The 119,231-nt window shown below is 58.6% G+C and overlaps 2 protein-coding genes and 1 long non-coding RNA gene across 5 annotated transcripts; 2 read left to right on the top strand and 1 right to left on the bottom strand.

Moving 5' to 3' along the window:
* The first annotated feature begins 56,437 nt into the window (after window positions 1–56,437).
* CEP72 (centrosomal protein 72) lies at window positions 56,438–86,832 on the top strand. 3 transcript variants are annotated; one of them, XR_006382405.1, is made up of 13 exons: window positions 56,438–56,526; window positions 61,190–61,317; window positions 62,339–62,531; window positions 64,795–64,903; window positions 72,006–72,184; window positions 73,442–73,624; window positions 73,881–74,173; window positions 75,232–75,370; window positions 76,503–76,696; window positions 82,300–82,426; window positions 84,573–84,684; window positions 84,842–85,972; window positions 86,071–86,135. XR_006382405.1 is itself a non-coding variant. In XM_044234392.1 (12 exons), the coding sequence occupies exons 1-12, from the start codon at window positions 56,445–56,447 to the stop codon at window positions 86,216–86,218; spliced, it is 1,875 nt and encodes a 624-aa protein (XP_044090327.1). In that variant the 5' UTR covers window positions 56,438–56,444; the 3' UTR covers window positions 86,219–86,832. The 3 variants fall into 3 exon arrangements, 2 of the variants coding, with proteins under 2 accessions (XP_044090327.1, XP_044090318.1); XM_044234392.1 differs by lacking the exon at window positions 84,842–85,972 and having other exon boundaries at window positions 61,190–61,305; window positions 86,071–86,832; XM_044234383.1 differs by lacking the exon at window positions 84,842–85,972 and having other exon boundaries at window positions 86,071–86,832.
* Window positions 86,833–89,850: 3,018 nt separating this feature from the next.
* Window positions 89,851–113,119, bottom strand: LOC122896308 (tubulin polymerization promoting protein). The gene is made up of 4 exons (XM_044234372.1): window positions 113,093–113,119; window positions 102,110–102,430; window positions 94,141–94,294; window positions 89,851–93,990 (listed from the first exon to the last, which is right to left on the bottom strand). The coding sequence occupies exons 2-4, from the start codon at window positions 102,424–102,426 to the stop codon at window positions 93,796–93,798; spliced, it is 666 nt and encodes a 221-aa protein (XP_044090307.1). The 5' UTR covers window positions 102,427–102,430; window positions 113,093–113,119; the 3' UTR covers window positions 89,851–93,795.
* A 3,820-nt stretch (window positions 113,120–116,939) lies between these two features.
* LOC122902435 lies at window positions 116,940–118,854 on the top strand. The gene is made up of 2 exons (XR_006383806.1): window positions 116,940–117,611; window positions 118,234–118,854. It is a non-coding gene; the product is annotated as an uncharacterized LOC122902435 (long non-coding RNA).
* Window positions 118,855–119,231: the final 377 nt, after the last annotated feature.

Genomic DNA, 119,231 nt, shown 5'->3' with positions numbered 1-119,231 from the left:
GGCCCCACGGGGACTCGAGTGGGTACCGAGGCTCGCTGACCAGCGTCTAAGCTCAGAAGCGCTGACGGTGAGCCCGCAGCTGCCCCCGCCCCCGACGGCTGCTTTGCCAGGCCGCAGAGCACCGGGCGGAGAGCAGAAGTGTGGGCGCAGGACTCCCCCAGAGAACGACCAGGAGCCTTCGTCCGGGCCGCAGCATTCACCTGACAGTGGAAAGTTTTCACAGAGAGGAATGTGTGGTGGGGAAGGCGCATTCCTACGAGAGCATTTACACAAATTAGCCTTTCAGATGGGAGTGTTGCTCATGCAAGACCTGGCTGGTGCGGAACCGCTTCTGGGGGGACTCCGTGTCCTGGGGCACAGCGTCAAGGTCCCAGCACACACGTTGGCCCCCTCCCGCCCCCAGAGAAGCTGGCTTGCCTCCCTCAGGAGGGCAGAGGAGGAGGAGCTGGCTCCCACCCTGCCAGCGTCTGCTGGGGTGCCAGGGAAAAGGGACTCCTGTCCTGCTCAGCTCCCTGGGCTCAGCGGCAAGGGTGTAAGCCTATGCCCACTGCCCTGTCTCTGGGACAGGGCTCAACCCGGCCCCCAGGAGGGGGCTGACCCTGCCTGGGGGACGAGCTAGTGCCCAGGTAGGAGGGGCCCCCAGCCCTGGGAGTCACTCGGTCCGACCGAGACTGTCCCCCCCCACCCCGCTACTCACTGGGACCGCCCAGGCCCTGGGAGCCTTTTGAGCCTCCTGGCCTTGGGCAGGCCTGAGCTGGCCATGGGAGGGAAGGTCTGGACACTGCAGGGATAAGCTTCTCTCCCTGTCTTGGGGATGGTCGGGCGAACTCCCTTTGGGGCCTGGGCCCTGTCACCCAGTCCCCCTGACATGGGAGGCACCCCCACCCAGGGGGCCGTCCCGTGTTGGCCCAGACTTGCCCGAGCCTACCTGCTTGTTAGGCCCTTGCGAGAAACACCCCAGAACAGAAATAAGCCCCGTGGAGAAGCCCAGCCTGCTGGAAGGAGGGGACCCGAGAGTGGCTGTCCGGTCCCTAAAGACCCAGGCATTTGACTGAAGGGAGCGGTCAGGGAACGTGCACCGGCCCTCTGGCCTCCTTGGGGAAGGGTCAGCGGTGAGGACAGAGCCAGAGGAAGGGCAGTGACCCACATGGTCCATTCCAGGCCCCCAGACTCCCAGCCTCGGCCCTGATGGGGACCCTCCCCTCTCGGGATGCGCGTTGGATTCCAGAGGACATGGAGGCTGGGATGGCAGCTCTGGGTGCGTGTCCCATAGGACTGTCCCCAACAGGGTCTCCGGGCAGCAAGGGTGCGGAGACGGCCATAGCTGGGGCCCCCGCCAGGCTCTGCGGGCACCGACGCTTCGCCCCTGCCTGTCCCCTTGGGACACCTCACAGACGGCTTCAGCACACAATCTGTCACGGGGTCCTTATCAGGGTCTCCCCACAGACGCCTCCCCCGGGATGAGAGGTGTGCAGGCCTTGCTGGCCCCACACCCACAGGGCAGCAGCCCTGGGCTTGTCCCCAACTTGTCCCCAGAGGCAGTGAGTGTGAGTCTCTACCCTCACACTGCAGGGCCATCGGCACGGCTCTGGAACACAGCCGCCCCGGCCCCGGCCCCTAGGCCTGCTGGACGCTCGCTTCACCGGCTGGCTGTGACACAGGCTTTCCTGGGGGCTCATGGAGTGCAGCTGGGCACGGGGGCTTTCTCTGCCTCAGTTTCTCAGTTTCTCAACTTCAGTAAAATGAAGGTGAAACCAGGGGTGCACTTACCTTTTGGCAGGGGGGGAAACAGAGGCACAGAGAGATAGCAGGTGACCGCTGGCCCTCACTGCTCTCCCTTGCCCTGCCCTGTACATGGGGAACCTCGGTGTCCCCGGGTTCTAGGAGCCTGCACCAGCTGGGTTGGGACTCTCGTGTGCCAATGCCCAGCTTGAGGAGGTGAGGGGGAGGCATGCCGAGTCCCTTACCCAAGGACCATTTGGGGTACTGGATTTGGGGGTTCCTCACCCCACAGGTTCCGGAGGCTGGGTCCCTTGTGGCCTCCCCTGCCAGAGATGACCTGCTCCATCCTGGATCTGCCCCTGGGGCCCATGTCACCCCTCCCTCCCGAGACCTCGTGGGGCAGAACCCAGAGCCCGGCCTCAAGCACCCAGCCGGGGTGTGCAGCAAGGGCACTTGTGGCCACGGGCTGTCCTGGGCCACCCTGGCTGGGCCGGGGTCACCTGTACCGTAAGGGAGACACAGCCGTTGTCGGGTACAGCCCGGGACTTCTTTCCAGAAATAGTTGCCGGGTTTATGGGATCCTGAGGAAGAACCGGGGACCCGGCAGCAGCTGGGTGCTGGCCCGGGAGAGGGTGTGGAGGGAGTGAGGGGCGCAGGAGCCGCACCCCTGCCCCCAGCAGCCCCCAGGTAGGCCGGCACCTGCAGGAAAGCCCCTGCGGCTGGCCCCGGAGATCTGGGGTGGGAGGGAACATATAAAGTCGGGTTTTTCCTCGCGGTTTGCGTGTGCCTCCCTGACCAGCTTCAGCCACACCCCAGGGTGGGCGCTGCTGTCCCAGACCCAAGCCGCCGGCACACACCAGCCGCCAGTGTGGATTTCAGGAACAATATTTTCAAAACTCAACCTCTCCTGCACTTGCTGTGTGCTTGTGAAAACAAGGCTGTTTCCCTCGGATATGTGCGCGGGCAGCCCTGCGTAACAGCTGGGCCCCGGGCCCCACAGCCTCGGCCGGGCAGAGGCCCGCCCGCAGACCCCCGAGCTCCGAGAAATGAGAGGAGAGGAGGCTGGGCCCCGGGCCCCACAGCCTCGGCCGGGCAGAGGCCCGCCCGCAGACCCCCGAGCTCCGAGAAATGAGAGGAGAGGAGGCTCCCTTGTCTCCTCCCTGGCTCCTCGTCGCCCAGGGACGGGGTTTCCGTCGTTCCGGACTCCGGCGCCATCTCGGACGTGCCGTGCTCTGCCCTGAGCCGGCCCAGCTCGCGGCGCGGACTGCCGCCCGGGGTCTTGAGCATCTGCCGATTTTTCTGTTTGGGACCAAGGTGGCCCTTACTTAACCGCCTGCGGCATTCACACAGACCCGCCAAGAAGCACCACGCTGTGCTCTGGGGCGCGCGGGACCCCACGGCCGACAGAGACACGGGCTCAGCATCTGGCGGCGGCGTGGGGGGCCGTCAGGCTGCGGACGAGCCCTTGGCCGGCTCCGTCCCGGAGTGAATGTGCCCATTGTTCTGCGCCTACTTCCCTATTTGAAGATCGGGTATTAAATACACAGAAAAATAACAATAGCTCTGGCTGCTGCCCACCCCTGCCACGCCCCCGCCTTCACCCGATACCCATGGGAACCAGGCGCAGCTTGGCCCGGCCTCCCCCGCTACACCTCCTAATCCCATTTTAAAGCAAGGAAGCTGAAGGCTTCCACGATTCCCTACAAATCACACACTTGCAGAAGCAGGGCCCTGCCCCGCCATGGTCCTGCACTGGGACGTTCTCCCTCTGGGGCAGCTTGTGTGGAGAGAGGGCCTGGGGGCGTCCTGCCCTGCCACAGGCCAGCTGTGTGGCCTTTGGGGCCTTACTGAACCTCTCTGGGCCTCATCCGTCAGACAGAGTGATGATGACAGCACTCAGCCTTCTGGCTCCGTGACTGTCCGGTGTCAGAAGCGGTGAACGCAGGTGCGGGCGGCTGTCTGTCCGGACAGAAGGCCGCTTGTGACGGTCCTGGCGAAGCCCCTGCCCGGGTGTGGGGTGAGAGCAGAGCTTAGCCAGAATGCAGCACGCCGGCTGGCCAGTGTGCCCAGACGGCCCTTGCTAGTGCGTGTTCTGCGAGCGGACAGCACGCCCCCAACCCCAACTGCCACGTCTTCCCGGTACAGCGTGCCTGCAGGCCCCAGCTGGACAGCACTGCAGCTCCAGGGGCATCTGCTGGGAGAAGCGAAGGCCTAAGTGGGCTGGCTTGGGCAGCAGCAGTGGGGAGGCCCAGGAACCCAGGAACTTACTTCCCATCACACAGCAGGTTTCCAAAGACAGAGAGTGAGAGCCAGGACGACGTTCAGCCTTCCCCGTCTCCCTGTCTATGGGCCGAGTTACCCCGGGATGCCCAGGACCCCCAGCACAGAGCGCGCCCAGCTACCCCCGCCCCCCGCCTACAGGTGCACGGGCAGGGGTGGCTCCTCGGGCGAGAGGGCTTCCTGACTTGCAGCAGGGGCTGGCCACTGATTATGAAATGTCTGACAACATCCAGAGCTGCTTTTTTTTTTTTTTTTTAAGATTTTGTTTATTTATTTGACAGACAGAGATTGTAGGTAGGCAGAGAGGCGGGCAGAGAGGTGGGGGGGGCGGGGAAGCAGGTTCCCCGCCGAGCAGAGAGCCCAGTGCAGGGCTCAATCCCAGGACCTTGGGACCATGATCTGAGCCGAAGGCAGAGGCTTCACCCACTGAGCCACCCCGGCGCCCCCAGAGCTGCTTTCTTGACCCCGTGACACTCAGGGTGCCATCTGAGGCGTGCGACAGCCCTGCTTGGCTAGAAACTGCACACGCTCGCAGGTCTTCTCCTGGGGCCTTGCTCTGGGGTTCTCCTCATGCCCAGCTCCCATCGCCCCCACACCGCCCCCGTGCTGGGCCCCCAACGTGTCTCCAGAGTTGGCACTGTCCGCCTGCCGCCGCCCAGGAGACAAAGGCAGGCAGGCAGGGACCCAGCTCACTAAACACATCTTCCTGGGGATCCGTCCTCGTGACGCAACCAGAGGTCGGAAGCAAAGCCTGTGTGTCCCAAAACTGTGTGTCCCAAATCTGTGTGTCCCAAAACTGCGCACCCGGAGCTCTGCAGGTCTTGGAGCGGGACCCTGGGCTGGGGTTCACCTGCGGCGACAGACATGCGTGCTCACGGGTCACCTTCCACTGTTCTTCCTGTATCAGCTCATCTGAGGGCGGCTGGGCCCAGAGGCTCGGGGGAGCTCTGCCCGCCTCCCGGAAGGGTGAGGGGAGAGCCGTGGCCTTGACCCAGGAGAGCAATCCTGGCTTTGGCACAGAGTCCCTGTGTGGATGGAGCGACCAGAGGCGGAGGGTGGGGCTGGGGAGAGGGGCCCCTGAATTGTTCCTCTCCACTTACTTGGAAGACTGGGGCCCCACCCGCCATGCCCTATCCCGCCCTGGAGGATTATTCTGGGGAAAAGCAGGTGTCAGCACTGAGTCAGCTCCCCTGCTCCCTGCAGACAGCCAGGCCCATAAATGGGTGGTGTGCCACATTCCCCAAACCTGGGACAGGCCGGGAGGTGAGCCCCGTCTGCGGCTCAGCCTATTCTCACCTCAAACGCCAGATGCCTGGGCCACGTTGACCTGTTGGCAGGAAAAGAATCTTCTGTGCCCACCCATCGCTCCCTGACCTTGCCTCCCGGGATGGCTGTCTGTCAGCCAAGAGGGAGATCCACAGAGATGGGAAGGCCTGGGCTCCTGGGGCTGCGGGGTGGGGGCAGGAACCTAGGCAGACAGGCCCATTGTCAAGGCTGCAGCCCTTGACAGGGGCTGTAAATACAAAACAGGAAGAATAAAATCACCCCTGAAACAGTCAATAACGCCCTGTGCTGACACAGTGCCCCAGAGCCGGGGACAAGGCTGGGTGCCACCATGCGTGGAGCCCCAGGGCCGGGGCAGCCCTGGGGGGCTCCCTGCGGCCCACCGACTCCTCCCACCCTGACCTTGATGCCGCTCACAATGAGAGCCCGCTCTTATCGGTGTTTCCCTCCTTCTTCTCATTAAACCCTTATCAAACAATAGCTCTGGCGCTGGTGAGATCCCCATGCGGTTCAGAATTATATATTAACCTCTGCTAATTAATGTGTATGCGGCTGTTTCGGGCAGAGGGTGCCTTGGACCACCTCTCATAGCCTTTATGCAAAGGCAGCCACAGGCCATGCCAGACTCGGGCCCCAGGGCTGGACCGGCCAGGGCGGCTAAAACCCTGAGGCTCCCCTTCCCTGCCCGTCTGAGCCCCTGTCCCCCGTTCCAGACACTTCTTGGGCCTCCCTTCTGAAAGCAGCAGGAGCAATGTGGGGGGCTCTCTGGGCTGTTTTGTTGGCTGCACCAAAGGTCCATCTCCCGTCAGCCCACGGCTGGGCTCTGGGTCCTCCCTCTGAGTCCCTCCTCTCGTCCCTCCTCCCCCCACCCCCAAGGGTTCTGAAGCCATTGCACGGTCACCCAAAGCGATACCAATGACCCTAACAACAGCGGCAACCAGACAGGGTGGTGAGCAGCGGGCCGAGGCGTCCTGAGAGCATCTCCTCCTGGCAAGAGCTGACCCTCGGCCTCTGCAGGGGCGCCAGCCTTGTGGGGAGGGTCTGGTCAGAGGAGCGCTCTGTTCCCAAGCTGTGCTGAGGCCAGGGGCACCCCGAGCTTGGGGAGCTTGCCCGCTGGGGGGCCGAGGGCTCAGGAGGCTGTGCCGGGAGCCTGGGAGGAGCTGAGGAGCAAGGGACGTTGTGAGGAAGGACAGCAGGGCAAAGGCACCCAGCGGTGACCCAGAACCTGGCCTGCTTCCTGTGTCAGCAGAAATCCTGGGGCCTGCAGGGGCTGTGGGAGGAGGTCAGGTGAGGAGGCCTGCTGGGGCCGGGGCCTCGGAGGTAGGGCCGGGGGGGGGGGGTTGGGGGGCGGTGAGGGGGCTGTAGGGGGCAAGTGGGGGGTTGGGACTTGGGGGAAGGGAAGAGGGGAAGAGGGGAGGAAAGGTGGGGCGGGGGAGGGTGTGGCTGGAGGGTGTCCCTGACTGAGGTCACCCCAAGTCTGACTCGGGACAGAGGCCTTGCTCCAGCGTCTGAGGCTCCCCTGTCTCAAGCAGCACGTCCAGGGTGGCCGGCGGGCGGGGCTGCGCAGACGCCTTCAACTGCGTCTCACTGCCTCTGGGCGCTTTGTCCTTCATCCTTCTGTCCAGCCGGCCTCTCCAGGTCTCCGCTCCCCACTCCCCTCCAACTCCTCCCCGTTAGAACCCACGGTGGGGGAGGGGGGAGGAGGGCGGGGCCGGTGGGGGCGGAGCCTGTGAGGGCCAGAGAGGGCGGGGCTGGTGGGGGCGGGGCCTTGAGGGCCAGAGAGGGCGGGGCCTGTGAGGGCCAGAGAGGGCGGGGCTGGTGGGGGCGGGGCCTTGAGGGCCAGAGAGGGCGGGGCCTGTGGGGGCCAGAGAGGGCGGGGCCTGTGAGGGCCTTGGGGATGAGGCTAGGGAAGACCAGGTCTTGGGGGTGGGACCAAGGGTGCTGTGGTTTGGGGGCGGGGTCTGCGCCAAGGACCTGGTGTCTCCCCTGAGGCCAAGCCTGTGAGGCGCAGGGTCAGGGACACTGGGGTAAACTGCCCGAGGTCATGATGCACTGTTCTGTCTCACTGCATTGAGTCCCTGCGGCTGCGTTTTGTTCGGGATTCCCAGGGAAAGGGACCGCGGGGGCTTCGACACGCGTCTGGGACACCTGCCCTGTTATCACTCGGGGCGCAGGAGGGGCGGCTGGTCCAGACCGACTCCAAGATTCCAGGAGAAGGAGGGTTGCTAGTGCACGCACGTGCCTCCCGGGAGCCCATCCGACCACGTCAGGCTGGATGTCCCAGGCCAGGTCCTCACACACAGTCCCACCAGGCGCAGCGCAGGCCAGGTCGGTGCCCATCCGGGCCTGACTTCCCACAACTAAGCGGATGCTGTCCTCGAAATGTCGCTATGAGTCTCATCACCGACGGGCCTCTTGGGTCCCCGCCTGGGAGCACCAGCTCCCCCCAGCAGCCTGCCCTCCTGCCTCAGCGGCCCTCCTTCCCGCCCCAGGTCCTCCGGAGCTGTGGGGCCGGCAGTGTGGGCTCCAGCCATGGACCCCTGAGCTTTGCTGTGGCTGGAGAGCCTGACACCTGGATCGCCTTCCCCGAAGAGAGTAACAGGCTTTCGGTGAGGAAGTTGGAGACCTAGTGGTCTCAGGCCCAAGGCCGGGTGTCTGCAGACCCCCCACGGCTCACTCGGCTCCTCAGGGCGCTGCAGCCGGGATAGGCCCGTGGGGACGGCTGTGCCCAAGTCCTGCCTGCAAGGCTGCATGAGCGGTGCTCCAGACACAAGCCCCACTCACCCGAGACCTCCTCCTGAAGTGTCAGACCCGTCCCCGACCCCACACGGGGCCATGTTTGACTTCAAAGCAAATTTTGGATTCATTCCCGGAGAAGCCCCTGCTAGCTGCTGATCCGTGCGAGGGGACGTTCAGACAACCCGATCTCTGAGGCCACACTCTAAAGGGGAATGGCAAGCGTGGGGCAACTCTGGGCTGCAGCGGTGACAAGCGGGGAAGGGGGCGTCACACAGGTGTTCACAGCCAAGCGTGCAACCTGTTTATGGATTAGGGTAACCGACTTCCAGAGTTTATATGGAGAAGCGAGAGACCGGAACGGCCAGCACAGCACCGGAGGAGAACAAAGTCCAGGACGACACTCGCCCACTTCGAGACTCACCTACACCGCAGTCAAGGCGTCCGCGCGGTGCCGGCGGAAGGACAGAGCTGCCGAGACAGACCCGCAGGAGCGCGGTCCCGACCTCGGACAGAGGAGCGAACACCGTCTCCGCGGCCAGCGGTGCGGGAACAGCGGGGGCGCGCGGCAGGAGGAGCGGGACACAGACCTCACAGCCCTCGGGGCGTGGGCCTCCACGTGCGACGCGGGCCTCGGTGGCAAATGCGGGGTCGTATACCTCCTAGAAGACGGAGTAGGGGGGACGCGCGGGCCCCGGTTTGGTGGTGGCGTTTGAGACGCGCCACCCGCGGCGCGACCCGTGAGAGGCGGAGCAGAGAAAGTGCCCTCGCGGACCGTCCGACCGCCTGGTCCCTGGAAGACAGAGACGGAGAACGCGGAGACCGGCGCCGGCCGGGAGCAGACGCCGGCCCAAGACACGTGTGACGAAGGAGAAAGATCCCGGTCCGTGAAGCACCCTGAGGGCTCCACAGTAAGGACACGAGCAATACGATTACAAATGGACCAAAACCCTGACAGACGCTTCACCGAGAAGCCGTGCCGAGGGCCGGCAGGGGTCCCGTGAGAAGACGCGGCGCCTGGCTCTCGCCCTCCCCGGCGGGGTCCGCACAAACTCCGCCCGCACAGCCTTGCGGCGGCTCCGTCTGCAGTGTCCAAACTGGAGGCAACCAAGATGCCCTTCGGTAGGTGCGAGTTCGCGAGAACCGGGGTCCTTGCGGGTGACTCGATGTCACCGGGGTCCTTGCGGGTGACTCGATGTCACCGGGGTCCTTGCGGGTGACTCGACGCCGCCCAGCACTAAGAGGAAGCGAGCTAGCCCACCGTGAGGACGTGGGGGACTTCGACACATGTTACCGACGGAAGCCCGTCTGACCGGGCTGCCTACGGAGCGCTCAACGCTATGACATTCCGGAAAAGGCGAGACCGTGGAGATGGCCGCAAGACCGGCGGCTGCCAGGCTGGGGCGGGGCCGGGCGGGTGAGCAGGGAGAGCAGGAGGGCCCTCGGGGCAGCGGGAGGACACAACGGCAGATGCTCGTCACCACGTTTGTCCAAGCCCACAGAGAGCCCACGGGCAGGAGTGAGCCTGATGTGACCACAGGCGCTGGGCGGTGACCGTGAGGCTCATGAGGGTGACAAGGGCGTCACTGCCGATGTGGCGATGGCTCTGCATGCCGCGGCACAGGAGACAGATGGAAACCCTTACCCTTAACCGACGGGTTTGGGTGAACCTAAAGCTGCTCTAGAAAAATTCAGCCTTGGAAAAACAGGAAAAGACAAGAATAAGTGTGCCCGGCCGGGATAATGGGGTTTAGTCAGTTCCCAAGGAGGAGCAGAACTAGGCCGTGGGCGTTCTGAGAGCGCGACCGTCGGAGAAGGACAGGCAGGGACAGGATTCTCAGTGGCCCCTGCTTCCGGGCGACCTCCCTGGTCCCATCCAGGCTCTCGGGGCCCTTGGGAGGCTGATTGGTCCTTTTAAAAGGGGGGTGGGCCCCAGCCACCTGCTGCTGGCCCCCTGGGGACCCAGCCCCACACTGCCGCCTCGGACCCCGCTCTGGCCTCCGTGGGGGCCACCCTTCCCCCAAGCCCACCTCGACGGCCTCCACCCATGGAGATGGTGCCCCCAACCCCCCCGCCTCATGGGCCTGGCACCTGTTTTCCCCTCCACATACCCGTCTCCCACTCACTCGGGGCTCCGCGGGACAGGGTCTCTCTGTGTGGCTGGGTGCTGATACCCTAGCACCCGGAGGGGTCCCTGTAATACTTAGGGTCGCACTGCCACCTGTTTACTAGGGAGACACACCGGGAGCTGCTCAGATGACCCGGGGGCACGGATGTCTTTGTGGTTTCTGCAGGTTCACTCTCGGCGGCGGCGTGCTGGATGCAGGGTGGAGGCGGGGGCCCCGGGGGGGCGGGGGGATCGGCAAAGAAGCCAGGGGGGCACCTCCACGAGCAAAGAGACCCCAGGGCTCCTCGAGGCCATCTGGGCCGCACGTGGAGCTCAGGAACCTTCTCGCGGCTGCTCTTCTGCCACCCGGAGCCCCATCCCGTGCTCCAGGGGCCCGTAAGCACCACTGCCAGGGCCCTGCTCCGGTCCGCGGCCCACCCGGGCCACTGACCACACTCAGCCTACCCTCCGATGGTGGCAAGGGCCCGGTGCGCACCCAGAGAGAGAGGCACAAGACCTGGGGAGCAGACCTTGGTCCCCTGTGGCTTACCCCATCCTAATCAGCAAAGGAAAGGATGTGGGTGGAGAATAATTAACGAAACCAGGTGTCGTGACGTTCGAACAGAGGACAATCGGCAGTGGCGGGGCCTCGGCAAGGAGCAGGACCATCAGGGCTCCTGCCGCAGACCCCAGGACCCGACATCACTTTCTGATCACATCGCCTTCTGCCAGCCGGGCTCGCAGGAAGGCAAAGGGCTGGTGTGGGGGGGTGAGCACGGAGGGCAGAGCTGGGCCCGGGCCTCCGGGACTTCCGCGTCCCTCTCCGGCTTCGTTCTCTGCGCTTCCTGAGTGTGTGAGGGGGGCGGAGGGGGCAGGTGGCGCCAGCCCAGCCGTGACCAGATACTGGGGTTCCAGAAGGCAGAGCCTGGCACACCCACCCCCTGGGAAGTGAACAAACAGTGGCCGGGCCCCGTGGCCCTTCTCCCTGGGATGGGAGCTGTGGCGGCACGTGGGCCTGCTTCCGTGGTACCCCTGATGAAGGGCTGGCGTGGGGCGCTCCTCAGGAAGACTCGGGCTAGCTGTGACCACCTAAGGGCACCTGCCCCCGGTGCTCACGGGGCCTGTCCAGCCTGGCTTAACCCAGCAGGTCTGACCCGCGGGGGCAGGGGCGTCCCTCGGGGGCTGCAGCTGGGCGGCCGAGCCGCATGCGGGCAGCCGTGCTACTGTTTACTGCGCTGGCCACCCGGCCTCCTTCTCGTGGCCCCGCTCCCGAGCGAAGAGAGCGCCACACGTTTCCCTGAGCGTCTCTGTGGGTCCGAAGTCTCCAAACCCATTAGCGAGAAATGCACGGGACGGGCGGGTCTCGGGAGAGCGGCCCCCGGTGGGGTGGCCGGCCTTAGGGTCAGTCACAGCCACGCAGGAGCACAAGTCCTAGTGTGAGCTGCTGAGGACGAGCGGGAAGCTGACTGGTGCTGGACCCCGCAGACCTCACTGTCAGAGACCCTGCCTGGGGCGCCGGGGGCTCAGTGGGTTAAGCCTCTGCCTTCGGCTCAGGTCGTGATCCCAGGGTCCTGGGATCGAGCCCCGCATCGGGCTCTCTGCTCAGCGGGGAGCCTGCTTCCTCCTCTCTCTCTGCCTGCCTCTCTGCCTACTGGTGATCTCTGTCAAATAGATAAATAAAATGTAAAAAAAAAACAAAAACCAGCCCCCCCCCCCCGCTCACCGGGTGCTACTGTGCCCACGTGTGGCTGGACACGTGAGTGGACAGAGCCCGGAGGACCTGCACTGCAGGCTGTGGGTCACCTCAGGGTGGAGTGGCTCCCTGGGCCTACTGGTGACAGCCCGTGGCCAAGACAGTCCCCCTGCCCCCGGCGTGTGACCGCTGGCCATACTGCATGTGGGTGGCTGTCGTGGGCCGCAGACCCAGCTCTGTGCACGGCGACCAGACGGGGGCAGAGGTTGGGTTTCTGCTGAGACAGCTCTACCCGAGGGCGTCCTCTGGGGTGGGGAGGGGCTCCCGGCAGCCAGGCTTCTGGACGTGTGTGCTGCACAGGTGGCTTCTCAAGAACCTGCTGTCTGGGGCGCCGGGGGTCTCAGTCGGTGAAGCGTCTGCCTTCGGCTCAGATCCCGAACTCTGGGGTCCGGGGTTTGAGCCCCACATTGGGCTCCCTGCCCAGCGGGGAGCCTGTTCCTCCCCGGCCTCTGCTGCCCCCCTGCTCGTGTGCCTGCGCTCGCTCTCTGTCTGTCAAATAAATAACTACAGTTTTTAAAAGAAAAAAAAGATCCTGTTGTCCACAGCAGACCCTGTTCCGGACGTGCTGGTGAAGCCCTTCCAAGGTGCGCATCCCTGCCCACCCTTTGCCGTGTCTCGGGCCTGAAGAGCTGAAGGCACCATGGGGACAGGGGGCCCTGGGGGCTGCTGCTTCCCCATGCCTCTCGAGGCGGCGAGGATCCACATCCAGCAGAGTAGGGCCTGGACCCGGAGGAAGGCAAGGTCAGGACGTCTCCGCCGCCCCTCGTGCCTGCCGCTCAGTCCTCTGGTTCCCAGCAGGCCCGGCCACCGTGGCCTTTGGCAGCTTTGGGAAGGTACCCGGAAGGAGGTGGAGGAAAGTGACTTTGTCCTGGCCAAGACCCAGAGCAGCTGCCAGGGCTTATCAGGAGGAAATTGCACCTCCTGGTTGAGCCCTGTCATTGCGTGACCTCAAAACACCAACGCTGGGCCTTTGTGAGGCCATGGGGCTCCCCAGCGATGGGCTGGCCTTCCCAGGCCGTGGCCCCAGCACCAGCAGCCCCTACCCCTCGGGGCCTGGCCGTCCCCCGCTGTCCTCACTGCAGGCTGAGCTGGGATGTCTCGGGCCCCAAACTGCCTTGCTCTGGGCTGAGACACCACTTACTTGGTGCCAAAACTGCTTTTAGAATAGGGGTGAGCGGGACGGGGAAGGCTCCTCCTGCCAATAAAGTTCACGGAGTTACAGGCTTGGACTTTGTGACATCTGATTACTCCTGCCGCTTAGACCTGCCGCGCGGGCTTCCTGCTTCCTCATCGCTAAGGCTAAGGCAGAGGCGTCTCTGTAGCTCAGCCCTGGCCTTGGAGGCTCCCGGGGGGTCAGGAACACAGCGCTCACCCGCGGCTGCCTCTGCCCGCTCAGGCTGAACACTCACCAGCCCCTCCTGGAGGGCCGAGGGGCCCCGGAAGGCCCGAGATCCCCAGGCAGAGGGAGAATGAGGGCGGGGCCTTCGAGGGCCTCACCAGAGGGCTCTCCGTCCTGCCGACTCGGGCCCCCGAAGAAGACTAAGCAGCCTTGACATGGACTGGGGTCAGTGCCACGGCCCCCCACTCCCTGTGCCTCCCCTATCGCAGGCCCCCAGGACCTGCCAAGCTGGGGGAGGGGAAGCTCTACCTTCAAATGGAGCTTTGCACGCGTCACGGGTCGGACGTTAGAGCCCCAGAGAGGGGACTTCCATGTGGAGAACAGCAGGAGCAGGAGCCCCTCTTTCTCACCCTTTGTGGCCGTGGGGGCCACGGGGTGCCGGCCAGACTGCCCGGTCCAGCCACTCGCATGGCTGTTCGTCTGGAAAGGGGCCAGGCTCTTCCTCCGGGTGCAGTCGGGGGTTCAGGGCCAAGGCTGCTCCAACCTGGCTTCATCCGCAAAGGCGGCATCCACAACGCTCTGCGAGTGGGATTTGGGATGGGTTTTATTTTATTTATTTTTCTATAAGTTTCAATGTTTTCTGCAGCGAACCTGCAAGGCTTACAAATGTTATTTTTAAAAGTGGTTTGACTTTCCTACCCTTTCCGCAGTGGAGTAACTGGGACCAGATTTACCACCTAAAACAAATAAAAACACAGAAATACCATATGAAACAAAGATTTTGCAGACACTGGACATCAGGCAACATACAACAGTGATCTCTAAGATGTGAGAAATTAATCATGTACTACAGGATTTATCATGCGTTTACCTAAGTGCATGTTAGAAGCAGCACACAGCAGTGTATGCCGTAGGGTCTTACTTGGTGTAACATCACCGGAAGACAGCGTGTGATGAAGATGTGTATTATAAGGCCTGAAGCAACCACGGAACACAACGATGAGAAACAGCCAGAAACCCTACAGAGGACATTAAATGCAAACGATACACAAACAAAAAAGCCACAATCTTAAAGAAGACAGGAAAAAAGGAAAAAAAATAGAGGGAACAAATAGAAAAATGGTAGATGTACCGAGCTTTATCCCTCATCACATAAAATATAAATGGTCTCAATACCCCAATTAAAAAGCAAAGGTGGTCAGATTGGAAAACAAAAAATCCGAGACCTGACTAGAAGCTCCCTATAGGAAACCCAATTTATTTATTTTTTTATAAAGATTTTACTTATTTATTTGAGTGAGAGAGAGAGCACAAATGGGCGGGGAGGGAGAGGCAAAAGCAGAAGCAGGGAGCCTGATGTGGGGCTCGATCCCAGGACCTTGAGATCATGACCTGAGCCGAAGGCAGACGCTTCAGCGACTGAGCGATGCTGGTGCCCCAGGAAACCCACTTTAAATATAAAAGCAATATGCTAAGAATTAAAGACTGGAAAGTCAAAGAATGCCAACCCTAACCAAAGAAGCCTGGAGGGAGAAATTAATACCTAAGTAGAAACACCTTGGACGGGCACGGGCTGTTTTGTGGTGCATCACGCCAGAGGGTCGCGACCCACATGTGAAAGGAAGTGAGATCCTGACGCACAAACAGGGGCGTCTCAGCGCTACTGCTGCCCTGGGATGAGCCGGACCAAAAGCAGTGACCGCTGTGTCCGTGATTTGTATGAAAGTATGAGAAAATGCCGACTCTTCGGTGCTGACAGGTCAGAGGCTCCTGGAGCCTGAGGGCATGTGGCTCGGGGGGCGTGCGGGGGACGGATCACAAAGGGGGCCGAGGAAATTTGGGGTGACGGGGTGTCTCGTCTTGTTTGCGGCGGTGATTCCCGAGTGTAGACGCTGTGTCAGCCACCCCTCGATGCTGAAGAGCACGAGGACGAGTGAGGGATTTTACACGGGGTCTTACAAAATCACCCCCAAATTCAGGTGCTGCTCAGCTCTGGGTGGTCTCCAGCTGCCTCGCCCCAGCACAGCACGTGGCCGTTGCTGGTCTGCCGCTAAGTGCAGGCGTCTCGAAGTCTCCTCACAAGTGGACCGGGGACCCGGGGGTGGGCAGGGCGAGGGCTGCGGGGCCGGGGCGTGGGGGGGACCCGGGGGTGGGCAGGGCGAGGGCTGCTGGGCCGGGGCGTGGGGGGGACCCGGGGGTGGGCAGGGCGAGGGCTGCTGGGCCGGGGCGTGGGGGGGACCTGGGGGTGGGCAGGGCGAGGGCTGCTGGGCCGGGGCGTGGGGGGGACCTGGGGGTGGGCAGGGCGAGGGCTGTCTCGGTGGGGCCTGTGGAGGTGCTGGGCTCCAGCAGAAAGGGGCACAGGGGCCGCACCTTCAGAGGCAGAGGAACTTGAAGGGTCTGAGCGACGTGCTTCTGTGGGAGGTGCCCGAGAAGAGCGAGGGCCCCGTGTGTGGCCCCTCCTTCCCAGCGGCGTCTGTTCCTGCCGCGGGTGCTCAGCCCCTTCACCAGGCACTGCCCTGCAGACCGAGCTCAGCCCGCCAGCCACATACAGTCGACGGCAACATCAGGAACTAGGTGATGGGGGAGGGACGTCTAGTTCTGTTATTTCTAGATGTTTCTTCCCTAGTTTGGAGTCCTGCATGCAAAGCATTTCCTTACCGGAAAGCTCTGAAGCCGGAGAACCCCGGAAGGCCCCTTGCCCGGGGCGTGCTCCTTTCCCCCCACACTCACGGCACGTTTGTGACAAGGGGAATAAACCAGCCCTTACCTTTCACCAAATCACTCGGTTCTGTGTATTTAGGGTTCCACCGGACCTGCCTCCCAGAGGAATTTCGGGCAGCTTAGAAGACTATGCTGGCCGTGGAGGAAGACCATAAAGAGGAGACAAGCATGGTGTCCTGGCCCCTCCTGCAGATGTGCTCGCTCCCAGGCTCCCCACTTCCTCCTGGCCGCGCGGGGCACCCACTCCCCTGAGGTTCATCTTTCTTGCCCACCGCGGCAGGGGTGCAGAGAGCGCGGCCTCCCCCCACAGGAGCTGGTCCCTCCTGGAGCAGCTGCTGCTGGCGTCCCTTCCCCCCACCTGACCCCTCCCCAAGGAGCCCCCCCAGGGAACCCTGCAGGGAAAGCCACCTGTCTCCACTGATCTGTCCCTGGGCGGGGTGGGGGGCGGACGGGGCGCGACAGGCCTGGTGCCTCGGTGGACAGATGCCCTAGCGGCGGCCTGGTCCCTCCCAGGGGTCCCCACCAGCCCCCAGGAGCCACTCTCTGGAGATCCTTTCCCCTCTGCTCACCGGACTAGAGCACCCCAATTCTGATTAGGTAATAAAAGAGACATTTTGAGAATAAACACAAGGAGTGTACGCATTTCCAAGGTAAACGAAAGAGATCAGGTCAGTCCGGTCCTGTCTGTGTCACGGAGCAGAGAAGGCACAAGCAACGGAGGGGCCGCTGAGGCTGCCGGCCCCGCGAGGAGGAAGAGACGGGCCTGCCACCTGCTGGACAGCCACGTCCTCCCGGAGCCTCAGCTGGCCATGGTCAAGGCGGATGGGAGGTAGTTTCTGGACAACGCCCAATGGTCATGGCGGGGCCGACACACAGGGGTGTGGAAGGCTCCACAGCACCAGCAGAGCCAAGGGACATGACGTCTCTGTGGTCAGCGTCGCCTCTGCCCCACCTGCCTGCGCCTCCCACCCTGCGGGCAAACCACTGGCATGGACCTGCCACATGCACAGAGACCCACCTTCACCCTCCTCCCTGCACAGACTCTAACCCCTCCCTGCACAGACCCCCTCCCTGCATGCACCCCGCTCCCTGCACAGACCGCGTTCACTGTACCCTCCTCCCTCCCTGCACAGACCACCTCCCTGCATAGACCCCCTTCCAAAACAAGCCTCCCTCCCTGCACAGGTCTCCATCCCTGCACAGACCCCCTCCCTGCACAGACACCCCCCCCCTTCCAGCACAAGCTTCCTTCCGTGGACAGACTTCCTTCCCTGCACAGACCCCCCCTCCCTGTGCAGACCCCCCCCCTGCACAGACCCCCTCCCTGCACAGACTCGCTCCCTGCACAGACCCCCTCCCTGCACAGACCTCCCACCTTCACAGACCGGGCCTGTGTCTGCTGCCCTAGAAGGAAAGCTTCCCTTCAGCCACACCCCACCCGGGGCACACCCCATGCCCCCTCCAGGGCCTGGCTTATGAGTCTCCCACAGCATGCAGGGCCCTGGCTGGCCTGTGTCATCGAGTCAGGGCTGCTTTCCAGGCCTGTCCCCCTTGGCCATCCCCACAAGACCCCCAGCTTGGCCTGTGCCAGTGTCGTGGTGGCCTGCTTGAAGTCCACTGTCCCATCAGCTGCTGGCAGTCCCCACCAGAGTCTGGGCTGGTGCATCTTCCCTCCGGTCTGCTCCTGTGTGTAGGTCCGCAGTGCCGGCCACACCTTGATCCCTACACACACACACACACACACACACACACACACACACCCGCCCAAGGCTCAGCCACGGTACCAGCACTTCCCACGGTAGAGGGCCGCAGTGGGAGCCTGTTTCATGGGCTTCTCTGAGCTTGTGGGAGTTTGCTGGTTTCCACTGCAAGAGGACGAAAGATCTGCCTAACCCGTGTGTGTCCTCAGATGTCAAAGTTTTGCTACCTTCGGGAATTCTGGGGCGTCCCCCACGGAGAGCTCCAGGGCTCTTGCACAGCTGCCTGCTCCCCCGAGCTCCAGAGCCCCCCGGAACTGCACTTACAATGATGTGATGAAGCTTGCCAGCCGCAGGGGGGTCGCCCTGCCGCGCACCATGGGTCTCGTCCTGGAGGACGCCGAGAAACCCCATTATGTCAGGTTCAGTGCTTTGGAACACGAAACCATGTGCCCTCCTCCGTGTGCACGCCTGTGGGGCAGACGGTCTGGGGGTGCAGATCTCTTCAGGGCTCAGAAATTGAATGTGGTGCAATTGCCGTCCAGACATTAGGTGACGCCCCGTGGGCTCTGGACCACACCCCAAAATCAAACACACTGGCAGATGTTCCCAGTAGGTGAGGAATAAAACCCGGTGATAGTTCCGGCTAGATTTTGCACCAAACTTAAGAAAAGCTTGCAGTACTCAGTGCCGTCTGCATTTCATAAAGGCCGGTGAGGGCTTGTGGATGAAATGGTCTCACGCCCACGAGCACACAGCCGGGGCTGGACCGGAGAAGCTGGCTGTCCCGGGCTATGCCCCGCGCCGTGAGCCTGCATTCAGCACTTCAGTCTAGGGTCCCCCCCGACTCTGGCCCCACAATTCCCGGCCTATCCGGGTGTTCACTGCAATCCCAGGGAGCAGGATCCTTCTGTCCCGGCAGGGAGGGGTGGCTCATGTGCGCGCTTCTGGGGGGGTTTCTGTCCCCGGGGAACCGGCTGCATCCCAAGCCAGATGGGACTGACCTTTGGTCTGGCGACAGGCCCTGTGTGATGGGAACCTTCACTTCCTCGCTGGACCCAGGCCCACGTGCTCGGGGGGACATTACCCGGGGGTCAGCCAGTTCTACCGGTTAGGAAGGAGACGTGGTCGTCGACCTGCAGGGCTGGGACCAGGTCCTCACACACAGCACACACCCGTGACCAGCCAGTCCTAGGCGTAGACAGAGGCGTCCTCAGGAATTTTCTAGCCAAGGCTATTCTCTTTGTAAAAAGGTCATGGAAATTAGGCACAACTGAATACACTCCGTGTCTTTTTAAATCTGATCACGTGCTGGATGGCCAGTTTTTAATTTAATTTGGTACTACATTTCCCCAAATTCAATGCACCCTTATAGCTGAATTATTTGCTCTGTGCAATTTTCCTGAGAGGCTACATGCTTTGGAAGGGAAAAACACAAATTAGGGCTCTGCCAATTTGAAATGTAGGAAAACATGGGGCATTTGATGTTGACCTTTTCATTCAATATAAACAAGTGAAATGAAGGCGCCAGGATTTGCACGGGGACAGCTGAGCTGCTGGGCCAGGAACGCGACCCTCGCACGCACGTTTGTACACAGACGCACAAGGGTCAGGGGTCAGCCATGCGGGTCCCGTGCGGGGGGCTCCACCAGGTGGATGGCACCAACCGGGTTAGTGTCTTTGTATGCTCCAACGGGCCACTTCACCTCAAAGGGGCCTTCGAAAGCCCAACAGACCCCAGGCCTTGGCCTCCTGCCTCCTTGTCCCCCCGGGGCCAGTTAGGGGCAGGAGGACACATGGAGCACACAGAGCGGCATGCTGAGTGACCAGGGCTTGTCAGCTGCTCTGCAGGGACATGGAGGCTGCCTGCCGTTCTGGAAGGGCAGTGCCCTCCCGAGAATATTTCCGAGGCTCAAGGAGTCACGAGAGGAAACCAGAAAGACCGTTGATGAAACCAGAGCACACACTTCTGGAGGCTGGTTTCGAGAACAAGAATGCAAACCCTCCACCGACCCGGCGTGCTTACCCAGGAGGGATGAGAGGGCCACGAGGGTCCACAGGGTGCTGAGGAAGGGGCCCCACACAGAGAGCCGCTGCAGGCTGGCCGTGGGGACCCCAGTGCTGTTCCGGGGGGCAGGGCCCCAGCTGCTGAGTGTCCAGGAACGGGCGGTGCCCATGAGCCAGGCCAGTAGCATGAAGGTGCATGGGCCAGACCCCTGCGCCCACATGCTGGGGGGGTGCCAGGCTCCCCTGGGCTCTGAATATCCTCCGTGGGCTTCCCACCCTGTGGCGACCTCGTCAGGGCGAGGAACTGGCCCGCTGGTCTCCACCTCCCCTCGGCTGCCTCGTCCCAAAGCTGAGCCTGCTCTGCCCACAACCTCCCTACTGCCTTCCCTTTGCTGACCATAAGCCCCGCCGTGCCCTGGGCAGCCCATGGGCCGTCATCCTTCCCCAGATAAGCTGCTAGTTCCTTCCTTCCTGACTCCCTCCAGCGCCTTCCCTGAGGCTCTTGCCCCGCGGGAGTTCAAAGTCTTGGCTGGGAAGGGGCTGCCCATTTCCCTGTGGTGGGAAGATAAGGGGCCTGCCTATCCCTTCACGAGATTTGGTTCTGCCTGACGCATGAACCAGAAGGAGAAGAAGAAACGGGGTTTAATTGGTTCTTTATCAGGTGTTTCGGCCTCTGGAGCGCAGCTGCGGTTGGGAAAGCAGTTCTGGTAACGCCACCAGCAAATCCCAAGCAGCAGCCCAGCTCCTGCAGTGGGGTCCGCAGCAGGACGCCTCCTGCACAGAGCCCCCTGCCACCTGTTTGGGCGTCAGGATGACCCTTGGCCTTTGCCCTTGACAGATCCCTTTCCTTCCCACTTACCTGTGCCCGGGGTGACCTTGCCCCTGCGGGGGAAGACCCCCAACCTCAGAACAGGAGGCTCAGGGGTCGGGATGGGCGCACCCTGTGGCTGACCCCAAGCACAACAGGCTGGTGGGGGCAGAGACAGTGGCCTCACGCCGCCCGGGCTGGGGGAGGGGCATCCACTACAGGTGACCTGGAGGGGCTGCCATGGGGGGGAGGGGGAGGGGAGGCCGTAAACATGAGACCAGTGAGCTAAGAGGGGTTGGAGCGAGTAAGTGTATTGAGGGTTTCTGAATGTCAGAAAAAGGGTCCCAAATGCTGGACAGGGAGAGCAGGTCCAAGTCAGGACAGGAACTGACAGGAACTGTGTGAACGGGTCATTCTCGGGACACATCGTGGAGAGAGACGTGTCGAGACGTGAACCAGCGTGTGCGTCCCTGCCTCGGGGGGTGGGGGGCGCACGCCCGGCACCAGACCCGGGTTTCCAGGAGCTGCTCTCCCCCAGGAGGAACCAGAGGCCCTGGGAAGGTGACCCAGGAACCCGTGTCTGCAGGAGTCAGAAAGGGGAGAGCCATGTCGAGATGGATGAGGCCGCGTGACGGGAGCCCAGCCCGCTGACCCAGGACAGCCCGGGCGTCAGGCAGCGCCGGGCTACGACCCAGTGACCAAAGCCGGCCTGTGCGTCCACAGCTACACAAGTTAATACCCGGGAAACTGGAGGAGGAACGAGGAGCTTACGTTCTCAGAGAACCTGTCCACAAAATGCTCATTAATGACATGATGGAGAAAGTAACTTAACGGCGAGGACATCCGAAAACACCGCTTCTGCGGAAGATCAAGGTGAGCCCGCGGGCGCCGCGAGCCCAGCGACCACGCAGGGGAGGCAAGCTTGCTCCGCTGGCCGTGGGGGTCGTCTCCTGTGACTTCCTACACGCATTCAAGCCGGAGTTAAAGGTGTATTTTTATATAAACTTCTTTATTTGTAGATATTTTAAAGTACTATATTCAAAAATTTTCAATTGCAAGAACAGTACAAGAACCCTTCTCCCGTTAGACCACTGGAGGACACGGCCAGGGAGAGGCGTCTCCTGGCTGAGCTAGAAGTTCATCGTCTGGAGGCGCCGGCAGAGCTGGGAGGAAAGGGCCCTATTGCCCAGCCTGGCGGGGGTGGGGGTGCGGTGGGAAGGGCCAGTTGAGCATCAGGTGACCTAAAACCCTTGTAAATGGAGCGCCAGCTGGGGGAGGGCAGGGAATGTGGCCGGAGTGAGCTTGAGAAATTGAAGGCCACGGATCTTTCAGAACCGGCCGATGATGTGAAGCCCGTGGACCCGGAGGGCCCCTGGCACAATGCCCTCGGGAGACCCACACCTCCAGGGAGCACACAGCCAGGCCCGGAAAACCAGCTTCTAGGGGAAACCTTACAAGCAGCCAAAAAAAAAAAAAAAAGACGCATTATCCGGGAGTAACGGTCAGACCACTGACCGCCTTTGCAGCAGGAGCAGAGCCTTCCATGGAGCTGGCCACGAAGCCCACAACCACAGAAACAAAACCTGCAAACCCAGAGTTTGATACGTGGCAGAAACATCCCTAACACACATGGCAGCGAGACGGGACCAACTCATTAAAACGGGCGGCGGAGCTCAGGTGCCCTAAATGAGTTTCCCGGCAGAGACGGCCCCGCGCCCGCAGCGAAGGCAGTGGACGGCCCCAGCGGCAGGGTCGGGGTTCCCACGCCTTGGCTTCAACGCCAGGGGAAGGAGACCCGGGAACGGACACTCATTGTGTAAAGTTCTGGGATCACAGCCGCCGACCCGAACAGTCGCTCCAGAGGGAGGGCTGCCGGGGCCTCACTCGTCCAGGAGCCCTTTGGGTCCACTTTGAATTTTCCATCACATATGCTTGTTTCCTGTTAAAAAAAAATACATATATATAATTTCAAAACGTGCTAAAGTGCCTGTTGCCTCATCCCTGGAAGGGAAGGAGGAAGAGTGGGACCCGGACCCTTGGTGGCCCGGCTGATGGCAGAGCCCACCCTTGGGGTCCGTGGGCGGTGTAGACCACGCCTGCCTCCGGCCCGGCGCTGTCCAGTCCCCGGGAGGGTCTGGGCATGGATGTTTCACAAGAAGTCATTCCCTAAGGGGCGCTGCTGTCTGTCCTGCTGGGGCCGTGGCGAGAAGCCAGTGCACAGGCCCCTCCTGCCCGCCCGCCGGTGGGCCGGGCTCTGAGCCAGGGAGGACCTGCTTCCCTGCGAGCTGAGCGCGTGGGCCGCCCTTCGTTCCAGGAGTCAGCAAAGCCAAGTAACTCCCCTTCCTTACACACCGCCTGCCCTTTCTGTGGTTTGTGTTGTTCTTAAGGAACAGCGTTGCTGCGCCGTAGCTCGCGCACTGTGGAACTCGTCTATTACGAGGGTGTCCTTCGGCGGCTTTGGGGACGTTCCAGAGCCAGCATCCACCGCCGCTGCCACAGGGCTCGGCCCTCCCCACACAGAGACCCTGTCCGCCTGGCCCACGCCGGCAGCAGCTGATCCCTGCCGTGCCTCCCTGTCCCCGGGGACCTGTCTTTGCCCATGCCTCCTGGAAAGGGAGCGTGCGTCTGCCATCCCCGAGGTGGGCTGTCCCCCTGGAACGTCGTGTCACAGGGGAGCGTCCACCCTTGGGCGGTGCCAGCGCACCATCCCTCTGTACTGCCAGACCGAGCCCCTGCGCGTGGACCCGCGTGTCCGCCTGCGGTCGTCGGGGAGTCCTACTGTCCAGCTAGTAAAGTGAGGTGGGGCATGGCTTGACCGGATTCGTACGTACACCCAGGGGTGGGCGCATATACCCAGGAGTGGATGGCCAGAGTCTGGTGGCCACTTTTATTCTCCAAATGAGATTTAGTCTCCTCGACCCGTCCTATTCACGATGTTTCTCTTGTGGTAAATGAGTAACAGGAAGTTTTCCCTCTACACCGTCCGAAGCGTGTGGTCCCGTGTCCTGGGCTCGCTCACACGGCTGTGCAGTCACCGCGCCGGGCTCCGTCCCGTGCAGCGGCTCCCGCCCCAGCCGCTGGCCCCACCGTCCCACGTGCCGTGTCTGGCCCGGGACGACTCCGGGCGCCCCTATCGGGGAGTCGTGCGGGATTCATGTTTCTGCAAAGGCACATCCCACGCGGGGGAGCGTTTGCCGGGTGCGTTCATGTCGTTTCAGAATTCTCCTTTTTGTCGTTTCATTTACTTATTTTTAAGATTTTACTTATTTATTTGAGAGAGAGAGAGAGCATGTGAGCGAGAGAGCACAAGCAGGGGGAGGGACAGAGGGGATGCGGGCTCCATCCCAGGACCTGGGCTCATGACCGGAGCCGAAGGCAGAGGCTAAACCGGCTGAGCCCCCCGGGCGCCCCATTTCATTTTTAAAGCTGAGTAACTTTCCACCGTAGGTTGTTTCGCGTTGGTCCCAGCCTACGGCTAGCGGTGCTATGGACCGAAATGCCTGGGGCGCTCACCTGGGCCCGGGCCCTCTGCGGGGGCAACGCTGCCGGGTCCAGGAGCCACTGCTGGGGCCAGACGCGCCCCGGCCGTTCTTACTATGATTACAGGACACCCCTCGGCAGCGGCCATCAAGAAGCATGACGACACCAGACTTGTTACTCACGGGGCCAGAGGTACCTGCGCGTCTGGGGCTGCACAGCGGGGTCGTGGTGAGAGACACAGAGGACGGACAGGCCTGGGGTTCTGCCCATACTGCGCTCCAGGATGGACCGCCTCGGGTCTTGTGGGCTCGTTTTTTGTGGGTGAACTTAAAACAAAAGAGTGGGAATTAAAGCGAGGTCACGCACACCGTCTTCTCCCTCAGTCATCCCGAACGTTCTAGAAAGGGAACCTCGCACTGGGGCAGCCTGGCTCTTCTCCAGCAGCCTGGCCAGCGCTTGCCGTTTATTTATGATGGACAAGCAGACGGACAGACATTCGGGACGGACGTCTTTGAAGCAAAGGCTTCAGCCTCCAAAAGCTTCATGCCGTCCTGTCACGCTACAAAGCATGGAGCACGTTTTCTCACCCACGGAACCCTTTGAGTAAGATGCTAAACTACGTTTGCTACTGTTTTCTTGCGGGGCTGTGCACCGTGTTCGTAAGTGGAGGGACACGGGGTGCTCTCACGCCCGGCTCCGTGTCAGGTAAATGCTGGCCTCAGAGTGAGTAAGGAACATCCCCAGCTTTTCAGTGTGGGGGAAGTGTGAGAAGGATCAGTATTAGCTCTTCTTCACGTGTTTGGTGGAACTCACGGGGACGCCGAGTCCATCTCCGTACTAGTTATGGATCTATTCTGGTCGTCGACTTCCCGTAATCTAGTCTCGCAGGGTTTGTGTTTTCAGAAATGTGCTGCTTCCTCTGGGCCGTCGGGTGTACCGGCGCACAGAGTATTCTCATGGTCTCTTTCATTTCGTACGATCAGCAGTAATTTCCCCACTGTCGTTGCTGATTTTCATATTTGAGTCTTCCCTTTTTTTTTAGCTCATTTAAAATTTTGTCAATTTTGTTGATTCTTTTGAAGAACCTATTTCCATTTAATTGGTTCTCTCCCTTGTTTTTCTGTTTTCTATACCTGTGTCTGACCTTTGTTCTGTGCTTTGGGTTGAGTTTGTTCTTCTCCCAGTTCCTTCTTTAAAATTTAAATGTAATTAAGTAACGTTTCAGAGCTCAGTGACTCACGAGTCGCATTCAAGTTGCATCTCAAATTCCACATATGCGTGAGGCCGTGTGATCGTTGTCTTTCTCTGACTGACTTATTTCACTCAGCATGACACCCTCTCGTTCCATCCACGTCGTCGCAAACAGCAAGATTCCATTCCTTTTGATGGCTGCATAGTATTCCATTGTGTATATACCACATCTTCTTTATCCATTCATCTGTTGATGGACATCTAGGTTCTTTCCATAGTTTGGCTATTGTGGACATTGCTGCTATAAACATTCGGGTGCACGTGCCCCTTAGGATCACTATGTTTGCATCTTTAGGGTAAATACCCAGTAGCGCGATTGCTGAGTCATAGGGAAGCTCTATTGTCAACTTCTTGAGGAATCTCCATACTATTTCCCAGAGTGGCTGCACCAGTTTGCATCCCCACCCCCAGTGTAGGAGGCTCCCCTTTCTCCACAGCTTCACCGGTTCCTTAAGTGGTAAAGGCAGGTCGTTTATTTGAGATCGTTCTTGTTTTTTCAATGTAAGCATTTGTAGTTATAAATTTCCCCCTTAACACCACTCTCATTGTGTCCCATAAATTTCCATGTGTCGGGTTTTTGCTTTCATTTGTCTTGATTTCTTCTTCGATCTATTGGTTGTCCAGGCATGTGTTGTTTAATTTCCACAATTTTGAAAAATTTCTAATTTTTTTCTGTTACAGATTTCTAACTTCATCCCATCCTGGTTGGAAAAGATACACTGTATAATATCTACCTTTTGTATTGAGATTTAATTTGTGATTTTACATAAGGTCCGTCCTGGAAAATGTGCTCTCGGGAAGGACGTGTGTGGCTGCTTAGGGGAAGGACATGTGTGTGGCTGTTGGACATGTGTCTGTTCGATGGAGCTGGTTGATTGTGTTGTTCAGGTCCTGTATGTCCTTATTCCTCTCCTGGTGGTTGTCCCGTCCGTGACCAAGAGTGACGTGGAACTGCCTGTTTTCCAGTTTGTGAATTTCTGCTCTGTGTATTGTGACGGTCTCTCCTTGGGTGTGTAATTGTTTGTAACTCACTTCTCGCTGTACAGTCTTTGTCTTCTTTGTCTCTCGTAAACTTGCTGATTTCAAGTCCGTCTTGTGCGGCATCAGTGGGGCCACCTGCTCTGTTTTGGTCACTGTTCGCCTGGCGTGTCTTCTCCCACCTTTCATGTCAGCCGGTTTGTGTCTTTGCATCGTGGGCGAGTCTCTCACAGATAGCGTATGGCTGGATCTTGTGTTTTTATCCATTCTACCAGTCTCTGTTTTTCAACTGGGAAGTTAATCCATTTACATTTGAAGCAATTACTGAAAATGGCTGACACATTTCTGCATTTTGCTATTTGATTTTTATGTGACTTACAATCTTTGATCCTCATTTCCTGCTGTTTCTGTCTTCTGTGTTTAGTTGATTTTTTTGTGGTGAAATGTTTAATTCCTTTCTCATTCCTTTTTGTATATATTCCATAACTATGAAGGGGAGGAAGGGTTCTAGCCCTTTAAATCTGGACGTTACTTCAGCTGCAGGGAAGGGGCTTGCTACAGCGGGGTAAGGTGCAGGGGAGGGGCTGTGACAGCACTCGCCTCTGTGTCTACACCACAGTGCTCAGAAGCTGGACTTAGTGATTAAAGCACACGTCTCCACTGTTCAGAGGACGTGGTCTTTTTGCTCAGCCTGGTTCCCTAAAGCTCCGTGCAAGCCGCTTTGGGAATGCGTGTCAGGCTGGGCTGGGGCTGGGAAGGTGCTCCTGTGCTAAGAGCCGGGGTGGACCAGATGAACCACAGTTTACTGCCAGGCCATCTGCTGGAAGGTGCCAGCCTTCCTCAGACCCACCACTTCCAAAATAGTTACTCAGATTCTGCCAGTGCAGTTGCTGTCTGGGTGCGGAGACAGATTCCTGGGGCTCCCTCCTCTGCCATCGTCCCAGGCTCCTCCACAGCCTTTTGTAAAAGAAACGTTCCCTCTTGTCGTAACATTCTCTTCATTCTGGAGGGGGTAGTAGGACGGGGGCGCCTGGGCGGCTCAGCCGGTCAAGTGTCTGCGTTCGGCTTGGGTCATGAGCCCAGTGTTTTACAGAGATATTTTTTGTCTTACAAAGATGTAGGGCATGCCTGGAACTGGCCTGATTCTTTTGCTTGTGGCACTAGAAAGGGGAGCCCACATCCCGGGGTCTTCCGGGTTTGTATGGCCTGGATTTGCGGGAATCGGCCAGATTTAGCTTCACGGGCTCAGAAAGACACCATCTCTCTTCTTGGCTGTCTGATAACAACTTTACCACTTATATTTCAAAGGAAAACAAGGAGAAACCAGCTCTTGAGTGTCCCAAGTGAAGAAAGATAGCGATGCCTGGATGCCCCCAGGCCCTTAAAGGAAGCTGGAGAGAGTAGACAGAATACTTTTCCTTTCTGGGACAGACTCCCGGTGTTGCCCAGGGCTCGGCTCCAGGCAGTGGGAATTCTCCTCTGTGCCTGTCCACCCCCTGCCTGCTGGCAGGCCACCTCCCCGGGGACCAGAACTGTTTAGTCCATTAAGATCTGACCCTTGACAGAAGCAGTTGAATGAGTGGGAGCCTGTGAACTTCGCTCAGCATTGTCTTGGACAGAGTTTTAGGGACAATGAGCCTTTGTTGTCTCTCTCAGTGCCTGGCAGTTCGGCCGCATTACCCTGAGAGAACTCCAAAACAGATGTAATGTAGGTCGAAATGGCGTCTTTAATTGTGTCCTGCACCCAAACACCGTACTCTGTTTACTTCATAACTTAGAAGGTGCCATCTTCTTTCCTGACAGGAATATCCTCCTTCCAGGGTGTGTGACATGGCCGCATCTCAGATACTTCGGGATCTCAGAATCACAAAGGCTGAGGTGAAGGAGCGGCTCAGGTCCAAGAGGCAGGTGGGGCTGAATCTGTGAAGGTATGCAGCAGGCATCCAACAGTGCACGACGGGAAGGCTGTCCGACGGACCATGGACATTCCATCCGTGGCAGTAAATGCCAAAAAACCATGGAACGATCCTTTATTGTGTGAAGGGTAAGTAGCTATCAGCAGTGAACTTTCAGCTAAGTTATCACTGCAGAATGAGATTAACTAAGACCCTTTGGGACATCTAAGGACCAAAAAGAGCACGTAAAGCTTGGAGACTTTCACTAGAGTCATCATGAAATGTAGTTTGTCAGGAAGGAAGGACTGGGTTGAAAGAAGCCAAGGCAGAGATGTTGGTAATCTTATTAGTAAAGGTAAATGGTGTCAGTTATTTTAAAATGAAAACTCAAGAAGAAATCAAATTAAATGATCACTTGAGGGAGCTACAAAAACTCTGTGGGAGTTTTGCTTTGTACATGGCAGAGTAGCTCGTGTTAGATAATCATTACGTGTCCTGCAGAAAGTTAAAATCACTAGAGATATTGGAAAGCAACTGAAGAGGTTACACACTTGAACGCAGTCTGTGGAGGAACAGAAGCGCAGCAGGTGACTCGCGGGGAAGCGGCGTTTGGCCAAGGCCGGTGAATCTGTGTGCACGCTGCACGCGATCCCTGGGTCACTCCCGGCGGCATCGGCGAGACACTGAAGGCCTCGGGGAAGAAACGCGACAGCCGAAGGCTGAAAACGCTGAGCCCACGCGGCAGCGGCTTCCATCCGGGGGACGCCAGCGGACGGATGACATCCTGGCAAGGTGAACCCAGGAAGGTGACACCGTGACAAAGCAGCCTTTGTGGGAACGCACGGTTGGGTCAGCATTGGAAAGTCAGATCGATGGAATTCACCATATTGACAAAATAACGGAGAGAACCACGCAAATACGCAACAGGGTCAGAAGGCGCTCGCGGCGACGCGAACCCGTGCGGAGGAAGGCTCTCGGCGCCCGGGGCTGCAGCCCGACACCGCGCCGTCTCCGGGCCGCAGGACGGGAACCGACTTCCACGCGTCTGAGCCGCCGCTCTGCCCTCCCGTCGCGGCCCTCCCGTTGGCGGGCGGCAGGTTCTTCTTTGATCGACGCTGCCTGCTCGAATTCCAGCCGGTCGCTCTATGTGGCTGAAGACCCTTTTACATGTGTTCTGCCTGGTTGGGCCGTTCGGTGACATCACACGCACGGTGCGCCCTTTGCTCTCACTTCTTCCGTTTCTCCGAGACTTCGCACCCCCAATTCCCGAACCTTCACACGGTGTCGCGCTCCTGTTTGCTGCAGAGCTGGAGAGCAGGAGGGGATGGACGTGGCCAGGCCTTTCGTGGGGGAGCTCTGGGGGTCCCCGCCCTCGGCGCTCCGGCTCGGGGGGCTACCTCGTGCCCAGGCCCCCCGAGCGGCACGGGGTGTGCAGCCTCGGGGCGTTTTGCCCACACGGTGGAGGAGCCGAGCGGGCGGGCGAGCTGCTGGGCTCGGAGGTCGGAGGAAGGGCAGACACGCGCGAGTCACTGCGTTCTTAGCAATTGACGACCCAAGTCCCTGCGACTTAGTAACATTGCGTGTTACCGCTTGGAATGATGCGCTTGTCCTTTTCGTTTATAAAAAAGGGTTTATTGATTTATTTATTTGAGAAAGAGAGAGACAGAGAGAGCGCTGGGCATGGGGTGGAGAGACGGAGACAATCTCAGGCCGACCTGGGGTTCAGTCCCATGACCCCGAGATCATGACCTGAGCCGGATGCAAGCGTCGGCACTTCACCGACGGTGCCGCCCAGGTGCCCTGATGGGTTTGTTCTTCAAAGGTAAATTTCCAAGCTGCTGACAGAACTTACTTTGAACTCTGGTGGAGACCACGGGCAGAAACCCAGGATTGCTCCCTCTGCCACTGCAGACTTTCGAGGAAAGCCAGCTGCCAGAGCAGGCGCGATGTCGGTGCGGAAGGAGGAGAAAACACCACACACCAATGTGTGAGTCTTGCGCACTTGTATTCTGGAGGGTGGACGACAAGGCCTGCTCTGTGGGACTGGCCTTGTGAGAGGGCTGGGCCACGCCAGAGAGGGCCACGTCACTCCTCTGTGGTTTGAACTCTGTCTAACACACAATCATTTTTATTATTTTCCAAAAATAAAAATAGGAGTTTCTGGACAGGGAGATCATGGTCTGCTCTTACTTTCTCCTTATGCTTCTCTGGATAAAAGTAGCTGAAACTCTATCTCCACAAATGGTAAATGCACTCCACGCCTTGACTGGGGAGGGGAAGCCACGGGCACAGGACACAGTTCTTGGGACGAGTGGCAGATGTGGATGTGGACTGGACACTGGATGACCTGAGGGATTGTATTTATTTGGTCGAGGGTGACCACGGCGCTGGGTTCCACAGGAAACTGGCCTAATTCTCTAGAAATGGCTGTTGAAGTACTGCGGGGTAAAACGCCAAGATCTCGGTGAGTTGACCAAAATCCTTCAACCAGAACAGTGGATGAAGCAAATATAACAAAATGTTAAATTGTCAAATTGTAATACTCTTCTCTCTACCTTTGTGTACGTTAAAAACATTCATAATTAACTTTTTTTATTTTAGAAAGTGTTCCAGGCACACTGCCCCTCCCAGTGTTCAGGGGCGGGACCCGGACAGAAAGGTCGTTCCCGGCTTGGTGGCCGCGAGGCCCTGGCAGGTTGTGCAGAACCCTGTCCACTTCCCCGGCCGTCTTGGAAGGGCCTCATCCCAGGAAGTGACATCTGTCCCCCCCGCCGGACTCGATCTCACAGTTCCCAGTGTCCCCTCCGGGGGTGAAGGTGGGGAACACCCCGTGGGAGCAAACCCCTCCGCACTTCCTGACCGTCCGTCCCGCTCGGGCTTACCCCCTGGTTCTTCCCGGTGTTCCCTCTCACCTTCGTCTCTTCTCACATTTCCCGTTCAATCTTGTAATTCTCTGTCGACTCACATGCTGGACGCACCTTGTTTTCTCGGGTCTGTGCCGTGAGCCCCGCAGGGCTTCCCTGACACCCCGCGGGGGGCGTTTGCTGGCCCTGTTTCCGCAGAGGCCCGGGTGTGGGTGTCGCCCAGACGAGGTGGGAGACCCCGGGCTGGGCTCTGCCTGTCGTGCCGGGGAGGGACGTCCGCTCGAGGCCGGGCCGGAAGCACGACCTCCGAGCCAGCCGGGCCCGTGACGGTCTCACTGAGCCGCACATCTGCGGAGAGCGGGTGAAGCCGCGTGGGGACGTTATATCCGGGTAATTTGCCCAAGATCAGAGCTGGGGAGCAGCCAGGCTCAAGTCCCGGGGTTAGGGCTCCCCTGCGGCCTTCTAGAAGGTGCCCAGCATGGACTCACTGTTTCGTCTGCCCCTAAAAGTACCACCGGGTCGTGGGACCGGTGACTCGCACAAGCGTCCGGGAGCACCGTCTCACGGAACACAGCCTGCCAGGTGTCCGCGCGACAGGGCAGGGGGCCCTCCGTCTCCCGGGCGCCGAGCGCCTTTCAGCCCCGCACACGGCTGCAGACACGAGCGTCCACGTCCGTCCGGGCTCCCAAATACAGGTGCTCAGGGATCCTGGCCGCGACGGAGAGCGGGCGGCCGCCTGTGCCGCAGGGAGGGGTTTACTCCCGGGACCCCCGCACCGGGGCCAGCGTGGCGCAGCAGGCGCAGGGGGCAGCGTCCACACGGCCGTTTCGGAGTTGGTACGTGGGCGTTCTCTTCCATGACGGCCATTCTCTATTCTCAAAGCACGATTGCGCGGGCGCCTGCACGCAGACGTATGTGCAGGGGAGCGGGCCGCGTCCTGCTCTGGCACCGTGTCCTGTCCTTCGCTAGCGTGCTCTCTGGAGACCGTCCTCAGTTCACGGGGCCGCTGTCGGCGTGTGGTGACCACCGGCTGCTCGGTCAGCCACACAGAGAACGGCAGAAGAGGGCAGGTGCGGTCTCCGAGGGGAGCCGAGGGCACCCCTTGCTCTAGCCCCCGGAGGTGAACGTCACCCCGTGGGAGTGGCGCGGAGGGGGCCGCGCACAGCCACTCCAGCCGCGGGCGCGAGGCTGTCCTGGCCGCCGGGTCGGCCCCGTCCTCAGGGGCCTGTGCTCTCACGTTGCTTTGGGGAAGGACGTAAATTGGAGCAAAGTTTAAGGAAGCACACACAACAGCTAGCATATTGCTAGGCGCTGTTTCTAGGGCTGGACACGGATTAGCTCATTGACTCCGCACGAAACTGCACAAAGTACCAAAGCTCCCACGAGACCGGCCACCGCTAGGCAGACAGCCCGGCTGTGGTGCGGGACAGGAGGCCGTTCTCCCTGCGGGTGCCCCGGAGCTGACTGGGGGCTCCACCCCTGCCCCAAAGCCTCGGACCTTATAACAGCCTGGATGTGGGCCGGGAGCTGTAACCTGAGATGCCAACAAGCCTTGGTGTCCCCTGCTCTCCAAGAGGAAAACTTGAAAGAAAATGACAAGGTTGAGATGCCTGGAACCCAGACTGTCTTCTTCCCGTCTCTGCCTTGATTGTTCCCCACCAAGGGAAAGCACGGCAAGCTCCTTTCTCTATCTGAGTTAAGTGGACGTCAGGAAAAACGTGGGCACAGAATCTTTCCCATGGCAACCATTCCCCCCAGAAATTCCTCCGGGTTGTGTCCTCTCTGGAACGAGTGGTCTTGGGCGTCAGCTCTGTGTGGACTCAGCAAAGCGAGGCCCGTCTCTCTGCTGCTGAGCTCCTGCATCTTTCCAGAAGGAGCCTTGCTTCCCAAGCTCCCCTGACCCAGAGCCCGGCCAACCTGCCCCCTTTCCTGCAGGGCCCCCGCCGCCATCCTGACCACAGGACGGCTGCTCCAGGCCCTACTTTAGAAACGCTGCGGATTGTTTGTGGAGAGTGGATTTGAAAATAACGATGATGCTCTCAGCCACAGCCACAGTGAAAGACTGAGACACCACACCCGTTCCAGGCCCCCCACTCCCACCCCGGCGCCCAGAACATCCAGGCAGCTCGCCTGGGAGGAGCCGGGCTGAACCGCCTGGGACTCAGTGTGCATCCAGCACCCACGGGAGCGGCATGGACCCGTGTCCCCCCCGGCTGGGACGCCAGGGAAGCCGCTGATCTTGGTGCCCACCTCCCGACGGCAGAATGTGCCGGGATTACCTCGTGCTTCCCCAGCGTGGAGGGTTTCCACCTTCAGGAAGAGAGTGTGATCCTGTGGTGCCGGTCCTAGCCTTTGGGAAGCATCCTCAGAATGTCCAGCAAGGCCGGAACTCTCTCTGCGTCCCTCCTGGAGACACCAGGATCCACATCCCTGTCTGGCAGTCAGGCCGCTGCTTCACCGTGTCTATGGCTGGGCAGGGGCCGTGTGGCCGGGCAGTCTGGGTGCTCCCATGGGGTGGCCATCCCTCTCCCAGCTGCAGCAGTGACCTCATCTCCGTCGGGGCCCGGGAGGTCCTTCCAAGCCCACTAGCCCGAGCGCCCACATGCCTCAGAGCGCCTCCCGGAGCCACCGTTGAGAGAGGGCCCCGGGGTGCAAGGGGGGTCTTGTCGATCACGTTCAGGGGCAACGTCCCCTCACAGCTGCCACCCCTGCTGGCTGTGCAGTCGTCACCCCGACCAAGGACCAGGGACCGGGAGTGGGCCCATGGGGGCCGTCAGCTGCTGCTGCCGGAGAAGCAGGTGCAGTCCAGAGCGTCTCCTTCGCTCCGTACCAGCGGCCTGCTGTGTTTCTGATGCTGGAGCAAGAGGTCACACATCTGGCAAGTCGTCTCTCTAAGCAAGACCTTAATAATCGCCCTGTCCAGTCTCTGGATTTTGCCACACAGGACCTGGCCTTCCGGAGAGCGGCAGATGCTTGCCCAGACGTGACGACGCAGGCTGCGATCAGAGGGCATCTCTCTCTCACCCCCTTTCATCCTGCACGGCTCCCGGGAGAACCGCACAACCTGAGTCTCCAAGGAGAATCCGGAAACTTTCTTGGGAAAATAGACGCCGTCCCAACGAGTGCCTGAAGAGTCAGCACGTCGGCCTTCCCCCTAAAGCCTAGAGGAGGTTTCTGCCGTGTGGCGGTCAGGGAGGAGCAGCATGACCTCAGCCCGGGCGCAGGGCGCTTGTGGCCACCGTGAAGGACGCCTGTTCACACGCAGGGAGGTTTCCAAGCGTCTGTTACGTGATGGAGCCCTGCTTCCCACTGCGTCCGGGAGGTGGCCGGTGGCAGGTGTCCAGTAGAATGCTTGTAGAGTTTATTTAAATTAATGAATGTAATTAATTAAATGACACATCCCCATGGGGGATGATAATTCAGACAGGGTGGATTTCTCATCAGACACCACGGAGACTAGAATATAAGGAAGAACCCGTTTAGGATACGGAAGAGCCGCCACGTCGGAGGTGTGCGTCCGGCAGAAGTGTCCTTCGGCGACGGGGAAACACGGCACTGTCAGGAGGGGAGCGGCCGTACACTTCCCGCGACACGCTTGCCTTGAAAGCCGCCGGGGCCGCTCGGGCAGGAAGAGAGGCTCCGGAGGGGAACTCAGACTTCCGGAAGGAAGAAGGAGAGAAGCAGTAGACCCCAGACAGCGACCCACGCGGAGATGAGGCTTCGTGCCAGCAGCAAAGAGGGACAGTGTACTGCTTCCTCACCAACCTGGATGCCTTTTATTACTTTTTTTTGTCGGACCGCTGTGGCCAGCACTGCCAGATTATAATGAACAACTGTGGTAGGACGGGACATCCCCGTCTTGTTCCTGACTTTAGGGGAAATCTCTTGAGTTTTCGCCATTGAGGATGATGTCTGCTGTGGGTGTTCATAGTTGGCCCTCATTGCACTGAGGTGTGTTCCCTTTACACCTACTTTTGGAAGGTTTTATCATGAATCGGTGCTGTCCTTACTCCAGTGCTTCCTCTGCACCTGCTGAGAGGGTCATAGAGTTTTTATCCTTTCTCTTGTTGATGTGATGTGCCCCCATCGATTGATTTGCAAATACTGAACCACCCTTGCTTCCCACAGACAAATCCCACTCGGTCCTGTGAGTTCGTTTTTGGATGTGTTGTTGGATTCGCTTTGCTGGTGTGTTGCTGAGAACTACCGCGTCTCTGTGCGTCAGGGAGATCCGCCTGTCGCTCTCTTTTTCAGTGGCTCCGTTATCTGGTTTTGGAACCAGGGTCACACTGGCCTCCTAGAATGGATTCTGAAGCCTTTCTTCCTCTTCTATTTTTGGGACTAGTTTGAGAAAAATAAGTATGAAGTCTTCTTAAGTTATCTGGTACAATTCACCTCGGATGTCATCTGGTCCTGGGCTTTTGTTTGTCAGGAGATTTTCTCCCACCAATTCAATGTCTCTGCTGCTTACCAGTGTGTTCAGATTTTCTGTCTCTTCCTGTGGTGACGAGGTCTAACATCTCCCTTGAGCTGGTAAAATATTAAGTCTAAGTAGACTGAATAGTGCAGCAAGAAGTGACATCTGTTGTTGTTTCTAGAGTAACCACAAAGAAACTATGGAAAGAGATAGAGTAAAACAAACAAAAAATGTTAATCCAAAAAAATACTAAAAAATATTCTGGTAAAGCAAAAGAAGGCAAGAAAGGGAGGAAAGGGGGGAAACAAAGGCCATAACTAGGGAACAGACAATGGAACGTGTAAGTGGCAGATCCGAACAAACGCATCAGTAATTGAGATAAATGCAAACCATCTCGGAAATTGTGAGAGTGCATAAAAGCAACACGGCCGGCCTACATACATCTACAAAAGATATAAAAATACAGACAGATGAAAAATAAAAGGATAGAAAAAGATATGCCAACTAAGCAGCAATTTAAAAACTGGAAGTTCCGCAGCAGACTCTGGAGCGATAAGGAGAAACACCACACAGTGATGACACAGTGAGCTCACCAAGAAGACACAGTCGCCCCAAACTGCTGGGTCCCGACAGCAGCCTCCAGAGGGGGAGCAGGCCAGCCCCTGGCCCATCTTGCCCACTCAGGCCGCGACACCAGAGCCCACAGGACCACCGCTCACGCGATGTTTTCTCGCTCTCGTCCTGGAGTTTGGGAGTCTGAGGTCAAGCTAAGAGGCCTGTCCGTGGCATGTTGTAGGCTGCCCTCTCACTGTGGCCTCACAGGGCCTTTCTTCTGGGCTTGCGTGGAGACATGGGGAAGCAGAGAGGTATCTGGTGTCTGTTCCTTCGATTATAAACACATCAGTCCATCACGTTAGGGCCCTGCCTCCTGACCTGTTTTAACCTTAATTGCCTCCTTAGAGGCCCATTTCTTAATACAACCACACAGGAGGCTCAGATTTCAACAAATAAATTGGGGGAGGGAGACACAATTCAGTCCTAACAGACTTCTCTCAGCAGCCCAGAGCAGAGTTGACAGAAAGTGAGCAAGGGTGGGGAAGGGCTGAGAACGCAGGAACCCACGGGGCCCGGCTGATATTTCCTGCGCACCATACTGAATGACAGCAGCGCGCGCCCTTCTTGAGCACTGGCGGGCACTCACCCAGACAGACCAGACCATGGGCCATAAAACACCTTAACGAACTTAAAACAAAAGTAAAGAGCTCATGGGGGAATTAAACTAGGAAACAATAATAAAAATAACTGGAAATTTTCCCAAATACGTGGAAATGAAGCAGAACACAAGTAGATAACCCACACTCTCTGGATGATCTCTTGGAAAAATGAGACACTGTTTAACTGAATGAAAACAGAAACACAACATATCAAACCCTCGTAGTGTTCAGAGGAAAATTTATATTATATTAGCATTTAATTAGAAAGAAGAAATAAATGCTTATATCTGAAAGAGAGGACAGTTAGAAATCAATAATCTAAGCATCTGCCTTAAAAACTTAGGGAAAGAAGAGCCGTGTAACTGAGAACAAGCAGAAGGAAGGAGGTAACAAGTAGGAGAGAAATCCCTGGAGTCAAGACCAGAAAGACCATGATGGAAAGTGTCTGTGACAGTAAAAACCTCTTTCGGAAAGACCAATAAAGTTGATAGACCTTTAACCAGACTGATGAGAGAGAGAGAGAGACATTGAAATGACCAGTTCTGGTAATGAAGGAAGGAGACATCATCCCTGTCCCCACAGACGCCACAGAGGCAGGAGGGGGCATTGCAAAGTACTCTGTGCTCATACATTCGACAGCTTAGACAAAACAGACCAATTATTTGAAAGCCCAAGCTACCAAAATCCATCCAAGAAGAAACAGAGGACCCGGGCAGTCCTTGTTGTCTTAAAGTAATTGGCTTTGTGGTGAAAAACCCAAGAATGAGAATTCCAGATAAGACAGTTTCCTTGGTACTTTTTGCAAATATTTAAAGAATACTGCCAATTCTATACATCTCTTACAGAAAATTGAGGAGAAGAAATGCTTTCCAAAGGACATCACGATGCCAGCTTTACCCTGACAGCAAAACCAGGCACTGACAACATAAGAAATAAAACAATATACAAACATCCCTCAGAAACCCACATGCAGAAACACTCAGCAAGTCGAGCTAACGGTGCCTACAAGCAATGATGCATGGTGACGACGTGGGGTGCGCAGCTGAACTTTTGCACTTTGGTCGGCACAATCCACCACATTAATATACGACAGAGGAAACAATCCATGATCATTTCAAAACATACAAAAAGTGACAAAATTCCAGACTCGTTCGTGACAAGAACTCTCAGCAAACTAGAAGGGAACGTCCGTAGTCAGGTAGAGGACGTCTCTTAAAGACCTATAGCTAATATCATACTTAGTGGCAAAGAACTGAACACTTTCTTTGTAAGATCTGGGATAAGAAGAAGACTCCTGCTTTTCCCACCCCTTCTAACATCATGCGGCAAGTCCTAGTTGGTGTGCAAAGGCAAGATAAGACATAAAGTCTTACAGATGGGGAAGGAAGGCATAATAAAACCTATTTGTGGGTGTTATAACTGTTTGGGTAGAAAACCCAAGGAATTTAGAAAACAAAACAAGACACTCAGAACTAATAAACAAAATCAGCAAGGTCACAGAATACAAGATCGACACTCAGAAATCAAACTTTTCTACACTACATGGGCATGAGGAGACCAAGATTTACAACTCAGTGCCATTCACAACCGCTCCACAGAACATGAGACACACGCACTGAAGAAAACACGAACGGGGGCAGGAAGCAAGATGGCAGAGGAGTAGCGGACTGAAACAGCATCAGGTCCCAGAAGTTCAGCTACGTAGTTCTCAAATCAGTCCAAACACCTACAAACTCAACAGGAGATTGAAGAGAAGAAGAGCATCAATTCTAGGAACAGAAAATCGACCACTTTCTGGAAGGGAGGACGTGCGAAGAAGTGAATCCAAGACAATGGGAAGATAGATCGTGGTGGGAGGGGCCGGCTCCTGGCAGTGGCAGAGCCATGGAGCGCAAACTCGGATGTTTCAGACATCTGCTCCACTGGGGGTCGTTGCTCCCGAAGCTAAGGGGGGGGAGCCCTCACGGGGGCAGTGTGTTCTCAGGTCTTGCGGAGTCAAAGAAAGACTGACCAGGGGTGTCTGAGTGTGGCAGAGCCCCCAGGTATTAGAGCAGGGAAACTGGCTGTAGGGACAGAGCCAAGGAGGGGGCTCTCATCTCGGGGTTACCTTAAACCATGATCTGCGGCACAGACAGGCCACTGCTCTTCAAGCAGGGACCTCACAAGCGGTAAAACAGGAGAGACCTCCCTCCTTCCTCCTCCTGGAGGAGCAGCGTGGGAATGTGCAGGCAGGAATCTGCTGGGTTTGGAGACCCCAAACAGGGCTGTGCACTAGACATAGAAATGCTCGGTCACAGGCCAGGTGAAATGGCGTGTGGCCGGAGACCAGGGAGATGGGAGGGATTGACTGCTTATCTCCAAGGGCACACTGAGGAGTGGGGACTAGAGGTCTTGGCTCCTCTGGACGAGAAACTGGGAGGCAACCATTTTCATTCCCGTCCTCCAAAGCAGTAAGTAAGATTCAGGGAACAAAAGCTCCCCAGAGAGAACCCGAACAGATGACTTAGCCCGGCCCCTGGCAAGGGCAGTGCGATTCTACCTTGGGCAAAGTCATTTGAGAATCCCTGCAACAGGTCCCTCTCCCAGAAAATCAGCAAGAACATCCAGCCAAGACCAAGTTCATTGAACAACGAGAATTGCGGAGCTCCAGAGCTAGGGGAAAGCAATGCTTAGAATTCATGGCTTTTTTTCCCGTGATCTTTTAGTCTTGCAAAGTGAAAATTTTTTTAATTTTATTTTTTTCTTATTCTATTTTTTTAACTTTTCCTCTTTTAACATTTTTAACTATTTTATCTTATCAATACCTTTAAAAAACTTTTTAAATTTTCATTGTTATAGTCATATTTTATCCCTTCATTATATCTAACCTTATTTTTGGTATACATATAGGTTTTCTCCCTTAAAATTTTGGGATACAATTTCTTCTAATAGATCAAAAGATGCCCTAAATCTAGCACATGGCTTTGTTCTAGTCTCCAGCCTGATCACATTCTCTCCTCTTTTCTTTTTCTTTTTCCAACCAACTTATATTATCAATTCCTTTTCTGGAATCTTTTTAAAATGTTCATATTTACAGTCATATTCCATCCCTTCATCATGTTTACCCTTATTTTTGAGTATATATATATGTTTTTCTTTTATTTTTTTAAAGATTTTTATTTATCTATTATTTGAGAGAGAGAGAGAGAATGAGAGAGAGAGAGAGAGAAGAGAGAGGTCAATGGGAAGCAGACTCCCTGTCAAGCAAGGAATCCGATGTGGGACTCAATCCCAGGACTCCAGGGTCATGATCTGAGCCAAAGGCAGTCGCTTAACCAACTGAGCCACCCAGGTGCCTATATAACTTTTTCTTTCTTTAAAATTTTGGAGACCAGAATACACCCAAAGTCAAGTGGATGGCTCTGTTCTAGTCACCAGTCTAATATATATATGTATATATATATATATTTTTAAAATTTTTAATTTTTATTTTCCCCCCTTTCTTCCCCCTCCCCCAGTTTCGGGTCTCTTCTAATTTGGTTAGTATATATTTTTCTGGGGTCTTTGCCATCCTTTTAGTATTTTATTCTCTCATTCATATATTCTTACCTGGATAAAAGGACAAGGTGGGAAAACTCACCACAAAGAAAAGAACAAGAGGCAGTACTGAAAGCCAGGGACCTCATCAATAGGGATATTAGCAAGATTTCAGACCTAGAGTTCAGAACGACGATTCACAAAGTGCCGGCTGGGCTCTAAAGAGGCGTGGAAGACACTAGAGAAGCCCTTTCTGGAGAAGTAAAAGAACTAAAATCTAACCAAGTTGAAATTCTAAAAAAGCTATTAATGAGCTGCAATCAAAAATGGAGGCTCTTACTGCTAGGATAAATGAGGCAGAAGAGAGAATTAGTGATATAGACCAAATGACGGGGAATAAAGAAGCTGAGCAAAAGAGCGACAAACAACTACTGGACCATGGACCATGAGGGGAGAATTCGAGAGGTAAGTGATACCATAAGATGAAACAATATGAGAATAACTGGGATTCCAGAAGAAGAAGAAAGAGAGAGGGGGGCAGAAGGTATATTGGAGCAAATTATAGTAGAGAATTTCCCTAATATGGCAAAGGGAACAAGCATCAAAATCCAAGAGGCACAGAGAACCCCCCTCAAAATCAATAAAAATAGATCAACAGCCCATCATCTGATAATAAAACGTACAAGTCCTAGTGACAAAGAGAAAATCCTGAGAGCAGCTTGGAACAAGAAGTCTATAACGTACCATGGTAGAAATATTAGATTGGCAGCAGACTTTTCCACAGAGACCTCGCAAGCCAGAAAGAACTGGCATGACATATTCAGAGAACTAAGTGAGAAAAACATGCAGCCAAGAATAGTTTATCCAGCTAGGAGGTCATTGAAAATAGAAGGAGAGATGAAAAGCTTCCAGGACAAACAAAAACTAAAAGAATTTGTAAACACCAACCCAACTCTACAGGAAATATTTAAAGGGGACCTCTAAGCAAAGAGAGAGCCTAAAAGTAGTAGATCAGAAAGGAACAGAGACAATATACAGTAACAGTCACCTTACAGGCAATAGAATGGCACTAAATTCATATCTCTCAATAGTTACCCTGAATGTAAATGGTCTAAATGCCCCAATCAAAACACACAGGTTATCAGAATGCATTAAATAAACAAGACCCGTCAATATGCCTTCTGCAAGAAACTCATTTTGGACCCAACGACACCTCCAGATTGAAAGCAAGTTGGTGGAAAACAATTTAGCATGCTCATGGACATCAAAAGAAAGCTGGGGTGGCAATCCTTATTTCAGATAAATTAGATTTCAAGCCAAAGACTATAATAAGAGATGAAGACAGACACTATATCATACTTAAAGGGTCTGTCCAACAAGAAGTTCTAACAATTTTAAGTATCTATGCCCCTAACATAGGAGCAGCCAATTATATAAACCAATTAATAACACAATCAAAGAAATACATTGACAATAATACAATAATAGTAGGGGACTTTAATACACACACACACACACACACACACACACACTGAAATGGACAGATCATCCCAGCAAAAGAGCAACAAGGAAATAAAGCCCTTAAGTGACACACTGGGCCAGATGGACATCACAGATACATTCAAAATATTCTGCCCCAAAGCAATAGAATATACATTCTTCTCTAGTGCACATGGAACATCTCAAGAATACATCACATCCTAGGTCACAAATCAGGTCTCAACCAGTACCAAAAGACTGGGATTATTCCCTGCACATTTTCAGACTACAGTGCTCTGAAGCTAAAGCTCAATCACAAGAGGAAATTTGTAAATAACTCAAATACATGGAGGCTAAAGAGCATCCTACTAAAGAATGAATGGGTCAACCAGGCAATTAAAGAAGGATTGAAAAAATTCTTGGAAACAAATGAAAATGAAAACATAACTCTTCAAAATCTTTGGGACAGGTGGTCCTGAGAGGAAAGTACATAGCAATACAAGCCTTTCTCCAGAAACAAGAAAGGTCTCAAGTTGACATCTAACCCTACACCTAAAGGAGCTGGAGAAAGAACAGCAAAGAAAGCCTAAACCCTGCAGGAGAAGAGAAATCATAAAGTTCAGAACAGAAATCAATGAAATAGAAACCAAAGAACAGTAGAACATATCAACGAAACTAAGAGTTGTTCTTTGAGAGAATTAATAAGGTTGATAAACCCCTGGCTAGACTTATCCAAAAGAAAAGAGAAAGGACCCAAATTAATAAAATCATGAATGAAAGAGAAGAGATCACAACCAACATCAAAGAAATACAAACAATTATAAGAACATATTATAAGCAACTATACACCAGCAAATTTGACAATCTAGAAGAAATACATACATTCCTGGAGACATATAAACTACCACAACTGAACCAGGAAGAAATAGAAAACCCAAACCGACCCATAACCAGTAAGGAGATTGAAGCAGTCATCAAAAATCTCCCAAAAAACAAGAGCCCAGGGCCAGATGGCCTCCCAGGGGAATTCTACCAAACATTTAAAGAAGAATTAATTCCTAATCTCCTGAAACTGCTCCAAAAAATAGAAATGGAAGGAAAACTTCCAAACTCATGTGATGAGGCCACCATCACCTTGATCCCAAAGCCAGATAAAGACCCTACCAAAAAGGAGAATTACAGACCAATATCCTTGATGAACACAAATACAAAAATTCTCACCAAAATACTAGCCAGTAGGATCCAACAGTACATTCAAAGGATTATTCACCACGACCAAGTGGGATTTATTCCTGGGCTACAAGGCGGATTCAGCATCTGCAAAGCAATCAATGTGATACAATACATTAACAAAGGAAAGAACAAGAACCATGTGATACTCTCAAGAGATGCTTAAAAACCATTTGAGAAAGTACAGCCTCCTTTCTTAATCAAAACTCTTCAAAGTGTAGGCATAGAGGGTACATACCTCAACATCATCAAAGCCATCTATGAAAACCCACCATAAATATCATTCTCAATGGGGAAAAACAGAGCTTTTCCCCTAAGGTCAGGAACACAGCAGAGATGTCCACTACCACCACTGCTATTCAACATAGTACTAGAAGTGCTAGCCTCAGGAATCAGACAACAAAAAGAAATAATAGGCATCCAAATTGGCAAAGAAGAAGTCAAACTCTCACTCTTTGCAGGTGATATGATACTTTCTGTGGAAAACCCAAAAGACTCCACTCCAAAACTGCTAGAACTCATACTGGAATTCAGTAGAGTGTCAGGATAAAAAAATCAATGCACAGAAATTGGTTGCATTTCTATATACCAACAACAAGATAGAAGAAAGAGAACTTAAAGAGTTGATCCCATTTACAGTTGCACCCCAAACCATAAGATACCTAGGAATAAATCTAACCAACAACACAAAGAGTCTGTACTCTGAAGCCATAAAGTACTCATGAAAGAAATAGAGGAAGACACAAAAGAAATGGAAAAACATTCCATGCTCATGGATTGGAAGAACAAATATTGGGGAAATGTCTGTACTACCTAGAGTGATCTACATATTTAGTGCAATCCCTATCAAAATACCATCAACTTTTGTCACAGAAATGGAACTAATAATCCTAAAATTTATATGGAACCAGAAAAGACCCTGAATAGCCAGAGGAATGTTAAAAAAGAAAAGTTAAGTTGATGGCGTCACAATTCCAGACTTCAAGCTCTATTACAAAGCTGTCATCATCAAGACAGTATGGTCCTGGCACAAAAACAGGCTCGTAGATCAATGGAACAGAATAGAAAACCCAGAAATGGATCCTCAACTCTATGGTCAACTAATCTTTGACAAAGCAGGAAAGAATGTCCAATGGAAAAAAGACAGTCTCTTCAACAAATGGTGTTGGGAGGGGGCGCCTGGGTGGCTCCGTGGGTTAAGCCGCTGCCTTCGGCTCAGGTCGTGATCTCGGGGTCCTGGGATCGAGTCCCGCATCGGGCTCTTTGCTCAGCAGGGAGCCTGCTTCCCTCTCTCTCTCTGCCTGCCTCTCCATCTACTTGTGATTTCTCTCTGTCAAATAAATAAATAAAATCTTTAAAAAAAAAAAACAAATGGTGTTGGGAAAATTGGACAGCCACATGCAGAAAAATGAAATTGGACCATTTCCTTACACCACACACGAAAATAGACTCAAAATGGATGAAGGACCTCAATGTGAGACAGGAATCCATCAAAATCCTTGAGAAGAACACAGGCAGCAACATCTTTGACATCAGCTGCAGTAGCTTCTTCCTAGAAACATCGCCAAAGGCAAAGGAAGTAAGGGGAAAAATGAACTATTGGGACTTCATCAAAATCAAAAGCTTTTGCACAGCAAGGAAACAGTCAACAACACCAAGAGACAACTGACAGAATGGGAGAAGATATTTGCAAATGACATATCAGGTAAAGGGCTAGTGCCCAAAATCTATAAAGAACTTAGCAAACTCAACACCCAAAGAACAAATAATCAATCAAGAAATGGGCAGAGGACATGAACAGACATTTCTGCAAAGAAGACATCCAGATGGCCAACAGACACGTGAAAAAGTGCTCCATGTCACTTAGCATCAGGGAAATACAAATCAAAACCACAATGAGATCCCACCTCACACCAGTCAGAATGGCTAAAATTAACAAGTCAGGAAATGACAGATGCTGGCGAGGATGCGGAGAAAGGGGAACCCTCCTACACTGTTGGTGGGAATGCAAGCTGGTGCAACCACTCTGGAAAACAGCATGGAGGTTCCTCAAAATGTTGAAACTAGAGCTTCCCTATGACCCAGCAATTGCACTACTGGGTATTTACCCTAAAGATACAAACGTAGTGATCCAAAGGGGCACGTGCACCCAAATGTTTATAGCAGCAATGTCCACAATAGCAAAACTATGGAAAGAACCTAGATGTCCATCCACAGATGAATGGATAAAGAAGATGTGGTGTATATACACAATGGAATACTTGTCATTTGAATGAATGAATGAATGAATGAAATCTTGCCATTTGAAGTGAGGTGGATGGAACTAGAGGGTATTATGCTGAGTGAAATAATTCCATCAGAGAAAGACAATGATCATATGAGGAATATGATATGAGGAAGTTGAGAGGCAATGTGGGGGGTTTGGGGAGTAGGAAAGGAATAAATGAAACAAGATTGGATCAGGAGGGAGACAAACCATAAGAGAGTCTTAATCTCAGGAAACAAGCTGAGGGTTGTTGGGGAGGCGGGTAGGGAGAGGGTGGTGGGGTGACGGACATTGGAGAGGTATGTGCTATGGTAAGTGCTGTGAAGTGTGTTTAAGTCTGACGGTTCACAGACCTGTACCCCTGGGGCAAATAATACATTACATTTTAATAAAAATAATTTAAAAAAAAGAAAAAATATGTATTAAAAAAGAAAACATGAACAGGATCTTTATGCTGAAAACATAATATGCTGATGGACGCAGGAACAAATGGAATAAGTGAAGAGCTATAACATGCTCATTGACTGGAAGACTTAACAGAGGCAAAAGGTCAATAATGCCCCAAGAGGATGTCTAGACATAATGCAATTCCGATAAAAATCACGGGAAGGTTTTTTTTTTTTTAATAGATGAAAAGGAGCATGTTCTAAAACTTATGTGGCAAGACAAAGGACTAGATCAGCTAAATCAGTTTTGGAAAAGGTGAGCAAGTTTAGAGGGCTCCCATTACCTGATTTCAGGACTTACCGGGAAGGTACTAAGGACAGCGTGGTGTTGGCAAACGGACAGACGTATAAATTACTGGGAAGAAGGAGAGGTTCTAGAAATAGACCCACACAAGTACGGCCCAGTGACTTTCACAGTGAGTGGAGGAAGGGTAGTGTTTCCACCAAACAGTGCAGAAAGCGCCGGAGCGCCACACGCGAGAAGGTCAACGTTGATGAATGCGTCTGCACTGATCAAGAACAATGAACTCAGAATGGATCCTAAATGTAAACGCAAAATGTAAAACTACAACAGTTCAGAGGAAAACAAAGGAGAATGCTTTTTTACTTTGGCTTAGAAATCAAAGTCTCGGACATGGCACAGAGAGCTCACGCCGTCAAAGAGAAGATGGGGAGATGGACCCCACAAGGGTCAGAGCTGAGCTTTACAATACACTGTTAGGAGGCTGAAAAGACAAGGAAGAGGCTAAAGGGAAATCTCCGGGAGCCCGGCGTCCGCACAGCCTTTGTATCGGGAACACCCAAACCAGCCCCGGACACCCAGTAAACAAAGGCAAGAGATGTGAGCAGGCACTTCCCCAGAGAGTTCTGGACAGCAGGTCTGGACACACACGTCTGCACGGCACGATCATCACAACGTGGTTTCACTCTGCGTCCGTCAGCATCGCACAACGGGAGAAGACAAGGCGGGAAGGAAGAAATAGAAAATGCTTGACAGGGCCAAGCTCGGGTGAGCGTGCTGTGCATCTGGAACCGTCATTCGTCCCTCGGTCGCGGGAGCGGACAGGGGGTGCAGCTGCTCGCGAAAAGCGGCAGTTCCTTTCAAAATGAACCTTCACTTGCCTCGTGATTCAGCAGTCCCGTCCCCACACATTCACCCCAGAGAAACGAGAACTCACCTCACAGAAAATTCCATACGCAACTATTTACAGCGGCTTTATTCGTAGTCACCCCAAAATGGGAACAACTGACTTTCTCTCAGTCGGTGAACAGGGCGAGCCGCACGTCCACACCACGGGTACGAGGAGAAGAGCAGGACGAGCCGTCCATTAGCGCAAACGCTGGGACGGAGCCAAGACAGCGGACACGCGCTGAGCGAAGGGGGCAGGTCCAGAAAGGTTCCTCGTTCGGGACATTTCACAAAAGATAGAGATGGAGAAACTGATGAGCGCTCCCAGGAGTTCGGGGCGCAGAGACGTTTGACCCCACGAGGGAAGTTTCCGGAGTGATGAAATTGATTGTTTCTTTTTATTAGGAAAAAGTAAACTTTATGGTGTGTATGTAAATTAGTTAACCGAAATAAAAGGAAAAGGAAACTATAACTCCTTAAAGTTTCAGAAATGTTGCTAATTGCAACTAAGAGCTCAGCCTATACTTTCTCTTTTTTTAAGATTTTATTTATTTCTTTTTGATAGAGTGAGAGAAAGAGAACACAAGTGTGGGGAGGGGCAGAAGGAGAAGCAGACTCCTGGCCAAGAGGGCGCCCAATGCAGGACTCGATCCCAGGACCTTGGGTTCACCACCCAAGCAGAAGGCAGACGCCCAGGGACTGAGCCCCCAGGCGCCCCAGCACCCCGGCCTGTACTTTCAGTTCTCAGTGTGGATCCAGCTTCTCAGTTGACAGATTAGGTTCTGGGTTCAGATTCTGAATCCCGCGTTCTATGTTTAGAATCTCGAACCCGAAACCAGAGTCCAGATTCTGCAGTGGACGCCAGCCCGGCCATTTCAATCATCTGCGGCGGGCTCTTCAGTGCAGAGCCCCACGAACCGTGACTCACAGCAAAACCAAGTCCAGCGCCTGGCTTTCTGAGTCCCCAAAAAGAACCGTTTTTTAATTTTATTTTATCTTTTTAAAGATTTTATTTATTTGTCAGAGACAGAGAGCACTCAAGCAGTGGGGGGGGCAGCAGAGGGAGGAACAGGCCCCCCCGCTGAACAGGGAGCCCGATGCTCTCTCAGGGTCCTGGGATTGTGACCTGAGCCGAAGGCGGGCGCTTCACAGCCGGAGCCACCTGGGCGCCCCCAGTTTTTATCTTTTGAATGGTGACGTAAGCGTCTTTGTCACATCTTCAGCGTGCCCCTCGCCACCGGGCTGAAGTCAGCTCGCCTAGCTCTTAAGGCAACCTTGGCTGATGCCGGCAGGGAGTCCCCGAGGTTGCAGGGTTCCGCGTGGCCTGCAGCCCTTCTGCTGACACTGAGGTCGGTCTGGCAGGATGGAAATTCCCTGGCCTACGTGCGCTTTCCTTGAGTATCTTAATATGTCAGTCCGTTATTTCCTGGCAAAAACAGAGGATGCTCTGGTTTCCTTTCCTTCAGGAGTGACTCGGTCTTGTCTTAGGGCCCAACCGTGTCTTTTTCTGTAGAGGTCATCCGTGTTTCAACTGCCTCAGTGCTGGTCACTCTGGGTCATGCGCCCACTGTTTGATGTCCTCTCCCACTGTGCACCTTGGAGGGCTGTTTCTCCTCCAGCAGAGTCTTCTGGACGGGCCCTTCGTGCTTCGGCTTGCTGCAGGGCTGCGGGCGGCGCTGGGGACGGGCGTGCACGCGAGCGGGCGGGCGGGTGCGGGTCCCGCTGGCCCAGCAGCTCGTCCTCCCGCGCCACCGACGTGCCTCCCGAGGGGGCGTCTCTGGACCTCCCGTGGTCCTGCCTCCACAGCAGCTTCTCCGAGGACGAGGAGTAGTTCCCACTCTCCTGAGTTCAGCGGTCCGACCTCCCAGACCGGAGCCTTCCCTCCGCGGCTGTTCTGGTGCTAAACTGCTTCTTCACAGCTGCCGCCGTTTCCTCACTCCGTGGCTCCTTAGGGAGGATCAGACGGTGGTTTCCATGTGTTTTCTAGCACGGTCTTTGCCGTGCTGACGGCATTGAACGACCCACACCCGTCCGTGAAGGTTGGGAATATCCCACAAACCAGTTCCAAGCTGACCTCAGGCATCACAAGATGAGCCAGTTGAATCCGAGTGATACCAGCCAAGACCACGGATCCAGCGATGAAAGCGCGAGGGACTGCGCCGAGAGCCACGAAAGCCGGAGCCGTCGGCCCGCGCGCGTTCGGTTCTTGTCTGCTCTGCTTCTCCCGGGCTCCACCCAAACCTTCACTTACTCTTCTGATACCTACGCTCATTTCCACACAAGGACACTAAACTCACCGGTTGACTCTGTCTTTTCATTGGTGTCAGTCTCCACCCAGCACACCACGGTCTGGGGCCCCCGCCACATCTTGCTCCCGGAGCTCGCCCCTGCTCGGTCCAGCACGCGCCTCCTCGACACGGTCGCCAGTCGGCCACCTGAGTGACTGATGGACACGCACTTACGCAAACGAAATTCAACAAAACGCGCCATCGGTGTGGTACCCTGTGCGTGCGCACAGACGTGAAGAAAGACCAAACGTGCCAGAAGATCAGGCGGGGAAGTGGATTTCCTGGGGGTCGACGGAGGAAGGCTGCCAGGTAAGAAGTCGGGGTAGGCAGGGTGAGGGTGAGTTCTCGTCTGGCACTTCGGTTTCAGGAGGTGGTTGTGCTGGTCGCCGGGGGCCGGGTTGGTGAGGGAGAGACTGCACGCACGGGCCTGGCCGGCCCACCTGACCCCAGAGCACCTGCGCAGGCCCTCACCTGACTCATCCCTGTGCTTGGACCCTGTCCTGTGCAGCTAACCCCGGTGTGGACAGGTCTTTGCACAAACGCCACCTTCTGGATCAGGTCTATTCTGGGCGTACTGGAAACCGCTCCGTGCCCGGCACCCACGTTCCCGTCCTGTCCACTCTCTTGTACCCATAGCGCAGCTCACCTTGTGCCATACTGCAGCATTCCGCCCGCTCCTGCCTCTGCTCTCTGGAAACGAAGGCCCACTGGGGACCCAGCACCTAGGACGGGCCCTGGAGTGAGCAGGCTCAATAAACATCTGTGGAACGGGTGAACGAAGGCTTCTTCCACAGAAGGAAGGCTTGGCCTCTCTCACCTGCCGTCCACGGGTACCCGCAGCTGCGAAATGGAGAGGCGTCGGCAAGCAAGGTGAGGCAGGGCAGACCTTTCCTGGGACTTCTGTCCCTCATCTCACACCTGCACGGCATGTCGTGCCGCACAGCCCTCCCTGGTTCCGAGGAGAGGGGTGGGCTAGCAGATCCACAGCCGATTTCCAGACACCCGGGAAGTGGGTGAGAACGCATGTGTGTGTCTGCCGGACAGGGCCAGGCCCCACCCACGGTCCAGGTGCGGCCGCCTTGCGGGGACTTCAAAGTTCCAGGGGGAAAGGGCCACGGGGCTACATACAGGTGACTCACTGTTCTGTCTGAAAAATCGACTGGGTCCAGAGTCAAAATATTTATTTAATGAGCAAAAGCGTGCTCCTACCTGATTTTTTAAAGTGTGTTGCTTTTCGCTCCTTGAGACTGAAAAGGGACCTTTGAGCTCTGGAACTGGTTGTTGGAGGTTACATGAGGATAGAGAACAGCGTATAAGCGCAGGAGACAAGGCAGCCTTTTCCTTGGGGTCCTGAGGCAGGTGGCCCCCTGGAGTGAGGGGGCTCCTGGGGGCTCCAACGGGACGCTCCCTGCCCCCCAGAGTTCTCTCTGTCCATCGCAGAGCTGAGTCCCTTTGGGAAGTGTCTTCATTCGCGGCAAAGAGCTGAGGTCTTGAAGCAGAAATGGGTGTGGATCTTGGCAGGTTTCGCTGCCTGTTTGAGACTCGGTTCACTCCCCTGTAAAATGGGCGTGGGACAGTGGGGGCTTCTGCCCCGTGGGCTCCTGGTGGGATCCTCACGGCTACTGACCAAGACAACGTGTGCCCCCGCCGGCTGTGGCACAGCCCCGGGGAGTCTGACCCTGTCAGGGCCTCTTCTCCGCCACGTGGGTGAGGCTTTCCTCTGAGGAGCCCATCCCAAGATTGGTCTCGCCGCCCCGTGTCCTGGGACACCCGCCTGGGTGTGTGGTGTCCCCACGCTGCCCCGGCTCTCCTGACCCGTGGGAGGGTGCAGCGCCCTGGGACAGCGTCTGAGCAGCTCACCTGGACAAGAGCCCTGCAGAGCCGTGTCCTTGAAAACAAAGGCAACTGGCCGCCCTGGGAGCTCAGGTAAAATATTTCACATCTGTGAACATCAATTTTCTGCATAGGAGAGGCTTGATCAAGGTGATTGCTAAGGCTGGTTTGTGTTTGAACTTGCTGCTAAGTTTGCCGTGTGTGTCCGTGAGGTCCCCGTGGCTGCTGTGACAGGTCAGCACGCGCTGAGGGGCTCAACACAACACACATCTCCACTCACGCTCCCGCTCCGGGCCTGAGGACTGAGCTCAAGTCTCCGGCAGGACTGAGCCACCTCTGGAGGGGCTGGGAGGGTCCCTCCTGCCTCCCCCAGGCGCTGGGGTCCCAGGGGTCCCTCATCGTGTGGGGTGCGGGGGGCGTCTCTCTGTGTGCCTTCTTTTCTGCTTCTGTGTGATTGCATGTGGGCCCCTGGAGAACCCGGAGAACTTCCTCTCAGGAGCCTTAGACTCTGTTCGCTGTAGACCGCCGGGGCTCTGGGGGGCGCGGGTTCTGTCAGGGGGACGGGGGACAGGGCTTCTAGTTCCATAAAATGTTCTCTAAAGGCCCTCTCTGGTGCGCACTCTGAGGTACACAGTAAGACCTTGCACTTCTGTCGGATTTTCTGTACAGTCCGTGCGGCGGTGAGCGTAGGCCCGGCCGGTCGGCGGCGTTTGCTTTAGCTGGTCGTGGCGCACTGGGAAGGGCAGGAGGCCTGGCTGTTGGAACGTCCCCACTCAGCAGCTGGGAAACCAGTCAATCCGGTTCCAAGCTTCTGTTTGTTCTTGGCCTCATCTGCTCCATCATCTATGCAAGCCTCCGGGTCCGGCCAGGCCAGACCCACCCTGGACAGCCCGCAGCAGGAGGGACGGCCCACCCCATCGGACCCTCCCTCTGGCTGAGCCTTGGGACACAGGAGTTCCTGTCGCTCCCCACCGCTCTGCTGGTGGTGCTCAGCTCTGCGCCCCTCCGCTGGGAGCGTGTCCCCTCCAGGCAGGAAGGGAGCACCTCCCCCATGTGAGGCCGTCTCAGGAACACACGGGGGCACAGCCTGGGCCGCACGCGGGTCCTCTGCGATGGCAGGGGGGTTGCCCGGGGTGGCGGCAAGTCACCGAGCACCCGTTCTCCCCGGTAGCCAGGAGGCTGGAGCCTAGGTCGGGCACGTCCGCCGCGCGATCCGCTCTCCTCATTGTCCCAACTCCAGGCACCAGCGCTATGTTCCGGGCAGGGGAAGGAGGGCAAGGCATCTGCCACCCACATTTACTCTTTTTTCTAGAAAATCAAAACTTGACCCCCAAATGCCCCAGAAAGTCAGTGTCCGGCGGACTTGTCGGCCGCCGGAAGTGTCCTGCCGTCGATGTGGAGAGCTTCTGTGCCGTCGCCGATGGAGAACTGAAGACGCAGGGACCCCCGATTCCCTCAAAATCCCGCTGAATATTGTAGAGCCGGGGAAATCTGGGGCTCAGCTGGCAGCTTGCCCTGGCCACACAAGCTCGCGGGCCTGCCACGGCACCTGGCTGGTACACAGGCCGGCCGACCCGCTGCTCAGCAAGGGGGACGGTCCCCGCAGCCCGCCACCAGCTGCGTTGCGCAGCAGGAACGCCTTTCTGTCACAGCAGCGCTCCTGCTCTCTGTGCTGCCCATGTCCCGGCACATGGGCCACAAAAAGGGGCAGCACCTGACTTTGCTCCTTGGGTCTCTTAAGCTCTGCCGTGTGATGGCTCTGAACCCAACAGGGACCCGTGTCCGGCATCAGGCAGCGTGGCGCAGGGATCTGCCTGCCCCTGCCGGCCGGGGTGGCCGACGCCTGGAGCAGATAGGGCTGGCTGACCTCGGCTCCTGGGTGAAGGACCAGGATGGCAGGGGTGCTCTGTGTGGCCAACACCCCGCCTGGTCCAGAGGGACCCTGAACCCTGTGCTCACTAGAGCCTCAGAGGCAGGCAGCAGGCTGCAGTTCCCCAGACCTGATGCAGGGGGTTATACCTGAGGTCTGTCCCTCACTCGGCCCTGCACCTCCTCCTGGCAGTTAAGCAGGAGAGCAGGAAGTGGGGGGGGGGCAGGGGTGGGCACGGGGGCAGCTCCCACTTGGAAGACGCTAGGTGCACGGCAAGACACAGGTGCCGTGGTTGTGGGATGCTGCGTCCTGGGAGTGGACATGGCTGTCCCAGAAGGTGGACAGGGCCCCTGGCCTCCAGGTGAGGGTCATGGCTCAGAGGCCTGAGGGGCTTGCGGGCCTTCCCTATGAGGTGACTGCTGCTTTGCCCCACACTGTGCCAGTGCACATAGACCCTGTTGTCTCGGGTCCCCACTTCCAGGGCGAACTGGAAGGCCCCTCTTTCTGAGAAATCTCGGGTTTTAGGTGTTGGCAACTGTAGTGAATGGCGGCTCCCTTTTCCTCTCTCTCCCTGACCGGCGCAGAGGTGACTCGGGGACATGGAGCACCCCCTCATGGATGGAGATGGGGGCTGGGGGACACTTGCTGGGCTCCGGGGGTAGAGCGTGGAAACAGGGGTCTCAGGCAGGACACAGACAGGAACCCATTCCGCCCGGGCTCGTGGGAGCTGAGCCGCTGCTGGGCGTCGGGTCTGGGTGCTCATCAGCCATGCTGAGCTCTCCTGCCTCAGGATTCCCGCCGTGTGTCCTGCAGGCCTCGCATCTTACCTGACCCCTGATCAGATCAACTCTTGACAGACGTTCACACGCTCCCAGGTGAGACAGAGCCCTGCCTCCACCTCCCCAGGGTGGACCCGCCTGCCCCTTCCGGCTTCCTTTACGTTCCGTACAGATGCTGGTGTCCTAGCCCCGGCGTTGTGAGACACCCAGGGTCCTTACAGCCCATGATGGGCGGTCTCCAGCTGAGTGCCGTCAGGACTCCTGCAACAGGACCAGAACCCCACGGTCCCAGGAGGGTACCCTAGAGCTGCAGGTCCGGCCAGCAGGGGCCCGGCACTACCCACTCTGAACTCTCACCTTCCCAGAAACGGGGGGCAGAATCACTTACCAAAGACACGCGGAGTCCGCACAGCTGGACTTGCTCCTGGCCCGGGGCCGACGCCGCCCCAGCCTGACCCCTAGCCCGCCAGGAGACCCCCCAACTCCTCGTCCACACCGCTGGCGACGCTGCACCGACAGAAGGGGTGGCACCAGCCCATTCTCTGCGTGAAGATTTGCCAGGTATGAGGTCAGGGTGCTCTCGTGAGCCCCCAAACCACCCCTGAAAACCATGACTGTGGATCTGACAACAGTGGAAGTAACAGGGTGCCGGCTGGATGGAGAGGACACACCGCCCGGCAGCTGGCAGAACGCCCCAGGAGCACACGGGGAGCATCCCCCAGCCGCTCGTGGTTCCCTGCGCTGGGCTGAGCTCCCCCTTGGGGCAAAATGGGAAACTGCCCCCTTTTCCCCTGGAGCACATTGCAGGCCTGCTTCAGCCCTCACCCCTGCCTGGGCAAGGACTACCATAGTTTAGGTCTCAGGCTACCAGCACCCATGGGAATCCTCAAGCTGCCCAGCCCTCCGGACGTGGGCCCACCCTCCAGTTCCTCTGTCTCCTTCTCTGGCCTCCTCCCTAGGGATGAATGACACTTTGGTTGTTGCGTGTAGTTTGGAGATTGAGGCTAAGAGGCCTGGAAGCCTTCCTGGAATGTTCTAGAAAGCTGTGGAAGGCTGCATGCAGTGGGGAGCTTGGTGTGCAGGAGGGGCTCTCCACTGCTATGTCCAGTGCATGGCCACCCAGGCTCCCCCAAAGCTTCTCCATGAAGCCCCCTGCACCAGCCACAAGCACCTCTCCAAATTTTAAGCTCCTAGGGCGGTTGGGACCACAGGAGGAGCTGGATAAAGGCACCCGCAGGGTTCAAAGGCAGTACCTGGTGGTCATCTGGGTGGGCAGGTGCTGAGCTGGGAAGGGGTGTGTTTCTTCGGTGGGTCTCACATACCTGTCAAAGACCCAGTCCAATGCAATCAGCTATGACAGGACCCAGGAGAGGATGCCATGGGGCTTTGGGCTGTCCCCTTGGGGTGGGGTGGGGCTGTCTGAGCCAGGGGCTGAGACTCTTCCCGGATCCCCACTCCCCTCCAGTGCCTTCCTGCTCCCTGGTTGCCTGGGGCCAGCTCCCAGTGCCAACATTCCTGGCTTGCTTCAAAGCAGTTCAAAAGGAACTCCAAAATAATACCCCCCTAGATTTATACCCATAAACAAACGGAGGCAGGTGGAAAGTCCAGAACAGAAGATGGGTCAAATAAACCTGGGTTTAATTCAGTATCTATATGACCATTAAAAATGATGTTTGAAAAATGATGGTGAAGAATATTTAGTCACATAGAGTTCATGCAGAGTAAAAAATAGATATGTATCTGCCTGAGAGCGGTCAGCACGATCTCACTGTCTTTGAGTATATACAGGTTTGGGAAACACACTTGCGGGATCCATGTTAAAGTGTTAACCTCAGTCTTTGTTCTCCGGTATTTTGCATCTTTCCTGCAATGAATATGCAATACCTTAAGAAGCAGAAAACATGATTTTTGAAGTTCTATTGGCACTTCTATCGTAACAGAAACATTGACTCTGTGTGGTGCTGTCCCACGGGGCAAGTGCAGAGGTCCCCACCCACCCGAACTGACCGCTGGGAGAGCCAGAAGCGCTGGGTGTCCTGGCTGTGCCCTGACCAGCTACTTCGCTCTGCTGGGAGCCAACGGAAGCCTTTTGCTTGCCTCTGTAGGCTTCTAAAGCCAGGCTGTCGGGTCAGTTTCTAAGTTTCTTGCCTGCACAAACTTCCATTCAGCAGACCTGGTGTGGGGCCCCCGCGGGGCCTGGGACGTGCCCAAGTCCGTGGAAAGGGAAGCACAGGCAGCACTGGAGTGACATCTTGGTCAGTTATGGGACACTCCCGAAGCAGGCTTGCGAGTCCCCATAAACGCTGAGCAGGAGGAGGGCCCACGGAGGCCAGGCTTGAAGCCCTGCCCCGCCTAGCAGAGTTGGGGTACCCTGCACCCCTTTGGGCTGTGCGCACCCCCCACCCCTCCACTATACCTCCTGCCTCTAACCCCGCTGGAAGCCTCCAGTGCCCACACACCCCTTACCTCCACCCTCCACCCCCTATGCTACCACCCAGGCAGGGACATGCCAGGTGACTTTGCTGATAGGCTGGTGACATCTGGGGTGAAGGGTAGCAGGGGTGTCTCCTGCTCCAGACAGCAGCAGATGGGGAGGCAGGCGTGACCGCACGGTTCAGGCTGGTTGAGGCACATTCGGACACGGACGGGGTCTTCCCTGAACCCTACAGACCTCAAGTGCTGCTCACAATGCTCCATAAAGGTCCTAGAGGGACGCGCCTGCCACCGACTGTGGTCAGCGGGCGTGCCCCACGCTCGGGCCCCAGACTTCACGGGCCGCCTCCGAGTGACCCCGCGTGTGGGGTCCCGGGTGAGGCAGGGAACCCACGGGCTGGCGGGCTTTCCCGGGGGACAGCACCCCTCCCACTGAGGGCAGAGGACCGCTGGAGTCTGGCAGGCCCACCCGAAGGCCAACGCCGGCTTCGACTCGCCCCGCCCACCGGTCCGGACCCCGCCCACGGCCCGGACCCCGCCCACCGGCCCGGACCCCGCCCCTCGCGGCTCGGCCGCGGCCCCACCGCGCAGGCGCCAGCGCAGGTGCCTGTCGTTTGAAAGTATGGCGCCCGCGGGCCCGCGGCTGGTGCTGTGTGAGGAGAAGATCCGGGAGAAGAGCGGCCTGGCGCCTCACCACGACCTGGGTGCGCGGCGGGGGCGGGCCGGCGGAGGGTGCGAGCTTCCCGCCGCGGCGTCCGCAGACGGGGTCGGGCCAGAGCGCGCCGTCCCGACCGCGCCCTCCCGAACCGTCGAAGGCGGGGGGCGGGGCAGAGGGGTCCGCGGGGCACCGGGGGCCCGAGGGGGGCCGGGGGTCGCGGGCGGCGGGGCCCGGAGTGGGGCCGGGGTCGCGGTGGGGGCGGGGACAGGGGGCCTAGCGGGGGCCCCCGGGGCGGGCGGAGCCGAGAGAGTCCGCGGGTTTTCTTTTATTTAAAACGTGTTTTCAAGACGCTCTGCCGGGGAGGCGGAGCGGAGCGGCGACGAGCGGCGACCTCCGAGCCCCGGGAGCGCCCGCGCGGACTCCACCGCGGACCCTGAGGTCGGGCCCGAAACGCCGAGCCTCCCGCACGTCCCGCACGCGCTCCACCCCGGGAGGCGGTTCCGGGCGGCGCCTCCAGGGGTGCGGCCGCGGGGCTCCTGGGTCGCGGGGCTCCTGGGTCGCGGGCTCGGGGCGATCCGGGGCCCTGCGGTGTGTGCGCGGCGGACCGGGCGGCCCCGGTTTCCTCGGGCTCGGCGCGCGCGGGAAGCGGTGGGACTGCCCTGGCGGACTCTCCCCGGCAGCCGCGGGGCCCCCGGAGCGGCCTGTCCCTGCGGCGCCCCGAGGGCACGTGTCGCTTGTCCGCCGGGGGACGCGCTCGTCCCGCGTCCTTCTGGGCTGGGGGTTGTGGCGGGCGCTGGGACCGACCCTCGGGAGAAAGCGTGCGCCCGGGTTCGCCGCTCCGAGTCCGGAGGTCGGTCGTGCCGTCCGCGGAGGCCTGGGAGACGCCTGCGACCGGCCCCGGGGATGCGTGTGTCCCCGTGTCGCTAGCCGGAGACGCCACGGGCTCCGCGTCCGTTGCCGCGCACTCCGCGCGGGTTTTACCCTGGAGAGGGGACGCGGAGGGGAGGGCAGCGCCCAGCGCAGGGCCGGAGGGGCCCGACCCGCCACCCTGAGACCCGAGCGCAGCGGTCACCCCGCGGGCGCTCCTGCTTGGGTAGGGTCCGGCGCTGAGAGGGCGACGGCGACGCAGGCCTGCGGTTTCCCGCCTGGACACCGGGGCACCGGGGGCCGTGACGTCAGCCGCGCTCACGCGTTGTGTTACCTGCTCGTTAGCTCGGCGGTGCCGAGAGCTTTCCCGGAGGCGGCCTCTGCGACCGGTGCGCTCTTGGGGGGGGTGTCTCCCCGTGTGTTTGGAGATTTTCTTTTCTTGCGTGTTCCTGGTTGTAGTGTGATTCTGTGTGTAAGTCCGTCGAGGTGTGTTTTCGGTTCAGCGTCCCAGTGCTGGTGCATGGTCCAGGTGCGCTCTCGGGGCGCCTGGAGTTTCCCGCAGATGTGGATGGGATCCGCTGGCTGAATATGAGCTGATTCTTCTGGGCCCTGGTTGGTTTCCCGCGGGGGCCGCTGTCCTGATGCAGGGCAGGGGAGGGTGGCAGCCCCGGACCGGAGCCTGAATTGGTCGGTGCCTCCTCCACGTAGGTGTTGGGAGCTGAGCTGTCTGAAGCCGGGTGCGCGGGGACGTGGAGAGAGCCCCGCCAGCCGTGGTGCTCCCCGTTCTCCCTGGTGATGTTCGTGCTGCGGCGTCAGCTCCTGTAGCTGCTCCCTTTGCTTTGCTTCCTTTGGTTCCACTTTTCAGGGCACCTCTGTCCCCATCTATGTCCCTTTCACTGAAGCCTAACCCGTGGCACTGTTTGAAATGAGGTTCTTGTAGGCAGTGGGTGGCGGGTTCATTTTTAGTGACCCTGCCAATCTGTGTTCTATGTCCTTAAACCTTTCCGTTAGGTGTGTTGTTGGTGCGGGACAGCTGAGCCTTGTATCGTTTGTTTCCCGTTTCCTGCCTTCCTGGGGCTGGACTGGTTTCTTCGTTTTCCGTTTTGAGTGATCTATCATATTTTTGAGCTTACCTCTTTGTAGAGTGTGTGGGATGGTTGCTTATAAATGACAGTGTATTTGTGTAACTGAACACAGTCTGCTTGTGTGGACATTCTACCCCAAAACGTAGAAACTTTATAAGCAATGTTTCTTTTTTTTTTATCTTTTATAATTTAGTTGTCTGAAGCATTTTCTCTGGGTACCTTGAAAACCACATTAGTTGTTTCTCCTTTTCTTTTACAGTCATCCAACATTTTAAATAACTAGAGGAAACTTTTACTACATGTTTACCTGTTTCGTTATTCTTTCTTCATTTCTGATGCTTCGGGTTTCCTTCCTCTGTCCTTCCTTCGTGTTGGAAGCGTTTTCTGTAGCAGTTGCCTCGGGACGGGTGTGCTGGTGTTTCTGCATTTGAAAACACCGTAGGTCACCTCAGTCCCTAAGACTGTTTTTGGTGGATACAGAGTTCTGGGTTGAACGTTCTGTTCCTTCAGCACTTGGGAAATGCGGTGCCCCTTCCTTCAGGCCTCCTTGGTTCTGAAGCATAGTCCCCTGTCCTGTGAGCAGTTTTCTCTGCCAGTAATGCCTTTTCTGGTTGCTTTCGAGATTCTTCCACTGTTCTCAGTTTTTAGAAGTTTATTTCTGATGTATCTGGGCTTTTTTTTTTTTTTGGTCTTTATTCTGTTTGGGGTTTTCTCAGATATTTGAATATGCACCTGTATGTCCTTTGCCAAATTTGGTAAGTTTTCAGCTATTATTTCTTTAATTGTTAAAATTTTTTCCTCTTTGTCATACTTTCCCTTCTTGGAACTCTAATTGGAACTGCACTGGGACCTGTTGTGACAGGAATGTTAGATCTTTTTCTGCGGACCCTGAGGCTCTGCTCTTTTTATTTTATTTTTTTTAAGTGTTTTCTCTCTGCTGGTCAAGTAAAACAATTTCGATCAATATGTTGCTGCATTTACTCTGGATTTTGGCTTCTGTCGTCTCCCTCCTGTTACCAAGCTGCTTCTGCACAGTGTCTTTGATTCACTTATTGTACTTCACGTTTCTGAAATTGCTGTTTGTTTTCTTTATGTCTTCTGCTTTTTAGCCAAGACTTCCTATTTATCATTTGTTTCAAGAATGTTGATCATTGTTCATTGAACTATTGCTTTAAAATTCTTTTTTTTTTTAAGATCTTATTTATTTATTTGACACAAAGAGACAGAGATCACAAGCAGGCAGAGAGGCAGGCAGAGAGAGGGGGAAGCAGGCTCCCCGCGGAGCAGAGAGCCTGATGCGGGGCTCGATCCCAGGACCCTGAGATCATGACCTGAGCCAAAGGCAGAGGCTGAACCCACTGAGCCACCCAGGCATCCCTTTAAAGCCACCCAGGCGCCCCTGCTTTAAAATGCTTTTTTTTTTTTTTTTAAGTATTTATTTATTTATTTGTCAGAGAGAGAGAGTGCGCACAAGCAGGCAGAGAGGCAGAGAGAGGGGGAAGCAGGCTCCCCGCGGAGCAGAGAGCCCGATGCGGGACTTGATCCCAAAACCCTGGGATCATGACCTGAGTCAAAGGCGAGGCTTAACCCGCTGAGCCACCCAGGCATCCCTTTAAAATTCTTGTTAAAAAGTTCTGACTCTTGTCATTTCTGTGTTGGTGTCTGTTGATTGTTTTTCCTCATTCGAATTGAGATTTTTTTTTTCAGTTTTTGGTCATTTTGTATTGAGTCGTGGACATTTTGGGTATTAAGAGGCTGTTTCTTTTGTAAATCTCATTGCAGTGTTGGCACTGAGCGGGTGCTGCCTCACTGCGGAGGTGGCGGCCAGCTTCCTGTCACATACACACTCCACGCATGCCTGTGGGCCACCCGGGGTAGGCGTCGGGGTCCACTCATGCTTTCTCGGTGCCATCCACGGTGCAAGGCAGATGTATGGTGCATTTTTTTACTGGGTGTTGAGCTAGTGTGGGGCTCACGTCAGGATCCTGTGCTGCAAGGCGCCCATCCCCGTCCTTCTTCCATGGCCCAAGGGCTTACCCTTCTGTGCTAGTCAGAGTCCATGGATCGTCTGGGTTGCCAGCTTCGTTGGCCCTCAGACTGGGATGTGTGGACGACAAAATAGACCAACGCAGGGCCCTCACTGCTTGATGGTTTTCTGGAGGGCCCTAGACAGTGGGGCTCCCGTTCCCCACCCTCCCGAGGGGTCTGGTGCTTGTTTCATACCTTGGTTTCCAGGGAGTTAGGCATAGGACATGAATAGAAGTAGGGTGAAATGGGTCTATTCTGTCTTGTGTGGAACTGGAGGCCCACAAATCAATTTTAAGTTTGACTGAGATGTGTTTTAAAACATAAGTATTCCTGAGGAAGTATTGATGTGCCTAGACCCAAACTGTCTTTTTGATTACAGAAACTTATTATTGTAGCGACATTTACTTACTGGCTGCGCGTTGAGTGTGCCACGCAGAGGATGACCGTGCCCTCGTGTGTAAGTGGCACGGACTAGGCAGGCTAGCTAACCAGTGGGCTTCTGATCGGGACCCCTGAGTGGAGGCCACGCAGGCCTGGGCTGAGCAGCCAGGAGTCAGAGTAAGAGCCCGGCTAGGAGGGCCTTGCTGGTGGGGGTGCGGTCTGACAGGGGAAGCAGGGGTGTGGGGAGCAGGGCAAGGGCTCAGAGACATTTTGGGCATAAATAAGCGGAAACCTTGAGTGCGATTCTTTAATATCACCGTTGAGTTAAAAGTAATTTTCTGTTCTTAGCGGAGCTCCAGTCATTGTCTATTCCCGGAACTTACCAAGAGAAGATTACTCACCTGGGAACGTCTCTGGTGAACCTAACGGGTCTGAAGTCCCTAGACCTCTCACGCAACTCCTTGGTGAGTCTAGAGGTAAGTTTTAAGTTTGTTTCTCCAAAGACAACTTACTGTTGTCAAGAGCAGTGCAAAGTACGTTTATAGTAAAAAATTCCATCTGTAGGGCGCCTGGGGGGCTCAGCGGGTTAAAGCCTCTGTCTTCGGCTCAGGTCATGATCTCAGGGTCCTGGGATCAAGCCCCGCATCGGGCTCCCTGCTCAGCGGGGAGCCTGCTTCCCCCTCTCTCTCTGCCTGCTTGTGATCTCTCTCTGTCAAATAAATAAAGTCTTAAAAAAAAAAAATCTGTCTTACACCTGCACTTACCTGTAGGCTGTATACTTGGGCCTGATTACAGGTGGTGTTTTTCTTGTGCATCTCATTACGTCTTTAAACTATGTGGACAACCAGAAGTCCTATCTCTGATGAAGACGATTGCATCTTTAAGGGAGCTAAACTAGGGCCCAAAAGACTGTTGTGTGTGCCTGTCTGCGCTGCGTTTCTCTTCATCCACATTCGACGCTCACATCTGTTTATCATCTGCCTGCTGGTGGCCTCAAACCCTGGAGTGGCAGAGCCACGGGCGTGGGGCTTCCCGCAACGCTCCTGACGTGGCGGGCGCTTGGCCTGCTGAGCAAGGAAGAAGCCGCCGGCTGATGGCAGCGCGGGACGTTGTGGGAACGCTGCCCGTGACTTCATGGAGAAGAGGCTCCTGCCGCCCTTGGTAGAGAGAGCCCCCCCGGCACGGGGCTGGGAACCTGCCCAGGGTCCCCCCTCCGGGCGCCGGCTGTCCCTGTCTGTGCGGTGTGAGCGCCGAGTGCAGGCGACGGTGACAAGCCGGTGGAAGCGGGCCGTCCCCGGTGCTGTCCGGGCTCCGTGCACGTGGCCTTCCGCAGCCGCTGGCCGCTCCCTGCGTGGGAGCCGCGGGCTGCCTCCTGGAGCACGCCCGTCTCTGTGCTCTTCCTGCCAGCCGCCCGTGGCCATGGCCGTGGCCGGTGCGTACCACGCCTGGCTCACTGCGGCTGAGCGTGAGCTCACTGTGCCTTCGTCCCGTTGGCAGGGTGTCCAGTACCTGACCGCGCTGGAGAGCCTCAACCTCTACTACAACAGCATCTCCTCGCTCGCCGAGGTGCTGCGGCTCCACTCCCTGCCGGAGCTCGCCGATGTGGACTTCCGGCTGAACCCCGTGGTGAAAAACGAGGCCGACTACCGCCTCTTCGTCGTGCACATGCTTCCGAAGCTCAGGCAGCTGGGTAGGTGCCGCGGCCTCGCTCACGGCAGCGCTGAGCGGCGACCTGCGCGCTCCGCTCCCTGGTTGCGCCCGTGTCTCGCCGGCTGGGTGTTGTGGGGCGCTGCCTGGAGCAGGGCGGGGAGCTCTGGCCACAGACACCTGCCCGGGGCGGCCAGGAGCGCGGTGGTGGGGGAGGGGCGGGCAGGCTGCTCTGTCACTTTCTGGCCCTCCACATTGTCACTGACTGGCCTGGACATGCTCTCTAGAATCCGGTGGCGTTTCCTTGCCGGGCTGCCTGGGCTTCATCTTAGGCGGTTGGATTCTTCCTGGTTTCACGTCCTCTTGGAAGGGCAGGTAGAGGAAGAGAAGTTCGTGTGTCACACCGTCCCCCAGATGATAGGGACGGGAGAGTGAGGCTCTGTTGGCAGGTAGAGCTGCCCACTGGCTTAGTCACCCGTGTCCCTCAAAGAAACAGGTCTGTGTCAGGCCGCGGGACAAGCTTCCAGGGAGCCGGCCGGCCACGCCCGGGGGAGGGTCATGCTTACAGAAGCCATGGTGGTGCCTCCCCAAGCCCTTCCTGGTTACCAGGAGTTGTTTTCGTCATGAGCGTTGTGGCTGTTGGCACTGCCGGTGCCCACCTTGTGTCGCCGCACCCGTGAGAGCGTGGCGTGTGAGCCCAAGGGCACGCTGAGCACGGAGGAGGGGCTGGCTTAGAGCCCGGGCCCCTCAGTCTGCCGTGTGAACGGGGTAGTAAGTGCCGAGCAGTGGCGGAGTTGGCACGTCCCCGTGAAGGACAGTGTTGCTCTGTGTCCTTAGAGATCACAGTGTGTCCTCAGGCCTGAGGGCCAGTTTATGCCGGTGAGGCTGGGGGCGTTCGGGCGTCTCCGTCCTCTGGGAGCTGACCTAACGAAACCAAAGTCAAGCCGGATCACAGCAGCGCTTGTCAGGGAAGACGGTCCACTGTCCTTGCACGCGGTAGGTACTGAGCTGGGGCCGTACTGTGGCTGCTGGCCTGGCAGCGCCCAGGTGGTATCCGTGGAGACCCCCGTGTTTTGCGTCTCTCGGGTGTAGCAGGTTCTCTCGCGAACGCTTTCTGCACAAGTGCCCCAGCTTGCCTGCCAGTGCCCCGTCCCCCTGCTGCTGGGCCGTCAGCTCTGGGAGCCTGCCGCTCTGTCGGGCCGCGCCTGCCTGAGGGTAGGGGTGGGCTGTGGGCATTAGTACCAACCCCCATCGGTACGTGTTTAGTTTGGATTTTCAGGTGTTTTGGGGGAGCACGTGCTGGTGCTCTCGCTTACTTCCGTTTACCAGCAGCTGAAGTTGGCGCTTTCACAAGCATTAGGGTCCACATTATTGGAAAATTTTGCCGTCTTCGGTCTTAAATCTTTACTTTCTCTTCATTATAAAGGTTTTAGACTCAGTGTCTTATAGTGTGCAGAAGGGACATAATAAAGAGGGGCAGAAGGAGAGGGAGAAGCAGGCTCCCCACTGAGCAGGGAGCCCCAGCGGGGCTCTGTCCAAGGACCCCGGGATCATGACCCGAGCTGAGGGCAGACAACGGACTGAACCACCCAAGTGCCCCCAGAGCATTGACTTTGGATGTTGGGAAGCATCTTAACCCTCAGATACGCTGAGGCAGACCCAGGAGTAAGAACTGATTAGAGGCCTTCCGGGGCCCTGGGCACTCAGGCGGGGGCAGTAGATCCTGCGCATCTGACGGAGCAAATCCTAGGCCCAAACACAAGGCCGTGACTTGCTCTCTTTAGTGAGTTCAGGGTTCTTATCCACAGAGACGTCTCCGACGTGCTCAGTGAGGTTCAAGAACCTCACAGGGCGCCCAGGACATGCATTAAAAGAGGACCGTGCCGAGAAGGAAGTGCGCGCGTGTGCCGCGTGTCTCTCTCTCCCCGCGGCAGCAGGCTGCCGGCACGTCGTACCTGGGGCTGCGCCCCATGGGAGCCGGCCAGCCCTGCTGGAGCCCGCACTCAGCATCTCTGGGAAGCCTAGTGTAGCTACGACGGCCCAGCATTCCTTTCCTGGGGCTGCGCAGTGCTTAAGGGGGACTCCTGGGGCAGTGCCGGCCTGCCTGGGGGGATGGAAGGTCCCTGAAAAGTGGCGGCAGTCCTGGTCATGTGCGGTTGGCTGCAGGGAGGGCGGCGGGGGTGCCTTCCTTTCCACAGGGAAGTGGATGTGCTTCGGGGGTGCTAGGAGGTACCCTGTGGGGTTTGGTCACCAGGGCCTGTCCCCTGCTTCGTGATTTGCTCATTTCTCTGGCATTTTCTCCCTAGATGACCGTCCTGTGAGAGAGAGCGAGCGGAAGGCATCCCGGCTGCATTTTGCGTCGGAGGAGTCACTCAGCTCGAAGCAGAGCTTCCCCGCTGGCTTCAGAGTCGGAGGGTAAGAGCAGGAGCGGCATCTGAACACGGAGAGGAGCGTTCGGACTCGCCCGTGGCCAGAACGTCTGCCGGACGATACTTCTGTGTGCCGACCGCCGCTCGGAGGGCAGCTGTGCAGAAGAGGAGGGGGCTCTCTGCCCGTTGTCCGTGTTTTCCAGAGTTACTTTTTCATAGTAGACTGTTTATTGAAATAACACATGGAAAGTCAAATCGTGTGAAAGCACGGCCCCTTGTTCCCTCCTCAGCCTCGGAGGCAGCCCCCGCCCCTTCTGCAGCCGTGTCTGCTGGCGGTTTGTTTGTGCCCCTCCCCTCTCCAGACCGACCAGCGCACCGCGGGTAGGGCGTGCGCGCGCTTTGACGCGGGAGCGGACTGCCGCCCGGGGCCTCGCTGCGCGGCCCGACGCCCGTCCGTGCGGCGCGGTCCTTCCTGCGCGCTCTGCTCCGTGGCGGCGGCGGTGCTGGCTCTGCCGTGTGCGGCCGTGGGACCGGCATCTCCGGCCGGCCTGTGCCCCGCCTCGTGCCCCCTCCTGGCTCTTGTCAGCGGCACGGTTACGTTCAACTGCTCCGGGAAGGGCGACAGCATTTCAGTGTGTTCTGAAACCATAAACTGTCGTCGTGGTTTGCAGGTTGATTTCATTTAGTTATTTACTTGGTTAGTTTTTAAGGGTTTATTTATTTGTCAGAGAGAGAGAGAGAAAACGAGCGCACAAGCAAAGGCGGAGAAAGAAGCAGGCTCCCCGCTGAGCAGAACCCTGGGATCACGACCTGAGCCGAAGGCAGACGCTTGACTGAGCCCCTGGGTGTCCGCACAGGTGGATTTTAAAGGGCAACGTCTGCCTTGCTTGCGCCAGGGTCATAGACCGTACGCCGTGTCGCTCTGTCTAAAGCCTTCTGCTGTCTTGCACCGTACGCCTTAGCTTGCCTTTCGGCTCCTCCGCGCACAGATTGACCTGCTCTTTCCCGAAGAGGGCTGGAGCGCGAATACTTTTGGTTCTGCGGACCGTACGATCTTTCCCAGCTTTGGAACTCTGCCTCTGTCACGTGAAGGCACCCGTAGATCATGCTTCAACAAACAAACGGCTGCGTTCCAGTACAACTTCATTTACGGGGATAGGCAGGGCGCTGGGTTTGAGCTGTGGCCTCACTTAGCCAGTTTCTGTTCTGAAGTCTTAGGATCAATTCCAAATCCTTGGGGTCTCCTGTTCGTCAGGTCCCTTTATCTCTCCCACTCCCCTTCCTTCCCCATTTCAAACCAGACTAATTACTGTGTAGACACCTGTTCTCAGTACTGTGTGCAATGGTCTGGATGTTTGTGGCCCCCAAATTCCTGTATCGAACCCTTACCCCACTAGGTGCTGCTGTCAGGAGGTGAGGCCCCCAAAGGCAGAGCCTCATGGATGTGGCGGCTCGTAGAGAGACAACCCGCCCCCCCCCCCACACCAAGTTCCCCAGCCCCTTCCTCCGCGTGAGATTCTGAGTCAGGTAGTGTCGACTTCTGAATTTGCTCTTCTTCGATACTTTCCTGGGTCTTCCAGGGCCTTCGCCGCTCTGTGTAAGTGTCGGTTTGTTGGTATCCGTGAAAGAGCTTGCTGGGACCCACTGCGACCGCGGTGACTCCTACAGATCGAACTGGGAGGATCGGACACCGTGACAGTCTTGAGTCTTCGTGCGAGCACAGGGGGTCTGTGCGTGTGTTAGTTCTTGATTTCACTTAGCAGAGGTGTGTGCTTTTCCTCAAACAGACCTTGCACACGTGTCGTTCGATTACACCTAATCTGTCGTCTTGGGATGCCTCCGTAAATGGTGCTCTCCTGCTTCATTTTGCACGCCAGATCTTAAAAGTGCAGGAAAAGCCTGACTTTTGTTTGCTCACCTTGCGTGTGTGTTTCCTAGAGCTGATGTCGCAAAGTGCCACAGACCAGGTGGCTAAATAACAGAAATCTGTTGTCTCACCGTTGTCAAGGTAGAAGTCTGGAATCAAGATGTTGGGGCGTTGATTCTTCGTGGAGGCTGGGAGGGAGAACCCGTTCCTTTACTCTTCTCATGCTGTGCTGGAAATCTGTGGTGTTCCTTGGCTTGCAGATGTATCGTACCGGTGCTGTGTCTTCACGGGGCTGTCTTCCTTCTCCCTGTGTCTTTTCACAGAATCTCTCCTTCTCCATCCTTTTTTCTGTATCCCAGTTTCTCCAAAAGGTGCCAGTCAGGTTGGATTAGGGGCTGAGCCTAGTCTCGTATTAACTTGATTACGTATGTGAAGACCCCATTTCCAAATAAGGTCACGTTCTGAGGTACAGGGTGTTGGGACTTCCTATCTTTTGAGAGGGACACAATGCGAATCTCCTTGTGTTTTGCAGCCTTATTTTACAGGAGTTTTTTTCCCCTTGTTTTTGGTTCATTCTTGAGGATTTTCTGCATAGACGATCATGTATCTGTGACCAAGACAACTTGATTTCTTCCTTCTCAATCTGTATACCTTTTACTTCCTGTTCTTGTCTTACTGCATTGGCTGAGACTTCCGGTATGATGTTTAAAAGAAGGAATGAGAGGGGCCGCCCTTGCCTTGCCCTACTTACAGGGACGTGTGTGTTTCTCACCACTAAGTGGGATGTTAGCTACAGGTTCTCATAGATGTTCTTCATCTAGTTGAGGAGTCCCCTCTAGTCTTAGTTTGCTATCATTGTTATCATCAGTGGATGTTGGATTGGGTCAAATGCTTTTTCTGTCATGGTATGAGCATATGAGTTTTCTTGTTTAGTCTTTTGATGTGATGACTGCATTGATTGATTTTCAAATGTTGAACCAGCCTTGCATACCTGGAATAAATCCCACTTGGTTGTGGTGTATAATTCTTTTTATACATCGTTGGATACAATTTGCTGGTATTTTGTTGAGGATTTTTGCATCTATGCTCATGGGAGCTATTGGTCTATAGTTTTCTTGTATGTTAAAATAAGGCTGACCACATAGTATGAGTTAGGAAATATCCTCTCTGCTTCTGTCTTCTAGAAGAGATTATAGAGAATTGGTATAATTTTTTTCTTTAAATATTTGATAGAATTCACCAGTGAGCCATCTGGACTTGGTATTTTAGAGGGTTATTAATTATTGATTCAATGTCTTTAATATATATAAATCTAATCAGATTATCCATTTCTCCTTGTGTGAATTTTGATAGAATGTTTCCAGGAACTGGTCTGTTTCCTTCGATTATCAATTGTGGGCATAAAGGATAAAGCATAAAGGCTTTTCCTGCACTTTATATCCTGTTTGTGTTCATGGGATTTGTCATCACAATTCCTCTTTCATTTCTGATACCAGTAATTTGTGTCTTTTTGTTCTAATTAACCTGGCATGGAAGTTTTTCAATGTTACTTTTAAAGAACTAGCTTTTTTTTTTCTCTCTCTCTGTTGATTTCCTGTTTTCAGTTTCACTGATTGCTGCTCTAATTTTATTTCTTTTCTTCTGCTTACTTTGGATTTAATTTGCTCTTCCTTTTCTAAATTCCTAAGATGGGGAAGCTTGGAGCTTGGATTATTGATTGTAGATTTTACTGTTTTCCTAATGTATGAATTCAATGATATGAATTACATTCTAAATAGTGATTTCACCTTATCCCGCAAGTGTGTTTTCATTTTCATTTAATTCAAAATATTTGCAAATTTCTCGGGAGATTTCTTCTTTGACTCATGCCGTGTGTTATCCAGGAATTTGCTCTTTAATCTCCCGAGTATCTGGGATTTTCCAGTTCTCTTCCTGTTACTGATGACTAGGTTAATTCCACTGTGGCCGGAGAGCAGACACTCGACGCATTCTCCTCTTTTCAGTGTGCTAATATGTGTCTGAGGGCTCCTGGTGTGACCTGTCAGCTCGAGGAGAGCGTGGAATCTGCGGTCGTTGGACGCAGTGGTCTGCAGATGTCAGGACCTCCACCGGACTGATGGTGCCGTTGAGCTCAGCTGTGTCCTCACTGACTTTCTGCCAGCCGGGTCCATAAAGGTCCCGGATGTCACAGTCTTCTTGGAGAACGGAGCCCCTATCTTTATGTAACGCCTCTTTTATTCCTGAAAACATTCTTTATTTAAAGCCTGCTCCATCTGAAATTACTGTAGATACTGTTGCTTTCTTTTGAATAGTGTCAGCGCGATATATTTGTTTTTAATACTTTCCTCTTTTTTTTTAAAGATTTTATTTATTTGAGGGAGAGAGAGCGAGAGAACACGAATGAGAGAGCACAAGCAGAGAACCAGCGGAGGGAGAGGGAGAAGCAGACTTCCCACTAAGCCGGGGACCCGATGTGGGGCTCGATGTCGGGACCCCAAGATCATGGCCTGAGCCGAGGGCAGCTGCTTAACCGAGTGAGCCACCCAGGTGCCCCTAACCCTTTACTTTTTATCCATATATGTCTTTATATTTAAAATGGGTTTCTCGCAGGTGACTTGTAGGTGGATCTTGATTTTGATCCATGTTGAATCTCTTTGCGGTGGAATGTTTAGACCATTGATGTTTAAAGGGTTATTGATAGGGTTGGATTTTATGTACCACATTCATTTCTGTGTTCTTTGTTCCTATTCTCATCTTCTGCTCTGTTTCTTCCTTTTGTGGTTCTAAATGAGTGTGTTATACCATCCCATTTTCTCTCTTTGGTTAGCCTATCAGTGACACATTTTTACTTTTTTTAGTGTTTACCCTAGAGTATGAAGTAGACTTTTACAACGAATCCAAGTCCACTTTCAAATACCGTCGCTCTGCTTCCCTGGTAGTGGCAGTACCTCAACTCACAAAACATTCCACCCTCCTGTCCCTCGTATTACAGGCGTCGCCATCCATTTCATCGATGCATAAGCTATAATCGTGTAGGTAATATGTGGGTGCCCGTAATCAAATACATTGTTGCTGTCATCTGTTAGATCAGTTAAGAGTAAGATAAAATAAAAATTTTTATTTTATTCCTTCTCAATGCTCTTCCTTTCTCTGTAGATCTGTTTCCAGCCTGTATCATTCTTCTCTCTAAAGAACTTCTTTTAACGTTTCTTACGAGGCAGGTCTACTGGCAACACGTTCCACTCTTTATCTGAGAAAGTCTTCTTTTCTCCTTCACTTTTTTTTTTTTTTTTTAAGGTTTTACTTACTTATTTGATAGAAGAGTCGAGAGCAAGCATAAGTGGGGGAGTGGAGAGGGAGAAGCAGCTTCTCGCCAAGCAGGGAGCCTGATGTGGGGCTGGAGCCCAGGACCCGGGGATCATGACCTGAGCCGAAGGCAGACGCTTCAGCGACGGAGCCACCCAGGCGCCCTCTCGACTTTTGAAGGATAATCTTGCAGGGTACCAAATTCTAGGGTGGTAGTTTTTCTCTCAGCAATTTCAGTACTTGGCTCTTGCGTTGCTTGCGTGATTTCTGAGGGGGAGTCTGATGTAATTCTTGTATTTGTTCCTCTACACATAAAGTGTTTTTTCCCTTTGGCTTATTTCAGCAATTTTTTTTCATTTTCTTTTATTTTCTCCAATTTGGTTATGATCTTCCTTGATGCAGATTTTGGGTGGGTGTTCTGGCAGCGTTCTCTGGGCTTCCTGGGTCTGTGATTTTAAATATTTTTTGTGTTTCAAAAAATATATATATATTTTTTGTGTTTCTTTTTCTCTTTCTGACGTTCCCAGTAAGCATGTGTTATACCTTGTGGTTGTCCATTGTCCTTCAACTCTTGGGTGTTCTCTTGTGGGTTTTTCCAGTCTTCTTCTCTCCCTGTTTTTCGGTTTTGGACGATCGTGTTGAGCTGTCCTGAGGCCCAGAGATTCGTCCCTCGGCTGTGTCCAGGCCACTGACGAGCCCATCGGACACTTTCTTCATTTCTCTTACGGTGCGTGTGATCCCTGGCATTCCTTTTTCCGTCTTTGTTAGAATCTCATCTCTCTGCTTCAGTTTCCCTGTGGTCTTGTGTACTGTCTGCTTTTTCCATCGGCCCTCTTGACATCATCACTTATCGTTGTTTTAAACCCTCATCTGCTAACGCCGGCGTTCCTGCCGCACCTGAGTTCTGACACTTGCTCTTCCTGTTCACGATTGTTCGGCCGCTTGGAGTCCCTTGAGACTCCAGATGCGTTTTAGGGTGTGTTTCTCTGCTCCTGCCAAAGACGCCCACGGGATTTTGACATGTACCGCGCTGATTCTGTAGGTTGCTTTGGGAAGTACAGACACTTGAACAGTGTCAAGTCTTCCCGTCCATGAAGATGGGACGTGTTTCTATTGATTTAGGTCTTCTTTAATTTCTTCCAGCAGTCCTCTGTAGTTCACTTGTCCTTAATAGTCTCAAGACTGAACTGTCACAGAGTTCAGAACTCAGAGAGCCTCCTCCTGACCTGACGCAGCCTCGTGATCCAGAGGTGACTGGGAGACCCGAGAAACAGGAACCTGTCAGGTTTCTGTGGGCAGACCTAGAGAGAACCCAAGTCCCCTTCCCTTGGCGGTGGTCTGGAAAACTCTCCGAGGTAGAAGATAGTAAACAGTATCGATTTCTAGTCATAGTAATAGTCCGATCAGATACATAGCACCGGTACTCATAGTGTGTGATGGAGTATTATCGTTGAAGAGATCTTGTACGCTGCCTGTGTTGGAAGTGAGCTGCCCTGGTGTTTGTCCGTCTCCGTGCTGTGGGCTGCCATTGGTAGGGCTGTCGTGTGGTAGAGCACCTTATGCTCAGTGTGGAGAGATTTTCACTTAAAGTGAAGACAGAATTTCAGAACACCACACCCTTTAACTTTCTTGACACCTGGCATGTTGTGGGTATGCTAGGAAGAGAACACACCAGCGGATGTCAGAACAGGAGCTTTGTGGACCTTTCGTTCTTGAGTGGACCCTCCTGGGGTTCTGTGCCCTGTTCAGACGGCATGGTGACGTCACGTGACCTTCTCTTCATGAGCGCTAGTCCTGTGGATGTCTTGCACGGACTTCTTTAATAGAGCACTGGGAGCCATTTTCTGCCGCACACCAGCTCCTTCCTGGAGACCCCGTGGCCATGCTGGGGCACTTGTCTTCCTTCACAGGGTCTGTGTGCTCTGGTACGGGACTCTGGCTTGAGCGACAGCGCTGAGTTTGCTTTTCCTTGCAGACCGTGCCACTCTAGGGCCCTGTGTGCTGACCCCTCGGCCAAGAAGTGCTTGGTCATGGACGCAGATGACGAGGCAGTCCTGAACCTCATTGCTGAATGCGAGTGGGACTTGAGCAACCCTCCTGCGAGCACAAGTTCCAGCCAGAGGGAGCGAGAGGCCGACCTCCGTAGTTCGCAAGGTAGGCTGCTGCTCCACCGCGAAGGCCCAGTGGCCCCGCCTGTGCTGGGAGCTGGCCGTCTCTGGCCTCCTGATACACAGCTGTGCTTTCCAGAAAATGGACCTTTTCCTGGCGAATCCTCATGACATCTCTGTGAACTTGAAAATACTAGTAGTTTGGACTCTAGAATGGTGACAGATGATGTCACCGTAATTGAATATATAGTTCTGCACGCGTGGCTGTTCCAACTGTCCTTCCTCGGGTAGGCCACGATTTTACTTACAGGCAGACCCGGAAATTCAGAGTAGACGGGTGAAGTGTCCTGTGGTTGGTGACACTGGTGTCCGTCCCCACCGCGAGGGGGTGTTCACTTGGCTTAAGAGACGTGTGGTGCTCAGCCGGCCAGGTTCCGAGCTTTAGACCCGGCACGGACGTCGGGAAGTCTTTGCGGCGTGCGGGCTTCTCCACAGGCTTTGCTCGGGGCCTCCCTTGCCCCCAGGCCCCGTGTATGTGCGCCGGCTCCATTCCTTCTGTTTCGAGTGTCTGAGACGTTTTCCTGAAGACAGCAGGTTAAGGCCTTGATTTGGGCTAGAATCCCAGGACTCACCGGCTGGCATGAGGACATCTGCCCGGTGGGTGTCCTCGCCTGCTCGTCGCCGTCCGCCTTTTCAGGTGTGGCCCCCCGGGCGCGTGGTCGGGCTTCCTCGCCGTTCTCACGCCCGCTTCCCTGAAGACCGTGGGTGGGACGCTTCTGCTGCCATCTGTTCCCCTCCGGGTTTCTCTTCTTCGTCTTGGGTCAGAAGAGTTCGTTCTCTGTGGTTCTTCGTGCAAGGCCTTTCTCAGCTGTAAGTGCCGCAGCCTCCCCTTCTCCGGCGCGCCTTGTGTGCGTCCGGCCGCGCTCGAGGAGAAGAGGCTCTCGCCGTCCAGCTTGTGAGTTCTGTTCTCTCTGTGGTTTGTGCCTTCTGGTGCGCGCTTGCTTTACAGGAGCTCTCCGTCTGCCCCGCGCCTGGGAAGAGGCTGCTTCGCAGTCGGTAACTGTGGCACACCTGTTGACTCCGTTGGCCTCTCTCTGCGTTCGGCCGGTGCTGGGCCGCTTCTCGCGTCTGCGTGCTGGCGTGCTGCCTCCTCCCGCAGCCGCGCCGTCCGTGCTAAGGCCAGGCGGGGCGAGTCCCCTTTTTCTCGTTTAGTTGGGTCCCGGATAGCTGTCACCCGCTGTCAGAAGGTAAAGATGGAATTTCTGATGAAACAAAACTTTTCGAATGTTTTTTAATAAAATAGAATCCAGACATCTGTTGAGCCCTCGGTCCGCACAGCCTCAGTGTGGGGACTCCATCAGGACGGGCCATGAGAAGAGGAAGGGCAGCTCTCGAGGCTGTGGTCCAGAAAAGAGGCTTCAGGACCAGAGCTGGGGGGAGCCGCCCCTGCAGTGTGGACAGCCCGTGCACTTCACCCCACACCCGGGTGAGCAGTCCCGCGCTTCCAGCCCCTTCTCCTTTGAGCCTTTGTGATTCTCAAATGCTAGATTTTTCCTCCCTTTTTTGTTGTGCGTGTTAAGGTACTTTCGGGTGGGTTGTGCGTGTGCGTGTGCATGTATGCACGCGTGCACCCGGGCACACACGCACGCACGATCACCTTTTTCAGTGCAGGCACTGGTCGCTGCGGCCAGAGAACTCGGTCTGCTGAGGGCTGCGTTCTGCCTCCCTTACGGTTTCCACAGACATTGAGGCCTCGAGCCTTTCTCAGAAGTCAAGTTTGTCAGCACAAAAGGTGTTGAATCCACGGCCCGCTCCTGAGAAGCACAGAAAGCGAAGAACGCCTGGCCGGAGATCCCAGGCTCCCGCAGACCAGGAGGGTCTGAGACGCCTGGAGAGGCCGACCGTGTCGTCGAGCCCCGAGGAGACTCTGAGCAGGCAGAGTGGCTCGGAGGGCCGGAGCGAAAGGACCTTGTCTCGCTCAGAGGTGTCGGAGCCTGAGGACGAGGAGCCTTGCGGCAGGAGCGGCACCGGAGAGGTGAGTGAGAGAGCCGCCCAGGACGAGGTGGCGAGGCGGGGCTGCTGCAGCCCTTCTGTGCTCCCGCCCACCCCTGCCCTCGCCGGCCCCGGCTGCTGCAGCCCTTCTGTGCTCCCGCCCACCCCTGCCCTCGCCCGCCCCAGCCGGAGAAGCTTGTGCACTGGTTTCCCCGCCGCACTGCGCCGTCGTGGTCTGTGGGAGGTGTGCTTCCGGGCTCCATGGCCCCTCCCGCTGCCCTCGGCACTTTGAGGCGAGAGTGTAGGCACAGGCAAGGGGCGATTGTTCTGTGCTTGTCTCAGAGGCAGAGTCCGTCCTCTGGGCCAGGGCGCCATCAAGGCTCCTGGTGTGGCGGTGTCCTGCACGTGCATCCTGTGGTTTTCCAAAGGCCTCATCCTGCGTAAGGACGGAGAGTCCTTCCAGCCTCTCAGTGACCCAGAGCCACGTGGGCGCTGACTCGGTTGCCGTTGTCCCCGGGTTTGTTGGAGACAGAGGCACGAAGTGCTGGGAATTGGGGCCAGCGAGAGATGAAGTGCACGCTGACATAGCCCTGGTGGGTGGGCCTGGATGGAGCTGTGATGGTCTCTCCTGGCAGCCCTTCTGCCCACATCGTCCTGGCCCGACCACTATCTGGGCCAGCGTGTGACATCATTACATTCAGGGCTTTCCAGGTGCCCGTGGCTGTTGAGGCTGAGACTGGCTCTGATGGGTCTCCAGCCTCCAGGGGTCCCTGTGGAGTGTTTCGAGAGGGCCCAGAGCAGGCCACTGTGGGAGCTGTCACAGCCTTAGAGCTTAAACCGTGGTGTGGATTTCATGACGATCATCTCGGTACGACTCCTTCTCATGCACCCTTTAGTTCTTCCGGGAGCAGGGACGTCACCGGAGATGCACATCCTTGTGCCACCTCTGCAGCCTGTGGCCTGGATGGCCCTGTGCCCCACCTGTCTGTGGGATGCGGGTGTCCGCGTGAGGCGTGGAGGGCACCCGGCGGGCCTGGGTCAGGGGCTTTGCGTCAGGCAGTAGCTCCTGGTCTCAGCGTCACGGCTCTCTCTCCATTGCAGGTGGTCCCCAGACTGTACTCTGCTGTGCCGCCCGGGAAGAAGGCTGCGCTGGAGGTGGCACTTCTGGAGGCGCTCCTTGACCTGGTGGACAGGTACTGGAGCGGCTGCAAGTCCCTGCATGACAATGAGGTGTTCCAGGGTGAGTCGTGAAGGATGGTCCACGCAGACCCGCACTCGGGGCCCCTCCGGGCAGCATTCCATTTGCACGTGCTGGCCTTCTGCTGACTTCTGTCTGGGGCCCACACTTTGTTCGCTCCTCCCCACTGGCCGTCACTGTCCCCACTGCACTGCACGGAGCATCTGGACAGCCTCCCACAAAAGCAACTGGTGGCTTCCGTGGGGTGCGGGACATGAGGGGTGTCGTGCAGGCCTCTGGCTGTTGGGTTTTCCCACCTGCTGGCACCCTGGGGTTTACCGAGATGCCTGGTCACCTGGTTTTGTTGGAGATGCTGTTCACAGATGTTTGACCCTTGTTCTGTTTTATGGAAAGGTTTAGAAGGATCAAAAAGCTACCGCTATTTCTTTCGCACCCTCTGAACATGTGATTGTGTGCAGGGCCCTGGTTTGCTGAGTTTTCACTGGGAATGAGGCACGGGGATGGTCCCTTCCCAGAGAGGACTTGGCTTTGCTTCTGCCGGTGTCGGGTGCAGGAGCACACTACACACCCTTCGTCCGGAGTGTGAGATGCCGCACCCTGGGGTGGCAGTTGTCTCTTTCTCCCACAGCCCAGGGTTTGGCCTTCAGCGTCCCAGAGGGAGCAGGAGCTTGCCGACAGGTCCTTCCTGTCTGTAGACTGTGGGCCCTGCCCGGAGCTGAGCTGTCATGGCCCTTTAGCTTCTCCTCCTGCGGTCAGGACTCCCCGAGGAGCTGGAGCCCGCGGCTCCTCGTCCCGTAAACCGCACCCTTTCTCCCGGTCGTGCAGCTGCCAGACTGGGTTTGGGGTCCAGGCCAGCAGCAGGCGGTGCAGTAGAAGAGAGCACAGCCGGCCACTAGGTCATCCAGCCAAATGGTCCAGTCGTGGCCTTCTCTTCAGGGACACCTTTGCTGTCAAATAAAACTGTCTCTCCACCTCCCGTCCGTGACTGGACGAGTGGACATACAGAGGCCTGAGCAAGGTGCTGTCAGTGGGACGCGTGTGCCTTTGTCAGGCTCCTTGCTGGTCAGTGTTTCCAAGGCATGTAGTCTGTGTCGTTCGAGATGTATGAACGGATCTCGTTTATGCTTTGTCCTTTCAACATAAACACCGTCCAACATTTGGTTTTTACTCCTAGCTCAGGCAAGACATATTTTGTCCTCGGTGCAAGCATTTGCAACAACTCAGGATAGTTCAACAAGTGTGAGTGAAGAAATGAGCTTCCTTAAGCTGGAGAATAAGTCTCTGCAGAAGCGCCTTGCTGAGCAGCAGCGGTACCGCGCGAAGATGGGCGAGCTGGTGTCGGACCTCAGCGAGGCGCGGAAGCAGATGGTAAGGAAGCGCGCCTTCGTGTTACTTCCTTCCGTGCGTGTGTAGGGTAGGAGCACTGTTTCGACACCACGGATAAGAGGAACACTTCCGGGACGCCTGGGTGTATCAGCAGGTTGAGCCTCTGCCTTCAGCTCAGGTCATGATCTCAGGGTCCTGGGATTGAGCCCCGCATCAGGCTCTCTGCTCAGCAGGGAGCCTGCTTCCCCCCCTCTCTGCCTGCTTATGATCTCTGTCAAATAAATAAAATCTTTTTAAAAGGTTGGGGGGGACGCTTCCCCTTAGCTGCCACCAAGCCGTAGCAGCAGGGCTCCCCGCCCCCTGCCCCCGGGCACTGCCTCCTGCTGCCTCCCAAACCCTGCACTACAGGGGTGTGAAGATCACAGCGACCTGCTTGTCCTAGCCCCGCCTCTCCTGTGTGAGAGGCCGAGTCGGGTCGGGGTGAGAGCACAGATGAAGCGGGGCTTGAGGTAGAGATTTTGTGGCCCCGGTGCTCACTGGCCCCGGCTGCCTAGCCCACTGGTGAGAAAGGTTCCAGTTAGCTGGGTGATCCTGGGGTCCCCGCCGCGGGCCTGCCTGCACCAGCTCGCACAGGCCCGTGATGTGCTGTTGGAGCCCAGGGACTTCCTCCACCAGGTGGCGCCCAAGGGCTGCCAGCGCCCGCAGAGCCAAGCCTCCCCCTGGGCCGGGCTGTGCTTGTCCTTCCCGACCTCCTGATAAGACCATCACGTCTCAATGCCTGTGTTAAAACGACGGAAAGATCTCGGACAACTTAATTTTATGCCTCCAGGAACTGGAAAAAGAAAAGCGAACTAAACCCCAAAGTTAGCAGGAGGTAGGAAGGAAATTGTAAACATCAGAGCAGAGATAAATCAAAGAGAATTAGAAAAATAATGGGGGAGAAAAATACACAAAATGCACAAGCCCTTAGCTAGACTAAGAAAAAAAAGACTTAAAGTCACGGATGAGAGAGAAGCCATCACAGTGGACGCCTCAGAAGTCGAAAGGGTCATAAGGGACTGTTTCGAGTGCCTGTAAAGGGAGCAGCACACTGACCGCCTGGGAAAATGGGTGAATTCCTAGAGACCCACATCCTGCCAAGACCACATCAAGGAAATGAAGGGTGCACCCGGGTGGCTCAGTTGGTTAAGAGTCGGACTCTTGATTCTGGCTCAGGTCATGATCTCAGGGTCATGAGGTCAAGCCCCATGTTGGGCTCCATTTGGGATTCTCTCTGTCCCTCGGCCTCTTCCATTGCTCCTGTGTGTGCACCACTACCCACCCCCCAAAGAAGAAGAAAGAAAGTCTGAACAGACCAATAACAAGAAAGGAAATTGAGCAATAATAAAAAAACCTCCCAAAAAAGAAGAGCCCAGAACCAAATGGCTTCACAACATAATGCTTCTGCATATTTCAGGAAAAATGAATACTCTTTCATAAACGCTTCCCGAAGACAAAAGTAGAGGGAACACTTCCATGTCCATTTACGAAGCCAGCATCACCCTGAAAGCAAAAAAGGAGAAACCCCACAAGAAATAGAGGCTAATATCTCTGATGAACATAGTTTAATATGTTCCACAATAAAGTAGTACGAAATCAAATTCAAGAACACATCAAAAAAAGTATATCCTGCTACCCAGTGGGATTTCCTCCTGGAGCGCAAGGAGGGTTCAAAATGCTCTTTAATGCACCACATAAACAGAGGGAAGGAGCAGAACTATACAGGCGTCTCAATAGATGGGGAAAAGCATTCGACAAAGCTCATCATTCCATCTATCGTAAAGAGTTTCAAGAAAATAGGTAGATAAGGTTTCCTCAACACCCTAAAGGCCACAGCTATCCTGTGATCGGCGGGGAAAACCAGACCTTGCTTTCTGAGCTGAGAGCCACCCCTGGACGCACACACGCACTCCTGTGGGGCCTGCTCAGCCCAGCCCTGGCGGTGGTAGCAAGAGCATGCGGGAGAGGAAGAAGGAAGGCCGTCTGTTTGCGGAGGACAGCATTGCCTGTATAAAAATGTCTCTTTAATTTTGAAGATTTTATTTATTTGACAGAGATCATAAGTAGGCAGAGACAGGGAATCAGGGAGCCTGACGTGGGGCTCGATCCCAGGACCCTGAGATCATGACCTGAGCCAAAGGCAGAGCCTTAACCTGCTGAGCCACGCAGGCTCATATAAAAAATCTGTATTAAAAAATCTTAAAGCCTCACGACAACAACCACAAAAATGCCTTAGAACTAATAAATGTAGTGACGTTACAGGACACATCATAGAGATCAGTTGTTTCTTTATGCCAACAATTTATCTGAAAAGAAAACAACCCTATTTATGATAGCATCAAAAAGAATAAAGTACTTAGGAATATATTTAACCAAGGAGGTTAAAGATTCTAACGCTGAGGCTGTAAGACGCGCATGCAAGATGTCAATGACACAAATGGAAGAACATCCATGTTCATAGATTGAAAAGTTAATAGTGTTCGAAAATCCACACTACTGTAGGTAATCTACAGACTCCGTACAGTCCCCATAAAGATTCCAGTGGCATTTTTTGCAGAAATTAAAAAGAAATGTAAAATTTAAATAACTATTTTTCTTAAAATTTGCATTCTCCTTTTTCTATTTTTGTGAAAGGTCTCCAGTGGCCAAAGCGGTCTGTAAAAAAAAAAAAAAAACAAAGTTGGAGATCTCAAACTCCCTCATTTCAAATTCTATTATGAAGGAAGCTCTGGTAATTGAAGCAGCATGGTACTGGCATCAAAACAGACAGGTAGATGGATGGAACCAAATGGAGACCCAGAAATCACCCCGTAGATCTCTGGGTACCAAGAATACACAACGGGGAGAGGACAGTTTCTTCAGTAAGTGGTGCTGGGGAGACGGGGCCCTTAGCACCATCCACAGACGTCAACTCAGAATGGATTAAAGATTTAAATGTAAGACTTGAAAGTATAGAATTTCTAGGAAAAAAAAAAAACTCACTCCACAAAGGCTCCTTGATAGGGTCTTGGCGATGATTTTTTGAATTTGACACCAAAAGTACAGGCAGGAAACGCAACGATGCTTTAACAGGTGAGGGTCCGTCCGGGGAGCTTGTGCCCAGCAGAGGAAGGTGTCCCCCACCTGAAGCGGAGGCCTGCGGGCGGGGAGGTGTAGGGGAGGGGCTGCGCCCTGGCCGCGGGGGCCTGACCGTCCAGGGCCGTAGCTGCCCGTGCCGGAGCGGGTCTGCCAGTTTGCTGAGACGGTAGCTTCGCGGTGCTGGCCTCACCGGGAGAACCGCTTGCTGCGCACGCAAAGGGTCGGTCACCCGCCCACCCGTGTGGACGCGGCCGGTGCCCGCGCATCCCCGGCAGCTTTTGTTTCGCGGTCTGTTGGGCCTCGCGCCAGAGAAAGCCCCATCTGCCTCGCCGACCGTCGTGGCTGAGGTCTCGTGTGTGCGATCTGTTTGGTGGGCTCCTCCTTTAAACTGTCAGTTCTGGCCGGTTGTGTCCTGTGGGCTGGACGTCCCCGCCAGCCGGGTCTGAGCGTCTGAGCGTCCGCGGAGCCTCCGGGCGTGTGGGTCGCTGCCCGGCTGGTGACCCCGGAGTGCGGCCCCTCGGCAGCAGCACGTACTACCCGCCGCTCGTGTGGTCGGGAGTCCCAGCGCTGCCAGGCCGGGCGTGTGACTCAGGCTCTAGCCGTCCCGGGGCCGAGGGGGCGGCGGGCCCCTTTGGAGGCTCGACGTAGGCAGGCGACCCCCGAGGCTCACACGCAGGCAGCCTTGGCTCTGCGCACGGGGCCTCTCTTCCGGCCGCCGGCCAGAGCCCGAGAGGGACGGGTCATGGCTGGTGCGTGCTGTGACGGTTAGGGTCTGGTGGGCCCACCCACGTCAGGGGAGCACCCTCGGGCCCTCTCGGAGCCGCCCGCCCCAGCCTCTGCGACAGCCGTGTCCGCGGAAGGCAGGAGAGAGACCAGCCGCAGGGTTGCTGCCGTCCTCCGGCCCGGCTGAGGCGGTCTGTGTTTTAGGACAACGGCCATCTCAGAGATCCCCCACAAAGCTTTGCTTTTTCAGAAAAAGATGAAGAGTAAAAACAGTGATCTCGGCGGCCTCACCTGGTGTGTAGACGGGCCGGCACGCACCCGAGGGGTGAGCGCGTGTAGAACGGACCGGAGTCCCGTGAGCTTGTCCCGGAATCGCTGTGCAGAACGTCGTTTTCGTGGGCAGTACTGACCCGTGGGACACAGCATGGCCTGTTAACCGTGAAAACAAAACACGGCTTTGGGGTTTGGCACAGATGGGTGGGTTACCCCCCGTTTCCCTTACGGGGCTGAGTTTGAGACCGGCGGAATCCGGGCAGACAGGCCCCAGGTGTCTGCTCCGGGTGGTGCAGTGTGACATGGAGGACGCGGCTCCTTGCCTCCGACGGGGACCCTGAACCCCTGGGCTGCCCCAGAGCCCTGTTCCGTGCCCGTCTGAGAGCTGCCCCAGGGACGCCGTCGGGAGCTGCTCCTCACGGCTTCTGAAGGGCCCGTTGCCGACCTTGCTTTCCTCCCTGCTGTGAAGACGCAGGTTCTGCGGTCGCGTCTCCTCAGGTCCTGATGTCCAGGGGACCGGCCTTAGCGGAGGCCTTGCTCCTGAGCCTTCCTGGCATGGCTCCTGGCAGTGGCGCGGTGCATGCTGGAGTGTGATGGGTCCGTGCTCCTGCCCAGCCTCTGCGGAGACCTTCATTGGGCCCAGGCCCCAGCCCCTGCCCTCTAGGAACTCAGCCCGTTCTGGGGAGACCGGCCACGAGACTCAGCTGGCCGGGCAGAGTGTGTGTGCACACAGAGGGGCCGGTGCCCGGGGTGGGCTCTCAGCAGGGAGAAAGAGCATCACAGTTTCCTGAAAACAAGGGCCCCAGTCACCTGAGACTGAGACGCTCGCTCCCCTAGTGGGGTACGCCTGCTGGTTTCTGGGCAAGTGGAGACGCCCCCTGCTCTGGGCAGCAGGTGGCTTTGGGGGCCTGTGTCCCACCAGCTCTCACAGTGGTCTCCGTGACCTTCCCTCCCCTTAGTCTCCGTGGCGTGCTGGGCATCGCCACCACCTCCGAGGGTGGGAAAGGTGGCCACTGTCGGCAGCTCCCGCCTGTGCTGAGGACGGCAGGTAGGATCCCATGGGCTTGCGTGCTGAGGACAAGAGCAGAACGGGGCTCCTGCGGGGAGGTGCCTGCCTTGGGGAGCACAGAGCCCTGGGATCTGCCTGTGCTTTTGCCCAAGAAGTGAGCCTAGTGGGACCGTGCAGGGCTGGTGTGCTGCCGGGCTCTTGCTCCTGCTCCTTGAGCCCGGACGGGGAGCCGGGCTGTGGTGGCCCCAGGACCTTCCTAGAGGAGCCCGGGTTCCAGCAGCACGTCCCCCTCACCAGAGAAGCTGGGCACACAGCGTGCCCCTGTGGGACCTGTGTCCCCTCTGAGCGACGGTGCTGCTCAGCCGGGGGCCGCTGATTTCTGTTGCTCACATTGTGGTTCCTCGGTTATGATACGGAGAGGCAAATGGATGTCTGGGGGTCTCAAAAGGTTTCCCTTGATTTTGTGTGTGCGTTTCACTGAATCTGACTCCTCCGTTTCAAGTGGGCTGTTCTGTGTCCTTAGGACGACTTGAGACAGCGTTTAGACAGATCTCTGGAGGAGAATAGCAGCTTGAAGGCTCTTCTGTTCAGCCTGAAAAAAGAAGCAAAAAACACAGACGCCGCAACTACGTTAAACGTGCAGATCACTGGTGAGTCTGTAGTTCCCTCGCTGGGTTATCTGGTGGAAGGTGAGCGTCCAGACCCTTGCTGATGGACTGCAGTCGCAGCTGCACGACTCAGAACTCACGTCCAGCAGGTGCTGGGAAGTGCGGCGAGACCCTCTGGCTCCTGAGAGCCGCTCCCGCAGGCCCCGAGCAGGGGCTCCCCCGAGCCTGCGGGATGGGCCATGGGGGCGGTGGTGCGGCGGACGTGGGGGCCCCCGCCTGCCGCTCAGGGTACTGAGGGCCACACCTCTGCCGCCTGGCCCTCCGGAGCGCGGCAGTGGTTCTCTGCGGCCTCTGCGCCCGCCAGGCCCACGCCACTTCCGCTCCACGGTCTTCACTTGTGTTCCGACGTTTCTCCCGCTCAGGAGCGCGCGGAGGTCCCGACGCGGGGTGTGGAGCGAGGAGCTGGTGCTGCGCGTCTTCTGCGAGCCCGTCTGGCTGAGGACCGCACGGTCCCTCGGACGCTTTCTCTTCCCTGAGGACCGGCCGCTGAGTGGTGTCTGGTTCTTACCTCCCAGGGTCCGAGAACTGCTCATGAAGGGCCTCAGGGCAGGTCTCGCCAGGCGTCCCGCTGGGCTCGGTCACGCGGGCGCAGCCGCGAACCGGACCGTGGCCCGCGCTGGTCGTCTTGGCGACACGTCCGGTTCCGTGCTCCTGTCGCGCCCTCCAGGGTTGGGTTGGGCACCGGATTTTGTGTCGCCTTTGCTCTAACTTTCAAGCAGACGCTTCTCCCTTCTCGCTGCTCTGTGGCTCCCGGGCTCCCCCTCGCTTGGCCGACAGCCCAGGCCTGGCAGCTCTGCTCCTCTCCGGCCCTCGCGGCGCGGACTCGCTCTTCAGCTCGTTCTGAAGCCGCCTTCCCTGGTGTCGGCGTCCGGGTGTGGCTTCTGCGCTGCGAGCACAGCCGCTCTGTGCGGGGTCTGCCCTCTGCGGCTGGCCCGCTGGCACGACTCGCCCTCCACGCTTCCAGGAGCGGCTCAGGCGGGGCTGCGACCCGCGCCCAGGCCCTGTCCCACCGCCCGCTTCTTTCTGGCGACCCGACCTGCCCGAGCCGGGCCCCTCACCAGCCTGTCCTCTGCAGCACAAGCCTCTCCTGGGGGCACTGGACGGGTCAGCCTCAAGGGGTCTGGGTGGCAGGGAGCCCCTGGTGTGACCTCTTGGAGGAGGCCGAGCCCCTTTCGTGTCGGCCACGGGTCCCTGGTTGCCCAGCAGGGGCTTCTTCTAAAAAAGGGGGACCCTTCGTGGCTGCCCCATTGCTGACCGCCCCTCCCCTCCCACAGATGCGGCCGCCACGCCAGGCTGGCGGCAGTCTCCTGCCTCGGTCTTCAGGCTGCCTCGCCCCAGGGGCAGGAACGTGGCCTACGTGGCTCTGGTTCTGTCATCTAGTCGCTCTTGTGTTGGACTGGGGGCGGGGGGCACTGGGGGATGCCGAAACCACGCCATCACTGCCGTCCCCCAGAATCCCGCAGCCCTGTGCTAGAGGACGGTGGCCTCGTCCCAGTGCTTTTAGGGCCCCTGGGCTCTGCCTTGGGAGCCTGCTGCCAGTCTCCTTGCTGTTCCTCCGCCTGCACCTCCCGCTCCGGCTCTCCTGGACTCTCGTGTCGTTTCCTGCGGATTTATTTGGATCCTGGTTTGGGATTTCACAGCCAATAAAGAATAGATTTCTTTCCCTGTTGAGCTGGAAACTCAAGAGACAGAAGTCATGTGGTTGGAATTCAGACACGCGGTGTCACTGACACACGTGGGACCGGAGTACACGTCACAGACATGGGGCCACTGCGGGCCGCGTGTTGCTTGTCCCCAAAGCTGCAGGCCCTCCCCTCGGGCGGAGCCCGCTGCCTGGTGAAGAGAGGGGCCGGCCCTTTCCTGTGGGAGCGGTCCCGGAGTGGGGGTCTCCGGCTGGCACCAGACGCACGTCTGCCCCTACTCTGTGCCCCCCATAGGACACTTGGTTCCCCAGGGATCTGGAGGGCAGAGGCCCACGGTTGTCTTCGAGCGGCTCACACGAACAGACCTTTGCCAAACGGCACCGTTTTTCTCGCACCCTTGATCCGGCTTCAACTCTTGAGCCGTTGTCGGTTTCAGAGCCTGCGGCTGAAGCTCGCTCAGTGACGTTCCGGCTTCTCTCTTCCAGGACTCCAGACCAGCGTGAAGAGGCTGTCCGGCGAGATCGTGGAGCTGAAGCAGCATCTGGAGCACTACGACAAGGTCCAGGAGCTCACGCAGATGCTGCAGGAGAGCCACAGGTGCCCACACGGGGGGTGCGGCTGGAGGCAGGGCCGGCCCTGGGCGCGGTGGGGCTCGGAGGAGCCCGGCGGGTATCAGGGTGTCAGCGCGGGTGGGGTTCTAGGCCGCGTGGGTCTCTGCCTTGACTGGGAACTTCCTGAGCTTCCTCTTCTTAAGGAAAAGCGAGTCCCCTTGTTGCCGCAGTATCCTGGGAGGTGTGACCGTGAAGTGTGGCCAGGAGAGCTGAGGGGCACAGGAGGCTTGGGGAGATCCCCGGATGTCCAGGTCTGCCCAGAGTGGTTCCTGTCGGTCCCAGAACATGGAGACTCCCTCTCCAGCCCCGGCTGTGTGCTGCATGGGGAGAAGAAAGGGGCTGCTGGTGTGGGGGTGGTCAAGGCAGACCCCCCGCTTTTATTCAGAGAGTCCTGGGCTGGGAAGCGGGTGGAGGTTGGCTCGGGGAGCAGGTGTGCCGCTGGGTGCGGTGCGGTGAGGACAGGCCGTCTGCACTCCGCGCAGGTGCGAGCCTGAGCCCGGCGCACCCCGGCTCTCCCTCCTCCGGCTGAGGCCACCACGCCTCCCCCAGGCTTGAGTGCAGGGTGGCCATTGGTGGAGCCAGGCCGTGAGCTCTCAAGGAGTCAGCCCAGGTTACAGAGGGGAAGGGGCTTCCAAGAGTGGAGCCGCAGCAGAGAGAAGGGAAATGTGGCCGTCACGGCTGCGGGGAGGGGGCAGTCGGGGCAGAATCGCTCCTAGAACCGGACGGCCCCCAGCTGCGCTGTGCTGGGCTCCCCGTGGACGGAGCCGGCGGGCCAGGGACTGTTTCTTGGTGCCTCCACAGGACGTCTGTCCGTGGGGGTCAGCGTCTGTGGGAAGACGGCCCCTCGTCCCTGCTCACCGGGGCCGAGGGCAGTTTGCAGGTGGCCGAGGGGGTATGTACAGTGCTGCTTCCTTCCCAAGGTGCTTGTCGCGGTAGAAGTGGCTGAAAGCACCACAAGCCCAAGACTGAGTCACACTGTGACACGCTGAATGAGTAGCCCCTTTACACGGGGCAGGAGCTACACATATGCCAGACCAGGGTCTGTCTCTGGAGTTAGAACGTTGTTTGCTGACTTGACAGACTCGGGCAGTTTTCTCCCGGACAGGCGTGGCCGCAGTGGCGGGGCGGTCCCCCATCGTGGGCTCTGTTCCTCCACGCGGCACGGGGGCCCTGGGGCAGGGGTGCGGGTCAGACCTGGCACCCCCCTCGCCGGAGGGCACGAGCCCAGAGGAGGAGGCAGGGGGGTGTCCACAGCGCGGACCGTGCCTGGCCAGGTGAGCGAGTATGCTGCCGGCCGCGGGTGGGGTGGGGGCAGCGGGCCGGACTTGGGGAGGGGCTCAGGTGTCGTCCCCTCCCCCGTGCTTTCCTCCAGCTCCCTGGTCAGCACCAATGAGCACCTCCTGCAGGAGCTGAGCCGGGTGCGGGCGCAGCATGAGGTCGAGGTGGAGCAGCTGCACTGGAGCTACCAGGAGCTCAAGAAGACGCTGGCCCTGTTCCCGCACGGCCGCATCGGCCACTAGCCCCGGCACTGCGCGCGCCCTGCCCCGCCCGGCACAGCGGGGCCGCTGGTGCACCCCGTGTGCTTGCTGGCGAGGGCCGGCTCTCCTGCGCGCCGTCACCTTGTGCGTGGAGACGTATCCGGGGCCCATCGCTCGGTTTTCTGACACGTCCGAAGTCAGGACGGGTCGGTCTGTGGGGGAGTCCGCCCGCAGCCGTGCGTGGTGTGGCCTCTGCGGAGGCCGGCGACCGGGGGTGTCACTCCCCAGACTCCAGCAGCTGCTCACGTGAAGCACAGCTGATTGTACCCAAAAGATCATCTAAGCCCTTCACATGTTTTGAGACAAGAAACACTGATATATTTTGAGATCAACATTCTTCATTTTTCATAAAATACTTGGAAATAAAGAAAACACCGTATTTTTCTCCCTGATGTAAAAGAGAATGGCGTCTGACGACTAAGTGATTCTGCGTGACACACAGTCCTTGTTTAATAAACGAATAGATTGTTTTAAAAAGTGGCTTTTTATAAATTATAACTTGAGTTTTTCTCATTGAATCCTTTCCTAAAATAAGCTAGGCACCAAGTAAGCAGGAACAAATACGTTCCAAGACGTAATAAAAGGGACACGTCGAGGCCGGGGAATCAGCAGCTGTTTGCCGGCACGAACGTCCTGCACAGCCGCCTCTCTGTCGGCCTCCCCCGCCCTGTGCTGCTCTCTTGCTTACAGTGCATTTCGGAAAACTAGAGCAGAACAGGGCAAAATATTAGCTTTTTAGTTTGGAAGCTTCATGTCTTGTGTAAATAAATACTTGCTTTCTTTGGTAAAACAGAGTAATTTTTTAAAATAGTGGGAAGAAGAGTGGGCAGGCCTAGAAGTTCGTGCTCGGTGGTGGCCACGCGTGCATCAGGCTCTGCTGCTGGGGCTCGGGGGTCCCGCGTGTCCCTTGGTAGACGGCCCCTCGGCCCCCACCCTGTCTGGTCCTGGCCGTGTCCTTCAGCGCCGGTTTCTGTAACTCAGCAGGGAAATACGGCACACCAGGTGTGGTTTGGTGTGGGGTGGGCTTCTGTCATTATCAGATCTTCTTTAAATTTATTTAAAAGATTTTAGTATTAATCTATTTTAAGGTTAATTATGTTTCTCTTGTTTGAGTTTCATTGAGCTTCTTAGACCTGTGAGTTCATTTTCACCAAATATGGAGAAGTTTTGGCCACCATTTCTCTACAATTGTTATTTGGCCCAGCCTCCCTTCCAGGACCCCAGTGACACTCAGCCAGACCACTTGTGGAGTCCTCACGCATCCCCGGACTCAGGTCTTGTTTCCCATCTTTGGTTCCTGGCTTCAATTTGGGTCGTCTCTACTGCCCTAAGCTCCATTTAGACCTGTAAATCTAGTGGATTTCTAATTCCAGAAATTAGGAATGTTTTTAGTTCTCAAATTTCACTTGGTTCTTTCCTATTAACTTTCTACGTCCTGTTACATTCATGTGTCACCTCCCTCCTGCCTTCACTGCAGGTGACTGCGGAGGGCTCCCGCCGCCGCGGGTCACGCTGGTGCTCCGCCCCGTTGGCAGCGTGATAGTGTCTGTGGGTCCGTGTCTTCAGCACTTTGCTGTGCTCGTTCTCAGGGTGTGTGACCTGTAGTGCTTCTGTAGGTGGCCTTTAGGAGGTGAAAGCAGCCCCTCCTGTTGCTAACCTGCTGACATGTTTTCATCGTGAATGGGTTAAGCGCAACGTAGAAATGCTGAGTTTCCCTTGCAAGCCTACTTTTGGATTTGGTTAGTATTTTGTATAGAAGTTTATGTGGTGGGTACACCACTCCGTGTCTAACTTTTCATTATTTTAGTTCTCTGGGTCTCCACTTGCTCATTTGTAGGGTGAGGACACAGTACTGGGGCGTTGGGAGAAGTACGGGACAATTACCGTCAGGTCCGAGACTGGCCTGTCATGGCGAGCGCCGTGCAGCTGTGGGTCCCAACAGCGGTAACTAGTTCTGTCTCCCTGGGGATTTTCCTTTCTGCGGCCATCGTCCTCTGGATCTGTGCCACTACACTGTCCCCAGGAGAAAAGTTGGGTTGTGCATCTTTCCCGGCTCTCGGGGAATCTAGGACAGGTTGTCATTCTCTCTTCTCTGAATGGTTGGTGGAACTTGCTGAGGAAGTCAGTTGTGCCTGGAGTTTTCTTTGTGGGAAACCTTTGACTGTCGGTTCGGTGTGACTTATGGTTAAAGGTTGTGGCAGAGCCTGTTCCCCCTGAGCACCCACCTGCTCCCTCCGTTGGCCAGCAACCTCCCCCCCCCCCCAGCTGGTTTGAGGCTGTGTGACTCGTTCTGAGTGGGACAGAGAAGAGCTACTGGGCCACGGGGCAGGGGGCCTGCCCTCCCCTTGGCGGCGTTGCTGACGATGTCACAAACCAGCAGGCCTGTTTCTCTTCTTTTGGAAGAGATCCCTCCTTGACCTTGGCTAGACTCCATCTGAGTAAGAAATAAATCCCATTGTGCCCAAGAGGTTTGGGGGTTTTCTACTTAGTAGTTACTTACCTAAGTCACAGGACAGTGCATGCTTTCCATTTCTTCTTGAGTTTTCATAAGGTCTCGATCGCCAAGATTTTGTTCAGATTGCCTGATTTTCAAATGTTTTGGTGTAGCGATCTTTTCATGGCATTTTAATGGCTTCAGCATTTGGGGTCCTGTCCCTGGGGCAGAGGCGCAGGGCAGTCATCCCTTAAGCAAGACCTTGCCGTTCAGGGAAAGGGATGCAGGCGAGAGACGGCTCTGCCTCAGCTCCCGAGCCGGGGCACACCGGGGCGGCCCTAGCCGGTGGTGGCGCAGGCGGGACACCAGGGCCAGCTGCAGGGTTCCCATGGTGCAGACGAGGCTCGGTGTGCGTTGTCCCGTCCCAGCAGCCTGTGTTCCTGCTGCTCGGTCGTGTGCCCTCCTCACTTCCTTTCGTGTATCGCAGCTCCGTCCCTTCGTACCTTTGCTGAAATTATGGACACGTTCGGCTTTAAAACATCCCCTGATCCCTTCTGTTCTGCTGGATCAGCTGCCGTCATGCGCAGACGTGTGTCCTTCTGTTTCTTCTGTGACCGCACCCTCTCTGCTGTCGCCTTGGCCGGTGATTTTCCTCACCGCGCTCACCTCTCTGGGACCGGAAGCTGCGCGCTCTTTTTGGTGCCTGATCACGGCGTGAGGCGCCCGTCTGGTCAGGGCCGCTGCCCTCCCTGGACACCCCCTCTGATCTACGTGGGACGCTTGTCCAGTGTTGGAGTGAAGTCTTTATTCCCACAGCAAGCGCTTCCTTACACTGCTCGTCTGGATTTACTGCTTATTCTCTGTGCCCCTCCCCCCAGACATTCCATGTGGGGCCGTGTTCCTTCTGCACCTAGAATTCCTGCTGATGTCTGCCGGTGGAAATCCGGAAATCCCCAGATCCCCGTGTTGTGGTCTTAGAATGCCTTTATCTTCATGTTTTGAAAACTGCTTCACTGATTCCTGGCCCCTGGGCTGCTGTGGTCCTGAGCGGTGCCTGTGCCCCACCAGTGCGGGGTCGGACCACGCCTGCTCTGCCCTGCGGCCCCTCCCGGGGCCCTCTGTGTTGTGTCAGTACCCGGGTGTGACGGCCGGCAAAGAGTGTGCTTGAGGCCAGCAGAGGTCCACATTTCAACACCTTTATTCATCACTTTACCGATCAGACACACAATGTTAACAGCAGCGAACACAGGAGGAGCAATACGCAGACAGACACGAGCTGTTTCACTAAAGGTTTGCAAGCCAGGCGTACGGCGGCTCTGACAGTGTCGGTGACACGTGCCTCGCTCTGGGGAGGGAGAGGAGGGCCACCCCGATGCCATGGACATTCCTGGTGAGTGCGGCTCTTAGATGCCCACAGACGTGCCTTTCTGAGTCAGGACACCCACGACAGGGACACTACTTACCATTGCGCTGATAAAGTGACACACTCAGAACTCCCTAATGATAACAAAACAGTGTAAAAATATAGTGCATATATATATAAATTCATTTCCCTTTCCTGAAAAAACTTCGTACAAACTAGTAGTAGACGATCCCTTTCAAGTTTCTTTTAAGTTGTGCGGGTTTCCTTTGTTGTTTGGCTTGATCTGGTTTTTCAAGAGTCTAAAGGGAGAGAGAAAGCATCTCAAAGGTCAGGGTGACCACTGCCCGGCCCTGCCTGGGGCCACGCACTTCACACGCCTGTGGACAAGGGTCACACCCTGAACCGCCCAGTTCCGCCAAGTGTTCAGTAGTAAATCAGTGGTGGGGGCTAATCAGGGTCAGTGGTTTAAGGACATTCTATCCTATTGGTAACTTCACAGTACAGCTGAATTGTCAACCTGGCCTGCATGGGACAGGTGACGATGGGGGGTCCTGTGTGGCGCGGGCTGCAGGACAGGGGAGCTGGGCTGGGTCCCCAGGGCAGGGCCAGCACATGCTTTCCCCATAAAGGGCCAGATGGTGAAGATGTTGGGTTTCCTCCCCGCCGCCTGGGGTGGCACAGAAGCAGCCACACACCGTGCCTGAGCTCGGGGGAGTCCAGGGGCTGGGAAGGGGGCACCAGCCTCTGCCATAGCCACAGCCCCTGTCGCCCGAGCAGTCAGAGCGGCGCCCGTGGCCTGTGCTGAGCTCCGACCGTGGGACGTGCAGGCAGAGCAGCCCAGACCTGGTGCCGGGGCAGCGCACCTTCTCCCGTCCCTGTCCCCGGCTTCTCGCATCTGAGACGATTTCCTCTGCCTCAAGCTCAGCGCTGAGGATGTCAGAGGTGTCAGAACACTCCACTGTGCATGCACACCTTGTGTACGTGGTCTGAAGTTCCTTTCGGCCAAGCTGACTGTGTTACTGACCGCTCCTGGTTGCCTCCCGACACAGAGATGCCGCCCAGTCCCCGGACAGAACATGCCATGTGTCCTGCTCTAAGCTGTCCTTTCTTCACAGATGGACGTGGGGTTTTTAGGGAGCCATGGTTAGTAGAAGCGTAAAAACATGCGGTAAAGACACACACCCTGCCTGTGTGTCCTCGCTACTCAGACCCCGACGGGGGCGCATGCGTGGGTGCGTGTGTGCACGCAGTGCAGGGACGGACGGCGTGGGTGACTTCGAGCCGACCGAGTGGTGACTCCTGAAGCCTCGGGACAGAGTCTTTGCCACCTCTCCCTCCTGCCTAACGCGGGGCGGGTGGGCCGTGCCTGGGGGAGGGTGCTGTCTGAGGAGCCTCGGGTTTGGGACGGGCAGGGGAGCTGGCAAGACCCCAGCACCTGTGTGGCCAGCCGGGCCGCAGTGCCGCGGGTTCGGGGGAAGCTGTGTGCACTCGGTTCTCCCTCAAGTCCAAAGGGAAGGTGCTGTTGGAACGGTCAGGGGCGCACTTGGGAGCGTCCGTCAGAAGTGAGCCACTGGTTTCCCATCAGGCCGCGGCACTGGTTTGTGGTATAAATGGGGCCTCCCGCTGGGGGGCGGGCACCGTGGCAGGGTCCCCGGGGACAGCTCTGTGGCTTCTTTTGTTTAGACTGCAGTCTCCCGGGGTGCTCTGCCTGGAGACCCCGCTCTGGGACAGGAGACAGTCTCCTGGGGGTAAGGGGGGCCGAGAGGGGCCAGGTGGACAGCCACTCCCTCTACAGGCAGCGGCACGGGGACCCCCCTCCCTTGGCTCACCGCCGGGCGTGCACACTGTGGGGGCCAAGGTCTGGCTGGACTCGCGCATCACCAACTGTGACAGTGGGGACCCGGCTGGTGATGGGCAGGAGGAGGAGCCCCACACCCCTGGTGCTCGGTGCCTCATGGGGCCCGGAGGGGAGGCCTGCGCCACAACCACGAAGGAAAACCACTTCGGCTCTGGACCCGGAGCTTTCTGGTGTGTGATACGCTTGCCGTGGAGAAACCCGTGTTGCTTTCACAGTTGCCTGCAGGTGCGTTTCCCACACTCCCCTCGCCTCTGGGTCCTCAAAAGGGTCCAGCCTGGGAGAGGACAGGGGGTGGGCGCAGGGTGGGGGTCCCGTGTCCTGCCTGCTTCTCCCTCCCCCAGCACGCACGCAGTCCTGCCGTCCTGGTTCCCGCCGCAGCGTGGAGGCCTTGCCGGGAAGCTCGGGATCCCCGGGGCAGAAAGTGGACAGCGGTGCAATGGGTTTTACAAGTGACTCGGAGCCTGCTTTAACGCACCGGCGAGCCCCTGATCCCCGGGGGAAGCTGCTGGCGAGGCCACTGCCAACCCCGGGCTGAGGCTGTGCCGGGGGTCTGAGGGGGGACCCACGCGCAAGGAGCCTGGGGGAGGGGCCGCACTCGATGGGAGCGCGGGGACCGTCCCCGCCTCCAGCAGGGACCATTGTGCCTTGGCGTCACAGTGCTGGTCTTTTCAGCTGGCTGCCCCAGGCACGTGACAGCGGTGGGGCAGGCGGGCTCCGGAAGCTTCTCCCTCAGTCTGCTGCGGCCTTTCCCAGGACCAGTGCCAGGACCGCACAGCCCCATCAGTGACTCGCGGGCGTGGCTGCACTTCTGCAAAGGGACACGTCCCTGTAGGGCCACCGTTCTCTGCCCTCGATCAGCCTCACGGAGAAACCAAATTCCAGCGAACGCTGTGGGCCTCCGGGCCCTCCCCTGGCCTGGCTGTTGAGTGGTTTTCGGCCCTCGCGGGGGTTGGGAGAGGCTGGGGGAACTCACCGTGGAGGCGGAGTCCCCGAAGCTGGTGCGGGTGCCAGCGAAGAGGGAGCAGCCACGCCGACCCACAGCCCCGGGGCACCACGTGCGGGGCAGGGCCCCGGGCCGCAGACCCCCGCCCCTGCCAGCAGAGTGCCTGCGCAGGAAGCCTCAGCCCGCAGCGGCTCCCGACCCGGAGACGCGGACCCCGGAGGCGTGGACCCCAGAGATGTGGACGGCAGGAGAGAGAGGGGCAGCTGCAGGGCACTCCCGGTCTCTCTGCTGTGCTGAGAATCAACGCGTTTCTTCTTAGAAAAGCGCAACGAGCAAGTCGTCCGGCCGCAGTTTGCATCCGGACGTCCTCGGGCGCCCACTCCAGACCGTCCCTTTGGTCCTGAGGAGCCTCCCGCCGGTCCCCCTTCCTCCTTTGCCCACCAGCCTCTGGTTACACGACGTGCGTGTGCAAGCGCGTGCACATACAAGCACGGGTCCCGCCTCCCCACGCCCGCACGGTCCTGTTCTGGGTTCAGTTCATTCTCGGTGCGGTTAGTGACTTAGCTCTGGCCGCCCTCGAGGCTCCTGGGAGGGGTCTGCGGGCCAGGCCGTCGGCACCACCGCGGACAGGGTCTGTCCCACTCACCCCCGTGGCCCACCGGCACCTGGACAGTGGCCCTTTGGTCTGTAAGCCGGGTGGCCGGTGTGGTCTGTTCCCGGGAGACACTGGAAAAGGCCACGTGTTGATGGCCGGCACTGGACGAGGCAGGGGAGTTACAAAAGGCCAGTGAGTTCAGGGGCCCCAGCTGGGGGTCAGAGAGAAGCGCGCCGGCTCCCAGGCAGGGGGGTCACCCCACAGCCACCCGGGCCCCAGACTCCTGAGTTCTGACCGGGGAGCACAGGAATGTAACGAAGTGTGAGGTGGGGAAGGCCTCGGCAGGAGGGCCCGCTCCTGGGCTGGCTACTTGCCCCCCTGCACCTTCTGGTCGTAGGTGCCCGCGTGCTTGTAGCCCGACACGTAGCCTGACTCGTCCACCAGGTCCACACGGCCGGCCTTGCCCTTGCCCCGGCCCGACGGGTCGAAGCGCTCCTTGTGGGAGCCCGTGAACTTGGTCGTGTCCGTGAGCCGCGATACGGTGGGTGACGAGATGGCTTTCTGCGGGGAGAGCGGGGCACGCCCAGCTGAGCCGGGGGCGGAGGCCGGGGGCCGCTGCACCGGCCGCCCCCGGGGAGGAACGCTTCCGCCCTCGGACCCCAGACCCTGAGGGCTGTGCTCCCCCGGGGAGTCCCTGCCAGCCATGCTCACCGTCACCCCTGAGATGACCGGGGACTTGCCCTCGATGAGCCTGTGCACCTCACGGACGGCCTCTTCGCTGCTCTTGTCCTTGAATCTCTTCTTGGAGAGCTCTTCCAGCGCCTCCTTGAACTGCTCGAACGTGATGGTCCGGCAGGACTTCCCTCTGAGGGAGAGAGCACTCAGGGCCGGCCAGGACCGCTCCCCTCCACGGTGCACAGTCCTGCCCAGCAGCGCCCCGCGAACCTGCTGACCTCGGGGAACCCCTGGCCCTGCCTGGGGACCCGGTGACGTCGGGGGGTCCCTCCCCCCTCCAGGGGCCCGGTGACATCGGGGAACCCCATCCAGGGCCCCACTGACCTCGGGGAACCCCCGCCTCTCTCCCACAGCGGAAATCGTGTGCAACGTAAAAATACAGAATCTGCCCCTCCCCCTCCCTGTAGTGCACTGTTTATGCCCAACAGTCGGTCGCCATGGGCAACAGCACCAAATATAAATTGTCTTGGAAAAACGCTTAAAGGAGCCACATCCTTTATGAACAACTGGACATCAAAACAGAGCTGTCGTCGGGTGCTCAAACGGGGCGTGTGTGGCGTCCACTCGACGCAGGAGGGACAGTCGGGGCACGACACACTTTGCACCTGAACCGTAACAGGGGCGGAGTCCTGCCTGGGGCCGCCCGAGCCCGACGTTCCGTGACCACAAAGGGACGGGGTGGGGGGGACGCCTCCCCAGGACACCCAGCAACGTGGGCCCAGGGCCTGGCCCTGACTCGCAGGACCCCCACTGCCCCTGCCTGGAAGCCGCTCAGGGCCAGGCCAGGGCCACCCACCTGAGGGGCACAAAGGGGAGCTGGGGGCAGGTGCAGCCATGTTGGTCCCCCGCAGTGGGCCATTCACAAGATCACACAAGGCTTCTGAACTGCCTCCGCGTTTTGTATAGTTTCAGCTAAAAACCATTTTTGCCCCTCCGACTGGCTTTCCCGTGCTGACCCATTCAGAGAGGTCCCGTGCAGACGGCTCCCCACGGACACCTGTCCACCCTGTCAGCAGGGTGCCGGGTGCGACGGCCCCAGAGCAGCCGGCAGGCGGCTCCGCAGAAGTCCACGAGCAGAGGGCCCAGAACAGCCAAGAGCAGGCTGAGGGTCTGCGAGCCGCAGCCCCAGGGACACAGCCACACGGGGGCTCCCACAGAGGAGCAAAGACCGGCCCCCAGCTCTGAGCGGCGCCTGGGTTCACCCTAGATCCTAAACTACGCTTCCCTGAGTACCTCAGAGAACAGCTCTGACCTTGGGGGAGGCAGAGATTCCTGAGAAATCCCACCAAAACAGTCCATAAAAGAAAAAGGAATTGGAATTCGTCAAAATTTTGAAAACCGTGTCTTTCGTTCCAAGGCCAGCCACAGACCAGGGGCAACATGCGCACACACACCAGAAAAAGACACCTTCAGGCTCAGCAGCAGGAAAACCCAGTCCGAGATCCGAGCAAATTCTGAGCCACTCTGTGCGGGAAGGTGCCAGCGGCGAGCCCCACTGAGCCGGCCGCCGGGAGAGCCGCCCCGAGGCCCCCCGCACGCCCGCCGGCCAGCTGCCAGGACCAAAGCAGCGACCGCGAGAGGCTGCGGGCCGCCAGGCGCTCGGACACCGCGGCTGGGGTTCGGCAGTCCCGGCCCCACACCTGGGCCCTATGAGGAAGAAGCCACCCGGAGACCCAGGCCAACTACATAGCCGGGGGCCGACGGCACGCACGGGGGCTCGCGGGCCCACGACACGGGATGTGCTGACTGGTGACCCACAGTCAGGAAGGGCACGGCCCCGGCTGTGACCTCACAGCAGGGTCTGGGGACCTGGTGGACGCGGGGCTTCCTCAAGTCCAGCAGCGGGCGGTGGGTTCTGCTCCCAGAGCAGCCAGCCTCTGAGCAAACCGGCCCGGGCCGCACGGTCCCCAGAGCCGCTGCCCCGCGCAGAGAACCCCGCGTGCCCTGGCCGAGGCCGTTTGTTTGTCCTGGGCCATCCAAGGCACCCCCGTCTCCTATTCACGCCCTGCCCGGGTCGCATGTGGGGGCCTGGCCGCCGGAGCACGCAGCTCTCCGGGCCCCGCGGCACCAGGCGCCGCCAGTGTGAGTCACTGGGGCCGGGGGCGGGGGCACGGCTCACGGGGGCTCCCGTCAGAGGCCACATTCAGAGCTGGTGGACTTGCAGGCCTACGGCTGCCTTGCCCGCCCCACCTGGCTGGGCTGGGTGTCCCCAAGTGTCCCCGCCGTGGCTGCCCCGCAGGGAGTTCTCCCCAGGGGCCCCAGTGCCCCGCTGCAGAGAGCTGTCCCCAGCAAGTTCTAGAATGACAATGCTCGTCTCTTCCCCAGAGACACTGATCACATCACACTGCTCTCTGGACACAGAGTAAGCCTGTTCTCCGGAGCTCACAGAACTAGAGGGTGTCCCCACAATGAACCCCCCTCCTCCCGGCTCCAGCCTGGCCGGTCAGCACCCTGCTGGAAAGCCAGCCCAGGAGTAGCAGGGCCACTGGTCATAACAAGGCCCTGTGAGCTGGGGTTGCACTTGGCTTCCCCAACCCTGTGTCCCCCAGGCCTCCAGACCTAACTCCGGGTGGGCAGGGGGCTGGACCCTGCCAGTACCAGAGGTTACCCAGGAACACCAAGGGCACCTGGGAGCCAGGCAGGGGCCCAGTGAGGCCTCAAAGATAGATGCATGTGCAGGCCACCCGGGCCAGCACCGGAAAGGCTCCCAAGCTTTGACCCACCACCTCCTCACCAGCACCTCTGCAAACTGGGGTCGAGGGCACTCCTGGGGGCACCCCTCTGACCGGCAGCAGCCAGCGTGCTGGTCATCACAGAAGGCTGGCCACTCCGGGTTGGGAGAAAGGTGCCGGCTCTCCTTGCCTCCCCTGAGCAGCAAAGCCAGGGCCCCAGCTGACCCTTCCGGACAGCCGCCTGGATGCCAGTGGGAATCCACTTCAGGCCCCGACGAAGTCCGTGGGAAGAAGGGGCCTCTGAGATGCTCCCAGCAGGGGTGGGGGGAGCCAGGGAGCTTCGCTGTGCCTGTGGCCTGGAGCAGCTCCCAGGCCGGGTGCTCCAGGGGGACAGCCGATGGCGGCCAGACCCTCCTGGCACACGGTGGTTCCCTCGCTCTGGCCCAGGGCTCCCCCCTGCTGCTGACGACCATGATGCTGGAGGTCTGCAGGGGCACGTGCAGGCCCTGAACCTGCCTAAAGGGGCAGCTGTGGCCCCAAGTCTGCGTTCCCTCTCCCCAGGTAGGGCAAAACCACCCTAGCGTCCCCCTGACTTTGTGCAGGTGCCTGGGGCTGGGCTTGCCCGGGGAGGGCAGCTCCCGCCACCTCATCCACGCCTAACTGCCACCTGGCTGGAGCGGGGGCGGGGGGGGCCGGCAGGGGGCTGAGGCGACAGCTGCACTGAGGTCACTGAAGCCATTTCTGGGTGTTTGGGGAAGGTCCTCCTCTTAGGAGGCCGTCATGCACTGGGACCCAGCCCTCGTCAATCTGGAGAGGGAGCTGTGGGGCCGGGAACTCCCCGATCCCTGTTCTCTGTGGCCTGGACCCTCGACCACAGATGCGCCAGGCCACCCAGTGCAGGGGCTCATACTGCCTCTGGGAGCATGAGAGGGCCCCACAGAGGACAACGGGGCCACACGGCTGCTCTGACCTCCCCGCTGACCCTGAATGCCCCCCTAGCCTGTCGGGAGGAGCCCAGGGCAGGAAAGGCCCCGGGCGGGGGAGGTCCCGGGCAGATGCGGCGTGGGTGAGGGTTAGCTCTGTCCCGGCCATTGTCGCAGACATCATGGCACAACGCTCTGCCGGCTCTCGCCGCCCCTCCTGTGGGCACCCCCACCCCACCACCGCGCTGTCCTGGGGGACCTCTCCTGGGGGTGCTGGACGGCGGGGGACGGCGTCTGCGCTCTAGGCTGAAGGCTCGGGTCCGCTGTCCCAGCTCCCTGCCTGAGACGGTTCCCACCGTGTCCTGGCAGGGGCACAGGGTGTGCGGCAAGAAGGGAGCAGGCTGGCGGCAGACAGGCCCCAGGGAGCCCCCCGCCAGCTTCTCCCTCACCGGTTCAGGCTCTGGCCCCGTGTCCCTCCAGGAGCCCAGAGCACCCAGCAAACAGGTGCGTGTGTGGCCCAGAGAGGCTGCCGCAGGGACGCCCACCGCGCCCCGTCCCCTCGGGCCAGGCCTCTCCACCTGTGCCTGGCCGCGAGCACGCAGGCAGGATGGAAGGGGACGTGGTGGTGGGGACCCGTCGGTCGGGGACGTTCCCGCTGTGCACGCCGAGGCTGGGCTAATTAGTATCTCGGCCGGACGGGCTGGGGCTGGGGCCCGGCGGGCGGGAAGCCTTTGTCTCGGTAACAATAGTGACAGGAGTGTTCCGGCAGGGCAGGACCGTCGGGCTGTGAGAAACTCGTCTGAAATCCAACACATGGTAACATCAAAACAAACAAGGGCCGCCATGGCGACCGGCCCCAAACACAGCCCGCAGGGCCCGGCCCAGGCCGCCCGCGCAGCCATGGCGACCGCCCGCAAACAGAGAGCGGGCGCCCCTCCACCGGCCCGGCCGTCCCGCGTCTGTGGCTCCATGAGGCAAAGGCTCTTCTGCCGTGGCTGCCGCTTGGAAAAACTGTGGCCCGAGACCCCACGGCCCAGGACACGCCCGTCCCCGCCCCACACGGCCATCCTCACGAGGCCAGACAAAACCAGTTTTTAACAGGCTCCTGGAGGCCTCCCGGTGTCCTCCGGCCCGTCCCTCGGGACCCCGCGATCTCCCCCTCAGGGACGAGGGCATGGGACCCCGCCGTGGGCTCCAAGCTGACCAGCAAGCCCATTCGGGCCTGCCCCTTGGGAGGGGCCCCCGTGGCCGCCGCGGCTCGGGGTGGCCGGTCCCAACCTTGTGGGCTCGGGCCACCACGGCCCGCTCCCCAGACCGCGTCCCCCGCCGGGAGCTGAGGCGGAGACGCCGGGCAGCCCCGAGCTCCGCAGTGGGGAGCCGGCCGTGCCCAGGAGCCAGGGGCCAAGCGTCACCCAGGACGGGGACAGCAACCAGATGGGCTCCCTTCTCAGTGCTCACACGTGTGGTGCCGGCGCCCCGCGGGGGCTACCAGGACCCCATCCCCCCGCCTCGGTGCCGGGCTGCCCGTGCCTGCAGCACACGGGGTCTTGAGGCCTGTCCGGAGCACCTGTCCTTGGAAGGAGCCACCTCCCACCACCTGTGGGGAGCCCAGGTGTCACCAGGGAGTGCGTGTGCCGGCCATCTGTGCGCACACGCGAGAGCCGAGTGCACGTCCGCACACGTGTGCAAACGCCGGCGTGCGGCAGCGGGAGGAAGGAGGCAGAGGGGACAGGAGGGAGAGGCGCCATCACCTGTCCCCAGCAGCTCGACGTGCCGGCCGGCGCCAAGGCCGCGGGAGCCTGTGGTGCTTCCTGGAGAGGTGAGCCGCCGTGGACGTGCCCCTTCCTGCCTCCTTCCCAGCCCTTCTGGAACCTTCCCCAAAGGACATGGCTCTGAGGTTCCTCTGCTCCCGGGTCAGCCCATGTCTCCGGGATGCACAGGGTTTCCCAAGGCCGATGCTCAAGGCCTGGAGGACGTGCCCAGGAAAGGGAGTGGGGAGACCCTGCGGGGCCTCACAGGAGCTCCTGCGGCCTCCCCCCTGCCTGCAGCGTGAGCCCATCTGCTCTGCCCGCGGACGCCTGCGGGGGATCCGGCCACTCTCCCTTCCCTCACCGGGCTGCTGTGCGGAGCACGTCTGTTCTGCCGAGTGAGCTCTGGGCCACCGACGCTCCCGACCCAGCCACAAGCTCTGGGCTGGCCCTTGGGGTCGGCCGGCGGCGGCACCACATGCCCGAGGCTGGCTGGGCTGCCTGGACCGTCCCCAGGGAACGCCACGGCAGAGCTGGTTCCCATTCTTTAGCGAGGACGGCGCGCCAGACACCCCGGTGCGCCTCTGGAGCCGCTTGGCTGAGGACTCTGGCCAGAGCCTGGCCCTGCTGCCCAGAGCACCTCACCGTCCACCAGCAGACCCCTCGGTCACGAGCCCGGGGCCACAGGGGCAGCAAATGTGGAGATCCTCGGCTGGGGCCACCGAGAGCTGGTCCCTGCAGGCTGCCAGACCAGTGCCCGGGGTGGGGGTGGGGAGAGGCAGGCTCCATGTGGCTCCCTGGTCCCCAGAGGCCCTGAGGCCCCCTACTCGGAGATGCAGGAAAGGACAGGATGCAGCCCCCACCAGGCCCCCGCCCCTCCTGGGAATGTCCTTGACCACGAGGCCACCAGAGACTCCCAGGGTCTGGCCCCTCTGCTCCCATGTCCGGGGGCCCCTGCTCTCTGGGGGTGAACCCAGGGGTCCAGGCCATCTCGGCTGAGCAGCGCACCCCTCTTCATCTCCTGAGGCAGCCTGTCACTGAGTGGGGACTAGCAGAGGCCCCAAAGGCATGGCAAGAGGTTAGGGACCCACATTCCCGGTGTGTGGGATGCAGGCGGGCTGGGCCTCTGTAAGAAGGGGACAGCATAAGTCGGGGGACAGCAGGTCTGCTGAGACGGGCTGCTGAACCCCCACGGAGCCCAGGACGCACGGATTCGGTGCCCTGAGTGCCCAGCCTGGGACACTTGTGGGGTCTGATCTGTCCACACACTCCTCCACGGGCTGTGTCCTCCGCCTCCACAGGTGCGTGTGCGGGGAGGGGGGGGACACTGACTTGGGCCCAGACGGCACCACGTGAATGCCTGTCCTGTGCAGAGCTGTCCAGATTTGGACACGTCCCCTCTGCAGAAGTCTGCACGGACCAGGGAGCTGAGGAGGGACCCCAGAGGTCTGGAGAGCCCACCTGCCCTCTGCATGGGCCCTGCCCCCTGGACCCAGCAGACGTCAGCAGACGGAGGGGTCGGACAGCCAGGCCTGCACTGCTGGCCGAACACCGTCCCCTGGGCTCCTGGGACCTCAGCCTGCTCCCGGCGATGAAGCCTCTACCTTGGGCCCCACAGCAACCACAGAGCGGCTCTTACCAACCGCCCGGTGTCACCCCTTCTCACCTCTGCACCCGCCTCACCTCCTCCTCCTACCTGTGCCCCACCTTCCCCTTCCTCTCTGACCACAGGCCTTGGCCGTGGAGGGCTCGCTGGAAGCCGGGATCCCACAGCTATGGTGTCCTTAGGGACTCTGCTTGGACTGGACATCTGACTGGTTCCACCTCTTCCCCAGGACCAGAAAAGTCAAGTCCCCTCTGCCTGGTGAGTGCTCTGCACCCCTGCGTCCCCACAGGTGACTTTCTGGGGCCGCCCACGGGGCTACGGCACCCTGTGTAGCTCCCCCGTGCCTGATGGCGACGGCAGCACCCCTGGGCCTCGGGTCAGCCCGGGAAGTCAGGGACACTGCCCTGGGATGGAGGCACACTGGTGTCTGGAGACAGAGTCACAGCCACTGGGGGCGGGAGGGAAGAAGCCATCCATGGCTGAAGGAGGGGCACGGGGGGCCCAGCCATCGTGGGCGGTGGGGGGCCCGGGGGCGTCCTGCGGAAGGCGCCCAGCTGACAGCAACACCCTGACCGAGATGGCCACGCTCAGAAACAGGCTGAAAGCTGCTTTCCGACGCTGGGCGACAGACGGCAGCAGACGTTAGGTAGCCGCCAGGGTGCTGCTCCTCCTCTCAGGGTGGTCGTGACGTTTGCAGGACACAAGGCGCCCAGGGGCGATGCCGGACGTGCTCCCCGGCACCAGGGACGAAGGACGAAGGAAGCACACGGGCGCACCGACGCCAACCGCTGTGTCTGCGGCGCCCGAGCCCTGGGCGCAAGGTGCCCGCACAGCCCGCTGTACACTCACCCCGGAGCGGCCCACGCCGGCCAGCGCAGCGGCCCCTGGGCAGTGCCCCCGACCCGGCACCCCGGCCTCTTACCCCGAGAAGGGGGCTCGAGCGCCTCCTCATGCCGGGTGCGAGGGGTCCCGAGCGCAGGCCTGGCCGGCACTTACTTGATTTTGCTGAAGACGATGTCCACGTCTGTGACGGTCACGTTCTTCCCGTCGATGACCTGGCAGTCCTTACACAGCTTCGACCAGTTCTTGCCGTGCATCTCCTTCCCAGTGGCCCTGGTGTCCCCATGCACGGCAAAGCGCCGGAAGGCCTCCTCCAAGGCGCTGAGCTCCGGCGCCGCAGCAGCCGCCCCCTCACCGGCCCCCTCCGACTCCAGCGACAGCCTCTTGGCTGCCCTGTCCTTTGCGGGGTCCCCCGGGGACTTGGGGGGTGTCCTGTTGGCGGCCTTGGCAGACTTGGCCTTGCTGTCGGCCATGTTGCTGGAGGGGGAAGGAGAGGAGAGGAGAAAGGAGTCACCGCGCTCTGCCAGCCACATGTGCCAGGATGGGTACCCGGGATGTGACGGCGGCCCTCATAAGGGGGCAGAGATGCCGCCGGGGGGCTGCCCCCAAACAATGCAAGCCCTGCCCGACAGCCCAGCCACCCGTGGGGCTCAGTCCCCTCCTGTCGCTCCCCTGCCAGCTACCATGTCACGGAGCCCTCCGTGCAACACCTTTCCTGGGGTACCCACCGCGTGATGGGGACCCAGAACCAGTCACCACCGCCTCAGTGGGGCCCTGGGTGGCGACCGCATGTGCAAGGGAGGCCACCCAAGAGGCCCCCATCAGGACCTCCGCGGAGCCTGCCCTAATCTGCCCATGAGTCTCTGCTTTCATGGGGCTTCTGACCCCAAAGCCGGGCAGATCCCTGGGGACCACATAGGCCATGCTGCCCCTCGCACGTGTCCCAGCCAGTAGCTCCTGTCCCAGCAGCCCCCGATTCCCAAGCCTTGCAAAAGTGTGCCCCTGAGTCTCCAGAAGCCACTTCCCAGAGGAGCTGTGGGTGCCTTGGGGGGCTCAGCAAAGGGGGACAAGCCCTCGGCTTCAGGCAGACTCCAGGACACAGCAGCACTGGGGACGACAGGCACACGCGCACGTCCACGCTTCACGGGGGCCGCCCCACCCCGTCCCTCGCCGCTCCAAACCTGAGTCCTCAACACCGGCTTGCCCAGCAGAAGCCGGGTCCAGCACCAGGGGCTGGGGGGCCGGGCAGACTGCGTTCGCACAAACCGCCACCCTCAGCAAAGCCTGCGCAGCTCAGCCGCCGCTCCCGGAGCAAAGCGGGAACCACCGGAGAGAAAAGCAGGACCGGTGCGGACCGGGCACCACCAGCAGGAGAGTCGCGCCGGCCGCGTGCCTGTCCATGTGGGGGCAGGGAGCACCAGCCCTCCCGGGGACCCAGGACAAAGGCGGTGACACTCAGTCATCTCCAGTGTTATCGCTGACACCATTTCCTTGTCGGAAACAGGAGCTTCTTGGGGCTGAGGTGGGAGGGCTCCCACACTATGTGTCCTTTTCTATCCTTTGATAAATCCATGCACTATTTCGAAAATGAGGTAATAATGATAAAATTCATTTTTAAAAAAAAACCTGGGGGCTTCTGCAGAGGCCTGCTGGAATACGGAGCTGTCCAGAGAGGCCCTGCTGACCCCAGGATGGCAGCCTGTCCCCACAGGAAGGCCTTCCCTGCAGGCACGGGCCTCCCCATCCGCCCGGAGCCCAAGAGACGCAAATCAGCCCACAGCGGGAGTAGAGGCCCATCGCTGTGACCAGGAGTGGCCAGGGACCATTCCGGCTGGCCACAGACTGGGCAGTCCGAATGTCCTGCCCTCTCCTCAATGTGAGTGTTTGTTTGCAGCAGCTCCGGAACACCCCGGGAGCTCCTGTGCCCACCACACCCCCCTCCCTGTGGATTTCTGGAGTCTCTCTCTTTGGTCTCACCTGCTTTCCTGGGATGGGTATGAATTTGGGGGTATGCAGAAGGAGGAGGGCGTGAGCACAGAGCTGGGGTCCATAGTGCATAGATGCTCCCAGACGCCAAGGGACGCGCCTGGAAAGCGCCCCAAGCATCGCTGGCATCAGGCCCACAACAGGCCGGCTGAGCTCCCTTGGGCCCCCTCTGCTGCTGGGCTCAAGGGTCCCAGGCAGCAGGGCAGGGGTAGCGGTAGGGGGTGAAGGGGGCCCTGCAGAAGAGCAAGAGGGGGAGGAAACCAGGGCGGTGCACTGGGGGTCCAGTGCGAGCTGTCCCCCCTCGGCCAGAGAGCTCGGGAGCAGGGAGCTGAGGGAGCGCGCGCGTGAGCTGTGGGGACGGACTGTGTTACTGGATTTGCATCTTCGGAGAGGCCCTGCCAAGGTGGAATTACAGAGCCGGCTGGGAGGAGGGCCCAAAGGGCCACCCCTGCCCACGGCCCCACACAGACTTCAACAGACCCCAGTGTCCGCCAGACTTCAGGATTATACCCTGCCAGGAAAGGCTGTCTCTCAGACACCGTGTGTTCTCCCCAGCCCAAAACCCCTCCGGAGCCATCTAGGCTCCAAAGAAGCCATGGGCCCCATGCCAAGGGCCCTACTTCCAAAATGAACTGGGTTCCATTTCAGAGTGACTCTCCCTGGCAAGCTCCTTAAGACTCGACGACCACGTGACGCTAAACTCACAGAGAGGGTTATGTAGGACAGACCCTGAAAAGCCACTACGAGCCACCACGTGGACATCAGCACACAGAGCCCCAACCAGGAGCATTGGAAATCCGTTAGTGATCTGCCTGCAACAGGGCCAGGTGTGCGTGTGAGCGGGGCCAGGTGTGCGTGTGAGCGGGACCAGGTGTGCCTGTGAGCGGGCCCTGCAGGTAACCTGCACTTACCCTGGGAATGGGGCCCAGGGATGGCAGCAGACTGGGGCAAGGTGGAGGCCAGCAGGATGCACATGTCTGGGAAGCTGGACAGGCCTCAGGGAGGCACAGAGCTCACCCAGGACCCCCGTCCCCGCCCCCGACATGCCACAGGCCCTGTCACCCTCCCTGGGCACTGGAGGAGCCCTCCTCTGAGCCCCTCTGGCTGGGAATCTCTGGTGATGGGTACAGCGGTACCAACCAGCCTCCCAGGGACCCTCTGGGGAAATGCTGGTCCCTCCTCCCTGCCCACCCTCCCCTGGCGCTGCTCTGAGGCCCCTGAGGCCCCGGGCATGTTCCCGGCTCCAGCCCCAGCCAGCACCTCCAGACCTCCGGAAACCGTACCCACGTCTCCGAAGGAGCCAACGCTGCCTCGGTCACAGCCACGCGGCCCGTGACGTCTGCTGGCAGGACGAACCCAGGTGGCAGAGACGGGGGACGAGGGACGAGAACCAGTGTTCTGTTCCCAAGGGTTCTTGGGAAATAGCCTGCAGTCACAGCACCTGGGTTCCACCAGGAACCCCAGAAAGGCCAAACGTTGTTTGCTCACTGGGCTGGGTTGCCCCAGGGACCTGTGCGGGCCCCGGGCGAATTCCCGGTCTGAGTGGGGCGCAGTGATTCAGAGGCCTGTGGGCCTGGGTGGGAGCTGCTCCCCCTGAAAGCTCCCTGGTCGCGCGCCCCCCCGCCCCCGCCCCAGCATCTGGAAGGTTAACCTCTTCCACTCGAGGCAAAGCGCCAACCCCTCTGGGCGCCCGGGAGTCTGTGTGGGACGCGCTCGGCTGCAAGCTGACTTGAGAAACAGGCACGGGCTCCAGCAGACACCACAGGCCCTGCCGGGGAAAGGCCTCCGGGGGGTGGGAGCATCAGAAGGAAGCTTCTGGAAGTCACTCGGGCTCTCCCTGAGCTCCTGCTCAGGATCCCTGGTCTTCAGGCCCCTGGGGTCCATCCCTGCCCCAATCTTTACACCCGGGCCTGGCCCAGGGGGAGCAGTGGGTGCAGAAGCCCCAGACTACTGTGGGGCCCGCTGACGGGACCCCGAGGCCCAGGGTCCTGACCGAGATCCCATTTCTGTGCAAGAAACCTCGAAGGCCCCGGGAACGCGCATCCCTGCGGACCGGAGAAAGCTGGCTCAGGGCGGCACAGGCACGCGCCTGGGGACGGGCAGAGCGGAGGGCGCCCGTGAGGAGGCTCTGGCTGCAGGCCCCTTACTGGACGCCGCCAGATGCTCCGGGTTGCCCCCGAGGCTGTGAGCAAAGCGGACAGACGGAAAAGAATGAGACCTGGAGGGGAGGAGTGGGTCCTCCCTGCTCCTCGAAGCTTCCCCGGCAGGCTGTGAGTGATGCCGGCCGGCGGGGCACCGAGGCTCCCGGGACCGTGCGCTCCAGGACGTTCCCCGGGGCTCCCTGCTCCACCAGTGCCCAGGCCCCCGCGTCAGGGTCTCCAGCTCTAGCTCCCCCAGCGCTGCCCCGAGGGAAACAGAGGCCAGCAGGCCGCAGACCCGGCGGAGGCCTGGTCCTGTCCCCGCACCGCATCTGCCGCCCCATCTCTGAGCGCCCTTGCGCACGACACGGCCCTCTGGCAAGTGTGCACACTTTCTTTCATACTGTGGCTGCCTGCTCCGCGGCTGCCTTGGACACTCGATGTGAATGACCACTCGTCCCAGCTGAGGCCGTGCCAGGCGGTGAGAGCCTTCCCGGGGCCGACAAAGCGGCCTTTCTGAGCTGCACACCCCCGCCGGCCACCCCCGCCGGCCACCCGGGACAGACAGGAATCCCACTGTGCGCAGAGTACGGTCCTAAGACCCCGGCACAGCCCCTCTCAGCCCCAGTGCGGGGGCCGACCCCACCCAGGCATGGAAGCAGGACATACGCAGGCCCCAGGGCCCGTCACCTCAGGCCACTGGTCCACACGGCCCCGAAGCCCGGCATCCCCGAGAGCCGCAGGCCATGGCTGCCCTGGGGCGTGAAGGCCACGCCCTGCCGCTCCCTGTCCAAAGACCAGGAGTCGGGCGCCACAAGCCCAACATCAGGGGCCAGGGGCCCATCCTGGCCGTCCTGCAGCGAGGTCACTGGGGTCCCCCATCTTGGACCTGTGGAGCTGCTGTCCAGCTGGGGTGGCAACCGGGACGGGGGCCCAGGACAGGAGGTACACTCTCCAAAAGACAGCCTCGGGGGGCAGGGACCTTTCCAGTAAGGGAAACGGAGGAAGGCCAGAGCTGCTGTGGGACAAGGGCATTTCACACCCATCCACCCAGCCACAAGGGCCCCTGGGTCGCCCTTCCCTTCCCCATGATAACAGGACATTCTCTGGTCACCATAAAGTCAGGGATTTGGGGGGACCTGCTCAGGCAGAGCCCCCGTTTCCCTCAACACGTTTTCCAGGGGATCGAGAACACCAGTGCCCAGGAGTGTGCCCGGAGCGCGTCTGCGTGTGGGTCGAGACAACAAAGCATGTGGGGGCGAAGAGAGCCCCCCGGGGAGACGCGGTTGGGGGCCGCGGCACACGCCGTTCCCGAGAACCAGACAGCGAGTGGCAGGCGGGGCCACGGCCCACCGGTTCGCGGCAGTGAGTCTCCAGAGCCACCCCCGACCACTGCCCAGACCCGGATGGGAACTGACCCGACCGCCATGGCTCGCCGTCGGAGCTGCGCTTCCCCGAGAAGCTCTCCTACGACCCGCCCACAGCAGGGCACGGGCACCGGCCGCGCCGGAACCGAGCACACGGCCACACGCACACGCTGCACACGCTGGCCTCGGCGCTCAGACTGAACCACTAGACGGGGCCTACCTGGCAGGAGGGAGGCCACTTCTGGCCGCGGAGGCCTCCGACCGTCCCCCAGCACGCCACCCGGCCAGCGCCTGCGGGACCCGGACGCCAGGTACACTCCCGACGCAGAGGGCAAGCGTGGTGGGGTGAGTGGGGAGCCCCCGAAAGGCATGTCCACACCCCAGAGCCTGGGAGGGTGACCCTGTTGGCAGGGGTCAGGAGACCAGAGACCTCCAGCTGGGGTCTGGACTCCCTGGGGGCCTGAATCCAGCGACACATGTTCTTGGAGGAGGAGGAGAAACAGACACAAGTCCTCACGTTGGCTGAGCCACAGGCCCAGGGACGGACCTCGGGCCCCGGGCTGGGGGGTGCGGGAGAGGAGGGAGGAACCCTTCCCTGGACCCTCTGGATGGAACATGGCCCTGCCCGCCTGGATCTCAGGCTTCTGGCCCCAGAACTGAGCCAGGATACGTGTCTGTGTCCCAGCTGCCCCAGGGCCCTCACACAACCCGCCGGCGCGGAAGAAGCAGCCCTCACAGACAGCCGCCCTGGAGGAGAGGGGCCAGCGCAGGCGGCCAGCTCCAGGGCCCCCGGAAGCTGGGCCCCCAGTGGGGAACGGCCGTGGGATGCCAGCCCGCTGAAAGGCCCATCCCAACCCCAAGCTGGAGGCCCCTGGGCAGAGGGGGAGGTGGTGGCCCCCAAGCCTGTGGGTTTAGGGGAGGCTTACAGCACCGCCGGGCCCAGCCCGCACAGCCCTCCTGCAGGGGCGAGGCAGCCGAGGCCGGAGGGGCTGGGAGCCGGAGTCCGCTCACACCCAGAGGCCCACCAAGCCGCAGATACAAAAACTTCTCTTCAAGATCCTGAACAAAACAGTAGCCAAAGTAGCCAACAGGACGCGCTCATCCGTCAGAAGGGTCCGCGCCCCACGGTCGAGCGGGGCCGCGCGACCAGCTCCGGGGAGGACCCACCGCGTCGGGGCGAGGGTCGCTGCAGCGGCTCTGTGAGAGCAGGCCGGCGGCCGGTGGCCTCGGCCAGCGAAGGAGGCAGCAGCGTCCGTGTGCGGGAAACACCACGAGGAAAGGAAGCGGCCGCCCTGCGCTGGGATGGGACAGGCCGGGCCGCCGCGGCTTCTGGATGCACGGGGGGCGCACGAGGTCCGCTGCCCTCCGCGGGGCCGTGCAGCGCGTTCGGAAATGAGCCGGGTAAAATACGCCGAAGGAGGGGCGCCTGGGCGGCTCAGCGGGTTAAAGCCTCTGCCTTCGGCTCAGGTCATGATCCCGGGGTTGTGGGATCGAGTCCCGCATCGGGCTCTCTGCTCAGCGGGGAGCCTGTTTCCTCCTCTCTCTCTGTCTGCCTCTCTGCCTACTTGTGATCTCTATGTCAAATAAATAAATAAAATTAAAAAAAAAAAATACGGCGAAGGAGCACAGGGTCCTAAAGGACGCACAGGGCGTCATGGGACACGCTGCGGCCAGGCAGAGCCGAGGGTCCGAGCAGCAGCTTCGAAATGGGGCCCGGAACCCAATGACAGAAAGACGTCCCCGTCGCTAAGCTCCGCCACCGTTTTCACTCAACCCAGATGTGAGATTGTGCGACGCTCCCGCCAGGGCCTCCAGGCAAAGGGCTGGGGACACACGAGTCGAGGAGTCGGGAGGCAAGAACGAGACGGAAAGCTCCAGGAACGAGGCCGGCGTCCTCCGGTGCAGGGCGGGGACTCGCCCATGGGACGGGGCCAGCGCACAGGGGCCGGACCAGGTGGCCAAGCGGGACCCCAGGCTGGCACCGGGTCAGTGAGGGGCATGAAGGGCTGACGTGCTCGGAGACCGACGCGCCAGGGCATCGGATGGCCTCGGGGCGCAAGAAGGTCTGTCAGCGGCCGCTCAGAGGTCCCTGCCCTTGGCGGAGACGCTTGCAAATGCCACCAGCTTGAGACCAAGAACTTCCGCTCATCCGCAGACGTCACCGGGGGAGCAATGACGCAGGGCCGGAGCGGAGGCCAGAGCGGAGGACGGTCCGGCGTAGCCAGCACGGGCCTGTCTCCCGAAACTCTGAAGGACCCCCCAGCTCAGTAAGGAAAAGAAACAGGCCAGGCCCTGGACAGGCCCTTCCCAGGGGGTGCTGCCAAGGAGGGAAAGTCCCGGGAAGAGCAAGCCAGCCAGGGGCCAGTGGACACCCACCACAGGGGCCCGCAGGCCGCAGCGACACCCAAGGCCGAGAGGCACGGGGTTGGAAGCAGGGACGGCACAGCTGGTCCCAGAAGCACCAAGAAATCATCTCCCGCCCCTGAGCTCCCCATCTTGAGCCAGGGGCACGTCCCTAGCTGCAGGCACCACAGCACACAGCCCCACGATGGAGACTTGGCTTCCCTGCTACTCTCTTGGGGCAGGTGAACCTTCTGGAAAGATCCCACACAGAGATGGGCAGCCAGGCACTGGTGGTCCTGCCCGGCCAGCAGACCCCCAGCCACCATCAGGGAACGGAGGCCACCGTCCACACCAAGCCCTGCAGCGTGGCAGATCTGGTGGCAAAGCAAACATGGTCCCTGTCTTAGCCCCCTGGTTTGGGGACAGTCCGTTGTCCGGCATTAAATGCCTAGAGCGGGGCTGAGGGTCAGTGTGGGCCCCGAAGCACGCACAGTCCGCGGCGTATACACCTGCCGCGAGGAGGGGGCGTGAACGGGCTTCACACAGACAGCTCGGACCCAGGGCCACAGGGTCAGCCTGGAGGGGCGCCCACGGTCATATCGACTCAGGGGCCACACCCAGACCCCACGCCCCACAACCTGCCCGCCCAGCTGACCCATCCCAGATGCAGATGGGACCCTGGCGCACATGAGGCCGCCACGGGGTCATCGGAGGGCACTGGAGACTGTGTGGCCTCCCCACTGCACAGTTTCCCAAGCAGAGGCCGTGTCTGCTCCCCTGACACCCGCCAGGTGCTCAGCGGCCGTGCAGTCACGCGGACGTGACAGGACGGGGTCTGGGGAAACGTGGCCCAGGGCAGGAACTCACTCAGAGCCTGCAGGGAACGCAGCACTTGGGCCAAACAATGAGAGACACAGGCACACTGGGGACGCGCTGGGGACATGCACCGACACACAGGACATACTGGGCACATGATAGGGGCATGCTGGGGACACATGAGGACACACGGGGACCCACTATGGACATGCCAGGAACATATGAGAGACACGTCAGGACATGCTGGGGACATACAAGGGACACAGGGGAACGTGGAATATACAGAAACGGGACACGTGAGAATGCCACACCACACGAGCAGGAGGAGAAGAGGAAAGGCTCCAAGTGGTTTTAATGTCTAGGCTTGAAAAAGGTAAAAACCTGTCTTTCCTTGACATAAACCTAATTAAAAAAAGAGGAAGTCGGCGGCAGGAAAGTGCTCCTGGGAGCACAGGCGCAGGCTCTGGGCGAGGGTGGGGAAGACGAGCCAGAAACCGTCACTTTTCACACTCTGGGGAAGACCCTCCACTCTTCAGCGAAGAGGGTCCTGTTTGGACGGCAGCCTACAACGCACGGGAGCCGCCGGAGGGTCCCTCGCTCGGGGTGGGGGGGGACCTGCAACCAGACTGACTTGGGTCAGGTGAGCCCTGGAGACAGCAGCCGGGCTCCCAGGGGGAGCTGCCATTCCCTATTCTGCCGGCCCCTAGGTTGGTGGCTCCGGTGGACGCGGCACTCGGTGCCAGACCGGGGCGGCAGGCCGGGCCGAGGAGGACCGGACTCTTCAAGGTGCAGCAGGGCCCCCTGCCCCACAGCCCCAAGATCCCCAGATGGCCCCTCTCGCGTGTCCCTCCTGCCTCCCCGGCCACATCACTGGCTATAATTAGGTCTGGCTCCCAGGCAGCACTGCCTCTCCCAGAGGAAGCTTTTAATTCTCAGCCTCCCCTGCCCGCAGCGCTCGGCTGCCCTGAGGACAGCCTGGCTGCTAAAAGCCTCCTCTGACATGTCAGCAGTGATCAATGATTTCAGTTTCTTAAGACATTCTCCGGGGATTTGCCCATTATCCACCGTGAGAATTACAACCCGGTGCACAGCGACAAGTTATTTACTGCAGGTTCCCGGTGCACAGCGACAAGTTATTTACTGCAGGTTCCAAGCACCCAGGAAGATGAGAGCAGGGCCAGCACCGCTTCGCTCCTCGGGCCACGCAGAGCCATCCCACGCGGTGGTACCCGAGTCACGGAGCCCCCTGGCAATCACCAGAGCCACAGGCCTTTCCCCAGGAGCGCGCAGACCCTCGGCTTTCTGCAGACACGCCCAGGAGAGTCAGCGGCAGCCCTGCCCCCCACCCCGTCACCCCGCAGGGAGCCGTGTGATTTGGACCATGTGATGGGAGCAGCGGCTGGTACCAGAGCCCAGAGCCGGGGTCATGGAATCCAGTTTAACGCCCCCCCACGCCCCCCCCCCAAGGCTGGCTGCTCCCGGCCCCACCCCCACTTCCGGCCCGTTCCAAGCCCCCTCCCCCCATCACTCCATCCCCTGTGGTCCCCGCTCTCCGGATTCGGGTCGGCCTTTACCAGTCACCTCCCAGGAGCCGGGGGCTGGCCTGGCTGGAGCAGAGGCCCCCCCACCGCACCCGCGGGGTCCTCCCTGAGAGCTTGGCCGAGGGGCGCGCGGGAGGCTGCAGAGTGCGACCGCGAACTGGGTCCTGCTCCCGCCAGGTGAACCGGCCGCGAGCGCGCAGACGGGCCAGGGCAGGGCCGGCGGGCCCAGAAAGGTGCGCGACGGCCGCGGACGCAAAACCCTGTCAAGATGCGCGCGACCGGGGTGGGGGGCACGGATTCTCCTGCGCCCTCCCCCCGCCCCCGTTTCGAGGCTACGTTTGCGGCCGTGAAGCCGCAGGATCAAGGGCTTCTCCGCCCTCCCCCGGAGGCCGGCCCCGCTCCCCAGCGCCGCGGAGGCCTCGGTCGGTCGTGCCCGCGCCGGGGGCCCCTCGGCGAAGCGTCCGCGTTTGCGCAGCGCAGGCCCGACGCGCTCACCTGCCGCGCGGACCGGGGCGCGGACCCCGCGGGCGGCGGACCCAACCGCGGGCCCGGGTCGCCCCGAGTTCGCGCCGCAGGACGGTGGCCGGCAGACCGCGGGCCTGGGCAGCGGCAGACGCGGTCCCCGAAGCCGGACGCGGAGGGCGCGGGCGGCGGCGGGGAAAGGGGCTGCGAGGGGCGTCTTCGCCGCGCGAGCCCGACGCCGGGGGAGGCCGCGGCACCTGCGCCCGCCGCGCCGCCGCCCGCGCCCTCCGCGCCCCCGGACCCACGCCCCCGCCGCCCACCCCGGGCGCACGCGCACCGCCGGGAAGCCCAGGGCCGGGGTCGCACGGACGCACCTGGGGCCGCAGCCGGGACGCGGCGCGGCGGGCGCAGGTGGCAGGCGCGGCGGGGCGGCGGCGGGGGGAGGGGGGGGTCCTGCGCCCCGGACCGAGCCCTGCGGACCCTTACCTCGGAGACGCGGCCACTGCAGCGGGCGCCTCGCGACTCGGCCGCGCGCGACCGGGTGTCCGGCGTGTGCCCGCGCCCCCGCCGCCCCAGGCCCGCCGGCCCCGCCCCGCCGCCCCCGCCGCCCCTCCCCCGCCCCGCCCCGCGCACTCATCGGCCCGCCCCCAGCCCGGCCCGCCCCGCGCGCTCATTGGCCCGCCTAGGCCCCTCGGGCTCCAGCCCCGCCCCCGCCCCGCCCAGCCCCGCCCAGCCCCTCCCGTCCCGGGGAGCGCGCGGAGTGCGCGGAGGCCGGTTCGCGCGCCGCCTCTGCCTTACAAGGCCCGCGCGGCGCAGGGGCGTGGGAACCCCGGGCGGAGGCAGGCTGGGGGCGGGGGGCCGGGGGCGACAGCCCCTGCCCCTCCCGGAAGCCGGGAGGCCGACCCTCACTCCCGCGGCCGCGGCGCGCGCGTGGACCGGCCTGCGGGTGGGGCTGCGGGCGCGGGCGTCTCCGGGCCGGGGCGGGGGGGGCGGGGGGCGGTGCTGGGACCTCGCCGACCGCGCTCAGGTCGGGGCGCGCAGTGGGCCACGCCCTGGGGCTTGGGGGCAGCGGGAACGTGCGGCCCGCGCCTGGGTGGGGTCGGGCGGTGCCGAGCACCCGCCGGACACCGGGCGCCACCGAGCCGCCTTCCCCGCGCACGAGTCGCGGCTGCGTCACCAGCCCGGCCTCGTGCTTCTCGGCTCGCGGGGGGCCTCGGCTGCTGAGCTCGGGGGCAGCGGCCATCCTGACGTCCTCTTCCAGTTTCTCTTTCTCTTTCCCGGCCGACACCTGCGCTCCTTCGCGGCCAGGCAGGCTCCCTCCAGTGACGGCAGCGGTGTCCCTGTCTGTGCCCCGGGGACCCCCTCCAGCGCAGAAGCCCAGCCTGGGCGTGGGAGGTGATTTTAAGGTCACTTCCAGCTTTACTGCCGAGCTTCCCTCGGACCTGTCCATGGGACCACTGCCCCAGCGTCTGCCTCCTCCTCCTGACGGCAGACCCCACCCTCGCTGGCACCCATTCCGGGCTAGGCCCTCCCTCTCCCAGCTACAGAGACCCCTCCACACTCCACAGGCACACCCCCCGCCCCGTCCCGCCCCACAGGCTCTGCCTGGCTCTCAGATGGGGGTTCGGAGGCCGTAGGAGTGCAGCTCTGGGTTTCAGCTCCTGTTCCAGCAAGGTCACTGCGCCTGCCAAGACAGCAGAGCGGACTGCAGCGCGGCATCGGAAAAGGGGTCCCATGGCTGCAGAGAAGGGATGCTGGGGCTGGCTCTCCAGCAGAACACTAGCCCATCGGGCGGGGGGGCGGGCACTGAGAGCCCTTCGTGCCCCAGCCCCATCCCATCCCCACAAATGTCCTGAGTCCCACATGCCTCCTCTCAATCCCTCTGGTTTCTACTGCTCCCAACTGCTGGAAGACAGGTCTGTTCGTAACTCAAAGGGCAAGGGAAGGACGGAAAAGCGGCACGGTCCCACCATCGTCATGTTAGCTACTGGCACCTGCTGAGCCCACTGTGCGAACCCAACGCCCACGCCGACAAACACTGCAGCCGGCCAGCGGAGGTGAGCTTCAGGCCTTAGGAGCAAAAGTGCTGAAGGTTCCTGTTCTTTTGGGTGGAGAGGCGAAAGTGTGGGGTGATGGGCAGGGCACTGGGGAACCCCAGGAGCAGCCGGGCAGAGCTACAGCCCGCCCCTACATCCCAGGCTGGCCTGGCACCCTGCTTCTGGACCAGTCCGTGGCTGGAGCTGGGCTTGTGGTCTGCCCCATTCCTGGACTTTTACTGGCTGTCCGCAAATGGAATTTTTTTGAGCTCACAGGTGTGCTGGCAGCGCACACCGACGGAATCCCTGACCGGAGTGGCAGAGAAGGTCTTCACAAGCCGGGAGCTCCCCACCGCATAGAATTGCACCCTGGTCCAGGGGTCAACAGGCCCCTCCTCCAGCCATGGCTGCTGGGCCAGTGCGCCCTTTGTCGGGGATGCTGCTGCCCTGGGCTCTGGCCCTCCAGTTGTTAAAACCAGACTCTCAGTCGGCAGGAAAGTGTTCGTGCACCTGTTTGGTGGCCGCAAAGGCATAGCCCGCAGCCCGGAGTCATATGCATTCATGGGGGTACTGTGCTTGTCCCCGGGGCTGCTGGAACAAAGGGCCACGCACCGGCAGCCGAAATCCTCTCCATTCTGGGGCCAGAAGTCCAAAGTCCAGGTGTGGGCAGAGCTGTACCACCTGCGGAAGGGGGCAAGGCCGTCCTGCTTCCTGCGGCGGCTGGGGCTCCTGGCCTCCTGTCTTGGCCTCTGTCTTCGCGTGGCTTCCTCCCTCGTGGCTCACAGGCTTAGCGCCCACCCGGATAACTCCGCGTGGTCTCTAAATATATCTGCACGGGCCCTTCCTTTCTCTGGGGGAGATCTGAGTTTCAAGAGGCCGTGATTTGCGGGGGCGGCCCCCCCCAGCACAGGGGCTCTTCCTAGCTCTCCTAGGGGTCCAGCAGCCACAGCAGATCATCGGGAGACCAGCTGTCCTGGATCCCCAGGGAGGTTTCGCGGCATGCCGCCGGAGAACGAAGGGCGGGACCGCTGCCCCCACGTGGGCAGGCGGGGCTGGCGCGGGTTCTGCTGGGCTGGTGTCCCCGCGCCTCAGCCACCACGTCCCATCTGGCTGTCATGGGCTCTGGGTCCTGGGTCTCTGCCCCTGAAGGAGGTCGAGGGCCACTGTGCAGGAGGAGGGACATCACAGTGTGCGTATTTCTGGAACCCGAGCACATCCTCTTAGTGAAAATGTGTCCTCGGCCGCAGGCTGTCCGAGTCCCATCCCCGCAGTCTCCCTGCTGTGGGAAGTCCGTGCGTGGAGTGAAGGCTGCACTCAGGTAGCAATGGGGGGGACTCATGGACCCCCAAGCCACAGCTGGGATGCCATGCGGCTCCCCCGCCCCGCAGGCCGCCGAGCGCTGTGGGAGCTCCTTCACCGCCGGCTTCCTGGCCCCGCTCAGAGCGCGGCCGGTCTCCCCACACACGAGCTTTGCCGGGCATTCCTGTTCACGCCGCTCGACCGTGGGCAACGGCCCTTAACCCAGATGAGACCAACTGCAGCCAAAATGACCCTGCGTGGCGGAGATAGCTGGCACCCAGGGCAGGGGGACGACCCCTGGCCAGTTCTGGGCGTCTCGGGGCTGCCCAGTGGGCCTCACTCGGGCGGGGAGTCCTCCTCCGACGGGCGGCCCCGCCGGTCTCGGCTGCGTCAGGCTCTGCTCCACATCCTGGGGACAGGCGTCCCGGTCAGGGCTGGCTGCACGTACGGGACCCTGTCAAAATTCAAATTCGGGCCCTCGTACAAAAATTAGTAAGGCTCTCAGGAGGGCAACAGTGCCGTGTCCAGTAGGGCTCAGGGCCTTCCGGCAGTCCCGAGCGCGCACGGTCCCGACAGCTGTCCCGCTGTCAGCCGCTCATGGGACTGAGCAGCCCACCCAGGGGTGCCCAGTGACATCGGGCAGGTACCCACAGCCGGTGTGTGCAGCTTACCTCAGAAACTTGTTTTGGCTTAGGAATTTATCCTTACGTCATAAAACTGGGGATAAAGTCTTATTTATTCCCTAATTTTTATTCAAATAAGATTTTATTTAAATAAGATTTTCAGGACTTGATGTCTGTCACTGATTTTGCTTTAAGAAAACTCCAGAGGCACCGGCCCGCCAAGCAGGGGTGAAGGCACACCACGTCGCCTTGGGCTGGGGTTCCTTGAGTCTGAACTCCCCACCCCCCACCCTGCACTAGCCTACAGAGCTAACCCGGCGATGGGGCCACATGGGCGGTGACAGATGCTGGGGTCTTCCTGGGGGCGTGTGGTCACTGAAACTGGCCACACGTGGCCGCGTGCCGTGCTCCGTATGTCCACCTGTGGCCGCCTTCTCTTCTCCCAGCCCTGCGGGCGGACGTTCCGGCACCGAATGCGCCCCGCTCAAACGAGGGCAGGTCCCCGCAGGACAATCCCGCCCCCCCACGTCCCCACGAGAAGAGGCTAATAACGGGTGCCCCAAGGTGCCTGTGTAAAGGAGGCGGCTTTCTGCCAGGCCCCTCTGGGAGGTCATAGGGGTGCACGAGCTTGTGATGGAAACAGCCCGTTCTCCACCGTGGAGGTCAGAGCCCGTTGGGGAGCTCCTTCCCTGCGCGTGTGAAAACCTGTGAGAAGACGCTGGTGGCAGCAGCTGTGGCTTCACAGATTCCAGGACCAAGAGGGGCCGCAGGCTCCCGGGACGCTGGCATTGGGGGCAGCTTCTACTTGATCATAAAAGTATCACCTAGTACAGTCCAGATCTTCCCCAAATTAATCTAAGCAAGTGTTCCGGGGACACAGCGATCCCCGTGCAGGTTCCTGGTCTGCGCAAGACTGTGGCTGCTGTGCCCTCGGTTCTGAACACCGCTGTCCCCTCAAGAATGGTCATCACCTCCCTGCCACTCGCAAGGCGGGGTTCCTCACGTGCTTCTCCACCATCTGGTGACTCAGCGGCTGAGCCTCCGCAGGTACAGTCCGCTCTGCTCCCGCAACTGCATTTCCAGCTTTGGGCAGCAGCATTGAACACGTCAGATCGTCACAGAACACATTTTTGTATTGAGGTGAAGTGACAGGAATTAGGTGTGCCCTCTCACAGGGAGCAAGGTTTGCAAAACACTGGGCGTCAGGCAGCAAAGCCCAGGACCCTGAGGGGCGGGATCCCCACCAATCGCCTGGGAAGTGACCGAGCGCTATGCGGGGAAGGGACCCAGGCAGAGCCTGGCAGTCGCCCCGGGTGAGCCAACAGAGATGAGAGACTCTGTCTCTCCGGGGGAAAGAACTCACGGGACAGAGTCCAAAAGAGGACAGGACCCAGAGATCTGCAGAAGCCCCACAGCCCCGCGAGGGTACAGCTGGGTCCAGTCAGCACGCAGGTGGGGAGAGCTGTGAGGCTGCACGGGAGCCACAGCCCTGCCCGGGGATGCGCCCACGGTTACAGGTATGCCTGTGGCCGCTGAGCAGAAGGCTCCGCCTCCAGCGGCACCCGGTGAGGCCACAGGGGAAGGAGGTGGGCTCAAGGCTGGTCGTGAGCCCCAGCCAAGGCGCAGAGATCAAACTTCTAAAATAACCGCATCTCTGAATACATTTCAGGAACACTGATAAGAATAGAGAAAACTGCAGCATCCCAAAAGGTAAGGGTCCCTGGCACCCACCGAGAACCATCACGGCGACGCGTGTGACAAGTGACCGGTCGTCTGGAACTGAGCCAGTCCTGCCCCGGCGCGTTAGCACCACATATAACTGCCTCCCACGGGGTCTGAGACATGGGGGTCACAGCAGCACCCCAGATGGAGTCTGTAAGGTTGTGAGCTCCAGCGTGTGAGATGGAAAATGCGCATCTCAACGGCAGATGAGACACAAATGGGGGAAACAGCAGAAACTGTCCGGAGAGAAGCAGGGAACAGAGACTGAACAATCAGCCATCAGTGTCTGGGCCCACAGAGGGTCACCGTCCATGGCGGGCCTGACTCAGGCGTGCACTGCCCCCCCAGGGGGCGGGGATGGGCTTGGGAGCCGGTTCTGCAGCCCCAGACCCAGGCCTCATGCACACAGGCCTCAAGGGGCCAGGACCAGACTGCTCAGGTTGGGGTGGGGCTGGGGGTTGGCCACAAATCCTCCCCATTTCCCCAAAAAGCCAAATGTAAAGCCCAAAAATGTAAAATTTACCAGGACTGACTTAAAGTTGCTTGCCAATAAAATTAATTTCTATTATTTCCTATAATATAATTCCTGAATTCTGAAGAGTATCCTTAAAAACTGCTTAAGTTCCTGACAGTTAACTTTGCTCGTCATCCCAAGAGAAAACAGCACCCCAGGCCTGTTTCGAGCCCCGGCACAACCTGGGGGACTTGTTGGGGAAACCGTTACAGCCCTCGCCACGTGGCTGCCCCCCCCAGCCAGACGCAGGTCTCTGGGAAAGCTGCCCGCGTGGCTCCTCCCTGCCCTGACCCCGAGCACGGGCTCCCCTGGGGTCTGTGCGGACAGGGGATACTCCGGGACCTTCGGGACCTCAGAGGATGTGCCGCTCTCTGCAGCAGTGAGCCCTGCCAGGCCGTCAGGTGCCATGATCTCGGGCTTCCCCAGGGGGA

The sequence above is a fragment of the Neovison vison genome, chromosome 1, assembly GCF_020171115.1.
Source record: "Neovison vison isolate M4711 chromosome 1, ASM_NN_V1, whole genome shotgun sequence".
NCBI lineage: Eukaryota > Metazoa > Chordata > Mammalia > Carnivora > Mustelidae > Neogale > Neogale vison.
This window is presented reverse-complemented; position numbering and strand designations above follow the sequence as displayed.

Coding starts and splice junctions, on each gene's coding strand:
- CEP72 (XM_044234383.1), top strand. CDS start 56,445: ATGGCGCCCGCGGGCCCGCGGCTGGTGCTGTGTGAGGAGAAGATCCGG. Junction 61,318..62,338: donor ACTCCTTGGTGAGTCTAGAG/GTAAGTTTTAAG, acceptor TCCCGTTGGCAG/GGTGTCCAGTACCTGACCGC. Junction 75,371..76,502: donor TGACAATGAGGTGTTCCAGG/GTGAGTCGTGAA, acceptor TTTTACTCCTAG/CTCAGGCAAGACATATTTTG.
- LOC122896308 (XM_044234372.1), bottom strand. CDS start 102,426: ATGGCCGACAGCAAGGCCAAGTCTGCCAAGGCCGCCAACAGGACACCC. Junction 94,295..102,109: donor ATCGTCTTCAGCAAAATCAA/GTAAGTGCCGGC, acceptor TCTCTCCCTCAG/AGGGAAGTCCTGCCGGACCA. Junction 93,991..94,140: donor CGGTCATCTCAGGGGTGACG/GTGAGCATGGCT, acceptor CTCTCCCCGCAG/AAAGCCATCTCGTCACCCAC.